General features: G+C 35.8%; 10 protein-coding genes and 4 long non-coding RNA genes across 14 annotated transcripts; 7 read left to right on the top strand and 7 right to left on the bottom strand.

Annotated features, from left to right (window-relative positions):
- The first annotated feature begins 3,940 nt into the window (after window positions 1–3,940).
- LOC133864999 (uncharacterized) lies at window positions 3,941–4,525 on the top strand. Its single transcript, XR_009899595.1, has 2 exons — window positions 3,941–4,047; window positions 4,125–4,525. It is a non-coding gene; the product is annotated as an uncharacterized LOC133864999 (long non-coding RNA).
- Window positions 4,526–12,897: 8,372 nt separating this feature from the next.
- On the bottom strand, window positions 12,898–14,858 carry LOC133864432 (uncharacterized). The gene is made up of 5 exons (XR_009899510.1): window positions 14,430–14,858; window positions 14,016–14,096; window positions 13,894–13,928; window positions 13,718–13,779; window positions 12,898–13,180 (listed from the first exon to the last, which is right to left on the bottom strand). It is a non-coding gene; the product is annotated as an uncharacterized LOC133864432 (long non-coding RNA).
- Window positions 14,859–16,587: 1,729 nt separating this feature from the next.
- On the top strand, window positions 16,588–19,043 carry LOC133863364 (uncharacterized). The gene is made up of 7 exons (XM_062299305.1): window positions 16,588–16,746; window positions 17,413–17,502; window positions 17,598–17,629; window positions 17,735–17,786; window positions 18,397–18,486; window positions 18,585–18,671; window positions 19,005–19,043. The coding sequence occupies exons 1-7, from the start codon at window positions 16,588–16,590 to the stop codon at window positions 19,041–19,043; spliced, it is 549 nt and encodes a 182-aa protein (XP_062155289.1).
- A 3,055-nt stretch (window positions 19,044–22,098) lies between these two features.
- Window positions 22,099–26,392, bottom strand: LOC133862396 (probable LRR receptor-like serine/threonine-protein kinase At3g47570). Its single transcript, XM_062298196.1, has 3 exons — window positions 23,677–26,392; window positions 22,959–23,468; window positions 22,099–22,186 (listed from the first exon to the last, which is right to left on the bottom strand). The coding sequence occupies exons 1-2, from the start codon at window positions 26,381–26,383 to the stop codon at window positions 22,972–22,974; spliced, it is 3,204 nt and encodes a 1,067-aa protein (XP_062154180.1). The 5' UTR covers window positions 26,384–26,392; the 3' UTR covers window positions 22,099–22,186; window positions 22,959–22,971.
- Window positions 26,393–36,242: 9,850 nt separating this feature from the next.
- On the top strand, window positions 36,243–37,399 carry LOC133863363 (ras-related protein RABF1-like). Its single transcript, XM_062299304.1, has 4 exons — window positions 36,243–36,404; window positions 36,762–36,851; window positions 36,955–37,041; window positions 37,361–37,399. Exons 1-4 carry the CDS (start codon window positions 36,243–36,245, stop codon window positions 37,397–37,399), a joined length of 378 nt encoding a protein of 125 aa, XP_062155288.1.
- A 4,111-nt stretch (window positions 37,400–41,510) lies between these two features.
- Window positions 41,511–45,724, bottom strand: LOC133863362 (probable LRR receptor-like serine/threonine-protein kinase At3g47570). The gene is made up of 3 exons (XM_062299303.1): window positions 43,018–45,724; window positions 42,348–42,803; window positions 41,511–41,663 (listed from the first exon to the last, which is right to left on the bottom strand). Exons 1-2 carry the CDS (start codon window positions 45,722–45,724, stop codon window positions 42,361–42,363), a joined length of 3,150 nt encoding a protein of 1,049 aa, XP_062155287.1. The 3' UTR covers window positions 41,511–41,663; window positions 42,348–42,360.
- A 6,855-nt stretch (window positions 45,725–52,579) lies between these two features.
- Window positions 52,580–56,301, top strand: LOC133863016 (uncharacterized). Its single transcript, XR_009899345.1, has 3 exons — window positions 52,580–53,339; window positions 54,609–54,644; window positions 55,992–56,301. It is a non-coding gene; the product is annotated as an uncharacterized LOC133863016 (long non-coding RNA).
- A 96-nt stretch (window positions 56,302–56,397) lies between these two features.
- On the bottom strand, window positions 56,398–57,768 carry LOC133863361 (probable LRR receptor-like serine/threonine-protein kinase At3g47570). Its single transcript, XM_062299302.1, has 2 exons — window positions 56,577–57,768; window positions 56,398–56,426 (listed from the first exon to the last, which is right to left on the bottom strand). The coding sequence occupies exons 1-2, from the start codon at window positions 57,766–57,768 to the stop codon at window positions 56,398–56,400; spliced, it is 1,221 nt and encodes a 406-aa protein (XP_062155286.1).
- A 14,648-nt stretch (window positions 57,769–72,416) lies between these two features.
- Window positions 72,417–93,385, top strand: LOC133863015 (ras-related protein RABF1-like). Its single transcript, XM_062298986.1, has 4 exons — window positions 72,417–72,494; window positions 92,442–92,531; window positions 92,630–92,716; window positions 93,050–93,385. Exons 1-4 carry the CDS (start codon window positions 72,474–72,476, stop codon window positions 93,086–93,088), a joined length of 237 nt encoding a protein of 78 aa, XP_062154970.1. The 5' UTR covers window positions 72,417–72,473; the 3' UTR covers window positions 93,089–93,385.
- A 2,289-nt stretch (window positions 93,386–95,674) lies between these two features.
- On the bottom strand, window positions 95,675–99,095 carry LOC133863360 (probable LRR receptor-like serine/threonine-protein kinase At3g47570). Its single transcript, XM_062299300.1, has 2 exons — window positions 96,380–99,095; window positions 95,675–96,171 (listed from the first exon to the last, which is right to left on the bottom strand). The coding sequence occupies exons 1-2, from the start codon at window positions 99,084–99,086 to the stop codon at window positions 95,675–95,677; spliced, it is 3,204 nt and encodes a 1,067-aa protein (XP_062155284.1). The 5' UTR covers window positions 99,087–99,095.
- A 9,848-nt stretch (window positions 99,096–108,943) lies between these two features.
- On the top strand, window positions 108,944–110,100 carry LOC133863359 (ras-related protein RABF1-like). The gene is made up of 4 exons (XM_062299299.1): window positions 108,944–109,105; window positions 109,463–109,552; window positions 109,656–109,742; window positions 110,062–110,100. The coding sequence occupies exons 1-4, from the start codon at window positions 108,944–108,946 to the stop codon at window positions 110,098–110,100; spliced, it is 378 nt and encodes a 125-aa protein (XP_062155283.1).
- A 4,121-nt stretch (window positions 110,101–114,221) lies between these two features.
- On the bottom strand, window positions 114,222–118,435 carry LOC133863358 (probable LRR receptor-like serine/threonine-protein kinase At3g47570). The gene is made up of 3 exons (XM_062299298.1): window positions 115,729–118,435; window positions 115,059–115,514; window positions 114,222–114,374 (listed from the first exon to the last, which is right to left on the bottom strand). Exons 1-2 carry the CDS (start codon window positions 118,433–118,435, stop codon window positions 115,072–115,074), a joined length of 3,150 nt encoding a protein of 1,049 aa, XP_062155282.1. The 3' UTR covers window positions 114,222–114,374; window positions 115,059–115,071.
- Window positions 118,436–125,478: 7,043 nt separating this feature from the next.
- Window positions 125,479–126,341, top strand: LOC133863017 (uncharacterized). The gene is made up of 2 exons (XR_009899346.1): window positions 125,479–125,548; window positions 126,107–126,341. It is a non-coding gene; the product is annotated as an uncharacterized LOC133863017 (long non-coding RNA).
- Window positions 126,342–128,476: 2,135 nt separating this feature from the next.
- Window positions 128,477–129,291, bottom strand: LOC133863356 (probable LRR receptor-like serine/threonine-protein kinase At3g47570). Its single transcript, XM_062299297.1, has 2 exons — window positions 128,701–129,291; window positions 128,477–128,542 (listed from the first exon to the last, which is right to left on the bottom strand). Exons 1-2 carry the CDS (start codon window positions 129,289–129,291, stop codon window positions 128,477–128,479), a joined length of 657 nt encoding a protein of 218 aa, XP_062155281.1.
- Window positions 129,292–144,179: the final 14,888 nt, after the last annotated feature.

Below are 144,179 nucleotides of genomic sequence, written 5' to 3'. Positions count from 1 at the left end.
GGCAAGATACCAATTCCATATGTTGATCTTTGTATTTATAGAAAATAAGGATTTACACGTGAACTCTCTGTTGGAGAGTTTGAGCTAAAGTAAATTACATTTGAATTTTGAACTTACAGTAATCTATGCTAACTAAATACAACAGCTGATGATTATCTTATTTTTGAATCTCTTGATAATCTCTGAATAGAATCCGAATGTGGTGTTACATTTGTATGTGATAGAAGTGATAGAGTTTCAGCTGTATTGAAGTTCTCATGTAGTTGGGCTTTTGGAGATGATAGAGTTGCAACTGCATTCAATCTCTCATGCAGTTGCGCCTTATGTGGGGAATCATTATCTGCACGTGGTGAGTCTATTGATGATAGAGGACTTATGTTAACAGCCCCCCTCAAGTTGATAGGTGGTGCAACAACTAGCAACTTGGACTTGAGAGTGAGAAACCGTGCAGAAGAAAGGCCTTTGGTGAAGATATCTGCAATTTGATCATGAGTAGAAATGAACCGAATCGATATGTCTCGATTGATGACCTTTTCGCAGACAAAATGATAGTCCACCTCTATATGTTTTGTACGTGCATGATACACAGGATTACTTGCCAAGGAGAGTGCACTAACATTGTCACACCAGAGAACTGGTTCAAGAGGAAGAGAAACATGGAGATCTTTAAACAACATACGAAGCCAATATAGTTCAGTGGTGGCAATAGCTAAAGAGCGGTATTCAGCCTCAGTGCTGGACCTGGAGACAACCGATTGTTTCTTCGCACTCCAAGAGATCAAGCTGGAGCCAAGAAACACTGCAAAACCGGAAGTAGACCTACGATCATCTGGGTCACCGGCCCAATCAGAATCACAAAAAGCATTCAGTTGTATAGAGGATTTAGAATACCATATGCCATGATCAATAGAACCCTTTAAATAGCGGAGTACACGCTTAGCTGCTGAGAGATGAACATCTGTGGGAGAATGAAGATGCTGGCAAAGTTGATTCACAGAAAAGGAAATCTCTGGTCGAGTCAAAGTGCAGTACTGCAAAGCACCTACAACATGTCGATAAATAGAGGGATCATCTAGAGGAGTACCATCATAGCGGGATAATTTGGAAGCAGAAGAGCATGGTGATTTGGCTGGTTTTGCTCCATCCATATGAGTTCGTGTCAGTATATCAGTGATGTACTTCTTTTGACAAAGATGGAGTCCATGAGAGCTACGGCTAACTTGAATTCCCAAGAAGAAACTAAGAGAACCCAAGTCCTTAAGAGGAAATTCTTGCTGTAATTTACAGATCAGAGAAGCAAGAGCCAAGGGGTGAGTACCTGTAAGTATAATATCATCCACATACACGAGGATGTAAATCTACACTGCACCAGAGATTAAAACAAATAGAGAATTGTCCACAAGTGATGCTGTAAAGCCAATATCAAGGAGAAAAGTAGATAGGCGTGTGAACCAAGCTCGGGGAGCTTGTTTTAAACCATAAATAGCCTTGTGAAGACGGCATACAGCATCAGGTTGGTTCTTGTCATGGAACCCTTGAGGTTGTTCCATATATACCTCTTCAGCTAAGTGACCATGAAGGAATGCGTTTGACACATCCAATTGGCGAATGCTCCAAGAAAAGTAAACTGCAAGTGACAAGATAATGCGGATGGTAGAAGGCTTGATCACAGGACTGTAAGTTTCCATATAATCAACACCACATTGTTGATCAAAACCTTTAGCAACCAATCTGGCTTTAAATCTTTCAATCGAACCATTGGCTAGCTGTTTAACTTTATAGACCCACTTGTTACGAATGATATTCTGAGAGAGAGGTCTAGGACATAAGGACCATGTACCGTTAGACATTAGTACATCATACTCAAGTTGCATTGCTACCTGCCAATGAGGGTGATGGACAGCTTTGCTATAGCATGTTGGTTCAACTTCCTGCAGAGTGGTGTGATGGCAAGAAGTGGATACTTGGTGGTTTGAAAGAGTTTAAAGTCAGGAAATGTTTTGGGGCGGAGAGAGCCTGTTTTAGATCGTGTTACCATAGGGTGTGATGAGGAAATAGTAGAAGAAGGAAGGGTAGAAACAAGATCTAATGAGGATGGAGAAGGAACTTGTATAGCAGGAGGTATTGAGATGATAGGAAAGGTAACAAGAGAAGCTGCGTCCGGGAGTCCAGGAGCAGAATCTGAGGGTTGGGCAGGGGCAGCAGGGACTGAGATGAGAGGAGAAGTAATAGGAGAAGCTGCATCCGAGAGTCTACGAGCAGAATCTGAGGGTTGGGCAGGGGATATGGGTGCTGATACAGAAATATTAGAAGGAGAGACAACAGGTATAATTGGAAGAGAAAAATTAATAAAGAAGGGAGAATCACCTGCAGCATGGAGCTTGGATGGAAGATGAGAAGAAGATGTATCCTTTGCTGGAAATTTAGTTTCATCAAATATGACATGCCTTGACAAATACACCTTGTTAGTTATTGGATCCAAACATTTATAACCTGCAAAACTATATCCAAGAAAAACACAAGGTTTGGAACGATACTCGAGTTTGTGATTAGTATAAGGACGAAGAAGAGGAAAGCATTGACATCCAAAAATTCGTAAAGAGTGATAATCAGGTTCTTTGGAGTGAAGTTTGGAAAAGGGAGACTTATGGTCTAGAATGGGAGTTGGTAGCCGATTAATGATATGGACTGCAGTAACAAAAGCATCAGCCCAATATTTGTTGGAGAGAGATGAATGAGCTAAGAGGGTTAAACCAGTTTCTAAAATATGTCTAAGTTTTCTTTCGGCAAGTCCATTCTGTTGGGAAGTATAAGGACATGATTTTCTGTGAGTGATGCCATGTTTAGCAAGAAAAGATTGAAAATGGTGAGAGATATATTCACCTCCCCCATCAGATTGAACCTGTTTAATTTTAGTAGAAAACTGATTTTCAACTAAAAGTTTGAACTGGATAAATTTGGTTAGGACTTCAGATTTTAGTTGTAGAGGATAAATCCAACTGAACCGAGAGTAATCATCAATAAATATGACATAGTATTTCAAACCACTTACAGAATATACAGGAGAAGTCCAAATATCAGTATGGATTAATTCCAGAGGATTCACAGATATAAGAGAAGAACATTGAAAAGGAAGCTTTTTACTTTTGCCCAATTGACAAGAAACACACACAACAGCTTTATTAAAATCATAAGAAGAAACAGGTAATTGTTTGTCGCGAACAACACGATTTACGACATCAAAAGAAGGATGTCCCAAACGAAAATGCCACATAAGTGAAGAAGTCTTAATTCCTAGAAAAGCAGTAAAGGTCTTGGCTCGTGGGAGCTTATTCTTTCCAAGCAGCAATGGATACAACCCATTCTCACTCTTCCCTTCCAAGAGTATGCTGTGTGTCCGAAGATCCTTAACAAAAAAAATGAGAAGCAGTGAGAATAAAATAGCAGGAATTATCAGCACACAACTTTTGGATTGAAAGAAGGTTAGAAGAAGCCTTAGGACAATGGAGAATATTTTTAAGGTGCAAAGGAAATTTGAGAGAGTGTAGGAGAGTGGAACCAGTATGCTCTATAGTCAAATTTGTGCCATTGCCAACTGTGACAGCTAGGAGTGAGCAAATCCCCGTGAAACCCGCCCCGCCCCGCAGAAACCGCCCCAACCCGCCCCGTAGAGCCCAAAACCCGCACTCATGGTGCGGGTCACGGGGCTTTTTTTGCCCCCCCGCGCGGTACGGGGCGGGTTGCGGGGGGGACCTGTGAATTTTCGCGGGTCCCCGCCCCGCCCCGCCCCGCCCCGCAGGTTTAAAAAAAAAAAAAAAAAAAAAAAAAAGAGAAAAGGGGAAAAGAAAGACCTAATCCTAAAATCTCACTTCTCAGTTCTCACTCTTCACCTTCGGTCTTCAGAGAACGGCGCCCATCTGAGGAGCTGCCCATGCCACGACGGCCACGCCTAGCTGCCCACGCCGCACCCCACGACGCCCACGTCCAGCTGCCCACGCCCACCGGCCACCACCCACAACGCCGTACAGCCCGCACCCCACGCCCACGGTACGTTCTCTACTTCTCTCGGTCTCCTATTTTCTTCTTTCCTTTTTCTCTAACTAAATAAAATAGTACGTTCTCAGGTGCTCAACAAAGTCGCGAAGTGCTGGCCTGCTGGGTTCCATTGTCTCCACTCGCAAACACCGAGAGAGTGTTGGGTATTTGGTGGATTTTCCTTTCCAAAAGTGGGTTTCAATTGGTTATTGAGTTGTGGGTTAGATTTCAATTGGTTATTGATTAGGCTATATATGTTTGGAGGTTGTATCAGATCGTAAGTCTTTGCTTAGTTGAGAGATTTTATTGGATTCAGATTCTTTGGTGGGTGGGGGGAGGTTTCGACTTGCGGATTGATTTGCAGCACGGGGCATTTGTAAATGTGGTTTTTTGCACTATGATTAGCTACTGTGCTTAGTCTCCCTGATTTGATCGATCTGTTTGTATCGTTTCCATTTCGAGGTTAATTTTAGCTGGTTTGTCAACTATACTTGCTGTTGCATGTCGATATCCTTGCTTTTCTTTTGGGAGCCAGTTGCTTTCCGGCCTGTTCATTCTTTAATATATTTTCTTAAAAAAAAATGTTATTTAATTTATTTCAAACCCGCGGGGATCCCCGCATACCCGCGGATCCCCGCCCCGTTCATACCCGCCCCGCGCCCACCCGCCCCGCACGGGTGCTGGGAATTTTCCGCGGGGCGCGGGTTCCCTTTGGGGAACCCGCACGCCTGCGGGGCGGGGGCAAAAAAAGCCAATCCCCGCCCCCCCCCGCCCCATGCTCACCCCTAGTGACAGCATCGGTGTTCAAGAAGGGTTGCTGGTCCTGCAAGTTGTTGATGTCACCAGTAATGTGAGCATTAGCTCCACTATCAGCAAGCCATTGCTGATTTTCCAAAAAGGAATTTGTGTGAGCCACCATAGCAGCAAGCTGAGGAGGAGGGTGACGACCTTGATAGGAGTAGTCCATACGATGGAAACAGTCTAGAGCATTATGGCTAAGCTTACCACAAATCTGACAAGGAATGCGGTCAGTAGAGGAAAATAAATTTCCTGAGATGCCTTGAGGAGCTGCGGATGTGGAATCAAGAGCACTAGTGTGATGTCCAGATTGCAGCACAGGAGTATGTGGTGAAGCTGGAGACTGAGAAAAGTTTCGGGAAGGAAACCTGTGCTGAGAATATCTCTGTGGTGGAGGAAAACGAGAGTGCTGTGGATTGAACCGAGATTGGAAGCCAAATCGAGCCTGGGAAAGCCTGGGAAGAACCTCTGGACCTGCTGAAAGTGCGGTTGATAGGGTTCTGTTTTTGGGAAAACAGAGCAAAAGTAGAAGGATCAGGGGCAGCAGCAGCAGTTCGTTGTTGTTGAGTCAACAACATCTCAAAATTCAGCAATTCATCAGAGAAGTCATCAAAACTGGGTAGCTTGTCTCGGGTAGGAAGAGAATAGGTAGTAATGAAGGTGTTGTAAGAAGGGTTAAGACAATTCATCACAAAGGCAATCAAGTCTCCATCTGGAATGGACTGATCGACTGCAGCAAGTTGGTCGGCTGCAGATTTGGCAGTTTGCAGATACTCGGGGCATGAGATGGTCCCTTGACGTAAACTCTGCAACTGTTGCTTCAAGTGAGAAATCCTTGAACGAGACTGCGAAGCAAATTTGCTGGCAAGAGCAGTCCACACCTGTCGAGCGGTATGCAGTCCATAGACAGTAGACAAAACCGAATCAGACAGAGTCATAGTGAGCCAACTGAAGATATGTTGATCCTTGCGAGTCCAGACTGAAAATGCTGGATTGGAAACTTCAGTTCCATCGGAGTTGGTGATAAGTTTCGGTGGGCATGGTTCTGTACCATCAACAATGCCCATCACTTCATTACTTCGTAATGCAGGAAGCACCTGGGTAGTCCAACGCAGATAATTGTTGCTATTCTCAAGCTTGGTGGTCATGGTGGTGGGGAAGTTGGGTAGGGAAAGGGTGGTCGAAGAGTTGGTGAAAGTGTTGACAATACCGGAGGCCATTGAAACTGGAGAAAAGAAAAAAAAATAAAAAAAATGACGTTTGTCTAGAGAGGCTCTGATACCATGAAAGATTTTGAATATGTGATGGATTGGCAAGATACCAATTCCATATGTTGATCTTTGTATTTATAGAAAATAAGGATTTACACGTGAACTCTCTGTTGGAGAGTTTGAGCTAAAGTAAATTACATTTGAATTTTGAACTTACAGTAATCTATGCTAACTAAATACAACAGCTAATGATTATCTTATTTTTGAATCTCTTGATAATCTTTGAATAGAATCCGAATGTGGTGTTACATTTGTATGTGATAGAAGTGATAGAGTTTCAGCTGTATTGAAGTTCTCATGTAGTTAGGCTTTTGGAGATGATAGAGTTGCAACTGCATTCAATCTCTCATGCAGTTGCGCCTTATGTGGGGAATCATTATCTGCACGTGGTGAGTCTATTGATGATAGAGGACTTATGTTAACACCACTGTCCCTTCAGAAGAAGAGAGGAAGGAGTGGTGGCAGGCGTTCTACCAAGGTGCGGCCTAACCAACATTAGCTCGGGTTCTGTTACATGATAATGTGATTGCCTCGTATTTATATTGTGTTGCGCTTATATCATGATCAAGAAGTGATTGGATGGTGTGTCTGTCTATCTCTGGCTTTACAAGCTCATCTGTTTGCACATACGCTCGTTGCAGAAATTAAAGCCTATAAAATTAGGTTATAGGAACCCATGTCAATTTTGTTAGTTGGTGGCTCATCTTGGCATAGTGTATTCTCTGATTTTGCAGTGTTCTTTGTATATGTTAATTGTTATTTATGCTAGAATTGCTAAATTTATTTGAACTTTTTTGATAAAACAGATCAATATGCCTTGCAGAAGTCTAAGTTGCTGTAGAAATTGGAGCCTTATGATGGGTTCTGTTAGTTGTTGCTTTCGTATCAAGGATCCTGATCTTGGAGAAAATTTAGATACAACCAGTCATGGAAACTGCATCTGCCCTAAGTGCTTCATTAGTAACTTATTCAACAAGGTACATTTAGGGGATTCCCTCTAATTCTCTATTTGTTTCCATAGGAATATCAATTAGCAAAGAGGTTCATAGATGTATATTATTAAGGAATAACAAGTTAATTACTGTATTTAATCTGCAATAGAGATTAGAATCTTTGATTGTAATCTTTAGATTCTAGTCAATTGCCATTATGTGTAATCACATATTTGATTTGTATATACATTCAACCATGAGCAACATTAGAAAGTGCTAAGTTTTAATGGGTTAATTTCCTTCTCCATTGTGCTCTGGTTTTCTATACATATATCAGTTGTTAAAATTAATGTGAAGCCTTGTGAGTTGCCTTTCTTGTTTTGTAGGCTAGCTTTGGGAAAACAGTAGCATGATATGCATGAACCGTAATGTTTAGTTGCAAAATTTGGAGGAAAATAAATCCATATGAGACAAACTAACTAAGCCTTTAGGATACTGTTCAAATTACTTGTTGCACCTTAAGACAATTAAGCAGTAAATCAAACTATTAGCTTGTTTCTGGGCCGTGAATATATATGCTGCATATATTCTTAGAGAAATAGTAATGTTTCTTCAAGAGCTAGCAAAAGAAGGAAACAAAACCACTAATGACTCATGCTAGTGCCCCCTTAAACTCTATTCTTGTCTTTCTTGCTCAGGGTTGATTGTGAGCTTGTTATCATTGACTCCCATTTAATGTAGAAAAATGTGCGTAAGTTGCAAAATGTAATATATCTTCAATTTCTGCAATTGCTTTTGATAGATGATGCTACTTCACAGGCAATATTAGGTCGCAGCCCTACAGGAGTTGGTTATTTTTACAATTTGAGTGGATCACTGCACCTGATTGAACTATTGTACATGTTAATGTTGAATGAACATAGTGAGATTGTGTGTTGCTGACGGAAACTGGTCATTTACAGCAGAATGATCTTACTGCTTTTTGATTTTTCAGGATAGTTTTGGAAGACTGCATGACAAGGGATGTAATATGTTTATCAAGATTTTTGTAATATGTTTGTTATTTTGGGGGATATTGTTCAGCAGTACTGAATGACAAAGATATATATATATATATATATATATATATATTCATTTTTTAATAGTATTAGTTGCATATAGAGATTTAATTAATGCAGTGAGAATGAATAGATCTGAATTTTTTTAAAAAAAAAATAATAATTTTTTTTCTCCATTTTTTAATAGTATTAGCAGCTACATTTAGTTAAAATACTCAGGTATTATTAGCGGCCACATATGTAGCTGCTAATAGTCTAGTATTAACGGCCACATATGTGTGGCCGCTAATAATACTAGAGTATGTTAACTATTAGCGGCCACATGTGTGGCTGCTAATAATACTAGAGTATTTTAACTATTAGTGGCCACATACGTATCGCCGCTAATAGTCTAGTATTAGCGGTGACTTTAGACTCAGTTAACAAAAAAATTGCGGCGGATAAAATTATTTTTAGCGGCCACCAAGTTCGCCGCTATAAAACAATTATTAACGGCGAGTCAAAAAAGTGGCCACTAATAGTCTTTAGCTTCGGACTATTAGCGGTCACTCTTTAGCGGTCAAATTTGGCCGCTATTTATCAATAGCGGCCAAAATAACATTATTAGCGGCCAAATTTGTTGGCCGCTAATAAGCAAACACTACAAAAAAAAAAAAAAAAAAAAAGGTGTTTTGAGCCCTTTTTTTAAAGCCGTTTTAAGGCCTTAAAACGGCTCAAAACATTTTGAGCCATTTTTTTTTAGCCGCTTTCAAAATGGCTCAACATATAGCGTATTAAAATCTCGTTTTGAGCCGGTTTGAACTAAAACGACTCTAATTTGAGCCGTTTTAATTAAAGCGACTCAAACCAGTTTAAATCACTTTTTAAAACGGCTCCAATTAGTTAGAGACGTTTTGTCAAAAACGGCTCAAACCGGTTTGAGCCGTTTTGGTAAAAGCGGTTCAAACAAATTTGAACCGTTTTGGACCAAAACGACTCTAATTAATTGGAGCCGTTTTAAGAACTATAAAACGACTCTAAATTTTTTTAAAATAATAATAATAATTTTTTTAGAGCCGTTTTAGAGTCCTTAAAACGTCTCTAAATAAAAAAATTTACAAAAAAAATAAATTATTTTGGAGTCATTTTAAAGTTTCTAATACGACTCTAAATAAATAAATATATATATATATATATATATATATATATATATATATATATATATATATATATATATATATATATATATATATATATATCAAAACCCCTTTTTTAGTACACTACATCCGATAAGCTGGACTAAATGGCTACAACCAAATTGCTGGAAATCAGCTTTATCTTCTAAGTAATAGGCTATTATCATGGACATATAGCATAAATCAGGGACAACATCTTGGGAAAGTATTCCCCATAATCATCAAAGAAAATGAATACATTATCCAATAACAAGATTTTTAACTCAAAACTATTCTAATTCAAACATCAACCTTCTGAAAATCTAGAACACTGACAGTCATACCAAACACCAAATGGAAAAACAGGGGAACCGTTCAAAACCTAAATGTCAGTTACAAAAAAACTCGACTGAGTTTTTTTCCTCGTGCTCTTCTTCCTTCTTTGCAGCCTTCTTTGTCTTCTTCTTCGGCAACTCGGGCTTCGACTTAGCAGTGCTCTTCTTCCTTCTTGGCCGCTCGCTTGGCCGAGCTCCTGGGCTAGTCACCATCGTTGGCTGCAACTCGAGCTTCGTTGGGTCTTGCTGCTTGCCACTTTGTTTCTTGGGCGCCATAAGAGAGACAATGAAAGAAAGCCTCTCTCTCTCGCTCTCTCTCTCTCTGATTGTGTATGTCTCTCAGTTGGACGCTCCCTCTGTTTTTCATCTTTCTGGGTTCAGGCGAGAAGAGGCTAAACAAGAAAGAAGAAAGAAGAAAGAAGAAAGAAGAAAAAGGAAAAGAAAGAAGACAGAAAGAAGATGTCAGTTTTTGCGTGGGGCTGCCTGTACCTTTTATAAGAGAAAAGGAAATAAAAAAAGTTCAAAAAATTTTGAACGAAAATATGAGGGGGCGCGGGACACGAAATTTTCGTGTCCCGCGCCCCCTCTCAAAACGACTTGGAGTCGTTTTGGAAGAAAACGACTCCAAGTTTGAGTCGTTTTTGTAAGAAAACGACTCTAAGTTAGAGTCGTTTTCACCCAAAAGGGCTCCAACTAAAACAATCTAAAAAAGGAAAAAAAAAAAAATTAAAACAATTTTTTGTTTTAAAAAAAAAAATTTAAATAAACAAACGAAAGAAAATTAAAACAAGTTTTTATTTATTTATTTTTTTGTATAATTTTTTGTTATCTTTTATATATATATATAAGTTGGAGCCCTTTTGGGTAAAAACGACTCTAACTTAGAGTTGTTTTGTAAGAAAACGACTCTAACTCTAAGTTAGAGTCGTTTTAACCCAAAAGGGCTCCAACTAAAACAATCTAAAAAAAAAAAATTAAAGAAAAAAGGAAAAAAAAAATTAAAACAATTTTTTGTTTATTTATTTTTTTGTATAATTTTTTGTTATCTTATATATATATATATATATATATATATATATATATAAGTTGGAGCCCTTTTGGGTGAAAACGACTCTAACTTAGAGTCGTTTTGTAAGAAAATGACTCTAACTTAGAGTCGTTTTGTAAGAAAACAACTCTGACTTAGAGTCGTTTTCACCCAAAAGGGCTCCAACTAAAACAATCTAAAAAAAAAAAAAATTAAAGAAAAAAGGAAAAAAAAAAATTAAAACAATTTTTTGTTTAAAAAAAAAAATTAAATAAACAAACGAAAGAAAATTAAAAAAAGTTTTTATTTATTTATTTTTTTGTATAATTTTTTGTTATCTTATATATATATATATATATATATATATATATATATATATATATATATTAATTTTAACAATTTTATGAAGGGTATTTTTATCATTATGGTGAATATTAACATTTTTTTGGTAGTTTGAGGGGGGTTATTTACACAATTGGTATTACCACGATCGATCGTGGTACGATCTATGCGATCGATTGTGGTAAGATCATGTGATCGATAGTTGTACGATCTATGTAATCGATCGTGGTAGAATCTAAATGTGATCAATCATAGTACGATCAATGTGATCAATTGTGGTAGGATCTAAGTGTGATCAATCGTGGTACGATCAATGTGATCTATCGTGGTACGATCTATGCGATCGATTGTGGTAGGATCATGTGATCGATCGTTGTACGATCTATGTGATCGATCGTGGTATGATCTAAGTGTGATCAATCGTGGTGCGATCTAAGTGTGATCGATCGTGGTACGATCAAAGTGATCGAACGTGGTACGATCAATGTGATGGATCGAGATACGATCAATGTGATGGATCGTGGTACGATCTATGTGATGGAACATGGTATGATCGATCTAAGTATGATCAATCGTGGTACGATCTTCTAAGTGTGATCGATCGTGGTACGATCTATGTGATAGGTCATGGTACGATCAATGTGATAGGTCGTCGTATGATCAATGTGATAGGTCATGGTATAATCTATGTGATGGACGCTATGTGATCCATCGTGGTAAGATCATGTTCCATCGTACGATCTATGTGATCGATCGTGGTATGATCATGTGTGATTGATCGTTTTAATCAAAACGGCTCAAAATTATTTCAAGCCATTCTAACCAAAACGGCTTTTAAGTAAAACGGCTCTAATTAGAACCCTTTCAAACAAAACAGCTCAAAATTATTTAGAGCCCTTTTAAAAAAGCGGCTCTAATTTGAGCCGTTTTAAGTAAAACGACTCGAATTATAGCCATTTTAACCAAAACGGCTCTAATTAGAGCCGTTTTGTTAAAACGACTCCAACAAAAACGACTCAAAAAGCCCTTTTTTTTGTAGTGAAATTTTTTGTAGTGCTAATTCTTGACATGTCAAATTGACACGTCACTAAAATAAAAATTTAATTTATATATATATATATATATATTAATTAGTGATGTGTTAAATTTCATTATGTCACTAATAATTTAAATTTAAATATTTTTTTTTAAAAAAAAAAAAAAATTATGTTGACTTAAAATTTAGTGACGTGACAATCTTTGACAAGTCACTAATTAATGACGTGGCAAATTCTACATGTCAATAAATATTTTAGTGACGTGCCACTTTTTGACATGTCACTAATTAGTGACGTAGCAAAGAGTGGATTATTGTAGACGCATAAAAAAATGCTACCTTTTTTTTTTTTTTTTTTTTTTTTATTATTATTATTATGTAGTGACATATGCAAAGACGGCATATAATATAAATCAGCTGTTTGAGGTATTTTAGACATAGACATTTTATAAATTTCTGTTTTTGTTACCAGCTGCATGTTAGCAAGATTAGGGCTGGCAAAACGGGTACCCGACACGACCCGTTTACGACCCGTTAAGACCCGCGACCCGTTTAAGCTAGACCCAGACACGACCCGTTTATGTTAACGGGTCGGGGCTCCAGACACGACACGACACGGCTATTTCACGGGTCACCCGACACGACCCGTGAAACCCGTTTAGCATACCGGGTCATAACGGGTCGACACGACCCGACACGACATGTTTAGCATACCGGGTCGACACGACCCGTTTAACCCGTTTAGCTCATCCTAACTCTAAAAAGACTAAAATTGTCTAAATTGTCTAATGCATTAAACATGTCCAAAAAAATGAGGCTTCAAAGCTTGCTATCCCATTGAAGTGAAAATTATTGAGATTTTCCTGGCTAGAACAAACTATATGCATGAATCAGTCTAAAGACCTCAAATTCCAAATTTCCAACACAAGTATCATTCAATCATTGTATCAAGAAGGGCAAAAGAGCAATTTAAGTTTAACTGTGATATATGAAGCAACTACTAGATATGCCAACACCAAGCATTCAGGTCAAATTTTTAGCTCCAGCATTTTAAAGAAAACATGCATGAGAGTGTTGGGCACCAACTCTAGCAGCAGCACCATTAGGCCCTCTAAAAACTATAGGCACAGATATCTGGCCAGCAGACATATAGTTTGATTTTGCAGCAGAATTAATGATGACGGTCAATTGCCTGCAGCGATAGGTAGAATGAGATTCTAAGAGGAAATGAAAGATTTGAAATAAATTAGCAAGGCCAACCAAAACAACATACAAGTATTACAAAGAAAATTAGAAACTGAACATCATCAAGATAGCTATAAACTGAAAAATGCACTATAAATAAATGAACCAAAAGTTGTGTTCAAAATTATTAGCATATCAAATTATCCCAGGAGGAAACACCCATTATCCTTCAGTGCAAGACTTCTATGTATGTGTGTGTTAGTTTGAGAGAGAGAGTACAGAAAGTAGAAACCACATTATCTTGATATCATCTTCTTGGAAAAACAAGAGGTTAATTTTAATATGTTGAACTCTACTAGATGTTTCAATTATGCCCTTTTAGGGTTTTAGAGGGTAGTAGCGTGCTTGAGTCAACACCATAAAACTTTTTTTTTTTATTATATATATATATATATGGTGTTGCAGGATCATCACTAATCTACTTGACCAAATATAGAAGCAACCAATGAACCAACAAATAGAGGGCAAGTCAAACAGAAATAACCTCCGTAATTGGTGTATCAAGAACCCTCTCAAGACCATACTTGCCCAAAAGCCTTTGGATATCTATACAAAATTGAAGATAAAGAGCTGATTGTTAGACAAATGTATAAAGTCGACATCTGGTCTTCACAGGAATACAAATCTACGAATTCATCTCTTCAAATATTGAAGTCTAACCTTGTATGCACCTTGAATCCTTGATATTCCCCAATCTGCGCTCAAAAGATAAAACAGGAACATAAGAAGAAAGAGCGAACATCAAATCCAGGAAATACTAGTTTCTTTCCAACTGTCCTCACCTCTTCACCCATCAAAAATACTTTAGGATCAGCAGACATTTCCTCATCGAGTGCAGAGTTTAGAGCGTCTCTAACAGTCATCTGTCCATAATTATAATTTCAATAGAAAAATTCAGCGTTTTGTAAAGAAGAACCGTCATGAAGGAGAAAATACAACTTCTCATATTATAACATCCAAAAGAAAAAGACTAACCCTTTCAATTAGATCTCTACAATTAAATGTATTGAAAATTGAAATTTCTTCACAAAAAATTTCCATTTGTTCACAAAAAAATTTATGGACAGATTTTGAACAAGCAGGCAAGCATCACAAATTATCGGATGATTCGAATTATGATTTTATAATTTATACCCACAAATCCACAATAATGAGGCTATAAAAAATTAGAAATAGAAATCAACTAACATACCGACCTGGCGGTACCGGACGCGACATCGGCTGGAGAGAGAGCGGCACGCTGGCAGAGAGACGGGGAGAGCAGAGACTTCAGAGAGAGAGCGTCGACGCCGTCGAGTGCGGCGACTCGGCGAGGCTGAAGGAGAAGAGAAGGGCGATGACTGAAGGAAAAATCCAAAAAGAAAAAGCTAGGGTTTTCTTTTCTTTCGAGTTTCGAGTTTCTCTTTTCTCAGTTTTCTGATTCTTCTCACTTTTCTGGTTTTGACGTTTTGCTTGTTTTTTCACATTTTTTGAACTTTGATTCTTTTGACTGAATAATGATAATGAATTATTATTATTTGAAAAGTTCAGAAAAGTGAAAAAAAACACAAACAAAACGTCAGATTACTTTTCCGGTTTTCCCCATTTCCTTTCCCGGTTACTTTTCCCCCCAATTTCATTTCCCATTTGGTTCGGCCATTCCGGATTTCCGCCATTCTCCATTTCTCCATTTTTTTTTTAATTTATATATATATATATAAAATTTTTTTTTTTTTTTTTTTTAAAAAAAAAAAAAAAAACTAATCGTGTCTGGCGGGTCACCCGCGGGTGACCCGCGACCCGACCCGCCAGACCAAGATAAACGGGTCATAAACGGGTCGACCCATTTATGACCCAAACCCGTTTAAAGTAGACCCAAACCCGCTAATTTCGTGTCGTGTTCGTGTCGGATTATCGGGTCGTGTCAAAATTGCCAGCCCTAAGCAAGATACACTACATACAACTCAGAACGGTTGAGATTGACGGTAAATTCTAGAAGTGCTCTCTTCTTATTATTGGTGGTGTGAAGAGGATGCTCTCTATATACAAAATTTTGTATTTGTTACCTTATAGGGCCATGGAGCACTTGCTTTATATGACACATTATGTTGATGACATACTATTTTGGAAAACTATCAAGTCTATAATATGCGTAGTCTATGGAGTCCATAGTTTTTAAAACTGAGCATTGTTTCTTGTTTTGGCAGGAAATTGCCAAGCGGCTACCCCGCCCTCCCGCTTCTTGATATGGGAGAAGTTTGAAACTGAATCAACTAAGAGCTGCTCTAGTTGTGGGAGCCCTTTCTTTATCTGCTTGAGATATTCAGCTTGTGTATATTGCGATATATATAATTGAAACTTTGTTACTATTTGCCCTGCTTCTCAGTTCATCCTTTCAGTCGAGCTTTAAGGTTCGAAAACTCAATACAAAGATTGAACAGGACAAGGCCATAAGAAGGGATCCCACAACAATGTAGTGGAAAGTTTTAGCTTTAACTGTTTTTAATTTTAAGGGTTAAATACATAATTGCTTTATGTGGTTTGCAAACTTTCTTTTTTGCTCCTTTAAGTTTTCATTTTTATCATAGATAGTATATGTGGTATGGGAAATGGTACTTCCGTCCATTTTTCCATCCAAAACTAACTGCGTACATGCGCGACATTTGTCCATGTGGCATACCTTAGTACTAACGTGGCTACCATAAAATTTTTATAAAATTTTTTAATTAGAGTCGTTTTAGGGACCCTAAAACGGCTTTTAAAAAACTAATGGTTTTTTTTTTATTGAAAAAAAAAAAAAAAAAAATTAGAGCCGTTTTAGGGTCTTTAAAACGGCTCCAATTATTTAAGGTCGTTTTGTTACAAAACGGCTCAAACCAGTTTGAGCCCTTTTTACCAAAACGACTCCAACCATTTTGAGCTGTTTTAAAAAGCGGCTTAAACAAGTTTGAGTCGTTTTAATAAAAACAGCTCAAATTAAAGTCGTTTTAGGTAAAAAACAGCTTATTTCAGGTTTTTAATACTTGATGTGTTGCCCCTTCTCATAACGGTTAAAAAAAAAATGGCTCAAAACATTTAGAGCAGTTTTAAGGCCTTAAAACGGCTCTAAAAAAAAATGGCTCAAAATACTTGATGTGTTGACCCCTTTTTTTTTTTTTTTTTTTTTTTTTTTTTTTTCTGAAACTTGAAACATTAAGACGTTAGATTGTAAAACACTTGGTTTCCAATCTAATATTCTTTATTGGCAATCACCTCGCTCCATTAATCTAATATTCTTTATTGCTAGTTGAGTTAATCATACCTGGTGACTTTTTGTGAGATTAAATTAATGTAACAGTAACAATAAAGTTTTGTTTATGGAGGTGTTTTAATTAAATGGTGATGTATGTTGGTTGGTCACTAAATTACATGTACCATGTTTGGCACCAATTATTGTGTGAATGGAATACGTCATTGAAACTGGCACGTAGCAGCGAACTTTTTGATAAAAATAAGGAATTTCTTAGTGGGGGAAAACTCCTACTTGATGGCTTGGTACTCTTGGTTGGCAATAGTTTACGTTGGGAATCGGACTGATGCGTAATTGGGCTGGTTTGTTTTTGGATGAATAAAATCTTTATTTTGTTTTTGGATGAATAACAGCAATTATCTTATATTAGTTGACTTTCTTATGTTTAAGGAAAATTTTATGAAAAATATTAAAAAACTTTTCATAGTAGATGCCTTATATTTAGACGAAGGGGTTGAGAATGAACAGTAATTCTCTATATATATATGTCTACTATTCATTTCCAATCCAATATTTTAATCAAAAAAAATTATTTAATTGATAGAGTAATAAAGTAGGAAAGAAAAAAAAGTAGAAAAGAGAAAAAGAATATAATTAGAGTAAGAAAGATTATTAATTTGATATAGAGAAATATAAAAGAATCTATTGTGAAGTGTTTTTTTTATAAGGAAGTAAAAAGTAGTATTGTTTTCTAATTATAGGAAAAATGATTGGAAGACTACTGCTTGTACTCTTATAAATGCATCTTATCCTAAAAGATGCAATTATGTAGACTGCATGACATCTTTACCAAGAAAGGTGTATAGTTATGTAAACTGCATGCCTTGATTAAGTTGGTTAACGTTATTAATTCCCATACTCGCAGTGCAAATTTACTTTTCCAAACAATTGATGAATATGAAATTTTATAGGAACTGCGAAAACATGGAAGTCCTGATATAGTCATGGCCTTAGTTGGTAACAAAGCTGATCTTCAGGAGAAGCTGGAAGTACCAGTTCAAGTGAGTGCAATATTTCTCAATTTGACGCATTCTATATGCCCACAAACTAACATTCATTCTTCTATTATATAATAAATCCATTCTTCGTCTTGCAGGATGGCATTGACTATGCGGAGAAGAATGGAATGTTTTTTATTGAGACATCTGCAAAGACATCAGATAATATAAATTAGCTGTACGTTTGAGGTATTTTTGACATAGACATTTTATAAATTTCTGTTTTTGTTACCAGCTGCATGTTAACAACATACACTACATACAACTCAGAACGGTTGAGATTGACGGTAAATTCTAGAAGTTCTATGTTCTTGTTATTGGTGGTGTGAACAGGATGCTCTCTATATACAAAATTTTGTATTTGTTACCTTGTAGGGCCATGGAGCACTTGCTTTATATGACACATTATGTTGATGACATACTATTTTGGGATACTATCAAGTCTATAATATTAGTGGGGCCTGGGCATAGGCTTGTCTATGGAGTCCATAGTTTTGAAATTCTTTTGCATTTGGAAGACTGAGCATTGTTCCTTCTTTTGGCAGGAAATTGCCAAGCGGCTACCCGCCCTCCCGCTTCATGATATGAGAGAAGCTTGAAACTGAATCAATTAAGAGCTGCTCTAGTTGTGGGATTTCTTTATTTGCTTGAAATATTCAGCAAATAACTTGCTCCGAGATAACTGGGTTGTTGTACTGTCATTGTACTCCAAGTGCTAACAGCTTATGGATGGCATCTTTTCCCTGAAAGGTGTAGTTATGTAGACTGCATGGCATCTTTAACTAGAAAAGTGTATAGTTATGTAAACTGCGTGCCTTGATTAAGCTAGTTATTAATTCCCACGCTTGCAGAGCAAATTTTCTTTTCCAAACAATTGATGAATATAGAATTTTATAGGAACTGCAAAAACATGGAAGTCCTGATATAGTCATGGCCTTAGTTGGTAACAAAGCTGATCTTCAAGAGAAGCGGGAAGTACCAGTTCAGGTGAGTGCAATATTTCTCAATTTGACGCATTCTATATGCCCACAAACTAACTAACATTCATTTTTCTATTATATAATATATCTTTCTTCGTCTTGCAGGATGGCATTGACTCTGCGGAGAAGAATGGAATGTTTTTTATTGAGACATCTGCAAAGACGGCAGATAATATAAATCAGCTGTTTGAGGTATTTTTGACGTAGACATTTTATAAATATCTGTTTCTATTACCGGCTGCATGTTAACAAGTTACACTACATACAACTCAGAACGGTTGAGTTTGACGGGAAATTTTAGAAGTGCTCTCTTCTTGTTATTGGTGGTGTGAACAGGATGCTGTCTATTTACAAAATTTTGTATTTGTTACCTTGTAAGGCCATGGAGCACTTGCTTTATATGACACATTATGTTGATGACATACTATTTTGGGAAACTATCAAGGCTATAATATGCATAGGCTTGTCTATGGAGTCCATAGTTATGAAATTTGGAAGACTGAGCATTGTTCCTTGTTTTGGCAGGAAATTGCCAAGCGGCTACCCCGCCCTCCTGCTTCATGATATGGGAGAAGCTTGAAACTGAATCAACTAAGAGCTGCTCTAGTTGTGGGAGCCCTTTCTTTAGTTGCTTGAGATGTACGTTCAGCTTGTGTATATTGTGATATATATAATTGAAACTTTGTTATTATTTGCCCTGCTTCTCAGTTCATCCTTTCAGTCGAGCTTTAAGACTCAAAAGCTCAATACAAAGATTGAACTGGACGAGGCCATAAGAAGGGATCCCACAACAATGTAGTTGAAAGTTTTAGCTTTCCCTGTGTTTAATTTTAAAAGAAAAGCCTGGCATATTATAAGCCCTATGATAGTATGTATGTACTTCTCCATGTTCTTGCAGTTGACCATGTAGGCAAGGGCGGATTTAGGGGGGGGAGCGGGCAGGGATGCCCGCCCCTACATCTTTTTTTTTAAAAAAAAACAAAAATATATGAGTATTTAAGTCCATGCTTACTCTTGTCCCTAGAAATTTAAGTTTAATCAACCAGCCTAGTCCTTCAAAAAAAATTAAGTTACCTCAAATTTGGGCTAATCTCTCACAATTCACAAGTTCAATACAAGTTACCCAACAACACTTTTTCACCTAGCAATAGCCCAAGAGTACAGCCGTATAAATGCATAGTATTTTTCTCTTTGTACGGCGGCTACACTGATCTAAAGCACTACTAATCTAAAGCAAACAATGAAACAACCATTTTCCCTATCTTTTTTTGGGAAACCGTTGCTGCTGCCGTTGGTCTCAAGAAGTTGGCTCTTTGGCCTCTTTTGCTATATTTCTTTGTCTAATGAATTGCTGATGGTGGTGACGTTTGCAAACCCTGGTGAGTCTGTCTGTCTTGTGTTCGTAAAGTCGTGGTTGTCTGCTATCTTCTTCTTTATTGATGAATATGGTTTGCTTTCTGCTGCTATCTTTCATCTTTTATGGTGCGTTTGGGTATTGAATTTTGAGGATTAGAATTGAATTCTAATTTTATTTACAAATATCGAGGTAAGAAATTGTGTTTGGGTGTTGAATTTTGAGATTGAAAAATATTATATTTTAATGGTAATAAATGATTGATAGTTTAAAAAGTTGTGTATAATAATTGGTATTTTGAAAAGTTGTGTGAAATAATAATTTAAATAATAATAATTTATTATATATTGATTATTTAATTAAAAATAAATAAATAAATTTTTTTTAAAAAAAATAATTGAAATCAAAATTAAAAATTAAAAAAAAAAAAAAAAAAAAATGAACCAAGGGTGGCTGCCGGTTGGCAGCCACCCCTTTGGGGGTGGCCCGGCCACCCCCCAGGCAATGGGGGTGTCCGCGCGCCACCCCCAGAGGAGGTTGGGGGTGGCCGCGCGGCCACCCCCAAGGGTCGGGGGTGGCCGTGCGGCCACCCCCAGTACTCGGGGGAGGCCGCGCGGCCTCCCCCAAGGGTCAGGGGTGGCCGCGCGGCCACCCCCGAGTAACCGGCAGCCACCCCTTTGGGGGTGGCCCGGCCACCCCCAGGCAATGGGGGTGTCCGCGCGCCACCCCCAGAGGAGGTTGGGGGTGGCCGCGCGGCCACCCCCAAGGGTCGGGGGTGGCCGTGCGGCCACCCCCAGTACTCGGGGGAGGCCGCGCGGCCTCCCCCAAGGGTCAGGGGTGGCCGCGCGGCCACCCCCAGTACTCGGGGGAGGCCGCGCGGCCTTCCCCAAGGGTCAGGGGTGGCCGCTCGGCCACCCCCAGTACTCGGGGGAGGCCGCGCGGCCTTCCCCAAGGGTCAGGGGTGGCCGCGCGGCCACCCCCAGTACTCGGGGGAGGCCGCGCGGCCTCCCCCAAGGGTCAGGGGTGGCCGCGCGGCCACCCCCAGTACTCAGGGGAGGCCGCGCGGCCTTCCCCAAGGGTCAGGGGTGGCCGCGCGGCCACCCCCAGTACTCGGGGGAGGCCGTGCCGCCTTCCCCAAGGGTCAGGGGTGGCCGCGCGGCCACCCCCAGTACTCGGGGGAGGCCGCGCGGCCTCCCCCAAGGTGGCAGCCACCCCTCTGTCTTTTTTTTTTAATTTCTTTTTTTTTTTTTTTTAAATTATTAATATTAATTTCTTTTATTTTATATTGATTTAAATTATTAATATTAATATTGTTTTAGTCAACTTTTTCTGCGCTGGGTCCCACCAGAAATCTCAAAATTCGGGTCAAAATCCGGGTTTTTGGGCGGGTGGGTGGGTTTTAGAAAAAACCCGGATTGAATAATTATTTTATTCTGTTCCCAAACAGTTTTAATGATTTATAGTCCGTATGATGGAGTTAAAATAATGGTCTTTCTCAAATTCTCAAAATACAAAAAAAAAAAAGAAAAAGAAAAAGAAAAGAAAAGAAAAGTAAAAGTAATGGTCTAAATCTAATCGAGATTCGTGTCATCAGACTCATTATTGTCATGGAGTAAAAAGTAATGGATATTTCAGCTTTGGCCTTTGTGTGGTGTGTACTGTGTAAACTAGACTAACTAGTCTTTCACTTTGTCCGTGTACTGTATAAACTAGATTAACTGTTCCTAAGTCTTTCACTTTGTCATATGTGAAATTGATAGATTGACTAATCAGAGAGTCTAGAATGGTTGAGTAATAGGCTAGTAGTCTAGAAGAATATAATTTTTATTTTATTTTATTTGAATAATCAGTATATAGACTAGCCTTGTAGAATAACCATATACTGTAAAGACTAATCTAGTAGATTCTTTGAATAATTTTAATATTGTCCATTTGTAGTATATTCATGAATTTTAAAAAAAATTTATGCTAACAATATTTTTGATTATATATTTTTTATTTATGTAATTGATTGACTATTATTTTTTAGAAGTAAAAGCTTGCAAACTAATAGCCACAAATTCCATCCCCTAAATTAAAGTCCTCAATATCCACATAACAATCGCATTGCATCAAACTAACAATACTCAATCCATGAGATAAAACAATTCACAATTAAACGATTACAATCCAACTCCAAATATTTAAAAGCACATAAAAAGTTTTCAAACATAATAAAGTTTAAACATCAATATCAACCAAATTTCAATACATCAAACACAAATAAGACGTCTTACCAAGTCCTTGTGAGCTTGAACCATATATAAGAACTCCCATATTCTCAAATTACAAGGGTTTTGAACCATTGTATCATCTGAAAAAAGATTAATAAGATTTAATCTTATCATGAATTTTAACATGATGTATAACAATATAATATACTTTGAACAACAAATATATCAAATAACTAAAGTATGCTTAATTTTCAAGTGTGCATAACATGGTAATAAGTTAGCTTTTTCCATAATACAATACCATTTTAAAAACACTTTTATATATGCATACAAGTAAAAGTCTATTATGAGTAATAAACTTCATCATCATTCCCAACATCATTAATTTAAATTAACCTCAAAATAATTAAAACATATATGCATCTCATTACAAAATATAGCTCGACTTGCGCTATTTGTTTGACAAACACATGAAATTATAATAAGACATATAGTATTAAGATAACTCAAAAAATTTCAGCAACCATAATTTCTTTGTGAATCATATTGAGGTAGTTTGGGAAAAAAAAAAAAAAAAAATTCTGGTTAACCAAATTTACTTAAATCGTGCACATATACAAAATTTCAAGAATTCCTCTACGGTCTTTGATCAAACATACAATCAAACTTTTAAAGAGTAATGCTCTTCTTCACACCTATTTATTACACCGGTTTATGTGGTGTATTATAAGTAGATTTTTTTTTTTTTTTTTTTTAAAAAAAAAAAAAATTAAAAAAAAAATTATGTTTCAACCTAATGAGAGCAAGATTCTCTCATTCCTTGGCATAAAAATTGAAATAAGAAATAGACGGCAAAATTCAGTGAGCTTATAATCATCATTAAAATTGAAATAAACAATCTACCAATATTACCTGTACGTTAATGTTAGGGTCCACTTGTAGTTTTAAGAAGTTTCTTTCTGACCAAATGAAGCTCAATTACAACATCTTTCATGCTCATCCGTTCTCCTGGTTGTTCAACAGAACAAGCAACTCCAATCCCAAAAATCAAAATCAAACACTCTCGAATTCTGCTTCTTCTAGTGCTGCTATTATTATCAGTACTGTTCATGGCTATCTCTTCTTCTCTTTTGGTGTTGTTGTTATTATCAGTACTGTTCATGGCTATCTCTTCTTCTCTTTTGGTGTTGTTGTTATTATCAGTACTGTTCATGGCTGTCTCTTCTTCTATTCCCTTAAAAAGAATTGGATCCACAATCTCGACCACTCGTTCAGACAAAGCTTCTTGGACGAACGAATGTAAATTTAGAGTGCCTTGGAACATGTTATCTGTGGGTCTTTTTCCAGTAAACATTTCTAATAGGAGGATCCCAAAGCTATATATATCACCATAGGAGGACACCTCATTTCCCGTACCATACTCTGCAAGTCAACATATATATGATAAATTGTAATATGACTATAACTAATGCTAAGAAAGGAATTATGCTATGATCGATACTCTCTATGTGATGAAGCCAGAAAATAAAATACTAAAATGCTAAATTTTTTATTATGAGAAATGTTCAAGTTTAGACATGTTCTTAGAAGAAAAAAAGATTATAACTGAGAAATGATAAAGAGTATTCACCCGGAGCCGCATAACCAATAGTTCCTCTTACGCCAATAGAGCTCAACTGATTGGCTGAAGAGTTATGGTTAGCTTCGGGAGCGAATCTTGCTAATCCAAAGTCTCCGACATGTCCAATCATTTCATCGTCCAGAAGAACATTGCTCGGCTTGAGGTCGCAGTGCAGGATTGGTGTTTGGCAATGATAATGGAGATATTCCAATGCACTTGCAACATCAATGGCGATATTCAATCTTTGATAAAGATTTAGATTCCTCTGCACTTGGTGCGCCTCATCCTCTATAGCAGTCGGATGCAACCAATCTGCAAGGCTACCATTAACCATAAATTCAAAAACTAAAGCCTTGAAATCATTACCCTGATAATCAACACCTGAACAAACTGTGAGTATCTTTACAAGATTCCGATGCCTGATGTTTCTTAGGGTCTCACACTCAGCAAGAAAGCTTTTGGCAGCTCCACGTCGCATAAGGTTGAGCACCTTGACAGCAATCGTCATTCGACCCTCGTTAGTGATTCCTTTATACACAGATCCAAAGCTACCCACACCAAGCAAGTTTGTGGAGGAGAACCCATTGGTGGCTTTTAGGAGACTTTGGTACGACAAATTTAAAAGCAAATTTCCTGAAGAACTTGAAGTGGGTTCTTTTCTTTTCCTTCTTAACCAAAAGACAAATAAAAAAAACAACACAAAAATTACTCCTAGAAGCCCACAAACTATGGAGATAATTAATTTCATGGTAAAGTTCAATTTTGTCTTCTTAGACTCTTTGAAGTTGCATTTAGACAACTGCATCTCAGGTAGTCCCCCACATAATTGACTGTTTCCCACAACTGAAGTTGCACTTGAGTTCTTGAAAATGCCGTCTGGAGGCACAATACCCTCAAAATTGTTGTAAGATAGATTCAAAAGTTGCAATGAGTTGAAACCCACAAAAAAATTTGGAATTTTTCCTGACAAATTGTTTCGAGAAAGATCTAATTCCCGTAGTCCTCTCAAAGAACCAAAACTTGATGGAATGGTCCCTTCAAAGAAGTTTCCTTGCATGTGTAAAGACTCCAGCCTAACACAACTTCCAAGACTCCCTGGAATTTTACCGGTTAACATGTTTTCTGAAATATCAAATTCACCTAGATTTTTTAGATTTTCAACTTCCATGGGAAGGGGACCGGTGAAACGGTTACGGGACAAATAGAGACCGATTGAGAAGGATGAGAGATCAAAGACCTGAGGAGGTATGGTACCACTGAGATTGTTTTTAGAAAGACTTAATAAGAGCAAAGATTGGCAGTTTCCTAGACTTGAAGGTATGCTTCCGTGAAGATTATTATGCTCTAAAGATAGTTCGAGTAAAATACTCAGATTTCCAAGAGAGTGCGGGATGTTGCCAGAGAGGTTGTTTATGTGAAGAACCATTGATTGTAGTCTCTGAAGCTTTCCAATATCAGCGGGAATTTTACCTGAAAGTCTGTTATTCCACATGTGGAGTGTCTCTAAGTTGACGAGATTTACAATCCCACTCGGAATCGTTCCAACTATATTATTTTCATTTACTGCCAACATTCTAAGAGTAGATGACAAGTTACTGATGCATTCAGGCAAGAGTCCACCAAAATTGTTGCCGTCTATAGCCAATTGCTCTAAGCTAGTGGCGTTGGTCAAAGAGCAGAGAAAATTCAAGTCATCAGCTCCCCCACTTCCTAGGTGGTTGTGGCTAGTGCTCAAAAATTGTAGCCAACGCAACTTTTCGAAAGAAGGCATGTTTCCGGTAAATTTGTTCCCTCCAAAATCAAGTCGTTCCAGATTTGAGGCGTTGGATATTGAATGAGGAATGGAGCCTGCAGTAAATTTGTTACGGGCCACGTAGAAGATTTGGAGATTCGGAAGAGTTATCCCCAAGTCGCACGGAAGACTCCCTTGGATTTGATTATATCCCACATCAAGAATTGTAATAGAAGAGATATTGAAGATTGATGGAGGGATGGTGCCAGAAAACTGATTCAAAGAAAAAGCAATAGCTGTAAGATTCGTAAGTTGCCCTAGAACACTAGGAATACTCCCACCTATATTATTTAGGGGTAAATAAAGTTGTTCAAGTGACGATAAGTTGCCAAGAGATGGAGGGATACTTCCTGTTAGTAGGTTGTGGTCGACAGCAAACGTTTTGAGCTTTGACAAGGAGCCAACCTCGATAGGAATTTCCCCAGTCAGCTGATTAAAATCAAGTCTGAAACGCTTGAGGTTAGAGCACCCCGATAAATTTGTAGGAATTCTGCCACCTACTGAATTTTTGGCCAAATGTAGCCCCAGTAATCTATGCAAACGGCCGATTTCTGGAGGGATTTGATGAGTGAAGCTATTGTTTGGGAGAAATAGATGCCTTAGAAAACTCAAATTTCCAATGAAAGGGGATATAGATCCCACGAGTTTCTGAGATGGCAAGCGCAACTTCGTGACCCTCTGGTGGCGTCGACCACATGTAACACCATGCCACAGGCAGAAGTGGGTGGTGTCATTCCATGAGCTCAAAACCATGAAAGGGTCATTGACTATTTTGGCCTTGAATTCAAGCAAGGCTAGTCGGTCTGTCTCATTCCCGCCAATGCCATAGCCATAGGTGGTGGAACCAAAGCAAAAGACCGAAACGATTGTTAGGATGCAAAGAGCTGAGCAAGAGAGTGCGGGACTTAAGGAGGGAAGCCCCATGGTTGGTTTGTTTTCGTTGCTACTTCTTGATGTCTCTCAAGAAACAAAAGAAAATGGTACGAGGGAAATTCCGTACGTGGGCTAAAGAAATGGACTCTTCGCAAAATTGACGTACACAAGGGGGCCCAATTGCCCAAAATTGCCAGGTTCCACCCCTTTCTTTTTCTTTTTTATTTTTTATTTTTTATTTTGTTTCTCTTTCCCTATTTTTCCTTTTTCTCTCTCTTTTACTTTTCATTTTTCTCTCCTCTTGTCGGGGTATGGGCGAGCTTCCGCTCACCAGCCACACTGGCTCTGGTCAGATAACAAAATGCTTGTAATTTTATATTAACTTAATGTAACAAGATCGACCAGTACTCAATCAAATCATATGGAATTTTTTTCCCCATTTCTTATTTTTTATTTTTATATTTTTGAGATACTTCCATTTACAATTGCTGACCAGCTAACATTTGCTGCTTAAAAGATTTCTACAAACCATTAGACATGGCATTAATCAACCCAACTTCGACTTTTAGAAAGTTGATCAAATTAATGGCTTTGCCAAAAGCAATGCTTTTTTCTTTTTCTTTTTGTAAAACCTTTTTCATTTATTTCTTTAGTCTTTACGGTCCAAGCTTTTGTCCTCTAGAAATTCCTTTTAGGCTTTTAAAATTATAATTGTTATAATAATAATAATAATTATTATTAAGATATCATGTTTCACGATGGCTTTGCCAAAAGCAACGTTTTTTAAAAAAAAAACCGATGTTCATTTGTTTCTATTGATTTTTACAGTCGTAGCTTTTGCCTCTAAAAATCGAAGTGGGCATAACCTAGCCGAACCCACAAAACTGTCCTGCCCCACCTTGCCTCGGAATTAACGGATCCTCTATCCAACACGGGCTTAGTTATAGTAAAGTCGTGTGGACCGCGCAGACTTGCAAAAATGAGTTTTTCAAAACCCGCAAACTCGCCTTACCCTAAGGAGAACGAGAGATATCTTGATGTGAATTTTTATTTCGCTATTTCATATTTGAATATAAGCGTTGATGTGGGTTTGATGTAGTGAGTTTATCTGTAATCTGTCTATATTCTGTTTGCGTTGGAAAAAAAATGTATTTGTGTACTTATGATTTTTGCATGGTTGTTACATAATATTTTTATTGTCGATATTTAATATTTTTAAGAATCTTAATGGTTATTATGTATGAGTATTTGTTGATACTTGATGTTATGTATTCAATATTATTTATTTATGTTGGGAATAAATCTCATCATGGGTCCTACTCAATTACATCTACATGGAAGATAATCTGGTTGTTAAGAGGAAGATCGATAAATCAGAATCTTCTCCTTACGGAAACACTACACTCATACAACAATTAATACGAAATCATATCTCATTCTCAATTTCATCGCATCAAATCTAAATTAAACATTAATGCAAGTAATTAATTAGACATCTAGTTACACAAGAAACCCTCAATTTGAAACAATTAAAGCCAAGAACCAAAATCTCCAGTTTTCATGCAAAAATGCCCTTCAAACTTAAATTTTATCGTAAACCATTATAAATTAATGAATGATCCAACATGTCACTCAGAAAGACGAGAAAGAAATAGACAGACACTTTCAAAAACTCTGCCACTGACATGAAAGATGAATCAGATTTACATTTGGTGGATTTTTCGCACTCATTGGTCACCAAGGGGCCCAAAATTGTCGGGGTATATATATGCCAAGTTCCGTTGCTTTATGCACACGTCTTGCCCTTGTCAAGGGACTCAATCACTGAATGGGGAGGGAAATAATTATTTGAGTGATGAATTTTTGAGATTGAAAAAAAGTGTTTTATAATGGTAGAAAGTGATTGAATTGTATGAAAAATTGTGTATAATGATTGGTATAGTAAAAAATAATAAAATTAATAATAAACAAAATAACAAAAAAAAATTAAAAACTAAAAAACAAAAATTTTATTTTTATTTTTTAAAAAAAATGAGAGAAAATATGGTTTTGGGGCAGCCAGTAGCCATCTCTTGGGAGGGGGGTGGCCTGTGAGCCACCTCCAGAGGTGGCCGGTGGGGGTGGCCGAGCGCCACCCCCCCACCCCCTAGGGGTGGCTTTCGGGCCACCCCGAAATCCATTTGGGGTGGCCTGAAAGCCACCCCTAGGGCTCAGGGGGTGGCGGGCGGCCACCCTGGGCCCCTGGGTTGGCCCGAAAGCCACCCTTAAGGCTTTTCGGGTGGCTTTCGGGCCACCCCTGGATCCATTTGGGGTGGCCCGAAAGCCACCCCTAGGGCTCAGGGGGTGGCGTGCGGCCACCCTCGACCACTAGGGGTCGCCGCGCGGCCACCCCCGGCCCCAGGGGTGGCTCGAAAGCCACCCCTAAGGCTTTTTGGGTGGCATTCGGGCCACCCCCTGGATCCATTTGGGGTGGCCCGAAAGCCACCCCTAAGGCTTTTCAGGTGGCTTTTCGAGCCACCCCCTAGATCCATTTAGGGTGGCCTGAAAAGCCACCCCTAGGGCTCAAGGGGTGGCGCGCGGCCAACCCCGGCCAATGGGGGTAGCCGCGCGGCCACCCTCGGCCCTAGGGGTGGCCTTTCGGCCACCCTTAAGGCTTAGGGGTGGCTTTTGGGCCACCCTGAAATCCACGCAGGGTGGCTCAAAAGCCACCCCTAGGGGGTCGGGGGGTGGCGCGCAGCCACCCCTCGACCCCTGGGGTGAACGCGAGCCACTACCAGAGGTGGCACCGGCAACCTCTGGGAGTGGCTCGTAGGCCACCCCATTTTCTTTTTTTTCTTGATTTTTTGTTGTTGTTGTTGTTATTTTATTTGCCAGCTTCTGGCAGTTGAAAGAAAATTCTGCTCGAAATTCACTCATCAATTTCATGATTTCATCACCTCGAAATTCAAACCGCATTCAAAACAATATTCAAGAGCCAGCTGAGTTTTATTCAACATGGATCCGGGTTTAATTCAAAAAACCAGTTCGAATATTGAATAATATTCGAACCAAACGCATCATTAAAATGTAAGAGAACTGAAATTCTGAAACATGAGAATTAAATGCATTGATTGCATTCATATTCAGAGATATTAAAGCCATTAGATGAATTGAATACATTAAATGTTTGGCTTGGTAGTTGGGTATTTAAAAGTTGGCCTGTTTCATGCCAGCTAATTTTATGAATAAAAATTGGACATAAATTTCTTACGAGTGAATGGTTCGTAGGAAATTTTTTACAACCTATATTTTTAAGCATGTGAGAAATATATATATATTTTTTATTAATGCTATTAAAAAAATATGTAAGAAGCATATGCTATTAAAACAACATGTGTTTCTCACATGCCAATGGACATATGTCACTTTTACATGTGGGTTGTAGAAAATTTATGCCCATAAAAAATAGTATATTTATTTATTATGACAACATGATTCCCTTCATGGGATTCACGCCATAAGGTAGGCAAGAGAGAATTAGGATCTTCTCAAATTATTTGCTCGAATTCTTTTAAATTTGGACAAGTGATTGTGAGAGACTATTTATTTGCTCGAATTCTCTCAAATTTGGGCAAATAATTGCGAGAAACCATTTATGAGATCCACTTGACCGAATAAGTGGTTGGGCAACCCAATTTTTATGATACCACAATGATGTTCTCTGGTTCAACTTATGTCATATCTAATTTATATTTCTTGCAACTTTTTATTATTCAACATTCATTGAATGATGGTTGTCTTAATCTTGATCAGGTCCTCAGTTCTGTGAGTTTTAATACGAAAAGTATTGAGGGACTATGGATATGATCAACTTAATATTGTATGTTGCTTTTGTTCTCGACCCGCGTTTCAAGATGAAGGCATTGATGTCTTGGTTGAGAAAATGCAATGGGCCTGTGTGGGAGGATCAAATAGAGGCAAAAGTGCGAGACCTCCTGAATCATTTAATTGGGCAATACAATAAGTTTCATGGGAGAGGGGGGTCATCTAACATTTTTGTAAATATAGGAAGAGATCAAATATTGTCAATCCTTTGAATGTTCGTAATGAATAATGTTGGTAGTAAAGAAGATAGAGAGATGCAATTTAGGAAGATATTCTCCCAACACCTTATAACAGAGAATGACTTAAAATATAAGTTAGAGGTGGATCGATATTTGTTAAATAGGTGTGAAAGTAGATATCATAGATTTTGATATCTTAACTTGATAGAAGGTTAATTAATGTACCAAAATATCATAGTCTCGCTTAGATAGTCCATAATGTATTGACCATCCTTATTTTTACCATTACCTCTAAGTTTGCATTTAACAACGAAGAATGAATATTAAATCCCTTTAGAAGTTTATTGGCTGTACTTACCTATTGGATATCGCTTTAGTGCCCAAAATTGCCAGGTTCCACCCCTTTCTCTTTCTTTTTCTTTTTTATTTTATCATGTTTCTCTTACCCATTGGTTATGGCGTTAATCTCCCCAACTTCGACTTTTAGAAAGTTAAGGACTCTGCCAAAAGCAATGCTTTTGCTTTTTCTTTATCTTTTTGTAAAACATTTTTCATTTGTTTCTTTAATCTTTACGGTCCTAACTTTTATCCTCTAGAAATTCTTTTTACTACTATAATTGTTATAATTATTATTATTATGAAGATATCATGTTTCACGATGGCTTTGCCAAAAGGCCCCGTTTAGTAATCCCCTCCCCTTCCCCTCCCCTTCCCTTTGTGAGAATTTTTTTGTTGTGTGAAAATAAAAAGTGATTGATGTGATATAAAGTAGAAAGAATTTATATGAAAAAGTGGAAAAAATTTGTATTGTAGTGGATTTTTTTAATTAAATAATAATAAAAAATTATTGATGTGATATAAAAAGTAAAAAAGAAAAGAATGTTTTGAATTTGATGTTTTTTGGGAAAGGTAAAAGTAAGAGAAGGGAAGGGAAGGGGAAGGGGAGGGAGTTAGTAAACGGGGAATATATTACAGTACTATTCATGTACCTTCTTTTTTTCTTTTTTTCTTTTTTCTTTTTTCATTTTTTTATACTTTTCACTACTAATCAACATCAAAACATTTCCACTTTTTTCACTTTTTTATATCACATCAATAATTTTTTATTACTATTCAAATAAAAAAATTCACTACAATACAAAATTTTTTCACTTTTTTATACAATTTTTTTTTATTTTATATCACATCATCACTTTTTACTAATTTCAAAAACTAACAACCCACTACTCTGTTCTGTTCTGTAATATCACTTGCCAAACAAGCCCGTCGTCACGTAGTAACTCACGTGGTACTTGTGGTCAAATTTAGTTATATATAAGTGAGACTAGAATTTACAAAGTGACGTGGGTATTTATTTGACACTGTCATGTTAATCACAGTAAAATTTAATCTTCATCCATTATAACACATAGGCATTCTACGTCTTGCCCAAAGCCTGCTGATTAAAATGTACTCAAAAATTTCGTATAACCTTTATGAAAAATCTAGGAAGATAGGTGGCAATTTAGCCTATAACATATAATTTACACGATTTTAAAAGTTGATCATTTAATTTATCAAACATTTACCTGTATTTTTAATTTTTTTTTTTTTTAAAATTTTTAATTTTTAATTTTTTTTTTTTTTTTTTTTTTTTTTTTTTTTTAACTGTAACGCTTTAAAATTACCAAACCAAACGGACGTTAAATATCTGAAGAAACTAGTGGAAACATTCATGTTGACAGCTCTATTAACTCAGTCTAAAATTACCTAGAAATGATAGGTGAGAAGGGGACCTGGTAGGAGAGGGAAAAACTCAAAGTCATCAGCTCCCCCACTTCCTAGGTGGTTGTAGCTAGTGCTTAACCATTATATTCATCGAACTCCCAGTCTCATCTAAAAAAGAAATGAATAATTCACATAAAGTAAGTAGTTTATAAAAATATTTATGGATATCAAGTTTCACATTGTCTAGTTATTAAGTTAAACTGGACTTTATAAAGAATTTTAAAAAAGTTTCAAATTAATTAGTTTTTTTTAAATAATAATTTAGATATAAATAGCGTTTTTTCTTAAATTGTTACAATTGAAGCCTATGCAACTTTTTCAAAGAAGGTACGTTCTGCATAATACTGTTGTGTGCAATATTTGAGGCATTGGATATTGAAGGAGGAGAATGGAGCCAGTAAATTGGTTACTGCATGGAAATCAACAAGAGTTATCCCCAGGTCCAACGGAAGACTTCATTGGATTTGATTATCTCCCCCACCAAGAATTGTAATAGAAGAGAGATCGATGATTGATGGTGGGATGGTACCAGAATTGTATTGAAAAATTAGTAGTTAAAATGGAAAAATTTGTATTTTGAGCAAACACACTTCTTACGGTTTAAAAATGTAAATTTGTTTTTCACGTTTTATAATACAAATCTAATGTATAACTCACTTTTGAAAATTGACTTGTAAGGACAGAGTGTCTAAAAACTTATATACATATGATTAAGATTGTACATAAGTAGAACTCACATTTAAAAATAGCATTGTAAGGGATGGGTGATCAAGATCTTATATATACTGTTAAAATTGTACTCAAGTACAATTCAACATTGACAATCGTCTTATAAGGGTTAAATTGTATTCGGGTAGAATTATCTTTAAAAGTTGGCTGGTAAGGAAAGGGTGTCTAAAAGTGGTAGTGATAGGTTTTTGTAAAACCTTTTTCATTTGTTTCTTTAGTATTTACTATCCAAACTTTTGTCCTCTAGAAATTCATTTTACTATTATAATTGTTATAATTATTATTATCATTATTAAGATATCATCATGTTTCACGATGGCTTTGCCAACAGCAATGCATTTTTTTTTTGGTTTTTTTTTTTTTTTTTTTTTTTTTGGTGTAAAACCTACTTTTAGAAAGTTGGTCAAATTAATGGCTTTGCCAAAAGTTATGCATTTTTTTTTTCTTTTTGTAAAACCTACTTTTAGAAAGTTATCAAATTAATGACTTTGCCAAAAGTGATGCAATTTTTTTTTGGTAAAACCCACTTTTAGAAAGTTGATCAAATTAATGGCTTTGCCAAAAGCAATGGCTTTTTCCTTTTCTTTTTGTAAAATCTTTTTCATTTGTTTCTTAAGTCCTTACTGTCCAAGCTTTTGTCCTCTAGAAATTCATTTTACTATTATAATTGTTATAATTATTATTATCATTATTAAGATATCATCATGTTTCACGATGGCTTTGCCAACAGCAATGCATTTTTTTTTTTTTGTTTTTTTTTTGTGTAAAACCTACTTTTAGAAAGTTGGTCAAATTAATGGCTTTGCCAAAAGTTATGCATTTTATTTTTCTTTTTATAAAACCTACTTTTAGAAAGTTGATCAAATTAATGACTTTGCCAAAAGTGATGCAATTTTTTTTTGGTAAAACCCACTTTTAGAAAGTTGATCAAATTAATGGCTTTGCCAAAAGCAATGCCTTTTTCCTTTTCTTTTTGTAAAATCTTTTTCATTAGTTTCTTAAGTCCTTACGGTCCAAGCTTTTGTCCTCTAGAAATTCTTTTTACTATTATAATTGTTATAATTATTATTATTATTATTAAGATATCATGTTTCACGATGGATTTGCCAAAAGCAATGCATTTTTTTATTTTTATTTTTTTGTGTAAAACCTACTTTTAGAAAGTTGGTCAAATTAATGGCTTTGCCAAAAGTTAAGCATTTTATTTTTCTTTTTATAAAACCTACTTTTAGAAAGTTGATCAAATTAATGACTTTGCCAAAAGTGATGCAATTTTTTTTTGGTAAAACCCACTTTTAGAAAGTTGATCAAATTAATGGCTTTGCCAAAAGCAATGCCTTTTTCCTTTTCTTTTTGTAAAATCTTTTTCATTTGTTTCTTAAGTCCTTACGGTCCAAGCTTTTGTCCTCTAGAAATTCTTTTTACTATTATAATTATTATAATTATTATTATTATTATTAAGATATCATGTTTCACGATGGATTTGCCAAAAGCAATGCATTTTTTTTTTTCTTTTTATAAAACCTTTTTCAATTGTTTCTTTAGTCTTTACGGTCCAAGCTTTTGTCCTCTAGAAAATCCTTTTACTATTATAATTGTTATAATTATTATTATTATTAAGATATCGTGTTTCACGATGGCTTTGCCAAAAGCAATGCATTTTTTATTCTTTTTTGGTAAAACCGACTTTTAGAAAGTTGATCAAAGGTAATGCCTTTTTGAAATTCTTTTTGTAAAACCCTTTTCATTTGTTTCTTTAGTCTTCCTCTAGAAATTCCTTTTACTATTATAATTGTTATAATTATTATTATTATTATTATTAAGATATCATGTTTCACAATGGCTTTACCAAAAGCAAGGCATTTTTTTTTTTTTTTGGTAAAACCTATGTTCATTTGTTTCTATTGTCTTTACGGTTCTAGCTTTTGCCTATAGAAATCAAAGTGGGCATAACCCGGCTGAACCTACAAAACCGTCATGCCCCACCTTGTCTTGAAATTAACGAATCCTCTATCCAACACGAGCTTAGTTATCGTAAAGTCGTGCAGACTGGGCAAGCTTGCAGAAATGATTTTTTTAAAACCTGTAAACTCTCTAATGTGGTCTTTTGTTTATCAAAATATATCAATAATAACCACTTGCAAATAAAACGAATCCTTATAAGATAAAGCTATAGAGATGATATCGAACCTCAAGAACTGCAAGGGTATTATTATTAAGCTTGTGAAGATTAAAATAACTAAAGAAAAAATATTTGGTTATTTTTAATATTCACAAACTTGATAACAATACCCCTGCAGTCATTGATATTCGACATCATCTCTATAACCTTATCCTACAAAAATTCGTCTTATTGCGAGTGATTATTTATTATTGATATATTTTGGTAAACAAAAGATCACATCAATTTTTGGTGTCGTTGCCGAGGACTACAAACGGTTATGTTATTAAGTTTTAAAGATTGAATTTAACTTGATTCTTTTCTGTTTTTATTTTTATTTTTATTAGCCATTTCCAAGTAATAATAGTTTAATTGTATTTTAATTTGGTATTTTCTATATACATGATGGTTGCATAACTGTGAGAATTAATCTTAATGTTTATACTCAATTATTATGAATTTCTTATCTTATCTTATAAGGTTTTTTATATTGATTGAATTTAATCTTTCATATTTTCTGTGATTATGTGAATGACTGTTATTTAACGGTTTTAATTGACATATAATCAAGAGGGTTAGATAGGCCATGTCTAAAGAAGACGGATTGTACTACACCTTAGTTTAGTGTAATTTTGATAGACAGTTCGTACCAACCGAAGATGAGTTATACTTTTTTATTGATTGTGTGTATCCTATTAAAGACGTAGTTAATCCATAACTAAGGAAGACGGGTCGTACCACATCTTAGTGGTTAGGTGGACGGTTCGTGCCAAACGAAGATGAATTATACTTATTCTATATAGGTAATTTATTGACTACTCGAGTGAGACGAGCTCTATCTTATGCATAGTATGAATTTTATTTATTAATTTATAATTGATCATTGTTATGCGGTGAGTGGTGAAATCTTTCGGATGCAGAGGATTATTGAAGTGCCATAAATGCAAATACATTAAGGCCTGTGACTTAGCAGGATTCACCAAGCAAATAAATCTACCATCTGGGTTGTCCTTGATTGAATAAGTATTGAACTAGTAAAAATATACGTAATTTGGTGAATAGTAATTTAGAGCACGATGCTTTCTAGTCTCACATACCCCCTCCCCAACACACACAAATCGTCTTTCTAATAAGTAAACATGGTTGGACTAATCAAGTTGGGGCTTTCCAAGAATCACTTTTAAAGATCAGTTTCACCTAATAAGTAAACATGGTTGGACTTAGCACTAATGAGTCTTTATTCTATGTGGGCTACTCTCATCTTCCCAATATGGGACCGGGTTGTTACAGATTTGACGAGGACTCAATTGGAAATAACAATATAAAAGTTGTACCTAATGGCTTGGCTTTTTTTATCACAAAGTTCATTAATGTAAGTGGCACTAACTACTTGAAGTGAGCTAATATTGGTTTATATGTATGTACACTTTTGTTTTTGGATGAATAAAATCTTTATTTTGATCTATTAAAAACATTGCTCTTATTGGATCCCCTAGGAATTGCGAGAGTTGGGTTGAAAAAAGGAAATAAAACTATAAATAACCTACTCCGAGATAACTGGGTTGTATTGTCACTGCACTTCATGTGCTTACAGCTTATAGATAGCATCTTTACCCAGAAAGGTGTATAGTTATGTAAACCGCATGCCTTGATTAAGTTGGTTATTAATTCCCATGCTCGCCGTGCAAATTTACTTTTTCAAACAATTGATGAATATGGAATTTTACAGGAATTGCAAAAACATGGAAATCCTGATATAGTCATGGCCTTAGTTGGTAACAAAGCTGATCTTCAGGAGAAGCGGGAAGTACCAGTTCAGGTGAGTGCAACATTTCTCAATTTGACGCATTGTCACATTCTATATGCCCGCAAACTAGCATTCATTTTTCTATAATATAATACATCTATTCTTTGTCTTGCAGGATGGCATTGACTATGCGGAGAAGAATGGAATGTTTTTTATCGAGACATCTGCAAAGACGGCAGATAATATAAATCAGCTGTTTGAGGTATTTTTGACATAGACATTTTATAAATATCTGTTTTTGTTAACAAGATACACTACATACAACTCAGAACGGTCGAGATTGACGGGAAATTCTAGAAGTGCTCTCTTCTCGTTATTGGTAGTGTGAACATGATGCTCTCTATATACAAATTTTGTATTTGTTACCTTGCAAGGCCATGGAGCACTTGCTTTATATGACACATTATGTTGATGACATACTATATCAAGGCGCTATAATATGCATAGGCTTGTGTATGGAGTCCGTAGTTTTGAAATTCTTGTGCATTTGGAAGACTGAGCATTGTTCCATCTTTTGGCAGGAAATTGCCAAGCGGCTACCCCGCCCTCCCGCTTCATGATATGGGAGAAGCTCGAAACTGAATCAACTAAGAGCTGCTCTAGTTGTTGGATCCCTTTCTTTATCTGCTTGAGATATTCAGCTTGTGTATATTGTGATATATATAATTGAAACTTTGTTATTATTTGTCCTGCTTCTCAGTTCATCCTTTCAGTCGAGCTTTAAGACTTGAAAACTCAATACAAAGATTGAACTGGACGAGGCCATAAGAAGGGATCCCACAACAATGTAGTTAAAAGTTTTAGCTTTAACTGTGTTTAATTTTAAAAGAAAAGTCCGCCATATTAAAAGCCCTATGTTAGTATGTATATACTTCTCCACATTCTTGCGGTTGACCATGCAGCCAAGGACGGATTTAAGGGGGGGCGGGCAGGGGCACCCGCCCCTACATCTTATTTTTTTTTAAAAAAAAATTATATGAGTATTTAAGTCTATGCTTACTTTCACCCTTACAAATTCAAGCCCAATCAATTAGCCTAACCCTTTAAAAAAATTAAATTGGCTTCAAATTTGGGTTGATCTCTCACAATTCACAAATTCAACGCAAGTTACTGAACCACACCTTTTCACCTAGTAACAGCCCAAAGAGTACAATCGTATAAATGTATAATTTTCTTTTCTTTGTACGGCAGTTACACTAATCTAAAGCAAGCAATAAAACAAACATTTTCCTAGTCTTCTGCTGCTACTGCTGGGTTCAAGAAGTTGGCTTTTCGGCCTCTTTCACTATTTTTCTTTGTCTATTGAATCGTTGATGGTGGTGGTGTTTGCAAACCCTGGTGAGTCTGTCTGTCTTGTGTCCATCAAGTCGTGGTCGTCTGCTATCTCCTTCTTTTTTGATGAATATGGTTTGCTCTCAGCTATTATCTTCCATCTTTTAATGGTTTATGGTTCGTATGGAATTAAAATAATGGTCTTTTCTCAAAATTTCAAATTAAAAAAAAAAAAAAGATAAAAAAAAGAAAAGAAAGAAAAAGTAATGGTCTAAATCTAATCGAGATTCGTGTCATCTGGCTCATAACTGTCACGGAGTAAACAGTAAATAATATTTCAGCTTTGGCCTTTGTGTGGTGTGTATTGTGTAAACTAAACTAGCTAGTCTTTCTCTTTGTCCGTGTACTGTGTAAACTAGACTAACTTCTCGTAAGTAGGGATGTGTATGAGGCGGGACGGGACGGATTTCTATCCTTTTTGCCCCTGGCCCGCACCCATGCGGGTGCAAGAAATCAAACCCGTACCCCGAACAAAATGTGTTGTGTCCGTGCGGGCCGAGGGTAATGCGGGGTGGGGTGATGTGGGGCGGTTTTTGCGGGTTGTACTGGTTGTGTGGGTTGTCTGCTACTAGCTGCAAAACCACACCACCACGGGCCACGGCACCACGACAACATGATTCCACGAACGCAAACACCTCTTATACCACCCACCAACACAAACCCAGAAACCCTAAACACAAACACAAACTAGATCTACCACAGAAACAACAAATAAATTAAAAATTGGGAGCTAATGAAGTGGACAAACTAGATCTACCACAGGACGTGCATCGATTGTCGACGTGATCGACGTTCTTCGGTTTCCGATCTTCATCTGATGGAGGGAGGGAATCCGGGGGTGAAGAATCGAAGATTGAAGAAGAAGAAGAGGAAAAGATGTGAAGAGAAGTCAGAAGAGGAAGAGGACGGTGAGGAAGATTGAAGAAGAAGAGGCGAATGGGTGCGGGGTGTGGCGCTAGGAAGAAAGTAAAGGAAAAAACGAAGAGGGGGTGTGGGTGTGTGGCGCTGTATATTATTCAGCGGGGCGAGTCCCTGGGGTTTTGAAAAACCCAAACCCGTACCCCGCCCCTCCCAGCACGGTTTGATTAAAAATCAAACCGTTTTTCATTCTAAATTTGCGGGGCGGGGGAAATGTGTTGCGGGGCAGGGTGGGGCCCGCAGGTCCTGCACACCCCTACTCTTAAGTCTTTCACTTTGTCATATGTGATATTGATAGATTGACTAATCAGAGAGTCTAGAATGATTGAGTAATAGGCTAGTCTAGAAGAATATAATTTTTATTTTATTTTATTTGAATAATTAGATATAGACTATCCTTGTAGAATAATCATATACTGTAAAGACTAATCTAGTAGACTATTTGAATAATTTTAATATTGTCCACTTGTGGTGTATTCATGAATTTAGAAATTTTTTATGCTAACAATATTTTTGATTATTTATTTTACATTTATGTGATTGATTGACTATTATTTTTTATTATAATTATTTTCTTATTAAGATAAGAACAATATTAGCATTGTTTGAGAAGGCTTTTTTCATACTTTAGGATTTATTTTATCATTCTAATTTTGCCCCTACTCGGACAAATTCCTGGCTCCGCCTCTAATGCAGATCCAAATATTGATTAAAACTATGACATTTTTTAAAAGTAAAAGCTTGCAAACTAATAGCCACAAATTCTATCCCCTAAATTAAAGTCCCCAATATCCACATAACAATCACATTGCATCTAGGGCTGCAAAAACGAGTCTGCGGGTCGACCAGTGAAGATCCGTGACTCATTTAAGATAGATCCAAACATGACCCGTTTATGTTAATGGGTTGGAGCTCCAGACACGACACGGCATGGCAATTTTCACAGGTCACCTAACACGACCTGTGAAACTCGTTTAGCATAATGAGTCGTTTCCAAGCCCTCAAATCTCGACCCTCTGTCGTCCCTAATCCGTCTTCTCATTCTTTATCTCCACCGCAAAACTCTCAGAAATCAACCACGTCTAGTGTGGACGAAGATGAGCTCTTTTCCAGATTTGTTGCTCTCAAGGGCTCTCACGGAATTCCTGCGGATCCCAGGTTATTATCTTCCTGTGATAATGATGCTGCTGAGGATGAAGAAGATGAAGTGTAGAAGTTGATTCAGTGGGCCAAGGATGCCACTCGTCTCGAGCGCTCTCTTTTGTCCGACGATGACAGAGCGACGTTGGCAGCGAGCGGAGAGCAGAGAGAGAGAGCGTCGAACGGGAGGATGAAGAAGGGGAGGCGCTGAAGAAGAAGAGGGGGGCGGCGCCAAAAGAAAAAGATGTTAGGGTGTTTTTTTTATTTTTTTATTTTTTTTATTTTTTTATGTGTTTTCACTTCTCTGCCTGGGGTCGTTTCCACTGCACACCCTCGTACCAAACAAGCCCTTCAGCTTCTTTGATGCGGTCAATTCTCTGTAATTTTAAAAAGAGTTGACAAAGTCAAAGGTACACAAATTGAGCCACCGTAATTTGGCATTAAAGCCACCGTCGTCGATCACACGAACGGCTGAGTAGCTGACCGTTTTCGTAAGTAAAGTCTCAATTTTCACTTTCCAGTTTCCACAAAGCACGCATGTCGCACACTGTTCAAAGAAAAAAATAAAAAATTTCCTTGGCCATGATCTTATAGCAGAATTGAGTAAAGATTGAAGAATGGCAATTCCTTTCCTCTTGGAGTAATGATTTATTGTTACTTTTTTATATAACTTTTTATCACTTTGCTTATGTGGTAAGGCGGTCCCCCACTTGATTTTATTTTTAAAACTCAAAAAGTACTAAGGGACCACTTTGCCACATAGGTAAGGTGGTGAGAAGTTGTATAAAAAGGTAGCAATAAATCATTACTCATTGTCTTGTCCCACTTTTACAACCAGAACACCAGTTTTAGACGCCTGTTAGGCTGTCATTTCAACTTTCCATATAAATGAGTTTGAATCCTTTTTCATTTCCTTGAGCCCAGTGCACTGTGTTCATTAATGCTTCTATAATCTCTACATCCTAGGCTAATCAGCTAATTTCACTTCTTTTAAAATAATAATAATAATAAATAAATAAATAAATAAAAAACATAATCGAGTCTGGCGGCCCGTGACAAGACCCGTCAGACCGAAATACACGGGTCATAAAGTCATAAACGGGTTGACCCGTTTATGACCTAAACTCGTTAATTTTGTATCGTATTTGTGTCGGGTTGTCAGGTCGTGTCAAAATTACCAATCCTAATTGCATCAAACTAACAATACTCAATCCATGAGATAAAACAATTCACAATTAAACGATTACAATCCAACTCCAAATATCTAAAAGCACATAAAAAGTCTCCAAACATAATAAAGTTTAAACATCAATATAAACCAAATTCCAGTACATCAAACACAAATAAGACGTCTCACCAAGTCCCTGTGAGCTTGAACCATATATAAGAACCCCCATAGTCTCAAATTACAAGGGTCTTGAACCATTGTATTATCTGAAAAAAGATTAATAAGATTTAATCTTATTATGAATTTTAACATGATGTATAACAATATATTATACTTGATCAACAACTATATCAGATAACTGAAGTACGCTTAATTTTCAAGTGTGTGCATAACACGGTAATAAGTTAGCTTTTTCCATATTATGAGTAATTCATCACCATTCCCAACATCATTAATTTAAATTAACCTCAAAATAATTAAAACATATATGCATCTCATTACAAAATATTGCTTGACTTGCGCTATTTGTTTGACGAACACAGGAAATTATAATAAGACGTAGTATTAAGATAACTCAAAAAATTTCAACAACCATTATTTCTTTGTGAAACATCATATTGAGGTAGTTTGGAAAAAAAATAAAATTCTGGTTAACCAAATTTACTTAAATCGTGCACATATACAAAATTTCAAGAATTTCTCTACGCTCTTTAATCAAACATGCAATCAAACTTTTAAAGAGTAATGCTCTTCTTCATATCTATTTATCACACCGGTTTACATGGTGTATTATAAGTAGTTTTTTTATTTTTTAATAATGTTTCAACCTAATGAGAGCAAGATTCTCTCATTCCCTGGCATCAAAATTGAAATAAGAAATAGACGGCAAAATTCAATGATCGAGCTTATAATCATCATTAAAATTGAAATAAACAATCTACCAATATTACCTGTACGTTAATGTTAGGGTCCACTTGTAGTTTTAAGAAGCTTCTTTCTGACCAAATGAAGCTCAGTTACAACATCTTTCATGCTCATCCGTTCTCCTGGTTGTTTAACAGAACAAGCAACTCCAATCCCAAACGTCAAAATCAAACACTCTTGGATTCTGCTTCTTCTAATGCTGCTGTTATTATCAGTACTGTTCATGGCTATCTCTTCTTCTCTTCTAGTGTTGTTGTTATTATCAGTACTGTTCATGGTTGTCTCTTCTATTCCCCGAAAAAGAATTGGATCCGCAATCTCGACAACTCGTTCAGGCAAAACTTCTTGGACGAAGGAATGTAGATTTAAAGTGCCTTGGAACATGTCATTTGTAGGTCTTTTTCCAGTAAACATTTCTAATAGGAGGATCCCAAAGCTATATATATCACCATAGGAGGACACCTCATTTCCCATACCATACTCTGCAAGTCAACATATATATATATATATATGATAAATTGTAATATGACTATAACTAATGCTAAGAAAGGAATTATGCTATGATACTCTCTATGTGATGAAACCAGAAAATAAAATACCAAAATGCGAAATTTTTTATTATGAAGAAATGTTCAAATTTAGACATGTTCTTAGAAGAAAAAAGACTATAACTAAGAAATGATAAAGAGTGTTTACCCGGAGCCGCATAACCAATAGTTCCTCTTACACCAATAGAGCTCGATTGATTGGTTGAAGAGTTATGGTCAGCTTCGGGAGCGAATCTCGCTAACCCAAAGTCTCCGACATGTCCAATCATTTCATTGTCCAGAAGAACATTGCTAGGCTTGAGGTCGCAGTGTAGGATTGGTGTTTGGCAATGATAATGGAGATATTCTAATGCGCTCGCAACATCAATGGCGATATTCAATCTTTGATAAAGATTCAGCTTCCTCTGCTCCTGGTGCGCCTCATCCTCTGTAGCAGTCGGATGCAACCAATCCGCAAGGCTACCATTGACCATGAATTCGTAAACTAGAGCCTTGAAATTATTACCCTGATAATCAACACCTGAACATGCTGTGAGTATCTTTACAAGATTCCGATGCCTGATGTTTCTCAAGGCCTCACACTCAGCAAGAAAACTCTTGGAAGCTCCACGTCTCATAAGGTTGAGCACCTTGACAGCAATCGTCATCCGACCCTCATTAATGATTCCTTTATACACGGATCCAAAACTACCCACACCAAGCAAATTTGTGGAGGAGAACCCATCGGTGGCTTTTAGGAGACTTTGGTACGACAAATTTAAAAACAAATTTCTTGAAGAACTTGAAGTGGGTTCTTTTCTTTTCCTAGTGAACCAAAAGACAAATGAAAAAGACAGCACACAAATTACTCCTAAAAGCCCGCAAACTATGGGGATAATTAATTTCATGGTTAAGTTCAATTTTGTCTTCTTAGACTCTCTCAAGTTGCATTTAGACAACTGCATCTCAGGTATTCCCCCACATAGTTGACTATTTCCCGCAACTGAAGTTGCACTTGAGTTCTTGAAAATGCCGTCTGAAGGCACCATACCCTCAAAATTGTTGTAAGACAGATTCAAAAGTTGCAGTGAGTTGAAACCCACGAAAAAATCTGGAATTTTTCCTGACAGATTGTTTCGAGAAAGATCTAATTCCTGTAGTCCTCTCAAAGAACCAAAACTTGATGGAATGGTCCCTTGTAAGAAGTTTCCTTGCATGTCTAAAGACTCCAGCCTAACACAACTTCCAAGACTCCCTGGAATTTCACCAGTTAACATGTTTTCTGAAATCGAAAATTCACCTAGATTTTTCAGATTTCCAACTTCCATGGGAAGGGGACCGGTGAAACGGTTACGAGACAAATAGAGACCAATTGACAAGGATGAGAGACCAAAGACCTGGGGAGGTAAGGTGCCACTGAGATTGTTTTCAGAAAGAGCCAAGAAGAGTAAACATTGGCAGTTTCCTAGACTTGAAGGGATGCTTCCGTGAAGATTATTATGACTTAAAGATAGTTTGAGTAACATACTCAGATTTCCAAGAGAGTGTGGGATGTTGCCAGAGAGGTTGTTTATGTGAAGAAGCAATGATTGTAGTCTATGAAGCTTTCCAATATCAGCGGGAATTTTACCTGAAAGTTTGTTAGTCCACATGTGGAGCATCTCTAAGTTGACGAGATTTACAATCCCACTCGGAATCGTTCCAACTATATTATTTTCTTCTACTACCAATACTATAAGAGTAGATGACAAGTTACTGATGCATTCAGGCAATAGTCCACCAAAATTGTTGCCGTTTATAGCCAATAGCTCTAAGCTAGTGGCGTTAGTCAAAGAGCAGAGAAAATTCAAGTCATCAGCTCCCCCACTTCCTAGGTGGTTGAGGCTAGTGCTCAAAAATTGTAGCCAACGCAACTTTTCGAAAGAAGGCATGTTTCCGGTAAATTTGTTCCATCCAAAATCAAGTCGTTCCAGATTTGAGGCGTTGGATATTGAATGAGGAATGGAGCCTGCAGTAAATTTGTTACTGCTCACGGAGAAGGATTTGAGATTCGGAAGAGTTATCCCCAAGTCCCACGGAAGACTCCCTTGGATTTGATTTTCTCCCACATTAAGAATTTTAATAGAAGAGAGATTGAAGATTGATGGAGGGATGGTGCCAGAAAAGTGATTCGAAGAAAAAGAAATAACTGTAAGGTTCATAAGTTGGCCTAGAACACTAGGAATACTCCCACCTATATTATTTGAGGGTAAATAAAGTTGTTCAAGTGACGATAAGTTGCCAAGAGATGGAGGGATACTTCCTGTTAGTAGGTTGTGGTCGACAGCAAACGTTTTGAGCTTTGACAAGGAGCCAACCTCAATAGGAATTTCCCCAGTCAGCTGATTAAAAGCAAGTCCGAAATACTTGAGGTTAGAGCACCCCGATAAATTTGTAGGAATTTTGCCACCTACTGAATTGTCGGCCAACTGTAGCAACACTAATCTATGCAAACGGCCGATTTCTGGAGGGATTTGATGACTGAAGCTATTGGTTGGGAGATATAGACGCCTTAGAAAGCTCAAATTTCCAATGAAAGGCGATATAGATCCCACGAGTTTCTGAGATGGGAGGCGCAACTCCGTGACCCTCTGGTGGCGTCGACCACATGTAACACCATGCCACAGGCAGAAGTGGGTGGTGTCATTCCATGAACTCAAAACCATGGAAGGGTCATCGACTATTTTGGCCTTGAATTCAAGCAAGGCTTGTCGGTCTGTCTCATTCCCGCCAATGCCATAGCCATAGGTGGTGGAACCAAAGCAAAAGACTGAAACGATTGTTAGAATGCAAAGAGCTGAGCAAGAGACTGCGGGACTTAAGGGGGGAAGCCCCATGGTTGGTTTGCTTTCGTTGCTACTTCTTGATGTCTCTCAAGAAACAAAAGAAAATGGTATGAGGAAGGGAAATCCCGTTCGTGAGCTAATTAAATAAATGAACTCTTCTCAAAATTGATGTACACAACGGGGGCCAAAATTGCCAGGTTCCACCCTTTCTTTTTCTTTTTTTTGTTTCTCTTTCCCTCTTTTTCTTTGTTCTCTCTCTTTTCCTTTTCATTTTTCTCTCCACTTGTCGGGGTACGTATGGGCCAGCTTCCGCTCACCAGCCACGCTGGCTCTGGTCAAATAGCAAAATACTTGTAATTTTATAATAGATTAATGTAACAAGGATCAGTACTCAATCAAATCATATGAAAGTTTTTTTTCCACATTTGTGATTTTTTATATTTTTTAGATATTTCCATTTGCAATTGCTGGCAGCTGGCATTTGCTGCTTAAAAGGTTTCTACCGACATTGGACGCGGCATTAGTGATTAGTCTATCCTACGCTTGAACAGAAAGTTGCAGGTGATGCTCATCCCTAGAAGAGCACTATCAACCACCTATGATTAGTTATTTTAGCCCCAAAGATAAAAATTGCTAAAATAAGATGGTATGGGTGTGGGAGATTAAACTATTTGCTTTATTTTCTGGCCAGAAGCAGGAGAATTAACATCCGTAGAAACAGACGTTACGGATCATAATGAAGCGTCGTGGTACAGAAAGATGCTCTAAGCAATAATGAAGGAGTGCATGACACAAAGTGGTCCATCCAAATTCGCCTTATTGGGCAACCCCTACTCCTCAAGTACGAGAATTTTTTTTTTTTTTTAAATGGTAGTAAAAAATGGTTAATGTAATTTAAAGTATGAAGAATTTAATAAAAAAGTTAAAAAAAAAAAAAAAATTGTATTGTAGTAAATTTTTTTATTTAAATAATAAAAATAATTTTTTTATTTTTTTAAAAAAAGTGAAAATAAAGAAAAAGAGAGGAGAGAGAATTGCCAATGGGGCAGCTCTGTAATGTAATCTTGGACCTGGACCCAATCCATGCAAACTCTTCCTATTCATTAGTTTCAGACATTTAGGCCGACAGACCTACGACAGTTGGAAACTAATCAGAAAGAGCAGCAACTTTGGGTCTGTAACAACCGGCACTAGCTATGAGTCTGTGATTAATGCTGTCCTCCGACTAATGTGGTCGTGTTTTGTATCTGTACTTATTGCAGTGTCGTCACGTAGTAATTCACGTGGTACTCGTGGTCAAATTTAGTTATATATAAGTGAGACTAGAATTTACAAAGTGACGTGGGTATTTATTTGAAACTGTCACAGTCCATTATAACACATAGGCCTTCTACGTCTTTCCCAAAGCCTGCTGATTAAAATGTACTCAAAAATTTCGTATAACCTTTATGAAAAATCTAGGAAGATAGGTGGCAATGTAGCCTAACATATAATTTACACGATTTTAAAAGTTGATTATTTAATTTATCAAACATTTACCCCTTTTTTTATTTTTTATTTTTTTAACTGTAACGCTTTAAAATTACCAAACCAAACGGACGTTAAATATCTGAAGAAACTAGTGGAAACATTCATGTTGACTGCTCTATTAACTCAGTCTAAAATTACCTAGAAATGATAGGTGAGAAGGGGACCTGGTAGGAGAGGAAAAACTCAAGTCATCAGCTCCCCCACTTCCTAGGTGGTTGTAACTAGTGCTTAACCAAGTCAACATTCATGTTGACTGCTCTATTGACTCAGTCATCATCAATGCAAATTTATTTTTTTTTTTTTTGTTTGTAAAACCTACTTTTAGAAAGTTGGTCAAATTAATGACTTTGCCAAAAGGAATGCATTTTTTTTTTTTTTTTTTGGTAAAACCTACTTTTAGAAAGTTGATCAAATTAATGACTTTGCCAAAAGCAATGCTTTTTTCCTTTTCTTTTTGTAAAATCTTTTTCATTTGCTTCTTAAGTCCTTACCGTCCAAGCTTCTGTCCTCTAGAAATTCTTTTCTTTTTGTAAAATCTTTTTCATTAGATGAATTGAATGCATTGAATGTTTGGCTTGGTAGTTGGGTATTCAAAAGTTGGCCGGTTTCATGCCAGCTAATTTTATGAATAAAAAATAGACAAATTTCTTTCGAGTGAATGGTTAGTAAGAAATTTCTTACGACACACATTTTTGAGTGATGTGTCTTTTAAGCATGTAAAAATATTTTTTTTTTATTTTTTATTAATGCTATTAAAAAAACTTATAAGTAGCACATACTATTAAAACAACATGTGTTTCTCACATGCCAATGAACATATGTCACTTTTACATATTGGTTGTAGAAAATTTTTATCCATAAAAAATAGTATATTTATTTATTATGACAACATGATTCCCGTCATGGGATTTGCGCCAGAAGGTAGGCAAGAGAGGATTAGGATCCTTTCAAATTATTTACTCGGATTCTTTTAAATTTGGACAGGTGATTGTGAGAGAATTTGGGCAAATAATTGTGAGAAACCATTTATGAGATCCATTTGACCGAATAAGTGGTTGGGCAACCCAATTTTTATGATGCCACAATGATGTTTTCTGGTTCAACTTATGTCACATCCAATTCATATTTCTTGCAACTTTTTATTATTCAACATATCTTAAATGATGGTTGTCTTAATCTTGATCAGGTCCTGAGTTCTGTGAGTTTTAATATGAAAAGTATTGAGAAACTATGGATATGATCAACTTAATATTGTATGTTGTTTTTGTTCTTGACCCACGTTCCAAGATGAAGGCATTGATGTTTTGGTTGAGAAAATGCAATAGGCATGTGGGAGGATCAAATAGAGGCAAAAGTGCGAGACCTTTTGAATCGTTTAATTGGACAATACAATAAGTTTCATGGGAGAGGGGGGTCATCTAACATTTTTGTAGATGTAGGAAGAGATTAAATATTGTCAATCCTTTGAATGTTCGTAATGAATAATGCTGGTAGTAAAGAAAATAGAGAGAGGCAATTTAGAAAGATATTCCCCCAACACCTTGTGACAGAGAATGACTTAAAATATAGGTTAGAGATGAATCGATATTTGTTAGATGGATATGAAAGTAAATATTATACATTTTGATATCTTAACTTGGTAGAAAGTTAATGCACCAAAATTTCATAATTTCACTTAAATAGCCTGTAATATATTAACCATCCTTATTTTTATCATTACCTCTGAGTTCGCATTTAACAACAAAAAAAACGAATATTAAATCCCTTTAAAAGTTTATTGTCTGTACTTACCTATTGGATATCCCTTCAGGAGGACGTGCCCAAAATTGCCAAGTTCCACCCCTTTCTTTTTTTATTTAATCTTGTTTCTCTTACCCATTGGATATGGCGTTAATCTTCCCAACTTCGACTTTTAGAAAGTTAAGGACCCTGCCAAAAGTAATGCTTTTGCTTTTTCTTTATCTTTTCGTAAAACATTTTTCATTTGTTTCTTTAGTTTTAGGTCCTAACTTTTTCCGCTAAGGCGGTGGGCTCATAATTTCATCTGTGCGGATGTGGTAACCCCTGCAACCATGTAGACTTTAATGTTATGACTGCAGATACTCCGGTATAGTGGATGGTTTGGTAGCAGTGTATTCTAGATGTTATGATTGAAGCTCGCCGTGATAGTCATAATTGTTGGACTTCGGGTGTCTATAGGTTTTATTTATGGTTTGTTACGCTTGTGTCACTTGTTATTGTATAAGCCATTTCTGTTGTGTAATTAATGTGTTTTATTTGAGGAAAGACTTAAACAGATAGATGTAATATGGCTCTTTGGTTATGATTAGATCATAGTAGAGTACTAGAGTTTATATTGTGATTTTCGCTGCATAGTTAAATAGATGTTACTCTGATTTATTAGGTACATATCATGGGGTATGTACCATACGTTAGCTTTGCGGCACATCGTTGTGTTACTGCGAGGACTCGTTTATGTTTGTATAAATAAATAAATAAATAAAAAAAAAAAAAAAAAAAAAAAGGAAAAAAAAAACCAGAATGGTTTATTATTTCTATCATTATATAGACTCAACTGACACGCTACATGTAGAAAAAGTTGGACAGTGACAAAACCACGGGCCGATGGTGCTGGAGCAGGACATGGAAGCGACGGGGATAGGCCAGGTTCTATTGTCTTTATATATACAAGTCTTGCCCTTTCAATGGGACTCAGAGAAAGTCTAGCCTTGTGACTTGTGAGCATTGAAAATGGTGGAAGTCTTGATCAATCAAATTATGTAGGCAACACAGATTGGCCCCTCTCCACTTTAAGGTATGCAATGAGTTTTTTTTTCTTTTTTTTTTTCATCTCATATATCATTCATAAAGGCAAATTTATAGAGAAAAAAACTCTTATTCAAAGTAAAAACACAACCAGCAAACAGTAGCAGGAGCTATGGAGGAGATAAACGGCACAGTACGAAAATAGATAAATAGATGCATATCAGAAAGACCAAAATTAAAAATCTTAAAAAAAAAAAAACCAGGATGGTTTTATTTCTATCAGTGTATAGACTCAACTGACACGCTACGTGTAGAAAAAGTTGGACAGTGACAAAACCACGGGGCCGATGGTGCTGGAGCAGGACATGGAAGCGACGGGGATGGGCCAGGTTCTATTGTATTGTCTTTACATATACAAGTCTTGCCCTTTCAATGGGACTCAGAGAAAGTCAGTCTTGTGACTTGTGAGCAGTGAAATTGGTGGAAGTCTTGAATCAAATTATGAAGGCAACTCAGATGGCCCCCTCTACTTTAAGGTGCAATTGAGTCCTTTTTATTTTTTTTTTTCTGGGCAGCAGGTACAATGATTCTAGCCTTTTAATAGAACACCCCCACCTTCCCCAACCCAAATGGTACAATTGTCCTGTAGCAAGTAGAGAAAGTCATGAGCACAATGCAATGCATCGAGTAAGGTTTCGACAAAGCCCATCATTTCAACTTACCTATGAACTGTTTGAGGAAGACTAACTAAACACCAAAGTCGATTAGAGTTTTTTTTTTAGGTATTATTTGTAGCTGTTGTTTTTCTTATTTGTTTAATTTCAATTAAAAAAATCTTCAAATAATTTAAAGAGTTAAAACCAAAATCTTTAAATAATTTTTTATGCGGTTTGCTGGTGCAATTTTCACCCCCCACAGGGATGTGGGGCGGGGCCAAAAAAGGGGAAAAATTGCACCCCCCTCACCCCCGCCCCATGCTCACCCCTACCTCCACGTCAGAAACATTGGTATTTTTCCTGAAACTTCCCGACCCTCCTTCCATCACTGTCCGTTGGCAACGCCAACATCCTTAGATTTTCACTCCGACACCATGGTAGATGATCAACTCCGGCAAGTGTACGGGAGGAACCGTTTCGGACGCAACCCATGTCTGGTCCAAAAAATGTGAGGGCATTTTCGTCAAGTTTGGTCCAAAAAGTGGACGTACGGCACACGTGGTAATTTTCGCTAGGGAAGACGAAATAAGCTAATGGAATGGCTATATTGCAAATTTTTTAAACTTTGATGGGGTCGATTGCAACTTTTTTCACTTTAGAGGCAAAATTGCAATTTGGGTGAAACTTCAAAAAGTAAAGTGTAATTTTCCCTAAATATTATAAAGTGCATTTGAGAATATAGAATCCTTACCTTGTTTCTGTGCATTTGAAAAATATGGCTGTTTGAAAAAATGACTATATACTGGAAAAATTATGTTAGAAAAATGACCATTTCAAGAAGAAAAAAAAAAAAGGGAAAGATAAAGAAATAATATTTAAATAATATAGAGAAAGAATAAATAATCGAATGTATGGTGCCTTTTAAAATCCATTAGCTAAAATATATAAAGTGAGTTTTGGTTAGTCATTTTGTATAGAAATTTGCACAAGTCGTTTCAGTCTTTTGCTTTCTATTAAAATAAATTAAAGAATGGGAAAACTTGAATAGAATTATGTATTTATGTGTGTCTAAACTTTGAAGCCCAAGTAAAATAGAAAATAAAATACGACCTGTACAAGAAAATATAAATCGACATATACAAGAAAATATAAATTGAAATAAGCAATAGAAGGTTATCTTATAAAAGTGAAAGATAGTGTCATCTTAAAAATGCAAGAGAATGCAAAAATACAATGAGCTTATAATCGTAATCAAATGGTATTATATGTTGGACGCCTCATCAATCTGCTTCACCAAGCTACTAAGCTACCAATAATATTACCTGTTGATACTATGGTCTACTTGTAGTTTGGCCACCTCGATCTACGCGCTCTAGTTTTAAGGAGTCTCTTTTTGACCAAATGTAGCTCAGTTACAACATCTGTTGATATTATGGTCTACTTGTAGTTTGGCCACCTCTACGCGCTCTAATTTTAAGGAGTCTCTTTTTGACCAAATGAAGCTCAGATACAACATCTTTCATGTTCATCCGCTCTCTTGGCTATTCAACAGAACAAGCAACTCCAATCCCAAACATCAAAATCAAACACTCTTGGATTTTGCTTCTTCTAGTGTTGCTGTTGTTATTATGAGTTCTGTTCATGGCTGTCTCTTCTTCTCTTTCCCGAAAAAGATTTGGATCCGCAATCTCGACAACTCATTCAGGCAAAGCTTGTTGAACAAAGGAATGTAGATTTAGAGTGCCCTATTGGAACATGTCATCTGTGGGTGTAATACCCCAGATATTTTTTTAAAACTTATTAATTGGCCTAATAATATTTTTTTTTTATATAAAATAAAGTATAACTTATTTGGTAAGTAACTTACTCAATAAGTAGAAAAAAAAAAGAAAAAAAAAAAAGAAAAAAAAAATTCGAACAACTTGTCGTGCAAGTTGTTTCTTTCTTTTCTTTCTTCCTTATATTCTTTCTTCTTCTTATCCTCTCTTCCGACGAGATACAGAGAGACTGAAGAGAGTGAAATCGAGAGAGATGAGATACTAAGAGAGAGAGAACAGAGAGAGTTAGAGAGATAGAGGGAGTGAGAGCCAGAGATTGAGGGAGAGACTTGAGGGATAGAGAGAGAGATGTCGAGAGAGAGAGACTCGGGAGATAGAGAGAGATCGGAGAGAGAGGGCAGAGATACCGAGAGATCGGGAGAGAGGGAGCCGAACCCAGGGAGCTCCGACCTTCCATGATCGGCGGTGCGGCTGGGACTGGAATCCGGTGAGGGAAGAGCTCCGATCGTGAAGCCGTGGTGTCCGTGCGACCCGCAACCCGCCGGACCCGAGAGCCCTAATGCCCGATCCTCTCTGTCCGGCGGCCTGAGACGCGATTTCCGGCGTTTGGGGGCTGCTTTCCGGTGGTTTTTCGTCGGTAGTGGACTGCCTGCAACCCGGACGACCCATGACCGTGCAACCCGCGACCCGCGAGCCAAACCCGACGGATCCGGGAGAACCCGTGCGACCCGAACCTCCCGGAGGTTCGGTCCTCCATGACCGGCGGCCAGACGCCGATTTCCGGCAAGTTAAGGCAACTTTCCGGCCGATTCACGAAGCCCGAAGCCCCTGACCCGAAAACCCGACCCGGTGACCGACGACCCGAGAGGAAGACCCGGTTCTTCCTGTGCGTTTTCTGGTGGCTTTTCCGGTGGATTTTTTGATTAAGTCCTCAAGGTATATAAATCCTATAATTTTGTGGATTATTTTGTTGATTGATGAATTAGGGTTCGATTAATTAGGGGGGGGTTCTCAATTGATTATGCTTCGGCTATACATAGTTCCAGAATTGATGAATTTAAACTGATTGTAAGGGTTTTGTGTGGGCTGTTTATTGATTTGGGAGCTGTGATCTTGTTTGATGAATTTGGTTTTGTAAGGGAGGTGTTCGGCCATGCCCTGACTTTGGGTTTGCTATGTTTTCTGTCCTTATCCGGTTGCTGGAGTTGAGTAGTGGAGATCCTCTGTTTTGAGTGCTGAGAAATCTCAGCGGGGGTGTTAAACTGTGGAGGATTTTCTGTGTGTGTATTTGGGCTTATTGTGGTTTTGGCCATGTGGTTTTGAAGTTAAAATTGTCTCTGTTGTAGACTGTGATGGACTGATTTGTAGGTTTGGTTTAGTTACCTGTTTGGACCGATTCAGTGAAGGTTATGCATTGATAATCTTGAGTTTGGGTCTCTGTTTTAGTGGTATTGAGTATTGTGGTTCCTGTTTGTTGATCTTGGCTGAAATACTATTCTTTGTTGATAGGTGTTTTGGAGATTTGTTTCGAGCTGTTCAATTGGATGGGTATTGGAATGTTATTTGGAGGATTGTGATGTGAACTGTTTATGGGTTCTTTGGCCGACTATGTATCGTTTTGGTTATTTGATTGGTAGGCAATGGGTTTTGGTGTTTTTATTTCAGTTATGTTATATTTGAGAGATAGGTATTGGTATTTGGGTTGTTCTGACCAAATAAATTTTTAAGTTTTGCTGTTGGTTGATTTAATGTTTAAATTGAGGATTAATGGTTTTTAAAGAGATTGCTGGTTTAAGTTGGTTTAATTAGTATGTGGATATAGTGTTCTGACCAATTATGAGTATGGTGATGTTTTGATTTGGGTGATTTAGTAAGTGTTCGGGTTGTGTTCAACTATTGGAAGTTTAGTGGTATTTGAAGACTAGATTTTGGGATGATTGTGGATTTACTAAGTTTAGGATCTTGCTCTGTGTTTTGAGAGTATTGAGTTATGGTTACTATTTTGAATTGTGAGTATTTTGGGAGGATTTGTCTTGGGTTTGGGATTAAGTTGAATTGGTAGACTTTGTATTTAATATTAAATCTCATATGTTTTAATTTTGGATAGAGATTTTGTATATATATATATATATAGGATAAATTAGTTTAAGTTTTAGAACTGAATTTCAGAACGCTTCGCTAAATCCATCCTTGTGCTTTATCTAGGTAAAAGGTCGATCTTGACGCTAATGGAAAGTCCTGGTAAGGGGATACAACACCGAAAAACCCCCAACAAGATTTTATTTACAAATCTTGAGAGAAAGTGTTGGGGAATTTTATAAAGCATTTATTGATGTGATTTTTAATGCCAAGCTTTTATTTCTCATATGTTATTATTTAAGAATTTTGTGCATAAATTACAGTTATAAGTAAAAGAGATTCTTTAAAAGATATGATTTATGCATAATTATAGATATGACTAAAAGCATTTTGATTTATGCATAATTAAAGTTATGATTAAAAGAACTCCAAAGTATGGATTAAGCATGTTTACAGTCTTGAATATGAGCATTTCAAAAATTATGAATTATGCATACTCAGAGAAATGATAAAGAGCATTTCAAGATATGATTACAGAGAATTCCAAAGTATATGACTCTATTTAAGGATACAGTTTTGAAGGAAAAGAGAATATAAAGTTAAATTCTGCACATGACTACAGTTATAAAAGCGACTCTTACAGTTTTGAAATAAAGTTTACAGATAAAGCAGAGCCTACAGTATTACAGAAAACGTTCATGTGCAGTAATTGTTTAACCTTGAGGCACTACTACAGTTAGAATTGGTACCCATAGGGTAGCATGGCAAGCATACCGTAAGTCGGTGTGTGCTACCATCCGAGGTTGGCCTTCACCTAGGGAAGATCCCCAACCCAGCGACTCTTCTCTGTGACGACAGGCTGAGTCTATAGGTCCTTTGGACAAAGCCAACGTGCGCCGCTCACGGGAATTGGCGGTGTAGAGTCTATAAGAGGTTAAACCACAGAGAAAGGATTAAAGAGAAAACTGATAAAAAGAATATACTGGATCATAATAAACTGTCATTCTCATTTATAACTGTCATTCTTATATCACTATTTACATTCTACAAATTCTATTTAATTGTTCATATGCCATGCTACCTGTCCTAAAACAATACATTTCACTTTATGAATCATGCTTTAATATGTGTTTTCTTATAAAACATAAACAGCCTAGCATATCACTTCTCAGACAATTTTTCATAACTTGAATCTCTAACGTATACTCAATCTAAAATCACATATTCATACTTCTAAACATCATCGTAATCTTAATATATTCAAAAACACTTAAATCATCTAAAATAAATTAAAATCAATATACTATTGGTTTAGGTTGTAATTCAATTTACTTTATGCAATTCATTATATGTGAAATTAATTCTTAACAGTGAGTAGAATAAATCTGTCATTATGAAAATGACTAAAGATTATGGCATAAAGGTTTATAGCATGTTTTATTTCCCCTGGTGTTGTATTTTCCTTACTGAGTTGTCGAACTCACCCCTTCTTCCTCCACCCCTCTCCAGATGACAACCGTAAGAAGAAGTCTTTTTCTTGTAAGGGCATAGACCTCGCTGAGAGCGATAGTTCGTGATGAACCAGCCAAACCCTAATATTGTATAGTATGATTTGTTCCTTTTGGAGTTCATGATTTTGTATAGATTATTAATAGAAAGGTTTAATTAAAATTTGAGTTTTAAATTTATTTGTTGTAATTGCACGCTTCTATTTTATGATTTTAGTACTCAAACTCACGTTTTCCTTATTTCCCAAAACGGGGGCGTGACAGTGGGTCTTTTTCCAGTAAACATTTCTAATAGAAAGATCCCATAGCTATATATATCTCCATAGGAGGACACCTCATTTCCCATACCATACTCTGCAAATTCAACATGTATATAAATGACTATATAATTAACGTATGTGTATATGCTAACAAAGGAATTCTGATATGATATTCTCTATGTGACGAAATCAGAAAATAAAATTGTACAATACTAAATTTTTATGAATAAATGAATAATAAAACTTTCTTACCCTCTTGAAACTTAGAAATGTTATTAAAAGAAAAATGATTATACATGAGGAATGATAAAGAGTGTCTTGATCACCTAGAGGAGTATAACCAATAGTTCCTCTTACGCCAATAGAACTCGACTGATTGCCTGAAGAGTTATGGTCAGCTTCGGGAGCAAATCTCGCTAACCCAAAGTCTCCGACATGTCCAATCATTTCATCGTCTAGAAGAACATTGCTCGGCTTGAGGTCGCAATGCAGGATTGGTGTTTGACAATGATAGTGGAGATATTCCAATGCACTCGCAACATCAATGGCAATATTCAATCTCTGATAAAGATTCAGATGCCTCTGCTCCAGGTGCGTCTCATCCTCTGTACCAGTTGGATGCAACCAATCCACAAGGCTACCATTGACCATGAATTCATAAACTAGAGCCTTGAAATCATTACCCTGATAATCAACACCTGAACAAACTGTGAGTATCTTTACAAGATTCCGATGCCTGATGTTTCTCAGGACCTCACACTCAGCTAGAAAGCTCTTGGAAGCTCCACGGCGCAAAAGGTTGAGCACCTTGACAGCAATTGTCATTTGACCCTCGTCAATCATTCCTTTATACACGGATCCAAAACTACCTACACCAAGCAAATTTGTGGAGGAGAACCCATCGGTGGCTTTTAGGAGACTTTGGTACGACAAATTTAAAAGCAAATTTCCTGAAGAACTTAAAGTGGGTTCTTTTCTTTTCCTTCTTAACCAAAAGACAAATAAAAAAGATAGCACAAAAATTACTCCTAGAAGCCCGCAAACTATGGAGATAATTAATTTCATGCTTAAGTTCAATTTTTTCTTCCTAGACTCTCTGAAGTTGCATTTAGACAACTGCATCTCAGGTATTCCCCCACACAATTGACTGTTTCCCACAACTGAAGTTGCACTTGAGTTCTTGAAAATGCCGTCTGAAGGCACAATACCCTCAAAATTGTTGTAAGATAGATTCAGAAGATCCAACAAGTTGAAACCCACAAAAAAGTCTGGAATTTTTCCTGACAAATTATTCCTAGAAAGATCTAATTCTTGAATTCCTCTCAAAGAACCTAAACTCGATGGAATGGCCCCCTGGAAGAAGTTGCCATGCATGTCTAGAAGCTCCAGCTTAATACAACTACCAAGAGTGCTTGGAATTTCGCCGGATAACATGTTTTCAGACATATACAATGCACCCAGATTTTTCAGATTTCTGACTTCCATGGGAAGAAGACTAACGGGTCCATAATTAAACATTATAAGTAACGTGTATATATATATATATAAACTACTGATCGAATGGCAAAAGTGCTTATGTTTCGAATCTAAGACATTTCACTTTCTACCGATAATTCCAAATTTCTTAGTCTGAGAACTACGTACCTCTGTAGCAATAATTTGTTTTTTTTTTTTTTTTGAATTATTTATTTATTTTGTTAGTTATATTCTTTAATATTCTTTAATTAATTTTTATTCAAATTTATCTTTTAGTTTTGCCGCTTGTAATCTTAGTTCAACTTCAATCAAGTACACTTGAATTTCAAATTATCATTAATATTATTATTATTATTATTATTATTTTTGGATTTCAAATATATAGATTGCTTATTAGATTCTTTGGGTTTCATATATATATATATATGTTAAAAAAGATCGATTTTGGTTTTATGTCTTTAAATTATTAAAAGATTTTTTTAAATTGAAATTAAACAATAAGAAAAACAACAGCTACAAATAATACCTCCCCCCCCCCCCCCCCCCCCCCCCCCCAAAAAAAAAAAAAAAAAACTCTAATTGACTTTGGTCTTTAGTTAGCTAGTCTTCCTCTAACAGTTCATAGATAAGTTGAAATGATGGGCTTTGTTGAACCTTACTTGATGCATTGTGCTCATGACTTAAAAGGCTAGAATCATTGTACCTGCCCATAAAAATTAAAAATTAGGACTCATTGCACCTGAGTTGCCTTCATAATTTGATTCAAGACTTCCACCACTGCTCACAAGTCACAAGGCTAGACTTTCTTGCGTCCCATTGAAAGGGCAAGACTTCTATATATAAGGACAATAGAACCTGGCCTATCCCCGTCGCTTCCATGTCCTGCCCCAGCACCACTGGCCCCGTGGTTTTGTCACTGTCCAACTTTTTCTACACGTGATCAGACTTAAGATCAACCACAACATGTCAAATTGTCAATAGTCGATATAATGATAGCTAGAAATTACATTTTTACTTCATAATTATCTTACAATTTTAATATAGCAATTCCAACCAACATTTGTTTTTTTTTTTTTTTAACAAAAATTGATCAAAAATTTTGGTTGAGATTGTTACGTTAGTATTGCCCCATCCTACTCTATTCCACTAGGATGATATGATGGTGTTCATTAGTCCTTTGATTACGGCCGGCCACCCTCGATTTTGAGCTTTTCGATTTGGCCCTGGCAGCTACGGTAACATTACGTTACTCTCTGGTTGCCCTCCAACCAATATCCCACCACTGTTCTCTGAAAATGAATTTATTAAATTAAAAAACAAAGTCACATGTGTTATTCCTTTAATAAAATGAATTTGGTGGGATGCTGGTGGGTACCCCAGCATTTCCCTTGCTAATAAAGGTGGGTACATATATAGTAGATGGAGTCCATGGCCCTGGGTTTTGTGTAAAAAGCGTGGTTGTTCCTCCACTTTTTGGAACTCATCATTATCATGAAGGAACTGTTAATTGGTCAACAATTGAAGAAACCATCAAAGGAGGATTCGATGTGATCGAAGTGGAAGGAGGATTGTAGTGCCTGCACCGGGTCTAAGGGGGTTTGTGGTTATGACCCGAGTAAGAATCAACCTAAGTGCTACTGCCCAAATCAATCATATGGGTTAATATGTGCTGCCGGGAGAAATGCCAATTTCTTAAGCTAATGGTAGGTTGGTACTCCTTAAAGTTATTCGATCTGCCGGGAGAAACAATGCCAAAGTTTTGGCCACTCAGAAAGAAGAGAAAGAAATAGGTACTTTCGAAAACTCTGCCACTGGCATCAAAGATCAATCAGATTTACTTCTGGTGGATTTTTCACACTCATTGGTCACCAAGGTGTTAAGTACCAGATGCGACAAAGGATGAGAACAAAAAAGTTCATAAGAAGTCATGAGCCTGTTTGGCAACTTGTTTTGGAAACAATTTTCTATTTCCAAAACAACAAAATTAATTTCATCACTGATAAGGTCTTTGTTATTTGAATTAAAGACCTTATTGGTACATGAGTTTTGAAAACTTAATTTTTTGATACTTGGGTTTTCATTTGTATCACAGAAGATACATGGGTTTTGGAGAAAAACCAATTTGGTATCTCTGTTAAGTTTTCCGTCCAAATTTAACGTCCTACCATGTAGGGTTGACACGTGGAACAATATAAAAAAATATATAAAATAAAAATCTTTAAAAATTAATTAAAAAATAATAAATAATAAAACTAAAAAAAAAATATTAAAAAAAATATAAAAAATAAAAAATAAAAATAAGAGGGGTGGTTTGACCGGTACGGAGTAGCTAAACCATGCACCCACATGGGTTGGTTTGGTCACTTGATGTGTGTTTTAAATAGTACTCGCAAGCGCACGAATCGTTTGCAATATAGTGTGTGCAAGTGCGAGGTCGAATCCACAGGGAAATGGTCAAATATTGGTGTCTTGCTTAATCAACCTCATTTTAACCTAGTTCCAAAGGTTTGAGAATTGATTCAAAAACAAAAGACTAAATAAAAGAAATGGAATGAAATATGCAAATTAAAAGGAACTAAGGCTAAGGAATCCACCAAACCAAATCCTACAACTCACACTCTTGGTTTCCACTTGAACAACCAAAGAACATTAAGCTTAGGGTGTCATTCAAGTTTCTTAACCATAAACCCGAGAACCATTAAATGAATCCAACACATAGACAAATCACAAAGAGTACCAATTGAAATCAAAACATCCAATGTATCATTCAATGACAATGGATATCATCATTCAAACCGATAAAACAATGTATTCATCGGTTGAAACACATAAAATGTCCTCTTTCCACCACTAACCACATTCATTGCAAAAGATAAAGCTTTAAATGAATAGAACTTGAACAACTAATATGATATATCATTAAATGTGCAAGTGGTACAGTAAGATTGTGAGTGTCATCAATGGAAATGTTTCATCCTCGACCCTAGTTGAGGTTACTAGCCTTCCATGACTAAGAACACCACAAGAAAATGATGAACAACCATGGAAATGAAAGAAAAGCTTTGCAAAGAGAAAGTATCTGAAAATAAAACTACTGAAATACACTACAAGATGCACGAAATTAAACCTATCTACTGATTTTCTGCTCTATTCTACTCCATTCTCTTCTCTATTCTACTCCATTTACAAGGAGGCATGACTATGGCTTTTATAGAAGAAAGCTAGGGCTAGAAATCCATGTACAATGACTCATCTACCCTCCTCTAGGGTTCTTCTGCTGCTAGAGACAACCAAGAACACGAAACCAGCGTGTTCTGCTGCGAAAATCAGAGGGAGGACTGCTTTTGGGCTTCTGATTGGGTGTTTTGGCGCGCTCTGCAAAAGCAGTTTCTGGAAAATTTCGATCGATCGACTTTTATTTCGATCGATCGACTTCGGGCAAAGTTTCGATTGATCGAATTTTAAGTTCGATCGATCGACTTTTCAGGACCTCCGAATTTCCAGTCATTTCCTTATGAAATTTGTCATTCCTCTCTTATTGTCCTACAGAAACAGAAAACACAAAAACTAACCAAAACATTAGAAAATAACAAGGCTAAAGGTCTAACTAGTGCAAATCAAGGGGTCCAAATACACAATATTTAGCACTCATCATCACTCATGGCCAAAAAAAAAAAAATTGAAGAAAGGAGTTTTGGCCCTTTGGGGTGTATGAACCACCCCCAAGGGCCACGGGGGTGGTTCGGCCACCCCCAGATCGGTCGGTTTGACCACCTCTAAGGGTCAAAATCCCCTTCTTCAATTTTATTTTATTTTATTTTATTTTTTTTCCTTTAGTCATTTGGTGGTTCGGCCACTCCCAATGGCCAAAACCCCTTCTTCAATTTTTTTTTTTTAGCCACGAGGGTGGTTCGGCCACCCCTAGACCAGCCGGCTTGGGGGTGGCGGAACCACCCCCAAGGGCCAAAAACCTCCTTCTTCAATTTTTGTTTTTTCTTTGGCCACCCCAGACCGGTCAAGGGGATGGCTCCGCGACTCTTCTTATTTTTTAACTTTTTTTTTTGTTTTTAATATTTTTTTAAAATTTTTAATTAATTTTTAAAGATTTTTATTTTATTTTATTTTTATATTTTTTTTATATTATGCCACATGTCAACCCTCAAAGGTTGACATGTGGCAGGACATTAAAATTTGAAAGGAAAACTTAACAGAGGTATCAAGTTGGTTTTTTCCCAAAACTCAAGTATCATCTGTGATACAAATGAAAACTCAAGTGCCAAAAAATAAAGTTTTCAAAACTCAGGTACCAATAAGGTCTTTAACTCTTGTTATTTAGTTATTATATATCTTTGTTATTTAGTTATTATTTATATATTAGCCTATTTTTAAGTAGTAAATAAATGGATAGTATGTTATCCTAAATAGTTGGATATTATCTTTATTATTATATTTATTAATAGTTGTTAGTGATACGATAGTCCTAAGATGCATCTCTATGAGAGTAGTTTATGTTTATCGTCTTTCTTTGTAACTCTATATAAGTCTATTTGGTTGATGAATAAAGTAAGCAAAGATTATTAATATTCAGATTTTGAGTTGATTTGAGAGGTATTAAGGTTTATCGAACTACCCTTATTTATCTATTACGTGTTTGATTAATTAGGCACGTAACAATTGGTATTAGAGCCAAACATCACGTTACTTCTGCGATTAGAGAAGTAGCTGAGATCCATAAAATCCGTTCCACAACAAATGCTGACCAAAATGCATTTGGGACACGAGAGTGTGATGAAGCGAATGGAGGAAATATGTGTTGCACTGAACAAATGTCTCAAGCACATGCTATCACACGGTGACCATTACGCCATCAAACCTCATAACCCACCCATCGAAACCTCACCATCACTACAACCAATCAAGTTACCATACCCTTCTCTATCAGAATCTTCCATTGATCCTAGTTACCACCCAGTCAATCCGACATCTTCACCACCTTCACCACTTTGCTTGGCCATAATCACACAAACGCATTCACTCAACCAAACGATTGTTACCCCACCACCAATAATATCAAGTTTTCCCAAAAAATCCTACCATCAGGGTTACGTAGAAGTCCAGGCACCAGCCAAGTATGGACCAAAGCAACACCTGAATTATGCCACATTGAAAGAGAAGCTGCAAGTTGCAACCCAAAATCAGATCCACCGGCTCAACCCCCATCGTGCACCACAACGCACATGGAAGCCCAACAATAAGAGATAAACACTACAAAAAAATTCTAGATTTCTAGACGGTTTCAAACCATCTAGAAATGGTAAAAAACCATCTGGAACAAAGCCCAGACGGTTTAAAACTGTTCAAAATTTTTCGTCGGAAATTTGGATTCTGAACGGTTTAGGCCAAACCGTTCGGAATTCTAGACGGTTTTGCCCAAACCGTCCAGAATTAATAATTTATTTATTTTTTATATTATTTTCATTAATAATATAATGATATTATTTTCATTTTAGTCCAAAATTAATAATTAATTCTATAAAATTTAATTATAGATTTGCAGTTTTTGATTTGCTTTGTTTCATGTGGTTTCATGTTCGCATAACTCCGACCATGTTCAGGTGAATCAATCTCAATCACAAGCACAAGCCTCCAATCACTGTCTACTCTTTGAATAATGTTCTTCTTCCATAGCAGATTGATATGCGCGAATAATCTGCTAAAAGATCATCCTGAAACCAAATTAAAAGAAGTCAAAGAGATAAAAGGAAAATAACAATCAAACCGGCCATATATGAATCTACTAGGAGTTTTGCATAAAAGGTATTGACACAGATTGAATCAGATCCAGTAAAACACAACAAAGCAGATCTACACCGGCACATGCAATAAACAAAGACTACTAAGAACAAAATCAAACAGAGCAGATCTACAACAATATACATCGGACAGCGACAGAGAAAGAGAGAGGAAGAGAGATCAAGCTGGAAATCTGTCAACCCACGCCAACACATGCACACTGGCCGGCGATAGAGAAAGAGAGAGGAAGAGAGAACCGGCCGGAATACCGGATCTCTCTCTGTATCCGGCCAGAGAGAGAGAGGTTGAGCATGGGTTTCGGTCGGATCCGACCGAAAACCTTGACGACCTCGCCAAATCCGGCCGGAAACCCACGCACACCGGGGTGGGTTTGACAGATCTGGCACTCCATCTCTGACACTCTCTCCTTTCGTCTCGTTCCCGTTGTCCCGTCCATATCCCATTGTCGTCCCGATCTCGTCGTTCTGTCCAGATCCCGTCGACGAATCTCTCTCTCTCTCTCTCTCTCTCTCTCTCTCTATATGATCTCCCTCTCTCTCTCGATGTTTCAGTCAAAAAAAAAAAAAAAAGAAAAAAAAAAAAGAGAAGAAGTTATAGACGGTTTGGGACCAAATCGTCTGTAACATTTATAGACATTTTGTTCCAAACCGTCTAGAAATGTAAATTTTCAGATGGTTTGAACCAAATCGTCTATAAAATTTTAGATGGTTTGTACCAAACCGTCAATAAAATTCTTAAAGGTTTAATTGGTACAAACCGTCTGGAAATGTAAATTTTTGGACAATTTAGTCCAAATCGTCTATAAGCTTATTTGCATTTCTGGACGGTTTGAATAAAACCGTCTGGAATTTTATGGATAGTTTAATCAAACCATCCATATTAAATTTTTTACAAACGGTTCTAAAAAATCGGACTCTAACAATTTAATTCTATACGGTTTTAAAAACCGTTTAGAAAAAAAGGTCAATAATTCATTTTTTTTTTTGGTTGTGAAATAACAAAGAAACATGACTTGATCTTGTGAACTCTTTTATTCTCCTCCTTTGTCGCACCTGGTACGTAACACAAGGGGCCCAAAATTGTCGTGAGTATATGCCAGGTTCCTTTGCTTTATACACGTACACACGTCTTGCAGGTTAAGTGCAATTAATCTTGCAATTTCATCACAACGTACGCATCATTTCATGAACTTATCTACCAACTCTTTGAGGAGGAAATCTACTTTTCTGAAAACATGATGCTTAAGAGAATCAACTTTAATTTCTAAATAAATCTCTCTCTCAGAACCAAATAAACTTTTTACATACGAGTCTATAAAATTTTAAGGATAATGATCTCTAAATGTCTCATTGGCAACCGGCCGAAGAAGCATTTTTTTAGTTTTGTTTGTAGTTTTTTTTTTTTTTTTTTTTTCCAAAGAAAAATGCAGGAAAAGAGAACTCATAATCAACTCTTTATATTTGATTTTTCTCTAAATTATTAATAAAATTCATAAAAGCTACTATTTAACAAGCTTTTTATCAAATATTAATCAGGAACTCTCTTTATATTCAAAGAATCAAAAAAAGAAATGAATATTATAATTTTTTGCAAGCCACGCCAAACACGTTCTCTTTGCGCCACAAATTTTTTGAGTAATATTACACACACTTACACTTATCCACACCCATTTTTTCACACTCTTATGTGACTTTTTAAAACCATTATTGGATTAAAATCCAATAAAGATCCATATCAAAGCCAATGTGATATGAAATTCAATAAAGATCCTATTCAATTTTTTTTTTTTTTTTTGAATATAACTATTAAAAAAAATATACTTCTCACATGTTCAAGGGATACATGACAGTTTTTTTATTGATTGTGATGGAGAAAGTTCATCTAAGCAGTTTGGAGGAAGCTTATGTTCAATCTAAAGATATACATGCATGTTATCACGTCGTTTAAAATTTTTAAATATCATAACATCATATACACCATTAACTATGACAAAACAAAATTGAAACCATAAAACTTATCTTGCTTTTCATTTCAAGTAAAATGAAAGATGGCGATTATATGGTGTACACAAAACACAAAGGAGAATGGTTTCCATATGGAGCGAATACACAACAAATTGCAACTGTGCATGCTTGGTGGGCTTGAGGGACTCATCGACATGATTGGAGTTGAGCTGGGCTCATCAATCGTCAACCCCAAGGTTGAGAACCGTACATTCACTGACCCATTTCTTCTCAACAAGAGCCCAATTGGGGAATTCTTGATTGCTTTTTCTTTTTGTCAATTTTACGAGAACATTGTTTCAGGAAAAAGACTCCCTAGCTTCCATGAATATTTTTCAGCGGGAGAGTCAAGTAGTGCACAAGTTTCAAAAGGTAAATCATAAAAAAGTTTGAGTAAAAAAGTCTTTTAGATCGGAATTGAACTCATTAGTGTGAGACATCTACACATATTTAATTGTTTCTATATCTATGTACATCCCATAGTCGACTAGTGCACAAGTTGCAATATTAGAAAGAGTGCATAGTGGATCACTACGACTCATGTTTTAACATATTAACAAGAGTTGTTTTCTACTAATAGCGAACTTCAAAGGAGGAATACACTATTGGGGATGGCAACAGTTGGACACCCGTGCATGGTTAGATGGTTATAATTTCAGATTCCATGCACTTACACTACTTCACTTTTTGCTAATTTGAAAGAATATTCATTGATGAAATATAAACAATAACTGTAAAAATACTTTTGTTCAAGACCGTCATATCTTGCTCTCCCTGTCTAGTATGGAATAGGATCCTCTTCATTTAATTTAATGAAATGGATATTATTCATTTCAAGAACAAAAGCAACATACAACATTAAGTAGATCATATCCATAATCCCACAATACTTTTCATATTTATTTTTCATATTAAAACTCACAGAACTCATGACCTGATCAAGATTGAGACAATCATCATTCAAGGTATATTGAATAATACAAAGTTGCAAGAAATATGAATTGGAGGTGACATAATTAAGTTGAACCAGAGAACATCAATGTGGCATCATAAAAAGTTTGAAAAAAAGTCACAAATGCCCTACAAATGCCCTAACATTTTCCCAATCAATAATTGAGGAACAACAAAATGATTATGCTCATCCTCCCGGCCCTAATAGGTCAAAAGCTTTTTGGTACTTCTCATGAGTGATCAACATTAAATATGTAGAGTTCCATTTAGTTGGAACATCTAGACACACCATGCATCTTCGTACATTGAATATTTTCCTCCTCTATACAATCAATTTTGCCATCCTCTCTGGTGAAAACCTCACATATTTCACTGCATTCCTTATATTAGAAACACAATCACCTAAGTCTTCCGAGCCTTCATTTACAACAAGGTTTAAATTATGAGCAACACACCACATGCAGTGGCGAAACCAAGATTTTAGTTGATGGGGGTCAACAATTTTTTTTCGTTTTGATAAATAAAATAAAAAATTAAAGTTAATAAAAAATAAATAAAAAAATATTAAAAAATATAACTAACACAATAAATAAATAATTCAACAAAATTTAATTATCGCTTAAAATATATAAATGAAACTTATAATTTATTTTGTCACACCTAGTGTTCATTGATATATTTCATACAAAAAGTTTATATACATACATACATACAATTAATTTAACAGAATAATTTAAATATAAAAGCTTAATCAATGTAAAAGTTTAATTACATACCTCTCGAGCTCTAAAACAAAATATTGAAGCATTTGATTTGAATTGTTGAAGTCTTAAAGTAGAAAGTAATAATGTCCGAAGAAATCACAAATTCCAAATTGTAGAATTGTTGAAACTTGAACAACAACTTTTAGGATTAACAATAAAGAATCGCAAATATGTCATTCAGGGTTACAAGTAATGTTAAAAGTATTTTAAATGTAATATATACTACCTAAGAAAAGTCAGGTAAGTTAAGTCTTAATTTTTTTTTTTCTTTTTGAAAAAAAAAAAATTACTTGTCGGACATAGATAGGTATCATGACTCTCATCTAACTTATTCTAATAGTAAGTCGGCTAAGCTAAAGGCCTAAGGCCATTTTTTTTTCTTTTTTTAAAAAAAGAAAGATTAAATTGTTGAATTATAGACGTGTCTCATTTACTTTAATTAGACCAAAAGTATGAAACGCTGGAGACCTTCTTTTAGACATGTCCTACTTTATAGACGTGTCTTTTTTTTTTTTTTTAATAGATAAGATGTGTCCTTCTTTCAAATAAGACAAAGACTCATTACTTTAGTCATAGACGTGTCCTCGGTCCTCCAAAGGAATGTTTTGTTTTGGGATAATTATACTTAACCTCTCTGATTTATCTACAGTGTGGCGATTTACCCCCTAATGTACTAAAATTGGTACATGACCCCCCCGAACTTGCCAACATGTGGCAAAATCAACCTTCCGTCCAATCGACCGTTCGTTTGGACGAAAAATTGGTCACATGCAAGTCACGTGACCATTTAAGACAGAGACTCTCCCCAAGTCACGTGACTTGCACGTGACCGATTTTTTCCGTCCAAACGAACGGTCGATTGGACGGAAGATTGATTTTGCCACACGTTGGCAAGTTCGGGGGGGTCATATACCAATTTTGGTACATTGGGGGGTAAATCGCCACACCGTGAATAAATCAGGGGGGTTAAGTGTAATTATCCCTTTTGTTTTAAACAAAATTGTGTGTTTTTATCGAAAGAAAGAGAACAAAAAAATGTCGTCTTCAACCTGTGGTAGTAGCTGGTGACTGGTTTTAAGTTAAGAAACCAGTAAAAAAATGGCAGAACATGGTGTGACTCATGAAGCTCGATCCTCTTGAAAAATATTTGCCCCTTGATCAATGAATTTTTTAAGGTAGGCAACTAGGACTTTCGAAAAAAAAAAATTCCAAGAGATGGAAAAATTTTTGGGTGGTGAGAGAGGCATTTGACCCCTCTCGACCCCCCCTCCCTCTGCCCTTGACCACATGTGAAGAAATTCTCCTCCCAAAACAGTAGAACTCTTGTCCTTCATCCTCCTTCTCATATACTCAATTCTCACATCATTGGCTGAGGCATTATCGATTGTAATAGTGAACACATTATCAATCCATCACTCCATCAATGAACTCTCTATCATTCTTCCAATAATTTCACCCATATAATTGGAAATTAGACCAAACTTGAGTATTTATTTTATTTTTTTTTTATGCATTGTCCAATCAGAATCTATGAAGCTAGCAGTAACACATACATAGTTTATATTTTGCAGGGATGTCCATGTATCGGTAGTGATGCAAACCCTTTTACCACTCAAAAAAGCCTTCAACCTAAGCTTTTCTTTTTCATATAGTTTTATGCAATCTTTTTGTGAAGTAGAGAACACGCAAAGAGAGAGAATGAGAGCAACATATTTGAAATTAAAAATGCCAAGAAAGCAAAACAATTTCATGCGGCAGATTTGGAGAGAGTTCTGACAGAAACTAAGATGGAGAAAGAAATGCTAAGCTTGCTGGAGAGCCGTTTTTGTGAAAGTTCCCTAAATTTTGGAGAAAAAATAGAAATGATGAGTTTGTTGAGGATGCTCTTACATGTGGTAGAAAAGTACGGTCACCAGACAACTACCAAGTAGCTGATGAAAAATTATGAAGAGAGAGAGAGAGTGTGTGTGTGTTTGATGCATGTGTAAGAGAGTTAATGGTGTGGGTTACAACAGTCAGATGGATGGCAAGTGAGGAATTTAATGTGATGCTCTAAATTTCAAATTAAATGGATATTATCTATTTTATAGTTAGGATTTAAATTTAATACATCTAATAGTGTACATGATTTCACATTATTTAAATTTTTAAAAGACATCCCAACATTGACTTCGTATACACCGTTAGATGTACCAATTTTAAATCATAGCATTTCATTTGAAATGAATAATCTCCATTTCATTTAATGAAATGGAGAGGATCATCTTCCACACTGGATAGGGAGCGCAAGATATGACGGTCTCGATCTTTTACTTTTCAATTAGATTTGAACACAGCCCTGGGTTTTGGTGTCACGTTGTTTTTGGTTTGGTGATTTATGATGAGTCACAATAGGTGCCCCGCCGGGGTCTGCTGCCCACGATGGGTTACAAGTGACCTAATGGCAGGTCACATTATTGGATCTTGTGAGGTATATTCTAATGTGTTATTTGATATAATATTAAATAAACTAGCTGTTTTCTTGTTCCCTTCCCCTGTTTCATTGTTGAAACAGGGCCTTGCTTGTATTATAATGTGCTATTTGATATATAGGTTAAACTATTACTTCAATCCTTCAAATGTTCTTGTTGAATCCAACCGAGAAATGCTAAGTTTCTCAATTTTCTCTTCAAATAGTTAGTTCGAAAATGATGCGTCGTCATCCCATTTGATCTATCGTTTTAGTAAGGTAGATTTTTCAGATCGATATTGCATAGTATTAATTATTATTTCATGTTTTATCTATTATTTACTTACATCTTATGAAAACTTCAGTGTGCAAAGGGTTTCTGGAAAGGATAAAATTTACAAATAACTTTTTTCACGAGGTTACAAATGACCTTCATGTTGAAGTTACGTTAAGGGGATTAAGCACCTACTTCAGAATTGAAGTATGGGTCATAATTTCTTTTTCATTGAAGGTCAACACCCCTTAAAATTTTGAAATATTAATAGATTTCTAGATGGCTCAATATCAGAAAGAAATGCCAATTTTGTTCCTCTTATCGTTCCCCTCCCCACCCCACCCCCTTTTTTCTGAAACTTGAAACATTGAAGATGCTGAGCATTGAGTCAGATTGTAAAACATTGTAAAACACTTGGCTTTCCATTCTAATATTCTTTATTGGCAATCACTTCGCTCCATTAATCTAGTATTCTTTATTGCATGAATTGTAAAACAAAAGGATCTAGTTGAGTTAATCAGACCTGCAGGTGACTTTTTGTCAGATTAAATGGAACAGTAACAATAAATTTTTGTTTATGGAGATGTTTTAAGTGGTGATGTATGTTGGTTGGTCACTAAATTACATTGTTTGGCACTAATTATTGTGTGTGTTAAATCACTACTTGTTCCAAAAGCTTAAGCTAATAGGAAGAGGTAAATTTAATCGCTTAATCAATATTTTAACACTCCCCCTCACGTGTGGGCTCAGACTTTTTTTTAATAGGTAAGGCCCAACACGTTGATTATTTAATTGAAATGAAAGGTAAATGACGGAATCAAAGTTCGAACTTAGAACCTTTAGCTCTGATACCATGTTAAATCACCACTTATTTCAAAAGCTTAAGCTGATAAAAAAAATGTAAATTTAATCACTTAATCAATTTTTTAACAGTTTGAATGGAATACTTCTAATGTAACCGGCATGCATAGCAATGAACTTTTGATAAAAGGAATTTCTTAGTGGGGAAAACTCCTTGATGCTTCACATACGTACTGCTTGAATATATATGATCATCTTGATATCTCTGTATGTATTACTTAAGATTGTTAATTGCTTCATAAAATGGTTGCTTGGTCTTGGTTGGCAATAGTTGACGTTGGAAACCGGACTGATGCGTGATTGGGCTGGTTCTTGGGTTTTGTCAGTGGTTGGGTGAATATTTGTTTTAACCTATATGCATGCAATGATATTTTATTCTAGTAGGTTATGGTTTTTCGTTTGAAGTATTTAGTTTAGAATTTCTCTATTATAACCTCTCATTACTTGGAAACAATTCTTTCTTAATTCCTTTTTTTTTTTTTTGCATGTTCTAACTTTTAAATCATCTAATAGGGTCGAGGACTTGATATTGCTTAGAATTGTTATCAGGACAATTATAACAATGCAAGAAACTCTACTGTAATGTTTGTTTGAGAAAAGAAATATAGTATATATATATATACCACCATACTAGGTTGTAAAGCCTATAATTAACATATATTATATCTATTTCTTTTCCTTCTCAACAATTTCATTTTCTCCTGTTTTTTCTTGTACAAGGTTTGCAGGTTTTTAATTTCAATAATATTAAGAGTTCAATTTTGTAACGACCTAGGAAAAAATGCTACCAACATCTGTGCTTTCACTCTAAAATAATTAGTAAATTTGGAGTTTCCTTTGAATCACTTATAAAACACAGTTTTACCTAGTAAGTAACCAATGTAAGACTTAGCACCCATGAGTATCTTTATAAACCACATGTTCACTGTATGTGGGTTATTCATCTTTTCAACATAGGACCGATGTATTACAACACCCCCTTATACTCCCGACATCCTTGTTAGGGCCACGTCATGCGCTGTTGATGGTACCACATGGCATTATTAAGGGCTCCAATACCATTTGTAACGACTTAAAGAAAAATTGTTAGCCATGTACATCTGCGCTATTACCCCAAAAAGACTAGATAATTTGAAGCTTTCTTAGAATCACTTTTAAAGCTCAATTTCACCTTATAAGTAAACAATGTTGGACCTAAACCAATGAGTGCCTTTATTGTATGTGAGTTACTCTTATTTTTCTAATATGGGACCGAGTTGTTACAGATTCGATGAGGACTCAATTGGAAATAACAATATAAAAGTTGTACCTAATGGCTTGGCTTTTTCTATCACAAAGTTCATTAATGCAAGTGGGGCTAACTACTTGAAGTGAGCTAATATTGGTTTATGTGTATGTACACTTTTGTTTTTGGATGAATAAAATCTTTATTTTGATCTATTAAAAACATTGCTCTTATCGGATCCCTTAGGAATTGTGAGAGTTGGGTTGAAAAAATGAAATAAAACTATAAATAACTTACTCCGAGATAACTGGCCGGCCGGGTTGTTGTACTGCATGCCATTGTACTCCAAGTGCTAACAGCTTATAGATGGCATCTTTACCCTGAAAGGTGCAATTATGTAGACTGCATGGCATCTTTACCCAGAAAGGTGTATATAGTTATATATGTAAATTGCATGCCTTGATTAAGTTGGTTTTTAATTCCCATGCTCGCAATGCAAATTTAATTGATGAATATGGAATTTTACAAGAACTACAAAAACATGGAAGTCCTGATATAGTCATGGCCTTAGTTGGTGACAAAGCTGATCTTCAAGAGAAGCGAGAAGTACCAGTTCAGGCGAGTGCAGTATTTTTCAATTTGACGCATTCTATATGCCCACAAACTAACATTCATTTTTCTATTATATAAGAGAAATGATCCCTACACTCATTTCTCACAACAGCGCCACAACAAGCTGACGTGGCTGGTAATATTTTATTATTTTTTTTGTTTTGTTTTGTTTTCTTTTTATAAAAAAATAATAAAATATTACCGATCACATCAGCTTGTTGTGAGAAATGAGTATATGAGTCATTTCTCATTATATAATACATCCATTCTTCATCTTACAGGATGGCATTGACTATGTGGAGAATGGAATGTTTTTAATTGAGACACACTACAAAAAAACATTTTTTTTTTTTTTTTTTACCAAGGTTTAGTGATGTGTAAGAGCTTCTGACACGTCCCTAAATGTTAGTGACGTGCCATTTGGGACGTGTGTTACACGTCACTAATCATTGCGTCAAAATTGGGTATTTATTGACGTGTCAAATAGTGACATGTCACTAACTTTAGTTACGTGTCAGAAACGTGCCAATGTTTAACACGTGATTAAATTTAGTGACGTGTTGATTTTTTGACATGTCAAAAACGTTAGATTTTGTGTTTAAAAAAAAAAAAAAAACAGAACAGAACTGTTTTCTATAAAACCAAATTCAACTTAACTTAAGATGTTCAACCAAAACGTGAATAGAAGCACACATGTCGAGAATGAGTAACTTTACATTTTTCATTGGAGTCTTGGGGTTTTCTTCCTCACTCCCTCCTCAATCCCATTACCTTTCTTTGAATCTTGAGCGGGCTGCAGGTATACAAAAAAGCAACATGACAACAGTAAGAACCATGCCAAACTAACGGGAATTTCAAATTTGTATAACATTTTTATAATCCTAGCAATCTCTAAACTTCTCACCTTTGTGATTTGTTTTCCTGCAGGTTTGTCATCATCTTCAGAATCACTCTCCTCATCCTCTGAAGTCTGAACTATCACTTTCATCTTGAGCAGTTCAAATAACAGGGCCACTACATGAGAAAATGAACTCAAAACCCAAAATATGGGTCAGATAGAATTGGCCCGAAGAAAAAATCCATAACAGGACGCAAACCATATTCAGGTTTATCTGGCAGATTGAACACATGAAACAATAATAAATAATGTTTAACAAAATAAAATTTAATAAGAATAAAGTATAATAACCTTCACAGCTTCTACCATCCTTTGCCAAGCAGAAAGAGAAGTGGTATCGCCTGCAATATACAAATAATACTTGTTTACTCTTCAAGAAAGAACAAACTGTTGTAAAAGGAAACAGTTTAATCCAATTAAAAAAAAAATCAAATCTTCATTAATATAAAAAATACATACCGTTTGTCTTTTTTTGGCGGACGGCAAGCTCTAATGCGAAAAAGGGAGACAAGAAAGAAGAAAGAAAAAGCAGGGGGGAAGAGAAAGAAGAAGGAAGCAGAGAAGAAGAGAATAAGAAAAGCGGCGTACGCGGGAGGAGGAAGAAAAAAATTTGGGTGGAAAAAGAAAGAAAAAATGAAAAGGGAGGCAGCTGGCTCGCACCTTCCCGGTGAGGTTTCTTGACGTGTCAAATTGCCGCGTCACTAATTTTTGACGTACCAAATTAGCACGTCACTACACTACAATAAATTTGATCATTAGCGGCCACATTATTATCGGCCAGCTCATAGTGGCCGCTAATGATCATATTATTAGCGGCCAAACACAACTGGCTGCTAATAGTTGCCACAATTTGTAAACTATTAGTGGCCACCTAATTGTGGCCGCTACAATTGGACGCTAATACACAAAAATATTAATATTAGCGTCGAAATTTGAGTCGCCGCTAATAACTTGGCGGGGAGTTGCAGGAAACTCCGGGAAACTATTAGCAGCAACTAATGTCGCCGCTAATAATATATATTTTTTATTTTATTTTATTTTATGATTTCAATAGCGGCCACTTTTTTATATGGCCGCTAATAATATTTTTAGTTTTTTTTCCTTTTCGTGTTTTTTTTTTTTATGTTTTCAAAATTTTCATTTTTTTTTAAAAAAAATATATCTTTTTCATTTTTAATTTTTAATTTTTTTAATTTTTTTAATTTGTCTGTAAAAAATAATTTTTTTTTTTCGAAAAAATTGGTTTTTTTTTTAAAAAAAATAAGTTAATTTTTGGTTTTTCTTTCAACTAAAAAAAAAATCATTCTTTTTTCTTTTTCTTTTTTTTTTTTTTTAAAAAAAACTAATAGAAAACTAGTTTTTCATTTTTTTTTTTTTTTAAAAAAAATTGTTTTCATAATTAATGCACTATGGTCAAGCAGATGGTTTATCAAGATCGGTCGAATGATCTATCGATCATATTGATTGATCACGATTGATCGGATGATCTATCAGTCCTATTGATCGATCACGATCGATTGAATGATCTATCGATCCTATTGGTCTATCAAGATCGGTTGAATGATTTATTGATCCTATTGATTGATCACGATCGATCGGATGATCTATCGGTCCTATTGATCGATCACGATCAATCGAATGATCTATCGATCCTATTGGTCAATCAATCCTATGGATCTATCATGATCGATCAGATGATCTATCGATCCTATTGATCTATCATGATCAATCAGATGATCTACCATGATTGATCGGATAATCTATCGATCCTATTGATCTATCATGGTTGATCAGATGATCTATTGATCCTATTGATCTTTGATGATTGATCGGATGATCTATCGATCCTATTGATATATCATGATCGATTAGATGATCTACCATGATTTATCGGATAATCTATTGATCATATTGATCTATCATGATCGATCGGATGATCTACCATGATTGATCAGATAATCTATCATGATCGATCGGATGATTTACTGTGATTGATCGATGATCTATCGATCCTATTGATCGATTGGATGATCAATCAATCTTATGGATCTATCATGATCGATCAAATGATCTATCGATCCTATTGATCTATTACGATCGATCAGATGATCTATCGATCCTATTGATCTATCATAATCGATCGGATGATCTATTGATCCTATGGATCTTTCATGATTGATCGGATAATCTATCGATCCTATTGATATATCATGATCAATCAGATGATCTATCATGATCGATTGAATGATCTACCATGATTGATCGGATAATCTATCAATCATATTGATCTATCATGATCGATCGGATGATCTATCGATCTTATTGATCTATCATGATCGATCGGATGATCTACCATGATTGATCGGATGATCTATCGATCCTATTGATCGATCGGATGATCAATCAATCTTATGGATCTATCATGATCGATCAAATGATCTATCGATCCTATTGATCTATCATGATCGATCAGATGATTTACCATGATTGATCAGATGATCTATCGATCCTATTGATCTATCATGATCGATCGGATGATCTATCGATTCTATTGATCGATCGGATGATCTATAATGACTGATCATATGATTTACCATGATTGATCGGATGATCTATCTGGATTGATCAGATGATTTATTGTGATCGATCAGATGATCTACCATGATTGTTTAGATGATTTATCGATCATATTTATCTATCATGATGGATCGAATGATCTATCGATCGTGATAGAGTTTGATCGATCAGACTTGACACAGTGAAGATTCAATTGAACGTCCGATCGATCATAGTGTAGTAGACTGATCAATCATGATAGAACAATATGATCGATAGACCATCTAATCAATCATAGTGCATTCATTAGTTGAATCAATCGTTATATATAAATTGAAAAAACATTAAAAAAAAAAAATTAAATTTAAAAAAAAAATGGAGAATAATCTCAGTTGATTAAAATTTTATTTTACGTTTTGAAATAAAAATATAAACTCATTTAAAAAAAATAAATATTATATTTAATTCTTTTCGTTTTTTTTTTTAAATTATTAACAGAATTTTTGTCATACATATAAAAAAAAAAAGTTTTAAATTTTTAAATCTTTTAGTTTTTAATTTAAGTTTTATATTAATTAGAGCTTTTTTTTTTTAGAAGGGGGGTGTGGCCGTGTGGTTGGCCCGCGGGACACAATTTTTCGTGTCCAGCACGCGGCGCGCCCCTGTTTTTTGGAAAAAAAATTTCAAACTCCTTTTTTTTTTTTTTTTTTTCCTTCTTTTCTCTTCCTTTCTCCCTGACCTGCCCTTTCTTTCTTGTTCTTCTCTTTTCTTCTTCACTTTTCTTTCTCCCGACTTCACATAGAGTGGGTTTGAGAGAGAGAGTGAAACAGAGAATGAGAGGGATCGAGAGAGTGAGAGATTGGAAGAGAGAGAGAGATGCCGAGAGAGGGAGAGTGAGAGATCGGGAGACAAAGAGAGATCGACGGGAGAGATAGATTTTAATTTCTGCAACCAGCACTGCGCAACGAAAGAGAAACCGAATCGGTCATGGAAGACGCTTCGAAGAGAAAGAGAGAACTCGAAGCCGCAGTGCTCGACAAGGTCGGGGAGGTAATCTCAGCCATAAAGAACGCCAAGCGTGTCGACCAAGTCATTTGTGCGCTTCACTCCCTCACCGTCCTTCTCTTCCCTCTCGATTATCCCTCTCTTCTCGCAGGTCATTCCTGAGCTCTCACCTCTCCGCTTTCGGCTTCCTCATATTTCTCGGTTGTTTGGTTGCTCGGAAAATGTAGGAAAGAAAAGAAACTTCCTTATTTTTTTTTATTTCTCATTGCTTTTACCGAGTCTACTTCGGAAAATTGGATAAGTAGATGTGTTTTGCATTTCGCTGGTAACAGAACAGAAGAAAAAGTTCTTATTATGTCTGTTTAAGTGGAAAATGGAATCAGGAGCTAAGATATGTTAAGATTAGTGGATGGATAAGCTATGTTCTTGGGAAATTTGTCAAAAAAGCATTGTTATTGGGAAATTTATATTTAACCGTGAGCCAGAACAACCTATCCTTTTCACGAACAAGCTAGTGAACGGTCAATGATTTAATGTTTACTTTGATTTTGTTTCATTTTTGTTTTTGTTGAATTCTTGCAAAATTGACTAATTTTTTGTATGTTCTGGAATTGTAGGTAGTATTGATCAGCGGCATAGAGACCAGGTCTGTGCAATTTGTACATATAACTTTCAAAAAGTTGTGGATTGTGATCATGTTCTTGAAAGTTCCAATTTTTCAGTTCTTTTTGTTGCTCTGTTTTCTGGGGGTGTGTACAGGTCCTTAGTGCCACTTGAAAGATTTTGAATATGTGATGGATTGGCAAGATACCAATTCCATATGTTGATCTTTGTATTTATAGAAAATAAGGATTTACACGTGAACTCTCTGTTGGAGAGTTTGAGCTAAAGTAAATTACATTTGAATTTTGAACTTACAGTAATCTATGCTAACTAAATACAACAGCTGATGATTATCTTATTTTTGAATCTCTTGATAATCTCTGAATAGAATCCGAATGTGGTGTTACATTTGTATGTGATAGAAGTGATAGAGTTTCAGCTGTATTGAAGTTCTCATGTAGTTGGGCTTTTGGAGATGATAGAGTTGCAACTGCATTCAATCTCTCATGCAGTTGCGCCTTATGTGGGGAATCATTATCTGCACGTGGTGAGTCTATTGATGATAGAGGACTTATGTTAACAGCCCCCCTCAAGTTGATAGGTGGTGCAACAACTAGCAACTTGGACTTGAGAGTGAGAAACCGTGCAGAAGAAAGGCCTTTGGTGAAGATATCTGCAATTTGATCATGAGTAGAAATGAACCGAATCGATATGTCTCGATTGATGACCTTTTCGCAGACAAAATGATAGTCCACCTCTATATGTTTTGTACGTGCATGATACACAGGATTACTTGCCAAGGAGAGTGCACTAACATTGTCACACCAGAGAACTGGTTCAAGAGGAAGAGAAACATGGAGATCTTTAAACAACATACGAAGCCAATATAGTTCAGTGGTGGCAATAGCTAAAGAGCGGTATTCAGCCTCAGTGCTGGACCTGGAGACAACCGGTTGTTTCTTCGCACTCCAAGAGATCAAGCTGGAGCCAAGAAACACTGCAAAACCGGAAGTAAACCTACGATCATCTGGGTCACCGGCCCAATCAGAATCACAAAAAGCATTCAGTTGTATAGAGGATTTAGAATACCATATGCCATGATCAATAGAACCCTTTAAATAGCGGAGTACACGCTTAGCTGCTGAGAGATGAACATCTGTGGGAGAATGAAGATGCTGGCAAAGTTGATTGACAGAAAAGGAAATCTCTGGTCGAGTCAAAGTGCAGTACTGCAAAGCACCTACAACATGTCGATAAATAGAGGGATCATCTAGAGGAGTACCATCATAGCGGGATAATTTGGAAGCAGAAGAGCATGGTGATTTGGCTGGTTTTGCTCCATCCATATGAGTTCGTGTGAGTATATCAGTGATGTACTTCTTTTGACAGAGATGGAGTCCATGAGAGCTACGGCTAACTTGAATTCCCAAGAAGAAACTAAGAGAACCCAAGTCCTTAAGAGGAAATTCTTGCTGTAATTTACAGATCAGAGAAGCAAGAGCCAAGGGGTGAGTACCTGTAAGTATAATATCATCCACATACACGAGGATGTAAATCTGCACTGCACCAGAGATTAAAACAAATAGAGAATTGTCCACAAGTGATGCTGTAAAGCCAATATCAAGGAGAAAAGTAGATAGGCGTGTGAACCAAGCTCGGGGAGCTTGTTTTAAACCATAAATAGCCTTGTGAAGACGGCATACAGCATCAGGTTGGTTCTTGTCATGGAACCCTTGAGGTTGTTCCATATATACCTCTTCAGCTAAGTGACCATGAAGGAATGCGTTTGACACATCCAATTGGCGAATGCTCCAAGAAAAGTAAACTGCAAGTGACAAGATAATGCGGATGGTAGAAGGCTTGATCACAGGACTGTAAGTTTCCATATAATCAACACCACATTGTTGATCAAAACCTTTAGCAACCAATCTGGCTTTAAATCTTTCAATCGAACCATTGGCTAGCTGTTTAACTTTATAGACCCACTTGTTACGAATGATATTCTGAGAGAGAGGTCTAGGACATAAGGACCATGTACCGTTAGACATTAGTGCATCATACTCAAGTTGCATTGCTACCTGCCAATGAGGGTGATGGACAGCTTTGCTATAGCATGTTGGTTCAACTTCCTGCAGAGTGGTGTGATGGCAAGAAGTGGATACTTGGTGGTTTGAAAGAGTTTAAAGTCAGGAAATGTTTTGGGGCGGAGAGAGCCTGTTTTAGATCGTGTTACCATAGGGTGTGATGAGGAAATAGTAGAAGAAGGAAGGGTAGAAACAAGATCTAATGAGGATGGAGAAGGAACTTGTATAGCAGGAGGTATTGAGATGATAGGAGAGGTAACAAGAGAAGCTGCATCCGGGAGTCCAGGAGCAGAATCTGAGGGTTGGGCAGGGGCAGCAGGGACTGAGATGAGAGGAGAAGTAATAGGAGAAGCTGCATCCGAGAGTCTACGAGCAGAATCTGAGGGTTGGGCAGGGGATATGGGTGCTGATACAGAAATATTAGAAGGAGAGACAACAGGTATAATTGGAAGAGAAAAATTAATAAAGAAGGGAGAATCACCTGCAGCATGGAGCTTGGATGGAAGATGAGAAGAAGATGTATCCTTTGCTGGAAATTTAGTTTCATCAAATATGACATGCCTTGACAAATACACCTTGTTAGTTATTGGATCCAAACATTTATAACCTGCAAAACTATATCCAAGAAAAACACAAGGTTTGGAACGATACTCGAGTTTGTGATTAGTATAAGGACGAAGAAGAGGAAAGCATTGACATCCAAAAATTCGTAAAGAGTGATAATCAGGTTCTTTGGAGTGAAGTTTGGAAAAGGGAGACTTATGGTCTAGAATGGGAGTTGGTAGCCGATTAATGATATGGACTGCAGTAACAAAAGCATCAGCCCAATATTTGTTGGAGAGAGATGAATGAGCTAAGAGGGTTAAACCAGTTTCTAAAATATGTCTAAGTTTTCTTTCGGCAAGTCCATTCTGTTGGGAAGTATAAGGACATGATTTTCTGTGAGTGATGCCATGTTTAGCAAGAAAAGATTGAAAATGGTGAGAGATATATTCACCTCCCCCATCAGATTGAACTTGTTTAATTTTAGTAGAAAACTGATTTTCAACTAAAAGTTTGAACTGGATAAATTTGGTTAGGACTTCAGATTTTAGTTGTAGAGGATAAATCCAACTGAACCGAGAGTAATCATCAATAAATATGACATAGTATTTCAAACCACTTACAGAATATACAGGAGAAGTCCAAATATCAGTATGGATTAATTCCAGAGGATTCACAGATATAAGAGAAGAACATTGAAAAGGAAGCTTTTTACTTTTGCCCAATTGACAAGAAACACACACAACAGCTTTATTAAAATCATAAGAAGAAACAGGTAATTGTTTGTCGCGAACAACACGATTTACGACATCAAAAGAAGGATGTCCCAAACGAAAATGCCACATAAGTGAAGAAGTCTTAATTCCTAGAAAAGCAGTAAAGGTCTTGGCTCGTGGGAGCTTATTCTTTCCAAGCAGCAATGGATACAACCCATTCTCACTCTTCCCTTCCAAGAGTATGCTGTGTGTCCGAAGATCCTTAGCAAAAAAAATGAGAAGCAGTGAGAATAAAATAGCAGGAATTATCAGCACACAACTTTTGGATTGAAAGAAGGTTAGAAGAAGCCTTAGGACAATGGAGAATATTTTTAAGGTGCAAAGGAAATTTGAGAGAGTGTAGGAGAGTGGAACCAGTATGCTCTATAGTCAAATTTGTGCCATTGCCAACTGTGACAGCATCGGTGTTCAAGAAGGGTTGCTGGTCCTGGAAGTTGTTGATGTCACCAGTAATGTGAGCATTAGCTCCACTATCAGCAAGCCATTGCTGATTTTCCAAAAAGGAATTTGTGTGAGCCACCATAGCAGCAAGCTGAGGAGGAGGGTGACGACCTTGATAGGAGTAGTCCATACGATGGAAACAGTCTAGAGCATTATGGCTAAGCTTACCACAAATCTGACAAGGAATGCGGTCAGTAGAGGAAAATAAATTTCCTGAGATGCCTTGAGGAGCTGCGGATGTGGAATCAAGAGCACTAGTGTGATGTCCAGATTGCAGCACAGGAGTATGTGGTGAAGCTGGAGACTGAGAAAAGTTTCGGGAAGGAAACCTGTGCTGAGAATATCTCTGTGGTGGAGGAAAACGAGAGTGCTGTGGATTGAACCGAGATTGGAAGCCAAATCGAGCCTGGGAAAGCCTGGGAAGAACCTCTGGACCTGCTGAAAGTGCGGTTGATAGGGTTCTGTTTTTGGGAAAACAGAGCAAAAGTAGAAGGATCAGGGGCAGCAGCAGCAGTTCGTTGTTGTTGAGTCAACAACATCTCAAAATTCAGCAATTCATCAGAGAAGTCATCAAAACTGGGTAGCTTGTCTCGGGTAGGAAGAGAATAGGTAGTAATGAAGGTGTTGTAAGAAGGGTTAAGACAATTCATCACAAAGGCAATCAAGTCTCCATCTGGAATGGATTGATCGACTGCAGCAAGTTGGTCGGCTGCAGATTTGGCAGTTTGCAGATACTCGGGGCATGAGATGGTCCCTTGACGTAAACTCTGCAACTGTTGCTTCAAGTGAGAAATCCTTGAACGAGACTGCGAAGCAAATTTGCTGGCAAGAGCAGTCCACACCTGTCGAGCGGTATGCAGTCCATAGACAGTAGACAAAACCGAATTAGACAGAGTCATAGTGAGCCAACTGAAGATATGTTGATCCTTGCGAGTCCAGACTGAAAATGCTGGATTGGAAACTTCAGTTCCATCGGAGTTGGTGATAAGTTTCGGTGGGCATGGTTCTGTACCATCAACAATGCCCATCACTTCATTACTTCGTAATGCAGGAAGCACCTGGGTAGTCCAACGCAGATAATTGTTGCTATTCTCAAGCTTGGTGGTCATGGTGGTGGGGAAGTTGGGTAGGGAAAGGGTGGTCGAAGAGTTGGTGAAAGTGTTGACAATACCGGAGGCCATTGAAACTGGAGAAAAGAAAAAAAAATAAAAAAAAATGACGTTTGTCTAGAGAGGCTCTGATACCATGAAAGATTTTGAATATGTGATGGATTGGCAAGATACCAATTCCATATGTTGATCTTTGTATTTATAGAAAATAAGGATTTACACGTGAACTCTCTGTTGGAGAGTTTGAGCTAAAGTAAATTACATTTGAATTTTGAACTTACAGTAATCTATGCTAACTAAATACAACAGCTAATGATTATCTTATTTTTGAATCTCTTGATAATCTTTGAATAGAATCCGAATGTGGTGTTACATTTGTATGTGATAGAAGTGATAGAGTTTCAGCTGTATTGAAGTTCTCATGTAGTTAGGCTTTTGGAGATGATAGAGTTGCAACTGCATTCAATCTCTCATGCAGTTGCGCCTTATGTGGGGAATCATTATCTGCACGTGGTGAGTCTATTGATGATAGAGGACTTATGTTAACACCACTGTCCCTTCAGAAGAAGAGAGGAAGGAGTGGTGGCAGGCGTTCTACCAAGGTGCGGCCTAACCAACATTAGCTCGGGTTCTGTTACATGATAATGTGATTGCCTCGTATTTATATTGTGTTGCGCTTATATCATGATCAAGAAGTGATTGGATGGTGTGTCTGTCTATCTCTGGCTTTACAAGCTCATCTGTTTGCACATACGCTCGTTGCAGAAATTAAAGCCTATAAAATTAGGTTATAGGAACCCATGTCAATTTTGTTAGTTGGTGGCTCATCTTGGCATAGTGTATTCTCTGATTTTGCAGTGTTCTTTGTATATGTTAATTGTTATTTATGCTAGAATTGCTAAATTTATTTGAACTTTTTTGATAAAACAGATCAATATGCCTTGCAGAAGTCTAAGTTGCTGTAGAAATTGGAGCCTTATGATGGGTTCTGTTAGTTGTTGCTTTCGTATCAAGGATCCTGATCTTGGAGAAAATTTAGATACAACCAGTCATGGAAACTGCATCTGCCCTAAGTGCTTCATTAGTAACTTATTCAACAAGGTACATTTAGGGGATTCCCTCTAATTCTCTATTTGTTTCCATAGGAATATCAATTAGCAAAGAGGTTCATAGATGTATATTATTAAGGAATAACAAGTTAATTACTGTATTTAATCTGCAATAGAGATTAGAATCTTTGATTGTAATCTTTAGATTCTAGTCAATTGCCATTATGTGTAATCACATATTTGATTTGTATATACATTCAACCATGAGCAACATTAGAAAGTGCTAAGTTTTAATGGGTTAATTTCCTTCTCCATTGTGCTCTGGTTTTCTATACATATATCAGTTGTTAAAATTAATGTGAAGCCTTGTGAGTTGCCTTTCTTGTTTTGTAGGCTAGCTTTGGGAAAACAGTAGCATGATATGCATGAACCGTAATGTTTAGTTGCAAAATTTGGAGGAAAATAAATCCATATGAGACAAACTAACTAAGCCTTTAGGATACTGTTCAAATTACTTGTTGCACCTTAAGACAATTAAGCAGTAAATCAAACTATTAGCTTGTTTCTGGGCCGTGAATATATATGCTGCATATATTCTTAGAGAAATAGTAATGTTTCTTCAAGAGCTAGCAAAAGAAGGAAACAAAACCACTAATGACTCATGCTAGTGCCCCCTTAAACTCTATTCTTGTCTTTCTTGCTCAGGGTTGATTGTGAGCTTGTTATCATTGACTCCCATTTAATGTAGAAAAATGTGCGTAAGTTGCAAAATGTAATATATCTTCAATTTCTGCAATTGCTTTTGATAGATGATGCTACTTCACAGGCAATATTAGGTCGCAGCCCTACAGGAGTTGGTTATTTTTACAATTTGAGTGGATCACTGCACCTGATTGAACTATTGTACATGTTAATGTTGAATGAACATAGTGAGATTGTGTGTTGCTGACGGAAACTGGTCATTTACAGCAGAATGATCTTACTGCTTTTTGATTTTTCAGGATAGTTTTGGAAGACTGCATGACAAGGGATGTAATATGTTTATCAAGATTTTTGTAATATGTTTGTTATTTTGGGGGATATTGTTCAGCAGTACTGAATGACAAAGATATATATATATATATATATATATATATATATTCATTTTTTAATAGTATTAGTTGCATATAGAGATTTAATTAATGCAGTGAGAATGAATAGATCTGAATTTTTTTAAAAAAAAATAATAATTTTTTTTCTCCATTTTTTAATAGTATTAGCAGCTACATTTAGTTAAAATACTCAAGTATTATTAGCGGCCACATATGTAGCTGCTAATAGTCTAGTATTAACGGCCACATATGTGTGGCCGCTAATAATACTAGAGTATGTTAACTATTAGCGGCCACATGTGTGGCTGCTAATAATACTAGAGTATTTTAACTATTAGTGGCCACATACGTATCGCCCCTAATAGTCTAGTATTAGCGGTGACTTTAGACTCAGTTAACAAAAAAATTGCGGCGGATAAAATTATTTTTAGCGGCCACCAAGTTCGCCGCTATAAAACAATTATTAACGGCGAGTCAAAAAAGTGGCCACTAATAGTCTTTAGCTTCGGACTATTAGCGGTCACTCTTTAGCGGTCAAATTTGGCCGCTATTTATCAATAGCGGCCAAAATAACATTATTAGCGGCCAAATTTGTTGGCCGCTAATAAGCAAACACTACAAACAAAAAAAAAAAAAGGTGTTTTGAGCCCTTTTTTTAAAGCCGTTTTAAGGCCTTAAAACGGCTCAAAACATTTTGAGCCATTTTTTTTTAGCCGCTTTCAAAATGGCTCAACATATAGCGTATTAAAATCTCGTTTTGAGCCGGTTTGAACTAAAACGACTCTAATTTGAGCCGTTTTAATTAAAGCGACTCAAACCAGTTTAAATCACTTTTTAAAACGGCTCCAATTAGTTAGAGACGTTTTGTCAAAAACGGCTCAAACCGGTTTGAGCCGTTTTGGTAAAAGCGGTTCAAACAAATTTGAACTGTTTTGGACCAAAACGACTCTAATTAATTGGAGCCGTTTTAAGAACTATAAAACGACTCTAAATTTTTTTAAAATAATAATAATAATTTTTTTAGAGCCGTTTTAGAGTCCTTAAAACGTCTCTAAATAAAAAAATTTACAAAAAAAAAAAATTATTTTGGAGTCATTTTAAAGTTTCTAATACGACTCTAAATAAATAAATAAATATATATATATATATATATATATATATATATCAAAACCCCTTTTTTAGTACACTACATCCGATAAGCTGGACTAAATGGCTACAACCAAATTGCTGGAAATCAGCTTTATCTTCTAAGTAATAGGCTATTATCATGGACATATAGCATAAATCAGGGACAACATCTTGGGAAAGTATTCCCCATAATCATCAAAGAAAATGAATACATTATCCAATAACAAGATTTTTAACTCAAAACTATTCTAATTCAAACATCAACCTTCTGAAAATCTAGAACACTGACAGTCATACCAAACATCAAATGGAAAAACAGGGGAACCGTTCAAAACCTAAATGTCAGTTACAAAAAAACTCGACTGAGTTTTTTTCCTCGTGCTCTTCTTCCTTCTTTGCAGCCTTCTTTGTCTTCTTCTTCGGCAACTCGGGCTTCGACTTAGCAGTGCTCTTCTTCCTTCTTGGCCGCTCGCTTGGCCGAGCTCCTGGGCTAGTCACCATCGTTGGCTGCAACTCGAGCTTCGTTGGGTCTTGCTGCTTGCCACTTTGTTTCTTGGGCGCCATAAGAGAGACAATGAAAGAAAGCCTCTCTCTCTCTCTCTCTCTCTCTCTCTCTCTGATTGTGTGTGTCTCTCAGTTGGACGCTCCCTCTGTTTTTCATCTTTCTGGGTTCAGGCGAGAAGAGGCTAAACAAGAAAGAAGAAAGAAGAAAGAAGAAAGAAGAAAAAGGAAAAGAAAGAAGACAGAAAGAAGATGTCAGTTTTTGCGTGGGGCTGCCTGTACCTTTTATAAGAGAAAAGGAAATAAAAAAAGTTCAAAAATTTTTGAACGAAAATATGAGGGGGCGCGGGACACGAAATTTTCGTGTCCCGCGCCCCCTCTCAAAACGACTTGGAGTCGTTTTGGAAGAAAACGACTCCAAGTTTGAGTCGTTTTTGTAAGAAAACGACTCTAAGTTAGAGTCGTTTTCACCCAAAAGGGCTCCAACTAAAACAATCTAAAAAAGGAAAAAAAAAAAATTAAAACAATTTTTTGTTTTAAAAAAAAAAAATTTAAATAAACAAACGAAAGAAAATTAAAACAAGTTTTTATTTATTTATTTTTTTGTATAATTTTTTGTTATCTTTTATATATATATATATATATAAGTTGGAGCCCTTTTGGGTAAAAACGACTCTAACTCTAAGTTAGAGTCGTTTTCACCCAAAAGGGCTCCAACTAAAACAATCTAAAAAAAAAAAATTAAAGAAAAAAGGAAAAAAAAAATTAAAACAATTTTTTGTTTATTTATTTTTTTGTATAATTTTTTGTTATCTTATATATATATATATATATATATATATATATATATATATATATATATAAGTTGGAGCCCTTTTGGGTGAAAACGACTCTAACTTAGAGTCGTTTTGTAAGAAAATGACTCTAACTTAGAGTCGTTTTGTAAGAAAACAACTCTGACTTAGAGTCGTTTTCACCCAAAAGGGCTCCAACTAAAACAATCTAAAAAAAAAAAAAAATTAAAGAAAAAAGGAAAAAAAAAAATTAAAACAATTTTTTGTTTAAAAAAAAAAAATTAAATAAACAAACGAAAGAAAATTAAAACAAGTTTTTATTTATTTATTTTTTTGTATAATTTTTTGTTATCTTATATATATATATATATATATATATATATATATATATATATATATATATTTATATATATATATATATATATATATTAATTTTAACAATTTTATGAAGGGTATTTTTATCATTATGGTGAATATTAACATTTTTTGGTAGTTTGAGGGGGGTTATTTACACAATTGGTATTACCACGATCGATCGTGGTACGATCTATGCGATCGATTGTGGTAAGATCATGTGATCGATAGTTGTACGATCTATGTAATCGATCGTGGTAGGATCTAAGTGTGATCAATCATGGTACGATCAATGTGATCAATTGTGGTAGGATCTAAGTGTGATCAATCGTGGTACGATCAATGTGATCTATCGTGGTACGATCTATGCGATCGATTGTGGTAGGATCATGTGATCGATCGTTGTACGATCTATGTGATCGATCGTGGTATGATCTAAGTGTGATCAATCGTGGTGCGATCTAAGTGTGATCGATCGTGGTACGATCAAAGTGATCGAACGTGGTACGATCAATGTGATGGATCGAGATACGATCAATGTGATGGATCGTGGTACGATCTATGTGATGGAACATGGTATGATCGATCTAAGTGTGATCAATCGTGGTACGATCTTCTAAGTGTGATCGATCGTGGTACGATCTATGTGATAGGTCATGGTACGATCAATGTGATAGGTCGTCGTATGATCAATGTGATAGGTCATGGTATAATCTATGTGATGGACGCTATGTGATCCATCGTGGTAAGATCATGTTCCATCGTACTTTCTATGTGATCGATCGTGGTATGATCATGTGTGATTGATCGTTTTAATCAAAACGGCTCAAAATTATTTCAAGCCATTCTAACCAAAACGGCTTTTAAGTAAAACGGCTCTAATTAGAACCCTTTCAAACAAAACAGCTCAAAATTATTTAGAGCCCTTTTAAAAAAGCGGCTCTAATTTGAGCCGTTTTAAGTAAAACGACTCGAATTATAGCCATTTTAACCAAAACGGCTCTAATTAGAGCCGTTTTGTTAAAACGACTCCAACAAAAACGACTCAAAAAGCCCTTTTTTTTGTAGTGAAATTTTTTGTAGTGCTAATTCTTGACATGTCAAATTGACACGTCACTAAAATAAAAATTTAATTTTTATATATATATATATATATATATATATATATATATATATATATATATATATATATATATATATATATTAATTAGTGATGTGTTAAATTTCATTATGTCACTAATAATTTAAATTTAAATATTTTTTTTAAAAAAAAAAAAAATTTATGTTGACTTAAAATTTAGTGACGTGACAATCTTTGACAAGTCACTAATTAATGACGTGGCAAATTCTACATGTCAATAAATATTTTAGTGACGTGCCACTTTTTGACATGTCACTAATTAGTGACGTAGCAAAGAGTGGATTATTGTAGACGCATAAAAAAATGCTACCTTTTTTTTTTATTATTTTTATTTTTTTTTTTATTTATGTAGTGACATATGCAAAGACGGCATATAATATAAATCAGCTGTTTGAGGTATTTTAGACATAGACATTTTATAAATTTCTGTTTTTGTTACCAGCTGCATGTTAGCAAGATACACTACATACAACTCAGAACGGTTGAGATTGACGGTAAATTCTAGAAGTGCTCTCTTCTTATTATTGGTGGTGTGAAGAGGATGCTCTCTATATACAAAATTTTGTATTTGTTACCTTATAGGGCCATGGAGCACTTGCTTTATATGACACATTATGTTGATGACATACTATTTTGGAAAACTATCAAGTCTATAATATGCGTAGTCTATGGAGTCCATAGTTTTTAAAACTGAGCATTGTTCCTTGTTTTGGCAGGAAATTGCCAAGCGGCTACCCCGCCCTCCCGCTTCATGATATGGGAGAAGTTTGAAACTGAATCAACTAAGAGCTGCTCTAGTTGTGGGAGCCCTTTCTTTATCTGCTTGAGATATTCAGCTTGTGTATATTGCGATATATATAATTGAAACTTTGTTACTATTTGCCCTGCTTCTCAGTTCATCCTTTCAGTCGAGCTTTAAGGTTCGAAAACTCAATACAAAGATTGAACAGGACAAGGCCATAAGAAGGGATCCCACAACAATGTAGTGGAAAGTTTTAGCTTTAACTGTTTTTAATTTTAAGGGTTAAATACATAATTGCTTTATGTGGTTTGCAAACTTTCTTTTTTGCTCCTTTAAGTTTTCATTTTTATCATAGATAGTATATGTGGTATGGGAAATGGTACTTCCGTCCATTTTTCCATCCAAAACTAACTGCGTACATGCGCGACATTTGTCCATGTGGCATACCTTAGTACTAACGTGGCTACCATAAAATTTTTATAAAATTTTTTAATTAGAGTCGTTTTAGGGACCCTAAAACGGCTTTTAAAAAACTAATGGTTTTTTTTTTATTGAAAAAAAAAAAAAAAATTAGAGCCGTTTTAGGGTCTTTAAAACGGCTCCAATTATTTAAGGTCGTTTTGTTACAAAACGGCTCAAACCAGTTTGAGCCCTTTTTACCAAAACGACTCCAACCATTTTGAGCTGTTTTAAAAAGCGGCTTAAACAAGTTTGAGTCGTTTTAATAAAAACAGCTCAAATTAAAGTCGTTTTAGGTAAAAAACAGCTTATTTCAGGTTTTTAATACTTGATGTGTTGCCCCTTCTCATAACGGTTAAAAAAAAAATGGCTCAAAACATTTAGAGCAGTTTTAAGGCCTTAAAACGGCTCTAAAAAAAAATGGCTCAAAATACTTGATGTGTAGACCCTTTTTCTTTTTTCTTTTTTTTTTTTTTTTTTTTTTTTTTCTGAAACTTGAACATTAAGACGTTAGATTGTAAAACACTTGGTTTCCAATCTAATATTCTTTATTGGCAATCACCTCGCTCCATTAATCTAATATTCTTTATTGCTAGTTGAGTTAATCATACCTGGTGACTTTTTGTGAGATTAAATTAATGTAACAGTAACAATAAAGTTTTGTTTATGGAGGTGTTTTAATTAAATGGTGATGTATGTTGGTTGGTCACTAAATTACATGTACCATGTTTGGCACCAATTATTGTGTGAATGGAATACGTCATTGAAACTGGCACGTAGCAGCGAACTTTTTGATAAAAATAAGGAATTTCTTAGTGGGGGAAAACTCCTACTTGATGGCTTGGTACTCTTGGTTGGCAATAGTTTACGTTGGGAATCGGACTGATGCGTAATTGGGCTGGGTTGTTTTTGGATGAATAAAATCTTTATTTTGTTTTTGGATGAATAACAGCAATTATCTTATATTAGTTGACTTTCTTATGTTTAAGGAAAATTTTATGAAAAATATTAAAAAACTTTTCATAGTAGATGCCTTATATTTAGACGAAGGGGTTGAGAATGAACAGCAATTCTCTATATATATATGTCTACTATTCATTTCCAATCCAATATTTTAATCAAAAAAATTATTTAATTGATAGAGTAATAAAGTGGGAAAGAAAAAAAAGTAGAAAAGAGAAAAAGAATATAATTAGAGTAAGAAAGATTATTAATTTGATATAGAGAAATATAAAAGAATCTATTGTGAAGTGTTTTTTTATAAGGAAGTAAAAAGTAGTATTGTTTTCTAATTATAGGAAAAATGATTGGGAGACTACTGCTTGTACTCTTATAAATGCATCTTATCCTAAAAGATGCAATTATGTAGACTGCATGACATCTTTACCAAGAAAGGTGTATAGTTATGTAAACTGCATGCCTTGATTAAGTTGGTTAACGTTATTAATTCCCATACTCGCAGTGCAAATTTACTTTTCCAAACAATTGATGAATATGAAATTTTATAGGAACTGCGAAAACATGGAAGTCCTGATATAGTCATGGCCTTAGTTGGTAACAAAGCTGATCTTCAGGAGAAGCTGGAAGTACCAGTTCAAGTGAGTGCAATATTTCTCAATTTGACGCATTCTATATGCCCACAAACTAACATTCATTCTTCTATTATATAATAAATCCATTCTTCGTCTTGCAGGATGGCATTGACTATGCGGAGAAGAATGGAATGTTTTTTATTGAGACATTTGCAAAGACATCAGATAATATAAATTAGCTGTTTGAGGTATTTTTGACATAGACATTTTATAAATTTCTGTTTTTGTTACCAGCTGCATGTTAACAACATACACTACATACAACTCAGAACGGTTGAGATTGACGGTAAATTCTAGAAGTTCTCTGTTCTTGTTATTGGTGGTGTGAACAGGATGCTCTCTATATACAAAATTTTGTATTTGTTACCTTGTAGCGCCATGGAGCACTTGCTTTATATGACACATTATGTTGATGACATACTATTTTGGGATACTATCAAGTCTATAATATTAGTGGGGCCTGGGCATAGGCTTGTCTATGGAGTCCATAGTTTTGAAATTCTTTTGCATTTGGAAGACTGAGCATTGTTCCTTCTTTTGGCAGGAAATTGCCAAGCGGCTACCCGCCCTCCCGCTTCATGATATGAGAGAAGCTTGAAACTGAATCAATTAAGAGCTGCTCTAGTTGTGGGATTTCTTTATTTGCTTGAAATATTCAGCAAATAACTTGCTCCGAGATAACTGGGTTGTTGTACTGTCATTGTACTCCAAGTGCTAACAGCTTATGGATGGCATCTTTTCCCTGAAAGGTGTAGTTATGTAGACTGCATGGCATCTTTAACTAGAAAAGTGTATAGTTATGTAAACTGCGTGCCTTGATTAAGCTAGTTATTAATTCCCACGCTTGCAGAGCAAATTTTCTTTTCCAAACAATTGATGAATATAGAATTTTATAGGAACTGCAAAAACATGGAAGTCCTGATATAGTCATGGCCTTAGTTGGTAACAAAGCTGATCTTCAGGAGAAGCGGGAAGTACCAGTTCAGGTGAGTGCAATATTTCTCAATTTGACGCATTCTATATGCCCACAAACTAACTAACATTCATTTTTCTATTATATAATATATCTTTCTTCGTCTTGCAGGATGGCATTGACTCTGCGGAGAAGAATGGAATGTTTTTTATTGAGACATCTGGAAAGACGGCAGATAATATAAATCAGCTGTTTGAGGTATTTTTGACGTAGACATTTTATAAATATCTGTTTCTATTACCGGCTGCATGTTAACAAGTTACACTACATACAACTCAGAACGGTTGAGTTTGACGGGAAATTTTAGAAGTGCTCTCTTCTTGTTATTGGTGGTGTGAACAGGATGCTGTCTATTTACAAAATTTTGTATTTGTTACCTTGTAAGGCCATGGAGCACTTGCTTTATATGACACATTATGTTGATGACATACTATTTTGGGAAACTATCAAGGCTATAATATGCATAGGCTTGTCTATGGAGTCCATAGTTATGAAATTTGGAAGACTGAGCATTGTTCCTTGTTTTGGCAGGAAATTGCCAAGCGGCTACCCCGCCCTCCTGCTTCATGATATGGGAGAAGCTTGAAACTGAATCAACTAAGAGCTGCTCTAGTTGTGGGAGCCCTTTCTTTAGTTGCTTGAGATGTACGTTCAGCTTGTGTATATTGTGATATATATAATTGAAACTTTGTTATTATTTGCCCTGCTTCTCAGTTCATCCTTTCAGTCGAGCTTTAAGACTCAAAAGCTCAATACAAAGATTGAACTGGACGAGGCCATAAGAAGGGATCCCACAACAATGTAGTTGAAAGTTTTAGCTTTCCCTGTGTTTAATTTTAAAAGAAAAGCCTGGCATATTATAAGCCCTATGATAGTATGTATGTACTTCTCCATGTTCTTGCAGTTGACCATGTAGGCAAGGGCGGATTTAGGGGGGGGAGCGGGCAGGGATGCCCGCCCCTACATCTTTTTTTTTTTAAAAAAACAAAAATATATGAGTATTTAAGTCCATGCTTACTCTTGTCCCTAGAAATTTAAGTTTAATCAACCAGCCTAGCCCTTCAAAAAAAAATTAAGTTACCTCAAATTTGGACTAATCTCTCACAATTCACAAGTTCAATACAAGTTACCCAACAACACTTTTTCACCTAGCAATAGCCCAAGAGTACAGCCGTATAAATGCATAGTATTTTTCTCTTTGTACGGCGGCTACACTGATCTAAAGCACTACTAATCTAAAGCAAACAATGAAACAACCATTTTCCCTATCTTTTTTTGGGAAACCGTTGCTGCTGCCGTTGGTCTCAAGAAGTTGGCTCTTTGGCCTCTTTTGCTATATTTCTTTGTCTAATGAATTGCTGATGGTGGTGACGTTTGCAAACCCTGGTGAGTCTGTCTGTCTTGTGTTCGTAAAGTCGTGGTTGTCTGCTATCTTCTTCTTTATTGATGAATATGGTTTGCTTTCTGCTGCTATCTTCCATCTTTTAATGATTTATAGTCCGTATGATGGAGTTAAAATAATGGTCTTTCTCAAATTCTCAAAATACAAAAAAAAAAAAGAAAAAGAAAAAGAAAAGAAAAGAAAAGTAAAAGTAATGGTCTAAATCTAATCGAGATTCGTGTCATCAGACTCATTATTGTCATGGAGTAAAAAGTAATGGATATTTCAGCTTTGGCCTTTGTGTGGTGTGTACTGTGTAAACTAGACTAACTAGTCTTTCACTTTGTCCGTGTACTGTATAAACTAGATTAACTGTTCCTAAGTCTTTCACTTTGTCATATGTGAAATTGATAGATTGACTAATCAGAGAGTCTAGAATGGTTGAGTAATAGGCTAGTAGTCTAGAAGAATATAATTTTTATTTTATTTTATTTGAATAATCAGTATATAGACTAGCCTTGTAGAATAACCATATACTGTAAAGACTAATCTAGTAGATTCTTTGAATAATTTTAATATTGTCCATTTGTAGTATATTCATGAATTTTAAAAAAAATTTATGCTAACAATATTTTTGATTATATATTTTTTATTTATGTAATTGATTGACTATTATTTTTTAGAAGTAAAAGCTTGCAAACTAATAGCCACAAATTCCATCCCCTAAATTAAAGTCCTCAATATCCACATAACAATCGCATTGCATCAAACTAACAATACTCAATCCATGAGATAAAACAATTCACAATTAAACGATTACAATCCAACTCCAAATATTTAAAAGCACATAAAAAGTTTTCAAACATAATAAAGTTTAAACATCAATATCAACCAAATTTCAATACATCAAACACAAATAAGACGTCTTACCAAGTCCTTGTGAGCTTGAACCATATATAAGAACTCCCATATTCTCAAATTACAAGGGTTTTGAACCATTGTATCATCTGAAAAAAGATTAATAAGATTTAATCTTATCATGAATTTTAACATGATGTATAACAATATAATATACTTTGAACAACAAATATATCAAATAACTAAAGTATGCTTAATTTTCAAGTGTGCATAACATGGTAATAAGTTAGCTTTTTCCATAATACAATACCATTTTAAAAACACTTTTATATATGCATACAAGTAAAAGTCTATTATGAGTAATAAACTTCATCATCATTCCCAACATCATTAATTTAAATTAACCTCAAAATAATTAAAACATATATGCATCTCATTACAAAATATAGCTCGACTTGCGCTATTTGTTTGACAAACACATGAAATTATAATAAGACATATAGTATTAAGATAACTCAAAAAATTTCAGCAACCATAATTTCTTTGTGAATCATATTGAGGTAGTTTGGGAAAAAAAAAAAAAAAATTCTGGTTAACCAAATTTACTTAAATCGTGCACATATACAAAATTTCAAGAATTCCTCTACGGTCTTTGATCAAACATACAATCAAACTTTTAAAGAGTAATGCTCTTCTTCACACCTATTTATTACACCGGTTTATGTGGTGTATTATAAGTAGATTTTTTTTTTTTTTTTAAAAAAAAAAAAAAATTATGTTTCAACCTAATGAGAGCAAGATTCTCTCATTCCTTGGCATAAAAATTGAAATAAGAAATAGACGGCAAAATTCAGTGAGCTTATAATCATCATTAAAATTGAAATAAACAATCTACCAATATTACCTGTACGTTAATGTTAGGGTCCACTTGTAGTTTTAAGAAGTTTCTTTCTGACCAAATGAAGCTCAATTACAACATCTTTCATGCTCATCCGTTCTCCTGGTTGTTCAACAGAACAAGCAACTCCAATCCCAAAAATCAAAATCAAACACTCTCGAATTCTGCTTCTTCTAATGCTGCTATTATTATCAGTACTGTTCATGGCTATCTCTTCTTCTCTTTTGGTGTTGTTGTTATTATCAGTACTGTTCATGGCTATCTCTTCTTCTCTTTTGGTGTTGTTGTTATTATCAGTACTGTTCATGGCTGTCTCTTCTTCTATTCCCTTAAAAAGAATTGGATCCACAATCTCGACCACTCGTTCAGACAAAGCTTCTTGGACGAACGAATGTAAATTTAGAGTGCCTTGGAACATGTTATCTGTGGGTCTTTTTCCAGTAAACATTTCTAATAGGAGGATCCCAAAGCTATATATATCACCATAGGAGGACACCTCATTTCCCGTACCATACTCTGCAAGTCAACATATATATGATAAATTGTAATATGACTATAACTAATGCTAAGAAAGGAATTATGCTATGATCGATACTCTCTATGTGATGAAGCCAGAAAATAAAATACTAAAATGCTAAATTTTTTATTATGAGAAATGTTCAAGTTTAGACATGTTCTTAGAAGAAAAAAAGATTATAACTGAGAAATGATAAAGAGTATTCACCCGGAGCCGCATAACCAATAGTTCCTCTTACGCCAATAGAGCTCAACTGATTGGCTGAAGAGTTATGGTTAGCTTCGGGAGCGAATCTTGCTAATCCAAAGTCTCCGACATGTCCAATCATTTCATCGTCCAGAAGAACATTGCTCGGCTTGAGGTCGCAGTGCAGGATTGGTGTTTGGCAATGATAATGGAGATATTCCAATGCACTTGCAACATCAATGGCGATATTCAATCTTTGATAAAGATTTAGATTTCTCTGCACTTGGTGCGCCTCATCCTCTGTAGCAGTCGGATGCAACCAATCTGCAAGGCTACCATTAACCATAAATTCATAAACTAAAGCCTTGAAATCATTACCCTGATAATCAACACCTGAACAAACTGTGAGTATCTTTACAAGATTCCGATGCCTGATGTTTCTTAGGGTCTCACACTCAGCAAGAAAGCTTTTGGCAGCTCCACGTCGCATAAGGTTGAGCACCTTGACAGCAATCGTCATTCGACCCTCGTTAGTGATTCCTTTATACACAGATCCAAAGCTACCCACACCAAGCAAGTTTGTGGAGGAGAACCCATTGGTGGCTTTTAGGAGACTTTGGTACGACAAATTTAAAAGCAAATTTCCTGAAGAACTTGAAGTGGGTTCTTTTCTTTTCCTTCTTAACCAAAAGACAAATAAAAAAAACAACACAAAAATTACTCCTAGAAGCCCACAAACTATGGAGATAATTAATTTCATGGTAAAGTTCAATTTTGTCTTCTTAGACTCTTTGAAGTTGCATTTAGACAACTGCATCTCAGGTAGTCCCCCACATAATTGACTGTTTCCCACAACTGAAGTTGCACTTGAGTTCTTGAAAATGCCGTCTGGAGGCACAATACCCTCAAAATTGTTGTAAGATAGATTCAAAAGTTGCAATGAGTTGAAACCCACAAAAAAATTTGGAATTTTTCCTGACAAATTGTTTCGAGAAAGATCTAATTCCCGTAGTCCTCTCAAAGAACCAAAACTTGATGGAATGGTCCCTTCAAAGAAGTTTCCTTGCATGTGTAAAGACTCCAGCCTAACACAACTTCCAAGACTCCCTGGAATTTTACCGGTTAACATGTTTTCTGAAATATCAAATTCACCTAGATTTTTTAGATTTTCAACTTCCATGGGAAGGGGACCGGTGAAACGGTTACGGGACAAATAGAGACCGATTGAGAAGGATGAGAGATCAAAGACCTGAGGAGGTATGGTACCACTGAGATTGTTTTTAGAAAGACTTAATAAGAGCAAAGATTGGCAGTTTCCTAGACTTGAAGGTATGCTTCCGTGAAGATTATTATGCTCTAAAGATAGTTCGAGTAAAATACTCAGATTTCCAAGAGAGTGCGGGATGTTGCCAGAGAGGTTGTTTATGTGAAGAACCATTGATTGTAGTCTCTGAAGCTTTCCAATATCAGCGGGAATTTTACCTGAAAGTCTGTTATTCCACATGTGGAGTGTCTCTAAGTTGACGAGATTTACAATCCCACTCGGAATCGTTCCAACTATATTATTTTCATTTACTGCCAACATTCTAAGAGTAGATGACAAGTTACTGATGCATTCAGGCAAGAGTCCACCAAAATTGTTGCCGTCTATAGCCAATTGCTCTAAGCTAGTGGCGTTGGTCAAAGAGCAGAGAAAATTCAAGTCATCAGCTCCCCCACTTCCTAGGTGGTTGTGGCTAGTGCTCAAAAATTGTAGCCAACGCAACTTTTCGAAAGAAGGCATGTTTCCGGTAAATTTGTTCCCTCCAAAATCAAGTCGTTCCAGATTTGAGGCGTTGGATATTGAATGAGGAATGGAGCCTGCAGTAAATTTGTTACGGGCCACGTAGAAGATTTGGAGATTCGGAAGAGTTATCCCCAAGTCCCACGGAAGACTCCCTTGGATTTGATTATATCCCACATCAAGAATTGTAATAGAAGAGATATTGAAGATTGATGGAGGGATGGTGCCAGAAAACTGATTCAAAGAAAAAGCAATAGCTGTAAGATTCATAAGTTGCCCTAGAACACTAGGAATACTCCCACCTATATTATTTAGGGGTAAATAAAGTTGTTCAAGTGACGATAAGTTGCCAAGAGATGGAGGGATACTTCCTGTTAGTAGGTTGTGGTCGACAGCAAACGTTTTGAGCTTTGACAAGGAGCCAACCTCGATAGGAATTTCCCCAGTCAGCTGATTAAAATCAAGTCTGAAACGCTTGAGGTTAGAGCACCCCGATAAATTTGTAGGAATTCTGCCACCTACTGAATTTTTGGCCAAATGTAGCCCCAGTAATCTATGCAAACGGCCGATTTCTGGAGGGATTTGATGAGTGAAGCTATTGTTTGGGAGAAATAGATGCCTTAGAAAACTCAAATTTCCAATGAAAGGGGATATAGATCCCACGAGTTTCTGAGATGGCAAGCGCAACTTCGTGACCCTCTGGTGGCGTCGACCACATGTAACACCATGCCACAGGCAGAAGTGGGTGGTGTCATTCCATGAGCTCAAAACCATGAAAGGGTCATTGACTATTTTGGCCTTGAATTCAAGCAAGGCTAGTCGGTCTGTCTCATTCCCGCCAATGCCATAGCCATAGGTGGTGGAACCAAAGCAAAAGACCGAAACGATTGTTAGGATGCAAAGAGCTGAGCAAGAGAGTGCGGGACTTAAGGAGGGAAGCCCCATGGTTGGTTTGTTTTCGTTGCTACTTCTTGATGTCTCTCAAGAAACAAAAGAAAATGGTACGAGGGAAATTCCGTACGTGGGCTAAAGAAATGGACTCTTCGCAAAATTGACGTACACAAGGGGGCCCAATTGCCCAAAATTGCCAGGTTCCACCCCTTTCTTTTTCTTTTTTCTTTTTTCTTCTTTATTTTGTTTCTCTTTCCCTATTTTTCCTTTTTCTCTCTCTTTTACTTTTCATTTTTCTCTCCTCTTGTCGGGGTATGGGCGAGCTTCCGCTCACCAGCCACACTGGCTCTGGTCAGATAACAAAATGCTTGTAATTTTATATTAACTTAATGTAACAAGATCGACCAGTACTCAATCAAATCATATGGAATTTTTTTCCCCATTTCTTATTTTTTATTTTTATATTTTTGAGATACTTCCATTTACAATTGCTGACCAGCTAACATTTGCTGCTTAAAAGATTTCTACAAACCATTAGACATGGCATTAATCAACCCAACTTCGACTTTTAGAAAGTTGATCAAATTAATGGCTTTGCCAAAAGCAATGCTTTTTTCTTTTTCTTTTTGTAAAACCTTTTTCATTTATTTCTTTAGTCTTTACGGTCCAAGCTTTTGTCCTCTAGAAATTCCTTTTAGGCTTTTAAAATTATAATTGTTATAATAATAATAATAATTATTATTAAGATATCATGTTTCACGATGGCTTTGCCAAAAGCAACGTTTTTTTAAAAAAAAACCGATGTTCATTTGTTTCTATTGATTTTTACAGTCGTAGCTTTTGCCTCTAAAAATCGAAGTGGGCATAACCTAGCCGAACCCACAAAACTGTCCTGCCCCACCTTGCCTCGGAATTAACGGATCCTCTATCCAACACGGGCTTAGTTATAGTAAAGTCGTGTGGACCGCGCAGACTTGCAAAAATGAGTTTTTCAAAACCCGCAAACTCGCCTTACCCTAAGGAGAACGAGAGATATCTTGATGTGAATTTTTATTTCGCTATTTCATATTTGAATATAAGCGTTGATGTGGGTTTGATGTAGTGAGTTTATCTGTAATCTGTCTATATTCTGTTTGCGTAGGAAAAAAAATGTATTTGTGTACTTATGATTTTTGCATGGTTGTTACATAATATTTTTATTGTCGATATTTAATATTTTTAAGAATCTTAATGGTTATTATGTATGAGTATTTGTTGATACTTGATGTTATGTATTCAATATTATTTGTTTATGTTGGGAATAAATCTCATCATGGGTCCTACTCAATTACATCTACATGGAAGATAATTTGGTTGTTAAGAGGAAGATCGATAAATCAGAATCTTCTCCTTACGGAAACACTACACTCATACAACAATTAATACGAAATCATATCTCATTCTCAATTTCATCGCATCAAATCTAAATTAAACATTAATGCAAGTAATTAATTAGACATCTAGTTACACAAGAAACCCTCAATTTGAAACAATTAAAGCCAAGAACCAAAATCTCCAGTTTTCATGCAAAAATGCCCTTCAAACTTAAATTTTATCGTAAACCATTATAAATTAATGAATGATCCAACATGTCACTCAGAAAGAAGAGAAAGAAATAGACAGACACTTTCAAAAACTCTGCCACTGACATGAAAGATGAATCAGATTTACATTTGGTGGATTTTTCGCACTCATTGGTCACCAAGGGGCCCAAAATTGTCGGGGTATATATATGCCAAGTTCCGTTGCTTTATGCACACGTCTTGCCCTTGTCAAGGGACTCAATCACTGAATGGGGAGGGAAATAATTATTTGAGTGATGAATTTTTGAGATTGAAAAAAAGTGTTTTATAATGGTAGAAAGTGATTGAATTGTAAAAAATTGTGTATAATGATTGGTATAGTAAAAAATAATAAAATTAATAATAAACAAAATAACAAAAAAAAATTAAAAAATTAAAAACTAAAAAACAAAAATTTTATTTTTATTTTTTTAAAAAAATGAGAGAAAATATGGTTTTGGGACAGCCAGTAGCCATCTCTTGGGAGGGGGGTGGCCTGTGAGCCACCTCCAGAGGTGGCCGGTGGGGGTGGCCGAGCGCCACCCCCCCACCCCCTAGGGGTGGCTTTCGGGCCACCCCGAAATCCATTTGGGGTGGCCTGAAAGCCACCCCTAGGGCTCAGGGGGTGGCGCGCGGCCACCCTCGGCCCCAGGGTTGGCCCGAAAGCCACCCTTAAGGCTTTTCGGGTGGCTTTCGGGCCACCCCTGGATCCATTTGGGGTGGCCCGAAAGCCACCCCTAGGGCTCAGGGGGTGGCGTGCGGCCACCCTCGACCACTAGGGGTCGCCGCGCGGCCACCCCCGGCCCCAGGGGTGGCTCGAAAGCCACCCCTAAGGCTTTTTGGGTGGCATTCGGGCCACCCCCTGGATCCATTTGGGGTGGCCCGAAAGCCACCCCTAAGGCTTTTCAGGTGGCTTTTCGAGCCACCCCCTAGATCCATTTAGGGTGGCCTGAAAGCCACCCCTAGGGCTCAAGGGGTGGCGCGCGGCCAACCCCGGCCAATGGGGGTAGCCGCGCGGCCACCCTCGGCCCTAGGGGTGGCCTTTCGGCCACCCTTAAGGCTTAGGGGTGGCTTTTGGGCCACCCTGAAATCCACGCAGGGTGGCTCAAAAGCCACCCCTAGGGGGTCGGGGGGTGGCGCGCAGCCACCCCTCGACCCCTGGGGTGGACGCGAGCCACTACCAGAGGTGGCACCGGCCACCTCTGGGAGTGGCTCATAGGCCACCCCATTTTCTTTTTTTTCTTGATTTTTTGTTGTTGTTGTTATTTTATTTGCCAGCTTCTGGCAGTTGAAAGAAAATTCTGCTCGAAATTCACTCATCAATTTCATGATTTCATCACCTCGAAATTCAAACCGCATTCAAAACAATATTCAAGAGCCAGCTGAGTTTTATTCAACATGGATCCGGGTTTAATTCAAAAACCCAGTTCGAATATTGAATAATATTCGAACCAAACGCATCATTAAAATGTAAGAGAACTGAAATTCTGAAACATGAGAATTAAATGCATTGATTGCATTCATATTCAGAGATATTAAAGCCATTAGATGAATTGAATACATTAAATGTTTGGCTTGGTAGTTGGGTATTTAAAAGTTGGCCTGTTTCATGCCAGCTAATTTTATGAATAAAAATTGGACATAAATTTCTTACGAGTGAATGGTTCGTAGGAAATTTTTTACAACCTATATTTTTAAGCATGTGAGAAATATATATATATTTTTTATTAATGCTATTAAAAAAATATGTAAGAAGCATATGCTATTAAAACAACATGTGTTTCTCACATGCCAATGGACATATGTCACTTTTACATGTGGGTTGTAGAAAATTTATGTCCATAAAAAATAGTATATTTATTTATTATGACAACATGATTCCCTTCATGGGATTCACGCCATAAGGTAGGCAAGAGAGAATTAGGATCTTCTCAAATTATTTGCTCGAATTCCTTTAAATTTGGACAGGTGATTGTGAGAGACTATTTATTTGCTCGAATTCTCTCAAATTTGGGCAAATAATTGCGAGAAACCATTTATGAGATCCACTTGACCGAATAAGTGGTTGGGCAACCCAATTTTTATGATACCACAATGATGTTCTCTGGTTCAACTTATGTCATATCTAATTTATATTTCTTGCAACTTTTTATTATTCAACATTCATTGAATGATGGTTGTCTTAATCTTGATCAGGTCCTCAGTTCTGTGAGTTTTAATACGAAAAGTATTGAGGGACTATGGATATGATCAACTTAATATTGTATGTTGCTTTTGTTCTCGACCCGCGTTTCAAGATGAAGGCATTGATGTCTTGGTTGAGAAAATGCAATGGGCCTGTGTGGGAGGATCAAATAGAGGCAAAAGTGCGAGACCTCCTGAATCATTTAATTGGGCAATACAATAAGTTTCATGGGAGAGGGGGGTCATCTAACATTTTTGTAAATATAGGAAGAGATCAAATATTGTCAATCCTTTGAATGTTCGTAATGAATAATGTTGGTAGTAAAGAAGATAGAGAGATGCAATTTAGGAAGATATTCTCCCAACACCTTATGACAGAGAATGACTTAAAATATAAGTTAGAGGTGGATCGATATTTGTTAAATAGGTGTGAAAGTAGATATCATAGATTTTGATATCTTAACTTGATAGAAGGTTAATGTACCAAAATATCATAGTCTCGCTTAGATAGTCCATAATGTATTGACCATCCTTATTTTTACCATTACCTCTAAGTTTGCATTTAACAACGAAGAATGAATATTAAATCCCTTTAGAAGTTTATTGGCTGTACTTACCTATTGGATATCGCTTTAGTGCCCAAAATTGCCAGGTTCCACCCCTTTCTCTTTCTTTTTCTTTTTTATTTTATCATGTTTCTCTTACCCATTGGTTATGGCGTTAATCTCCCCAACTTCGACTTTTAGAAAGTTAAGGACTCTGCCAAAAGCAATGCTTTTGCTTTTTCTTTATCTTTTTGTAAAACATTTTTCATTTGTTTCTTTAATCTTTACGGTCCTAACTTTTATCCTCTAGAAATTCTTTTTACTACTATAATTGTTATAATTATTATTATTATGAAGATATCATGTTTCACGATGGCTTTGCCAAAAGGCCCCGTTTAGTAATCCCCTCCCCTTCCCCTCCCCTTCCCTTTGTGAGAATTTTTTTGTTGTGTGAAAATAAAAAGTGATTGATGTGATATAAAGTAGAAAGAATTTATATGAAAAAGTGGAAAAAATTTGTATTGTAGTGAATTTTTTTAATTAAATAATAATAAAAAATTATTGATGTGATATAAAAAGTAAAAAAGAAAAGAATGTTTTGAATTTGATGTTTTTTGGGAAAGGTAAAAGTAAGAGAAGGGAAGGGAAGGGGAAGGGGAGGGAGTTAGTAAACGGGGAATATATTACAGTACTATTCATGTACCTTCTTTTTTTCTTTTTTCTTTTTTTTTTTTTTTTCATTTTTTTATACTTTTCACTACTAATCAACATCAAAACATTTCCACTTTTTTCACTTTTTTATATCACATCAATAATTTTTTATTACTATTCAAATAAAAAAATTCACTACAATACAAAATTTTTTTCACTTTTTTATACAATTTTTTTTTATTTTATATCACATCATCACTTTTTACTAATTTCAAAAACTAACAACCCACTACTCTGTTCTGTTCTGTAATATCACTTGCCAAACAAGCCCGTCGTCACGTAGTAACTCACGTGGTACTTGTGGTCAAATTTAGTTATATATAAGTGAGACTAGAATTTACAAAGTGACGTGGGTATTTATTTGACACTGTCATGTTAATCACAGTAAAATTTAATCTTCATCCATTATAACACATAGGCATTCTACGTCTTGCCCAAAGCCTGCTGATTAAAATGTACTCAAAAATTTCGTATAACCTTTATGAAAAATCTAGGAAGATAGGTGGCAATTTAGCCTATAACATATAATTTACACGATTTTAAAAGTTGATCATTTAATTTATCAAACATTTACCTGTATTTTTAATTTTTTTTTTTTTTTTTTTAAATTTTTAATTTTTTTTTTAATTTTTTTTTTTTTTTTTTTTTTTTAACTGTAACGCTTTAAAATTACCAAACCAAACGGACGTTAAATATCTGAAGAAACTAGTGGAAACATTCATGTTGACAGCTCTATTAACTCAGTCTAAAATTACCTAGAAATGATAGGTGAGAAGGGGACCTGGTAGGAGAGGGAAAAACTCAAAGTCATCAGCTCCCCCACTTCCTAGGTGGTTGTAGCTAGTGCTTAACCATTATATTCATCGAACTCCCAGTCTCATCTAAAAAAGAAATGAATAATTCACATAAAGTAAGTAGTTTATAAAAATATTTATGGATATCAAGTTTCACATTGTCTAGTTATTAAGTTAAACTGGACTTTATAAAGAATTTTAAAAAAGTTTCAAATTAATTAGTTTTTTTAAAATAATAATTTAGATATAAATAGCGTTTTTTCTTAAATTGTTACAATTGAAGCCTATGCAACTTTTTCAAAGAAGGTACGTTCTGCATAATACTGTTGTGTGCAATATTTGAGGCATTGGATATTGAAGGAGGAGAATGGAGCCAGTAAATTGGTTACTGCATGGAAATCAACAAGAGTTATCCCCAGGTCCAACGGAAGACTTCATTGGATTTGATTATCTCCCCCACCAAGAATTGTAATAGAAGAGAGATCGATGATTGATGGTGGGATGGTACCAGAATTGTATTGAAAAATTAGTAGTTAAAATGGAAAAATTTGTATTTTGAGCAAACACACTTCTTACGGTTTAAAAATGTAAATTTGTTTTTCACGTTTTATAATACAAATCTAATGTATAACTCACTTTTGAAAATTGACTTGTAAGGACAGAGTGTCTAAAAACTCATATACATATGGTTAAGATTGTACATAAGTAGAACTCACATTTAAAAATAGCATTGTAAGGGATGGGTGATCAAGATCTTATATATACTGTTAAAATTGTACTCAAGTACAATTCAACATTGACAATCGTCTTATAAGGGTTAAATTGTATTCGGGTAGAATTATCTTTAAAAGTTGGCTGGTAAGGAAAGGGTGTCTAAAAGTGGTAGTGATAGGTTTTTGTAAAACCTTTTTCATTTGTTTCTTTAGTATTTACTATCCAAACTTTTGTCCTCTAGAAATTCATTTTACTATTATAATTGTTATAATTATTATTATCATTATTAAGATATCATCATGTTTCACGATGGCTTTGCCAACAGCAATGCATTTTTTTTTTGGTTTTTTTTTTTTTTTTTTTTTTGGTGTAAAACCTACTTTTAGAAAGTTGGTCAAATTAATGGCTTTGCCAAAAGTTATGCATTTTTTTTTTCTTTTTGTAAAACCTACTTTTAGAAAGTTGATCAAATTAATGACTTTGCCAAAAGTGATGCAATTTTTTTTTGGTAAAACCCACTTTTAGAAAGTTGATCAAATTAATGGCTTTGCCAAAAGCAATGGCTTTTTCCTTTTCTTTTTGTAAAATCTTTTTCATTTGTTTCTTAAGTCCTTACGGTCCAAGCTTTTGTCCTCTAGAAATTCATTTTACTATTATAATTGTTATAATTATTATTATCATTATTAAGATATCATCATGTTTCACGATGGCTTTGCCAACAGCAATGCATTTTTTTTTTTGTTTTTTTTTTTGTGTAAAACCTACTTTTAGGAAGTTGGTCAAATTAATGGCTTTGCCAAAAGTTATGCATTTTATTTTTCTTTTTATAAAACCTACTTTTAGAAAGTTGATCAAATTAATGACTTTGCCAAAAGTGATGCAATTTTTTTTTGGTAAAACCCACTTTTAGAAAGTTGATCAAATTAATGGCTTTGCCAAAAGCAATGCCTTTTTCCTTTTCTTTTTGTAAAATCTTTTTCATTAGTTTCTTAAGTCCTTACGGTCCAAGCTTTTGTCCTCTAGAAATTCTTTTTACTATTATAATTGTTATAATTATTATTATTATTATTAAGATATCATGTTTCACGATGGATTTGCCAAAAGCAATGCATTTTTTTATTTTTATTTTTTTGTGTAAAACCTACTTTTAGAAAGTTGGTCAAATTAATGGCTTTGCCAAAAGTTAAGCATTTTATTTTTCTTTTTATAAAACCTACTTTTAGAAAGTTGATCAAATTAATGACTTTGCCAAAAGTGATGCAATTTTTTTTTGGTAAAACCCACTTTTAGAAAGTTGATCAAATTAATGGCTTTGCCAAAAGCAATGCCTTTTTCCTTTTCTTTTTGTAAAATCTTTTTCATTTGTTTCTTAAGTCCTTACGGTCCAAGCTTTTGTCCTCTAGAAATTCTTTTTACTATTATAATTATTATAATAATTATTATTATTATTAAGATATCATGTTTCACGATGGATTTGCCAAAAGCAATGCATTTTTTTTTTCTTTTTATAAAACCTTTTTCAATTGTTTCTTTAGTCTTTACGGTCCAAGCTTTTGTCCTCTAGAAAATCCTTTTACTATTATAATTGTTATAATTATTATTATTATTAAGATATCGTGTTTCACGATGGCTTTGCCAAAAGCAATGCATTTTTTATTCTTTTTTGGTAAAACCGACTTTTAGAAAGTTGATCAAAGGTAATGCCTTTTTGAAATTCTTTTTGTAAAACCCTTTTCATTTGTTTCTTTAGTCTTCCTCTAGAAATTCCTTTTACTATTATAATTGTTATAATTATTATTATTATTATTATTAAGATATCATGTTTCACGATGGCTTTACCAAAAGCAAGGCATTTTTTTTTTTTTTTTGTAAAACCTATGTTCATTTGTTTCTATTGTCTTTACGGTTCTAGCTTTTGCCTATAGAAATCAAAGTGGGCATAACCCGGCTGAACCTACAAAACCGTCATGCCCCACCTTGTCTTGAAATTAACGAATCCTCTATCCAACACGAGCTTAGTTATCGTAAAGTCGTGCAGACTGGGCAAGCTTGCAGAAATGATTTTTTTAAAACCTGTAAACTCTCTAATGTGGTCTTTTGTTTATCAAAATATATCAATAATAACCACTTGCAAATAAAACGAATCCTTATAAGATAAAGCTATAGAGATGATATCGAACCTCAAGAACTGCAAGGGTATTATTATTAAGCTTGTGAAGATTAAAAATAACTAAAGAAAAAATATTTGGTTATTTTTAATATTTACAAACTTGATAACAATACCCCTGCAGTCATTGATATTCGACATCATCTCTATAACCTTATCCTACAAGAATTCGTCTTATTGCGAGTGATTATTTATTATTGATATATTTTGGTAAACAAAAGATCACATCAATTTTTGGTGTCGTTGCCGAGGACTACAAACGGTTATGTTATTAAGTTTTAAAGATTGAATTTAACTTGATTCTTTTCTGTTTTTATTTTTATTTTTATTAGCCATTTCCAAGTAATAATAGTTTAATTGTATTTTAATTTGGTATTTTCTATATACATGATGGTTGCATAACTGTGAGAATTAATCTTAATGTTTATACTCAATTATTATGAATTTCTTATCTTATCTTATAAGGTTTTTTATATTGATTGAATTTAATCTTTCATATTTTCTGTGATTATGTGAATGACTGTTATTTAACGGTTTTAATTGACATATAATCAAGAGGGTTAGATAGGCCATGTCTAAAGAAGACGGATTGTACTACACCTTAGTTTAGTGTAATTTTGATAGACAGTTCGTACCAACCGAAGATGAGTTATACTTTTTTATTGATTGTGTGTATCCTATTAAAGACGTAGTTAATCCATAACTAAGGAAGACGGGTCGTACCACATCTTAGTGGTTAGGTGGACGGTTCGTGCCAAACGAAGATGAATTATACTTATTCTATATAGGTAATTTATTGACTACTCGAGTGAGACGAGCTCTATCTTATGCATAGTATGAATTTTATTTATTAATTTATAATTGATCATTGTTATGCGGTGAGTGGTGAAATCTTTCGGATGCAGAGGATTATTGAAGTGCCATAAATGCAAATACATTAAGGCCTGTGACTTAGCAGGATTCACCAAGCAAATAAATCTACCATCTGGGTTGTCCTTGATTGAATAAGTATTGAACTAGTAAAAATATACGTAATTTGGTGAATAGTAATTTAGAGCACGATGCTTTCTAGTCTCACATACCCCCTCCCCAACACACACAAATCGTCTTTCTAATAAGTAAACATGGTTGGACTAATCAAGTTGGGGCTTTCCAAGAATCACTTTTAAAGATCAGTTTCACCTAATAAGTAAACATGGTTGGACTTAGCACTAATGAGTCTTTATTCTATGTGGGCTACTCTCATCTTCCCAATATGGGACCGGGTTGTTACAGATTTGACGAGGACTCAATTGGAAATAACAATATAAAAGTTGTACCTAATGGCTTGGCTTTTTTTATCACAAAGTTCATTAATGTAAGTGGCACTAACTACTTGAAGTGAGCTAATATTGGTTTATATGTATGTACACTTTTGTTTTTGGATGAATAAAATCTTTATTTTGATCTATTAAAAACATTGCTCTTATTGGATCCCCTAGGAATTGCGAGAGTTGGGTTGAAAAAAGGAAATAAAACTATAAATAACCTACTCCGAGATAACTGGGTTGTATTGTCACTGCACTTCATGTGCTTACAGCTTATAGATAGCATCTTTACCCAGAAAGGTGTATAGTTATGTAAACCGCATGCCTTGATTAAGTTGGTTATTAATTCCCATGCTCGCCGTGCAAATTTACTTTTTCAAACAATTGATGAATATGGAATTTTACAGGAATTGCAAAAACATGGAAATCCTGATATAGTCATGGCCTTAGTTGGTAACAAAGCTGATCTTCAGGAGAAGCGGGAAGTACCAGTTCAGGTGAGTGCAACATTTCTCAATTTGACGCATTGTCACATTCTATATGCCCGCAAACTAGCATTCATTTTTCTATAATATAATACATCTATTCTTTGTCTTGCAGGATGGCATTGACTATGCGGAGAAGAATGGAATGTTTTTTATCGAGACATCTGCAAAGACGGCAGATAATATAAATCAGCTGTTTGAGGTATTTTTGACATAGACATTTTATAAATATCTGTTTTTGTTAACAAGATACACTACATACAACTCAGAACGGTCGAGATTGACGGGAAATTCTAGAAGTGCTCTCTTCTCGTTATTGGTAGTGTGAACATGATGCTCTCTATATACAAATTTTGTATTTGTTACCTTGCAAGGCCATGGAGCACTTGCTTTATATGACACATTATGTTGATGACATACTATATCAAGGCGCTATAATATGCATAGGCTTGTGTATGGAGTCCGTAGTTTTGAAATTCTTGTGCATTTGGAAGACTGAGCATTGTTCCATCTTTTGGCAGGAAATTGCCAAGCGGCTACCCCGCCCTCCCGCTTCATGATATGGGAGAAGCTCGAAACTGAATCAACTAAGAGCTGCTCTAGTTGTTGGATCCCTTTCTTTATCTGCTTGAGATATTCAGCTTGTGTATATTGTGATATATATAATTGAAACTTTGTTATTATTTGTCCTGCTTCTCAGTTCATCCTTTCAGTCGAGCTTTAAGACTCGAAAACTCAATACAAAGATTGAACTGGACGAGGCCATAAGAAGGGATCCCACAACAATGTAGTTAAAAGTTTTAGCTTTAACTGTGTTTAATTTTAAAAGAAAAGTCCGCCATATTAAAAGCCCTATTTTAGTATGTATATACTTCTCCACATTCTTGCGGTTGACCATGCAGCCAAGGACGGATTTAAGGGGGGGCGGGCAGGGGCACCCGCCCCTACATCTTATTTTTTTTTAAAAAAAAATTATATGAGTATTTAAGTCTATGCTTACTTTCACCCTTACAAATTCAAGCCCAATCAATTAGCCTAACCCTTTAAAAAAATTAAATTGGCTTCAAATTTGGGTTGATCTCTCACAATTCACAAATTCAACGCAAGTTACTGAACCACACCTTTTCACCTAGTAACAGCCCAAAGAGTACAATCGTATAAATGTATAATTTTCTTTTCTTTGTACGGCAGTTACACTAATCTAAAGCAAGCAATAAAACAAACATTTTCCTAGTCTTCTGCTGCTACTGCTGGGTTCAAGAAGTTGGCTTTTCGGCCTCTTTCACTATTTTTCTTTGTCTATTGAATCGTTGATGGTGGTGGTGTTTGCAAACCCTGGTGAGTCTGTCTGTCTTGTGTCCATCAAGTCGTGGTCGTCTGCTATCTTCTTCTTTTTTGATGAATATGGTTTGCTCTCAGCTATTATCTTCCATCTTTTAATGGTTTATGGTTCGTATGGAATTAAAATAATGGTCTTTTCTCAAAATTTCAAATTAAAAAAAAAAAAAAGATAAAAAAAAAGAAAAGAAAGAAAAAGTAATGGTCTAAATCTAATCGAGATTCGTGTCATCTGGCTCATAACTGTCACGGAGTAAACAGTAAATAATATTTCAGCTTTGGCCTTTGTGTGGTGTGTATTGTGTAAACTAAACTAGCTAGTCTTTCTCTTTGTCCGTGTACTGTGTAAACTAGACTAACTTCTCGTAAGTAGGGATGTGTATGAGGCGGGACGGGACGGATTTCTATCCTTTTTGCCCCTGGCCCGCACCCATGCGGGTGCAAGAAATCAAACCCGTACCCCGAACAAAATGTGTTGTGTCCGTGCGGGCCGAGGGTAATGCGGGGTGGAGTGATGTGGGGCGGTTTTTGCGGGTTGTACTGGTTGTGTGGGTTGTCTGCTACTAGCTGCAAAACCACACCACCACGGGCCACGGCACCACGACAACATGATTCCACGAACGCAAACACCTCTTATACCACCCACCAACACAAACCCAGAAACCCTAAACACAAACACAAACTAGATCTACCACAGAAACAACAAATAAATTAAAAATTGGGAGCTAATGAAGTGGACAAACTAGATCTACCACAGGACGTGCATCGATTGTCGACGTGATCGACGTTCTTCGGTTTCCGATCTTCATCTGATGGAGGGAGGGAATCCGGGGGTGAAGAATCGAAGATTGAAGAAGAAGAAGAGGAAAAGATGTGAAGAGAAGTCAGAAGAGGAAGAGGACGGTGAGGAAGATTGAAGAAGAAGAGGCGAATGGGTGCGGGGTGTGGCGCTAGGAAGAAAGTAAAGGAAAAAACGAAGAGGGGGTGTGGGTGTGTGGCGCTGTATATTATTCAGCGGGGCGAGTCCCTGGGGTTTTGAAAAACCCAAACCCGTACCCCGTCCCTCCCAGCACGGTTTGATTAAAAATCAAACCGTTTTTCATTCTAAATTTGCGGGGCGGGGGAAATGTGTTGCGGGGCAGGGTGGGGCCCGCAGGTCCTGCACACCCCTACTCTTAAGTCTTTCACTTTGTCATATGTGATATTGATAGATTGACTAATCAGAGAGTCTAGAATGATTGAGTAATAGGCTAGTCTAGAAGAATATAATTTTTATTTTATTTTATTTGAATAATTAGATATAGACTATCCTTGTAGAATAATCATATACTGTAAAGACTAATCTAGTAGACTATTTGAATAATTTTAATATTGTCCACTTGTGGTGTATTCATGAATTTAGAAATTTTTTATGCTAACAATATTTTTGATTATTTATTTTACATTTATGTGATTGATTGACTATTATTTTTTATTATAATTATTTTCTTATTAAGATAAGAACAATATTAGCATTGTTTGAGAAGGCTTTTTTCATACTTTAGGATTTATTTTATCATTCTAATTTTGCCCCTACTCGGACAAATTCCTGGCTCCGCCTCTAATGCAGATCCAAATATTGATTAAAACTATGACATTTTTTAAAAGTAAAAGCTTGCAAACTAATAGCCACAAATTCTATCCCCTAAATTAAAGTCCCCAATATCCACATAACAATCACATTACATCTAGGGCTGCAAAAACGAGTCTGCGGGTCGACCAGTGAAGATTCGTGACTCATTTAAGATAGATCCAAACATGACCCGTTTATGTTAATGGGTTGGAGCTCCAGACACGACACGGCATGGCAATTTTCACAGGTCACCTAACACGACCTGTGAAACTCGTTTAGCATAATGAGTCGTTTCCAAGCCCTCAAATCTCGACCCTCTGTCGTCCCTAATCCGTCTTCTCATTCTTTATCTCCACCGCAAAACTCTCAGAAATCAACCACGTCTAGTGTGGACGAAGATGAGCTCTTTTCCAGATTTGTTGCTCTCAAGGGCTCTCACGGAATTCCTGCGGATCCCAGGTTATTATCTTCCTATGATAATGATGCTGCTGAGGATGAAGAAGATGAAGTGTAGAAGTTGATTCAGTGGGCCAAGGATGCCACTCGTCTCGAGCGCTCTCTTTTGTCCGACGATGACAGAGCGACGTTGGCAGCGAGCGGAGAGCAGAGAGAGAGAGCGTCGAACGGGAGGATGAAGAAGGGGAGGCGCTGAAGAAGAAGAGGGGGGCGGCGCCAAAAGAAAAAGATGTTAGGGTGTTTTTTTTATTTTTTTATTTTTTTATTTTTTTTTATTTTTTTATGTGTTTTCACTTCTCTGCCTGGGGTCGTTTCCACTGCACACCCTCGTACCAAACAAGCCCTTCAGCTTCTTTGATGCGGTCAATTCTCTGTAATTTTAAAAAGAGTTGACAAAGTCAAAGGTACACAAATTGAGCCACCGTAATTTGGCATTAAAGCCACCGTCGTCGATCACACGAACGGCTGAGTAGCTGACCGTTTTCGTAAGTAAAGTCTCAATTTTCACTTTCCAATTTCCACAAAGCACGCATGTCGCACACTGTTCAAAGAAAAAAATAAAAAATTTCCTTGGCCATGATCTTATAGCAGAATTGAGTAAAGATTGAAGAATGGCAATTCCTTTCCTCTTGGAGTAATGATTTATTGTTACTTTTTTATATAACTTTTTATCACTTTGCTTATGTGGTAAGGCGGTCCCCCACTTGATTTTATTTTTAAAACTCAAAAAGTACTAAGGGACCACTTTGCCACATAGGTAAGGTGGTGAGAAGTTGTATAAAAAGGTAGCAATAAATCATTACTCATTGTCTTGTCCCACTTTTACAACCAGAACACCAGTTTTAGACGCCTGTTAGGCTGTCATTTCAACTTTCCATATAAATGAGTTTGAATCCTTTTTCATTTCCTTGAGCCCAGTGCACTGTGTTCATTAATGCTTCTATAATCTCTACATCCTAGGCTAATCAGCTAATTTCACTTCTTTTAAAATAATAATAATAATAAATAAATAAATAAATAAAAAACATAATCGAGTCTGGCGGCCCGTGACAAGACCCGTCAGACCGAAATACACGGGTCATAAAGTCATAAACGGGTTGACCCGTTTATGACCTAAACTCGTTAATTTTGTATCGTATTTGTGTCGGGTTGTCAGGTCGTGTCAAAATTACCAATCCTAATTGCATCAAACTAACAATACTCAATCCATGAGATAAAACAATTCACAATTAAACGATTACAATCCAACTCCAAATATCTAAAAGCACATAAAAAGTCTCCAAACATAATAAAGTTTAAACATCAATATAAACCAAATTCCAGTACATCAAACACAAATAAGACGTCTCACCAAGTCCCTGTGAGCTTGAACCATATATAAGAACCCCCATAGTCTCAAATTACAAGGGTCTTGAACCATTGTATTATCTGAAAAAAGATTAATAAGATTTAATCTTATTATGAATTTTAACATGATGTATAACAATATATTATACTTGATCAACAACTATATCAGATAACTGAAGTACGCTTAATTTTCAAGTGTGTGCATAACACGGTAATAAGTTAGCTTTTTCCATATTATGAGTAATTCATCACCATTCCCAACATCATTAATTTAAATTAACCTCAAAATAATTAAAACATATATGCATCTCATTACAAAATATTGCTTGACTTGCGCTATTTGTTTGACGAACACAGGAAATTATAATAAGACGTAGTATTAAGATAACTCAAAAAATTTCAACAACCATTATTTCTTTGTGAAACATCATATTGAGGTAGTTTGGAAAAAAAATAAAATTCTGGTTAACCAAATTTACTTAAATCGTGCACATATACAAAATTTCAAGAATTTCTCTACGCTCTTTAATCAAACATGCAATCAAACTTTTAAAGAGTAATGCTCTTCTTCATATCTATTTATCACACCGGTTTACATGGTGTATTATAAGTAGTTTTTTTATTTTTTAATAATGTTTCAACCTAATGAGAGCAAGATTCTCTCATTCCCTGGCATCAAAATTGAAATAAGAAATAGACGGCAAAATTCAATGATCGAGCTTATAATCATCATTAAAATTGAAATAAACAATCTACCAATATTACCTGTACGTTAATGTTAGGGTCCACTTGTAGTTTTAAGAAGCTTCTTTCTGACCAAATGAAGCTCAGTTACAACATCTTTCATGCTCATCCGTTCTCCTGGTTGTTTAACAGAACAAGCAACTCCAATCCCAAACGTCAAAATCAAACACTCTTGGATTCTGCTTCTTCTAATGCTGCTGTTATTATCAGTACTGTTCATGGCTATCTCTTCTTCTCTTCTAGTGTTGTTGTTATTATCAGTACTGTTCATGGTTGTCTCTTCTATTCCCCGAAAAAGAATTGGATCCGCAATCTCGACAACTCGTTCAGGCAAAACTTCTTGGACGAAGGAATGTAGATTTAAAGTGCCTTGGAACATGTCATTTGTAGGTCTTTTTCCAGTAAACATTTCTAATAGGAGGATCCCAAAGCTATATATATCACCATAGGAGGACACCTCATTTCCCATACCATACTCTGCAAGTCAACATATATATATATATATATGATAAATTGTAATATGACTATAACTAATGCTAAGAAAGGAATTATGCTATGATACTCTCTATGTGATGAAACCAGAAAATAAAATACCAAAATGCGAAATTTTTTATTATGAAGAAATGTTCAAATTTAGACATGTTCTTAGAAGAAAAAAGACTATAACTAAGAAATGATAAAGAGTGTTTACCCGGAGCCGCATAACCAATAGTTCCTCTTACACCAATAGAGCTCGATTGATTGGTTGAAGAGTTATGGTCAGCTTCGGGAGCGAATCTCGCTAACCCAAAGTCTCCGACATGTCCAATCATTTCATTGTCCAGAAGAACATTGCTAGGCTTGAGGTCGCAGTGTAGGATTGGTGTTTGGCAATGATAATGGAGATATTCTAATGCGCTCGCAACATCAATGGCGATATTCAATCTTTGATAAAGATTCAGCTTCCTCTGCTCCTGGTGCGCCTCATCCTCTGTAGCAGTCGGATGCAACCAATCCGCAAGGCTACCATTGACCATGAATTCGTAAACTAGAGCCTTGAAATTATTACCCTGATAATCAACACCTGAACATGCTGTGAGTATCTTTACAAGATTCCGATGCCTGATGTTTCTCAAGGCCTCACACTCAGCAAGAAAACTCTTGGAAGCTCCACGTCTCATAAGGTTGAGCACCTTGACAGCAATCGTCATCCGACCCTCGTTAATGATTCCTTTATACACGGATCCAAAACTACCCACACCAAGCAAATTTGTGGAGGAGAACCCATCGGTGGCTTTTAGGAGACTTTGGTACGACAAATTTAAAAACAAATTTCTTGAAGAACTTGAAGTGGGTTCTTTTCTTTTCCTAGTGAACCAAAAGACAAATGAAAAAGACAGCACACAAATTACTCCTAGAAGCCCGCAAACTATGGGGATAATTAATTTCATGGTTAAGTTCAATTTTGTCTTCTTAGACTCTCTCAAGTTGCATTTAGACAACTGCATCTCAGGTATTCCCCCACATAGTTGACTATTTCCCGCAACTGAAGTTGCACTTGAGTTCTTGAAAATGCCGTCTGAAGGCACCATACCCTCAAAATTGTTGTAAGACAGATTCAAAAGTTGCAGTGAGTTGAAACCCACGAAAAAATCTGGAATTTTTCCTGACAGATTGTTTCGAGAAAGATCTAATTCCTGTAGTCCTCTCAAAGAACCAAAACTTGATGGAATGGTCCCTTGTAAGAAGTTTCCTTGCATGTCTAAAGACTCCAGCCTAACACAACTTCCAAGACTCCCTGGAATTTCACCAGTTAACATGTTTTCTGAAATCGAAAATTCACCTAGATTTTTCAGATTTCCAACTTCCATGGGAAGGGGACCGGTGAAACGGTTACGAGACAAATAGAGACCAATTGACAAGGATGAGAGACCAAAGACCTGGGGAGGTAAGGTGCCACTGAGATTGTTTTCAGAAAGAGCCAAGAAGAGTAAACATTGGCAGTTTCCTAGACTTGAAGGGATGCTTCCGTGAAGATTATTATGACTTAAAGATAGTTTGAGTAACATACTCAGATTTCCAAGAGAGTGTGGGATGTTGCCAGAGAGGTTGTTTATGTGAAGAAGCAATGATTGTAGTCTATGAAGCTTTCCAATATCAGCGGGAATTTTACCTGAAAGTTTGTTAGTCCACATGTGGAGCATCTCTAAGTTGACGAGATTTACAATCCCACTCGGAATCGTTCCAACTATATTATTTTCTTCTACTACCAATACTATAAGAGTAGATGACAAGTTACTGATGCATTCAGGCAATAGTCCACCAAAATTGTTGCCGTTTATAGCCAATAGCTCTAAGCTAGTGGCGTTAGTCAAAGAGCAGAGAAAATTCAAGTCATCAGCTCCCCCACTTCCTAGGTGGTTGAGGCTAGTGCTCAAAAATTGTAGCCAACGCAACTTTTCGAAAGAAGGCATGTTTCCGGTAAATTTGTTCCATCCAAAATCAAGTCGTTCCAGATTTGAGGCGTTGGATATTGAATGAGGAATGGAGCCTGCAGTAAATTTGTTACTGCTCACGGAGAAGGATTTGAGATTCGGAAGAGTTATCCCCAAGTCCCACGGAAGACTCCCTTGGATTTGATTTTCTCCCACATTAAGAATTTTAATAGAAGAGAGATTGAAGATTGATGGAGGGATGGTGCCAGAAAAGTGATTCGAAGAAAAAGAAATAACTGTAAGGTTCATAAGTTGGCCTAGAACACTAGGAATACTCCCACCTATATTATTTGAGGGTAAATAAAGTTGTTCAAGTGACGATAAGTTGCCAAGAGATGGAGGGATACTTCCTGTTAGTAGGTTGTGGTCGACAGCAAACGTTTTGAGCTTTGACAAGGAGCCAACCTCAATAGGAATTTCCCCAGTCAGCTGATTAAAAGCAAGTCCGAAATACTTGAGGTTAGAGCACCCCGATAAATTTGTAGGAATTTTGCCACCTACTGAATTGTCGGCCAACTGTAGCAACACTAATCTATGCAAACGGCCGATTTCTGGAGGGATTTGATGACTGAAGCTATTGGTTGGGAGATATAGACGCCTTAGAAAGCTCAAATTTCCAATGAAAGGCGATATAGATCCCACGAGTTTCTGAGATGGGAGGCGCAACTCCGTGACCCTCTGGTGGCGTCGACCACATGTAACACCATGCCACAGGCAGAAGTGGGTGGTGTCATTCCATGAACTCAAAACCATGGAAGGGTCATCGACTATTTTGGTCTTGAATTCAAGCAAGGCTTGTCGGTCTGTCTCATTCCCGCCAATGCCATAGCCATAGGTGGTGGAACCAAAGCAAAAGACTGAAACGATTGTTAGAATGCAAAGAGCTGAGCAAGAGACTGCGGGACTTAAGGGGGGAAGCCCCATGGTTGGTTTGCTTTCGTTGCTACTTCTTGATGTCTCTCAAGAAACAAAAGAAAATGGTATGAGGAAGGGAAATCCCGTTCGTGAGCTAATTAAATAAATGAACTCTTCTCAAAATTGATGTACACAACGGGGCCCAAAATTGCCAGGTTCCACCCTTTCTTTTTCTTTTTTTTGTTTCTCTTTCCCTCTTTTTCTTTGTTCTCTCTCTTTTCCTTTTCATTTTTCTCTCCACTTGTCGGGGTACGTATGGGCCAGCTTCCGCTCACCAGCCACGCTGGCTCTGGTCAAATAGCAAAATACTTGTAATTTTATATTAAATTTTTTTTAAAGTAATTTTATAATAGATTAATGTAACAAGGATCAGTACTCAATCAAATCATATGAAAGTTTTTTTTCCACATTTGTGATTTTTTATATTTTTTAGATATTTCCATTTGCAATTGCTGGCAGCTGGCATTTGCTGCTTAAAAGGTTTCTACCGACATTGGACGCGGCATTAGTGATTAGTCTATCCTACGCTTGAACAGAAAGTTGCAGGTGATGCTCATCCCTAGAAGAGCACTATCAACCACCTATGATTAGTTATTTTAGCCCCAAAGATAAAAATTGCTAAAATAAGATGGTATGGGTGTGGGAGATTAAACTATTTGCTTTATTTTCTGGCCAGAAGCAGGAGAATTAACATCCGTAGAAACAGACGTTACAGATCATAATGAAGCGTCGTGGTACAGAAAGATGCTCTAAGCAATAATGAAGGAGTGCATGACACAAAGTGGTCCATCCAAATTCGCCTTATTGGGCAACCCCTACTCCTCAAGTACGAGAATTTTTTTTTTTTTAAATGGTAGTAAAAAATGGTTAATGTAATTTAAAGTATGAAGAATTTAATAAAAAAGTTAAAAAAAAAAAAAAAAAAATTGTATTGTAATAAATTTTTTTATTTAAATAATAAAAATAATTTTTTTATTTTTTTAAAAAAAGTGAAAATAAAGAAAAAGAGAGGAGAGAGAATTGCCAATGGGGCAGCTCTGTAATGTAATCTTGGACCTGGACCCAATCCATGCAAACTCTTCCTATTCATTAGTTTCAGACATTTAGGCCGACAGACCTACGACAGTTGGAAACTAATCAGAAAGAGCAGCAACTTTGGGTCTGTAACAACCGGCACTAGCTATGAGTCTGTGATTAATGCTGTCCTCCGACTAATGTGGTCGTGTTTTGTATCTGTACTTATTGCAGTGTCGTCACGTAGTAATTCACGTGGTACTCGTGGTCAAATTTAGTTATATATAAGTGAGACTAGAATTTACAAAGTGACGTGGGTATTTATTTGAAACTGTCAGAGTCCATTATAACACATAGGCCTTCTACGTCTTTCCCAAAGCCTGCTGATTAAAATGTACTCAAAAATTTCGTATAACCTTTATGAAAAATCTAGGAAGATAGGTGGCAATGTAGCCTAACATATAATTTACACGATTTTAAAAGTTGATTATTTAATTTATCAAACATTTACCCGTTTTTTTATTTTTTATTTTTTTAACTGTAACGCTTTAAAATTACCAAACCAAACGGACGTTAAATATCTGAAGAAACTAGTGGAAACATTCATGTTGACTGCTCTATTAACTCAGTCTAAAATTACCTAGAAATGATAGGTGAGAAGGGGACCTGGTAGGAGAGGAAAAACTCAAGTCATCAGCTCCCCCACTTCCTAGGTGGTTGTAACTAGTGCTTAACCAAGTCAACATTCATGTTGACTGCTCTATTGACTCAGTCATCATCAATGCAAATTTTTTTTTTTTTTTTTTTTTTTTGTAAAACCTACTTTTAGAAAGTTGGTCAAATTAATGACTTTGCCAAAAGGAATGCATTTTTTTTTTTTTTTTTTTGGTAAAACCTACTTTTAGAAAGTTGATCAAATTAATGACTTTGCCAAAAGCAATGCTTTTTTCCTTTTCTTTTTGTAAAATCTTTTTCATTTGCTTCTTAAGTCCTTACCGTCCAAGCTTCTGTCCTCTAGAAATTCTTTTCTTTTTGTAAAATCTTTTTCATTAGATGAATTGAATGCATTGAATGTTTGGCTTGGTAGTTGGGTATTCAAAAGTTGGCCGGTTTCATGCCAGCTAATTTTATGAATAAAAAATAGACAAATTTCTTTCGAGTGAATGGTTAGTAAGAAATTTCTTACGACACACATTTTTGAGTGATGTGTCTTTTAAGCATGTAAAAATATTTTTATTTTTATTTTTTATTAATGCTATTAAAAAAACTTATAAGTAGCACATACTATTAAAACAACATGTGTTTTTCACATGCCAATGAACATATGTCACTTTTACATATTGGTTGTAGAAAATTTCTATCCATAAAAAATAGTATATTTATTTATTATGACAACATGATTCCCGTCATGGGATTTGCGCCAGAAGGTAGGCAAGAGAGGATTAGGATCCTTTCAAATTATTTACTCGGATTCTTTTAAATTTGGACAGGTGATTGTGAGAGAATTTGGGCAAATAATTGTGAGAAACCATTTATGAGATCCATTTGACCGAATAAGTGGTTGGGCAACCCAATTTTTATGATGCCACAATGATGTTTTCTGGTTCAACTTATGTCACATCCAATTCATATTTCTTGCAACTTTTTATTATTCAACATATCTTAAATGATGGTTGTTTTAATCTTGATCAGGTCCTGAGTTCTGTGAGTTTTAATATGAAAAGTATTGAGAAACTATGGATATGATCAACTTAATATTGTATGTTGTTTTTGTTCTTGACCCACGTTCCAAGATGAAGGCATTAATGTTTTGGTTGAGAAAATGCAATAGGCATGTGGGAGGATCAAATAGAGGCAAAAGTGCGAGACCTTCTGAATCGTTTAATTGGACAATACAATAAGTTTCATGGGAGAGGGGGGTCATCTAACATTTTTGTAGATGTAGGAAGAGATTAAATATTGTCAATCCTTTGAATGTTCGTAATGAATAATGCTGGTAGTAAAGAAAATAGAGAGAGGCAATTTAGAAAGATATTCTCCCAACACCTTGTGACAGAGAATGACTTAAAATATAGGTTAGAGATGAATCGATATTTGTTAGATGGGTATGAAAGTAAATATTATACATTTTGATATCTTAACTTGGTAGAAAGTTAATGCACCAAAATTTCATAATTTCACTTAAATAGCCTGTAATATATTAACCATCCTTATTTTTATCATTACCTCTGAGTTCGCATTTAACAACAAAAAAACGAATATTAAATCCCTTTAGAAGTTTATTGTCTGTACTTACCTATTGGATATCCCTTCAGGAGGACGTGCCCAAAATTGCCGAGTTCCACCCCTTTCTTTTTTTATTTAATCTTGTTTCTCTTACCCATTGGATATGGCGTTAATCTTCCCAACTTCGACTTTTAGAAAGTTAATGACTCTGCCAAAAGTAATGCTTTTGCTTTTTCTTTATCTTTTCGTAAAACATTTTTCATTTGTTTCTTTAGTTTTAGGTCCTAACTTTTTCCGCTAAGGCGGTGGGCTCATAATTTCATCTGTGCAGATGTGGTAACCCCTGCAACCATGTAGACTTTAATGTTATGACTGCAGGTACTCCGGTATAGTGGATGGTTTGGTAGCAGTGTACTCTAGATGTTATGACTGAAGCTCGCCGTGACAGTCATAATTGTTGGACCTCGGGTGTCTATAGGTTTTATTTATGGTTTGTTACGCTTGTGTCACTTGTTATTGTATAAGCCATTTCTGTTGTGTAATTAATGTGTTTTATTTGAGAAAAGACTTAAACAGATAGATGTAATATGGCTCTTTGGTTATGATTAGATCATAGTAGAGTACTAGAGTTTATATTGTGATTTTCGCTGCATAGTTAAATAGATGTTACTCTGATTTATTAGGTACATATCATGGGGTATGTACCATACGTTAGCTTTGCGGCACATCGTTGTGTTACTGCGAGGACTCGTTTATGTTTGTATAAATAAATAAATAAATAAATAAAAAACCAGAATGTTTATTATTTCTATCATTATATAGACTCAACTGACACGCTACATGTAGAAAAAGTTGGACAGTGACAAAACCACGGGCCGATGGTGCTGGAGCAGGACATGGAAGCGGCGGGGATGGGCCAGGTTCTATTGTATTGTCTTTACATATACAAGTCTTGCCCTTTCAATGGGACTCAGAGAAAGTCAGTCTTGTGACTTGTGAGCAGTGAAATTGGTGGAAGTCTTGAATCAAATTATGAAGGCAACTCAGATGGGCCCCTCTACTTTAAGGTGCAATTGAGTCCTTTTTATTTTTTTTTTTCTGGGCAGCAGGTACAATGATTCTAGCCTTTTAATAGAACACCCCCACCTTCCCCAACCCAAATGGTACAATTGTCCTGTAGCAAGTAGAGAAAGTCATGAGCACAATGCAATGCATCGAGTAAGGTTTCGACAAAGCCCATCATTTCAACTTACCTATGAACTGTTTGAGGAAGACTAACTAAACACCAAAGTCGATTAGAGTTTTTTTTTTAGGTATTATTTGTAGCTGTTGTTTTTCTTATTTGTTTAATTTCAATTAAAAAAATCTTTAAATAATTTAAAGAGTTAAAACCAAAATCTTTAAATAATTTTTTATGCGGTTTGCTGGTGCAATTTTCACCCCCCACAGGGATGTGGGGCGGGGCCAAAAAAGGGGAAAAACTGCACCCCCCTCACCCCCGCCCCATGCTCACCCCTACCTCCACGTCAGAAACATTGGTATTTTTCCTGAAACTTCCCGACCCTCCTTCCATCACCGTCCGTTGGCAACGCCAACATCCTTAGATTTTCACTCCGCACCATGGTAGATGATCACCTCCGGCAAGTGTACGGGAGGAACCGTTTCGGACGCAACCCATGTCTGGTCCAAAAAATGTGAGGGCATTTTCGTCAAGTTTGGTCCAAAAAGTGGACGTATGGCACACGTGGTAATTTTCGCTAGGGAAGACGAAATAAGCTAATGGAATGGCTATATTGCAAATTTTTTAAACTTTGATGGGGTCGATTGCAACTTTTTTCACTTTAGAGGCAAAATTGCAATTTGGGTGAAACTTCAAAAAGTAAAGTGTAATTTTCTCTAAATATTATAAAGTGCATTTGAGAATATAGAATCCTTACCTTGTTTCTGTGCATTTGAAAAATATGGCTGTTTGAAAAAATGACTATATACTGAAAAAATTATGTTAGAAAAATGACCATTTCAAGAAGAAAAAAAAAAAAAGGAAAGATAAAGAAATAATATTTAAATAATATAGAGAAAGAATAAATAATCGAATGTATGGTGCCTTTTAAAATCCATTAGCTAAAATATATAAAGTGAGTTTTGGTTAGCCATTTTGTATAGAAATTTGCACAAGTCGTTTCAGTCTTTTGCTTTCTATTAAAATAAATTAAAGAATGGGAAAACTTGAATAGAATTATGTATTTATGTGTGTCTAAACTTTGAAGCCCAAGTAAAATAGAAAATAAAATACGACCTGTACAAGAAAATATAAATCGACATATACAAGAAAATATAAATTGAAATAAGCAATAGAAGGTTATCTTATAAAAGTGAAAGATAGTGTCATCTTAAAAATGCAAGAGAATGCAAAAATACAATGAGCTTATAATCGTAATCAAATGGTATTATATGTTGGACGCCTCATCAATCTGCTTCACCAAGCTACTAAGCTACCAATAATATTACCTGTTGATACTATGGTCTACTTGTAGTTTGGCCACCTCGATCTACGCGCTCTAGTTTTAAGGAGTCTCTTTTTGACCAAATGTAGCTCAGTTACAACATCTGTTGATATTATGGTCTACTTGTAGTTTGGCCACCTCTACGCGCTCTAGTTTTAAGGAGTCTCTTTTTGACCAAATGAAGCTCAGATACAACATCTTTCATGTTCATCCGCTCTCTTGGCTGTTCAACAGAACAAGCAACTCCAATCCCAAACATCAAAATCAAACACTCTTGGATTTTGCTTCTTCTAGTGTTGCTGTTGTTATTATGAGTTCTGTTCATGGCTGTCTCTTCTTCTCTTTCCCGAAAAAGATTTGGATCCGCAATCTCGACAACTCATTCAGGCAAAGCTTGTTGAACAAAGGAATGTAGATTTAGAGTGCCCTATTGGAACATGTCATCTGTGGGTGTAATACCCCAGATATTTTTTTAAAACTTATTAATTGGCCTAATAATATTTTTTTTTTATATAAAATAAAGTATAACTTATTTGGTAAGTAACTTACTCAATAAGTAGAAAAAAAAAAAGAAAAAAAGAAAAAATAAAAATAAAAATTCGAACAACTTGTCGTGCAAGTTGTTTCTTTCTTTTCTTTCTTCCTTATATTCTTTCTTCTTCTTATCCTCTCTTCCGACGAGATACAGAGAGACTGAAGAGAGTGAAATCGAGAGAGATGAGATACTAAGAGAGAGAGAACAGAGAGAGTTAGAGAGATAGAGGGACTGAGAGCCAGAGATTGAGGGAGAGACTTGAGGGATAGAGAGAGAGATGTCGAGAGAGAGACTCGAGAGATAGAGAGAGATCGGAGAGAGAGGGCAGAGATACCGAGAGATCGGGAGAGAGGGAGCCGAACCCAGGGAGCTCCGACCTTCCATGATCGGCGGTGCGGCTGGGACTGGAATCCGGTGAGGGAAGAGCTCCGATCGTGAAGCCGTGGTGTCCGTGCGACCCGCAACCCGCCGGACCCGAGAGCCCTAATGCCCGATCCTCTCTGTCCGGCGGCCTGAGACGCGATTTCCGGCGTTTGGGGGCTGCTTTCCGGTGGTTTTTCGTCGGTAGTGGACTGCCAGCAACCCGGACGACCCATGACCGTGCAACCCGCGACCCGCGAGCCAAACCCGACGGATCCGGGAGAACCCGTGCGACCCGAACCTCCCGGAGGTTCGGTCCTCCATGACCGGCGGCCAGACGCCGATTTCCGGCAAGTTAAGGCAACTTTCCGGCCGATTCACGAAGCCCCTGACCCGAAAACCCGACCCGGTGACCGACGACCCGGTTCTTCCTGTGCGTTTTCTGGTGGCTTTTCCGGTGGATTTTCTGATTAAGTCCTCAAGGTATATAAATCCTATAATTTTGTGGATTATTTTGTTGATTGATGAATTAGGGTTCGATTAATTAGGGGGGGTTCTCAATTGATTATGCTTCGGCTATACATAGTTCCAGAATTGATGAATTTAAACTGATTGTAAGGGTTTTGTGTGGGCTGTTTATTGATTTGGGAGCTGTGATCTTGTTTGATGAATTTGGTTTTGTAAGGGAGGTGTTCGGCCATGCCCTGACTTTGGGTTTGCTATGTTTTCTGTCCTTATCCGGTTGCTGGAGTTGAGTAGTGGAGATCCTCTGTTTTGAGTGCTGAGAAATCTCAGCGGGGGTGTTAAAATGTGGAGGATTTTCTGTGTGTGTATTTGGGCTTATTGTGGTTTTGAAGTTAAAATTGTCTCTGTTGTAGACTGTGATGGACTGATTTGTAGGTTTGGTTTAGTTACCTGTTTGGACCGATTCAGTGAAGGTTATGCATTGATAATCTTGAGTTTGGGTCTCTGTTTTAGTGGTATTGAGTATTGTGGTTCCTGTTTGTTGATCTTGGCTGAAATACTATTCTTTGTTGATAGGTGTTTTGGAGATTTGTTTCGAGCTGTTCAATTGGATGGGTATTGGAATGTTATTTGGAGGATTGTGATGTGAACTGTTTATGGGTTCTTTGGCCGACTATGTATCGTTTTGGTTATTTGATTGGTAGGCAATGGGTTTTGGTGTTTTTATTTCAGTTATGTTATATTTGAGAGATAGGTATTGGTATTTGGGTTGTTCTGACCAAATAAATTTTTAAGTTTTGCTGTTGGTTGATTTAATATTTAAATTGAGGATTAATGGTTTTTAAAGAGATTGCTGGTTTAAGTTGGTTTAATTAGTATGTGGATATAGTGTTCTGACCAATTATGAGTATGGTGATGTTTTGATTTGGGTGATTTAGTAAGTGTTCGGGTTGTGTTCAACTATTGGAAGTTTAGTGGTATTTGAAGACTAGATTTTGGGATGATTGTGGATTTACTAAGTTTAGGATCTTGCTCTGTGTTTTGAGAGTATTGAGTTATGGTTACTATTTTGAATTGTGAGTATTTTGGGAGGATTTGTCTTGGGTTTGGGATTAAGTTGAATTGGTAGACTTTGTATTTAATATTAAATCTCATATGTTTTAATTTTGGATAGAGATTTTGTATATATATATATATATATATAGGATAAATTAGTTTAAGTTTTAGAACTGAATTTCAGAACGCTTCGCTAAATCCATCCTTGTGCTTTATCTAGGTAAAAGGTCGATCCTGACGCTAATGGAAAGTCCTGGTAAGGGGATACAACACCGAAAAACCCCCAACAAGATTTTATTTACAAATCTTGAGAGAAAGTGTTGGGGAATTTTATAAAGCATTTATTGATGTGATTTTTAATGCCAAGCTTTTATTTCTCATATGTTATTATTTAAGAATTTTGTGCATAAATTACAGTTATAAGTAAAAGAGATTCTTTAAAAGATATGATTTATGCATAATTATAGATATGACTAAAAGCATTTTGATTTATGCATAATTAAAGTTATGATTAAAAGAACTCCAAAGTATGGATTAAGCATGTTTACAGTCTTGAATATGAGCATTTCAAAAATTATGAATTATGCATACTCAGAGAAATGATAAAGAGCATTTCAAGATATGATTACAGAGAATTCCAAAGTATATGACTCTATTTAAGAATACAGTTTTGAAGGAAAAGAGAATATAAAGTTAAATTCTGCACATGACTACAGTTATAAAAGCGGCTCTTACAGTTTTGAAATAAAGTTTACAGATAAAGCAGAGCCTACAGTATTACAGAAAATGTTCATGTGCAGTAATTGTTTAACCTTGAGGCACTACTACAGTTAGAATTGGTACCCATAGGGTAGCATGGCAAGCATACCCTAAGTCGGTGTGTGCTACCATTCGAGGTTGGCCTTCACCTAGGGAAGATCCCCAACCCGGCGACTCTTCTCTGTGACGACAGGCTGAGTCTATAGGTCCTTTGGACAAAGCCAACGTGCGCCGCTCACGGGAATTGGCGGTGTAGAGTCTATAAGAGGTTAAACCACAGAGAAATGATTAAAGAGAAAACTGATAAAAAGAATATACTGAATCATAATAAACTGTCATTCTCATTTATAACTGTCATTCTTATATCATTATTTACATTCTACAAATTCTATTTAATTGTTCATATGCCATGCCACCTGTCCTAAAACAATACATTTCACTTTATGAATCATGCTTTAATATGTGTTTTCTTATAAAACATAAACAGCCTAGCATATCACTTCTCAGACAATTTTTCATAACTTGAATCTCTAACGTATACTCAATCTAAAATCACATATTCATACTTCTAAACATCATCGTAATCTTAATATATTCAAAAACACTTAAATCATCTAAAATAAATTAAAATCAATATACTATTAGTTTAGGTTGTAATTCAATTTACTTTATGCAATTCATTATATGTGAAATTAATTCTTAACAGTGAGTAGAATAAATCTGTCATTATGAAAATGACTAAAGATTATGGCATAAAGGTTTATAGCATGTTTTATTTCCCTTGGTGTTGTATTTTCCTTACTGAGTTGTCGAACTCACCCCTTCTTCCTCCACCCCTCTCCAGATGACAACCGTAAGAAGAAGTCTTTTTCTTGTAAGGGCATAGACCTCGCTGAGAGCGATAGTTCGTGATGAACCAGCCAAACCCTAATATTGTATAGTATGATTTGTTCCTTTTGGAGTTCATGATTTTGTATAGATTATTAATAGAAAGGTTTAATTAAAATTTGAGTTTTAAATTTATTTGTTGTAATTGCACGCTTCTATTTTATGATTTTAGTACTCAAACTCACGTTTCCCTTATTTTCCAAAACGGGGGCGTGACAGTGGGTCTTTTTCCAGTAAACATTTCTAATAGAAAGATCCCATAGCTATATATATCTCCATAGGAGGACACCTCATTTCCCATACCATACTCTGCAAATTCAACATGTATATAAATGACTATATAATTAACGTATGTGTATATGCTAACAAAGGAATTCTGATATGATATTCTCTATGTGATGAAATCAGAAAATAAAATTGTACAATACTAAATTTTTATGAATAAATGAATAATAAAACTTTCTTACCCTCTTGAAACTTAGAAATGTTATTAAAAGAAAAATGATTATACATGAGGAATGATAAAGAGTGTCTTGATCACCTAGAGGAGTATAACCAATAGTTCCTCTTACGCCAATAGAACTCGACTGATTGGCTGAAGAGTTATGGTCAGCTTCGGGAGCAAATCTCGCTAACCCAAAGTCTCTGACATGTCCAATCATTTCATCGTCTAGAAGAACATTGCTCGGCTTGAGGTCGCAATGCAGGATTGGTGTTTGACAATGATAGTGGAGATATTCTAATGCACTCGCAACATCAATGGCGATATTCAATCTCTGATAAAGATTCAGATGCCTCTGCTCCAGGTGCGTCTCATCCTCTGTACTAGTTGGATGCAACCAATCCACAAGGCTACCATTGACCATGAATTCATAAACTAGAGCCTTGAAATCATTACCCTGATAATCAACACCTGAACAAACTGTGAGTATCTTTACAAGATTCCGATGCCTGATGTTTCTCAGGACCTCACACTCAGCTAGAAAGCTCTTGGAAGCTCCACGGCGCAAAAGGTTGAGCACCTTGACAGCAATTGTCATTTGACCCTCGTCAATCATTCCTTTATACACGGATCCAAAACACTTACACCAAGCAAATTTGTGGAGGAGAACCCATCGGTGGCTTTTAGGAGACTTTGGTACGACAAATTTAAAAGCAAATTTCCTGAAGAACTTGAAGTGGGTTCTTTTCTTTTCCTTCTTAACCAAAAGACAAATAAAAAAGACAGCACAAAAATTACTCCTAGAAGCCCGCAAACTATGGAGATAATTAATTTCATGCTTAAGTTCAATTTTTTCTTCCTAGACTCTCTGAAGTTGCATTTAGACAACTGCATCTCAGGTATTCCCCCATACAATTGACTGTTTCCCACAACTGAAGTTGCACTTGAGTTCTTGAAAATGCCGTCTGAAGGCACAATACCCTCAAAATTGTTGTAAGATAGATTCAGAAGATCCAACAAGTTGAAACCCACAAAAAAGTCTGGAATTTTTCCTGACAAATTATTCCTAGAAAGATCTAATTCTTGAATTCCTCTCAAAGAACCTAAACTCGATGGAATGGCCCCCTGGAAGAAGTTGCCATGCATGTCTAGAAGCTCCAGCTTAATACAACTACCAAGAGTGCTTGGAATTTCGCCGGATAACATGTTTTCAGACATATACAATGCACCCAGATTTTTCAGATTTCTGACTTCCATGGGAAGAAGACTAACGGGTCCATAATTAAACATTATAAGTAACGTGTATATATATATATATAAACTACTGATCGAATGGCAAAAGTGCTTATGTTTCGAATCTAAGACATTTCACTTTCTACCGATAATTCCAAATTTCTTAGACTGAGAACTACGTACCTCTGTAGCAATAATTTGTTTTTTTTTTTTTTTGAATTATTTATTTATTTTGTTAGTTATATTCTTTAATATTCTTTAATTAATTTTTATTCAAATTTATCTTTTAGTTTTGCCGCTTGTAATTTAAAATCTTAGTTCAACTTCAATCAAGTACACTTGAATTTCAAATTATCATTAATATTATTATTATTATTATTATTATTTTTGGATTTCAAATATATAGATTGCTTATTAGATTCTTTGGGTTTCATATATATATATATATGTTAAAAAAGATCGATTTTGGTTTTATGTCTTTAAATTATTAAAAGATTTTTTTAAATTGAAATTAAACAATAAGAAAAACAACAGCTACAAATAATACCTCCCCCCCCCCCCCCCCCCCAAAAAAAAAAAAAAAAAAACTCTAATTGACTTTGGTCTTTAGTTAGCTAGTCTTCCTCTAAAAGTTCATAGATAAGTTGAAATGATGGGCTTTGTTGAACCTTACTTGATGCATTGTGCTCATGACTTAAAAGGCTAGAATCATTGTACCTGCCCATAAAAATTAAAAATTAGGACTCATTGCACCTGAGTTGCCTTCATAATTTGATTCAAGACTTCCACCACTGCTCACAAGTCACAAGGCTAGACTTTCTTGCGTCCCATTGAAAGGGCAAGACTTCTATATATAAGGACAATAGAACCTGGCCTATCCCCGTCGCTTCCATGTCCTGCCCCAGCACCACTGGCCCCGTGGTTTTGTCACTGTCCAACTTTTTCTACACGTGATCAGACTTAAGATCAACCACAACATGTCAAATTGTCAATAGTCGATATAATGATAGCTAGAAATTACATTTTTACTTCATAATTATCTTACAATTTTAATATAGCAATTCCAACCAACATTTGTTTTTTTTTTTTTTAACAAAAATTGATCAAAAATTTTGGTTGAGATTGTTACGTTAGTATTGCCCCATCCTACTCTATTCCACTAGGATGATATGATGGTGTTCATTAGTCCTTTGATTACGGCCGGCCACCCTCGATTTTGAGCTTTTCGATTTGGCCCTGGCAGCTACGGTAACATTACGTTACTCTCTGGTTGCCCTCCAACCAATATCCCACCACTGTTCTCTGAAAATGAATTTATTAAATTAAAAAACAAAGTCACATGTGTTAGTCCTTTAATAAAATGAATTTGGTGGGATGCTGGTGGGTACCCCAGCATTTCCCTTGCTAATAAAGGTGGGTACATATATAGTAGATGGAGTCCATGGCCCTGGGTTTTGTGTAAAAAGCGTGGTTGTTCCTCCACTTTTTGGAACTCATCATTATCATGAAGGAACTGTTAATTGGTCAACAATTGAAGAAACCATCAAAGGAGGATTCGATGTGATCGAAGTGGAAGGAGGATTGTAGTGCCTGCACCGGGTCTAAGGGGGTTTGTGGTTATGACCCGAGTAAGAATCAACCTAAGTGCTACTGCCCAAATCAATCATATGGGTTAATATGTGCTGCCGGGAGAAATGCCAATTTCTTAAGCTAATGGTAGGTTGGTACTCCTTAAAGTTATTCGATCTGCCGGGAGAAACAATGCCAAAGTTTTGGCCACTCAGAAAGAAGAGAAAGAAATAGGTACTTTCGAAAACTCTGCCACTGGCATCAAAGATCAATCAGATTTACTTCTGGTGGATTTTTCACACTCATTGGTCACCAAGGTGTTAAGTACCAGATGCGACAAAGGATGAGAACAAAAAAGTTCATAAGAAGTCATGAGCCTGTTTGGCAACTTGTTTTGGAAACAATTTTCTATTTCCAAAACAACAAAATTAATTTCATCACTGATAAGGTCTTTGTTATTTGAATTAAAGACCTTATTGGTACATGAGTTTTGAAAACTTTATTTTTTGATACTTGGGTTTTCATTTGTATCACAGAAGATACATGGGTTTTGGAGAAAAACCAATTTGGTATCTCTGTTAAGTTTTCCGTCCAAATTTAACGTCCTACCATGTAGGGTTGACACGTGGAACAATATAAAAAAATATATAAAATAAAAATCTTTAAAAATTAATTAAAAAATAATAAATAATAAAACTAAAAAAAAAATATTAAAAAAAATATAAAAAATAAAAAATAAAAATAAGAGGGGTGGTTTGACCGGTACGGAGTAGCTAAACCATGCACCCACATGGGTTGGTTTGGTCACTTGATGTGTGTTTTAAATAGTACTCGCAAGCGCACGAATCGTTTGCAATATAGTGTGTGCAAGTGCGAGGTCGAATCCACAGGGAAATGGTCAAATATTGGTGTCTTGCTTAATCAACCTCATTTTAACCTAGTTCCAAAGGTTTGAGAATTGATTCAAGAACAAAAGACTAAATAAAAGAAATGGAATGAAATATGCAAATTAAAAGGAACTAAGGCTAAGGAATCCACCAAACCAAATCCTACAACTCACACTCTTGGTTTCTACTTGAACAACCAAAGAACATTAAGCTTAGGGTGTCATTCAAGTTTCTTAACCATAAACCCGAGAACCATTAAATGAATCCAACACATAGACAAATCACAAAGAGTACCAATTGAAATCAAAACATCCAATGTATCATTCAATGACAATGGATATCATCATTCAAACCGATAAAACAATGTATTCATCGGTTGAAACACATAAAATGTCCTCTTTCCACCACTAACCACATTCATTGCAAAAGATAAAGCTTTAAATGAATAGAACTTGAACAACTAATATGATATATCATTAAATGTGCAAGTGGTACAGCAAGATTGTGAGTGTCATCAATGGAAATGTTTCATCCTCGACCCTAGTTGAGGTTACTAGCCTTCCATGACTAAGAACACCACAAGAAAATGATGAACAACCATGGAAATGAAAGAAAAGCTTTGCAAAGAGAAAGTATCTGAAAATAAAACTACTGAAATACACTACAAGATGCACGAAATTAAACCTATCTACTGATTTTCTGCTCTATTCTACTCCATTCTCTTCTCTATTCTACTCCATTTACAAGGAGGCATGGCTATGGCTTTTATAGAAGAAAGCTAGGGCTAGAAATCCATGTACAATGACTCATCTACCCTCCTCTAGGGTTCTTCTGCTGCTAGAGACAACCAAGAACACGAAACCAGCGTGTTCTGCTGCGAAAATCAGAGGGAGGACTGCTTTTGGGCTTCTGATTGGGTGTTTTGGCGCGCTCTGCAAAAGCAGTTTCTGGAAAATTTCGATCGATTGACTTTTATTTCGATCGATCGACTTCGGGCAAAGTTTCGATTGATCGAATTTTAAGTTCGATCGATCGACTTTTCAGGACCTCCGAATTTCCAGTCATTTCCTTATGAAATTTGTCATTCCTCTCTTATTGTCCTACAGAAACAGAAAACACAAAAACTAACCAAAACATTAGAAAATAACAAGGCTAAAGGTCTAACTAGTGCAAATCAAGGGGTCCAAATACACAATATTTAGCACTCATCATCACTCATGGCCAAAAAAAAAAAAATTGAAGAAAGGAGTTTTGGCCCTTTGGGGTGTATGAACCACCCCCAAGGGCCACGGGGGTGGTTCGGCCACCCCCAGATCGGTCGGTTTGACCACCTCTAAGGGTCAAAATCCCCTTCTTCAATTTTATTTTATTTTATTTTATTTTTTTTCCTTTAGTCATTTGGTGGTTCGGCCACTCCCAATGGCCAAAACCCCTTCTTCAATTTTTTTTTTTAGCCACGAGGGTGGTTCGGCCACCCCTAGACCAGCCGGCTTGGGGGTGGCGGAACCACCCCCAAGGGCCAAAAACCTCCTTCTTCAATTTTTGTTTTTTCTTTGGCCACCCCAGACCGGTCAAGGGGATGGCTCCGCGACTCTTCTTATTTTTTAACTTTTTTTTTTGTTTTTAATATTTTTTTAAAATTTTTAATTAATTTTTAAAGATTTTTATTTTATTTTATTTTTATATTTTTTTTATATTATGCCACATGTCAACCCTCAAAGGTTGACATGTGGCAGGACATTAAAATTTGAAAGGAAAACTTAACAGAGGTATCAAGTTGGTTTTTTCCCAAAACTCAAGTATCATCTGTGATACAAATGAAAACTCAAGTGCCAAAAAATAAAGTTTTCAAAACTCAGGTACCAATAAGGTCTTTAACTCTTGTTATTTAGTTATTATATATCTTTGTTATTTAGTTATTATTTATATATTAGCCTATCTTTAAGTAGTAAATAAATGGATAGTATGTTATCCTAAATAGTTGGATATTATCTTTATTATTATATTTATTAATAGTTGTTAGTGATACGATAGTCCTAAGATGCATCTCTATGAGAGTAGTTTATGTTTATCGTCTTTCTTTGTAACTCTATATAAGTCTATTTGGTTGATGAATAAAGTAAGCAAAGATTATTAATATTCAGATTTTGAGTTGATTTAGGAGGTATTAAGGTTTATCGAACTATCCTTATTTATCTATTACGTGTTTGATTAATTAGGCACGTAACAATTGATATTAGAGCCAAACACGACGTTACTTCTACGATTAGAGAAGTAACTGAGATCCATAAAATCCGTTCCACAACAAATGCTGACCAAAATGCATTTGGGACACGAGAGTATGATGAAGCGAATGGAAGAAATATGTGTTGCACTGAACAAATGTCTCAAGCACATGCTATCACACAGTGACCATTACGCCATCAAACCTCATAACCCACCCATCGAAACCTCACCATCACTACAACCAATCAAGTTACCATACCCTTCTCTATCAGAATCTTCCATTGATCCTAGTTACCACCCAGTCAATCCGACATCTTCACCACCTTCACCACTTTGCTTGGCCATAATCACACAAACGCATTCACTCAACCAAACGATTGTTAGCCCACCACCAATAATATCAAGTTTTCCCAAAAAATCCTACCATCAGGGTTACGTAGAAGTCCAGGCACCAGCCAAGTATGGACCAAAGCAACACCTGAATTATGCCACATTGAAAGAGAAGCTGCAAGTTGCAACCCAAAATCCGATCCACTTGCTCAACCCCCATCGTGCACCACAACGCACATGGAAGCCCAACAATAAGAGCTAAACACTACAAAAAAATTCTAGATTTCTAGACGATTTGAAACCGTCTAAAAATGATAAAAAAACCATCTGGAACAAAGTCCAGACGGTTTAAAACCGTTCAAAATTTTTCGTCGGAAATTCGGATTCTAAACGGTTTAGGCCAAACCGTTCGGAATTCTAGACGGTTTTGTCCAAACCGTCCAGAATTAATAATTTATTTATTTTTTATATTATTTTCATTAATAATATAATGATATTATTTTCATTTTAGTCCAAAATTAATAGTTAATTCTATAAAATTTAATTATAGATTTGCACTTTTTGATTTGCTTTGTTTCATGTTCGCATAACTCTGACCACGTTCAGGTGAATCAATCACAAGCACAAGCCTCCAATCACTGTCTACTCTTTGAATAATGTTCTTCTTCCAGAGCAGATTGATATGCGCGAATAATCTGCTAAAAGATCATCCTGAAACCAAATTAAAAGAAGTCAAAGAGATAAAAGGAAAATAACAATCAAACCGGCCATATATGAATCTACTAGGAGTTGTGCATAAAAGGTATTGACACAGATTGAAGCAGATCCAGTAAAACACAACAAAGCAGATCTACACTGGCACATGCAATAAACAAAGACTACTAAGAACAAAAATCAAACAGAGCAGATCTACAACAATATACATCCGACGGCGACAGAGAAAGAGAGAGGAAGAGAGATCAAGCTGGAAATCTGTCAACCCACGCCAACACATGTACACTGGCCGGCGATAGAGAAAGAGAGAGGAAGAGAGAACCGGCCGAAATACCGGATCTCTCTCTGTATCCGGCCAGAGAGAGAGAGGTTGAGCATGGGTTTCGGTTGGATCCGGCCGAAAACCCTGACGACCTTGCCAAATCCGGCCGGAAACCCACGCACACCGGGGTGGGTTTGACAGATCTGGCACTCCATCTCCGACACTCTCTCCTATCGTCTCATTCCCGTTGTCCCGTCCATATCCCATTGTCGTCCCGATCTCGTCGTTCTGTCCAGATCCCGTTGACGAATCTCCCTCTCTCTCTCTCTCTCTCTCTCTATATGATCTCCCTCTCTCTTGATGTTTCAGTCAAAAAAAAAAAAAAAAGTTATAGACGGTTTGGAACCAAACCGTCTGTAACATTTATAGACATTTTGTTCCAAACCGTCTAGAAATGTAAATTTTCAGATTGTTTGAACCAAATCGTCCATAAAATTTTAGATGGTTTGTACCAAACCGTCAATAAAATTCTTAAAGGTTTAATTGGTACAAACCGTTTGAAAATGTAAATTTTTGGACAATTTAGTCCAAATCGTCTATAAACTTATTTGCATTTCTGGACGGTTTGAAAAAAACCGTCTGGAATTTTATGGACAGTTTAATCAAACCATCCATATTAAATTTTTTTATAGACGGTTCTAAAAAATCCGACTCTAACAATTTAATTCTATACAGTTTTAAAAACCGTTTAGAAAAAAATGTCAATAATTCATTTTTTTTTTTGGTTGTGAAATAACAAAGAAACATGACTTGATCTTGTGAACTCTTTTATTCTCCTCCTTTGTCGCACCTGGTACGTAACACAAGGGGCCCAAAATTGTCGTGGGTATATGCCAGGTTCCTTTGCTTTATACACGTACACACGTCTTGCAGGTTAAGTGCAATTAATCTTGCAATTTCATCACAACGTACGCATCATTTCATGAACTTATCTACCAAGTACTCTTTGAGGAGGAAATCTACTTTTCTGAAAACATGATGCTTAAGAGAATCAACTTTTCTGAAGTAAATCTTATAAATGTGTTTGTTTTATTCTACTATAGCAAAAGAGTAATTTATTTGTTTAAACGGAAATACATTTCACAAAATTCTCTCTCTCTCTCTCTCTCTCTCAGAACCAAATAAACTTTTTACATACGAGTCTATAAAATTTTAAGGATAATGATCTCTAAATGTCTCATTGGCAACCGGCCGAAGAAGCATTTTTTAGTTTTGTTTGTAGTTTTTTTTTTTTTTTTTTTTTTTTTTTTTTTTTTTTTTTTTTTCCAAAGAAAAATGCAGGAAAAGAGAACTCATAATCAACTCTTTATATTTGATTTTTCTCTAAATTATTAATAAAATTCATAAAAGCTACTATTTAACAAGCTTTTTATCAAATATTAATCAGGAACTCTCTTTATATTCAAAGAATCAAAAAAAGAAATGAATATTATAATTTTTTGCAAGCCACGCCAAACACGTTCTCTTTGCGCCACAAATTTTTTGAGTAATGTTACACACACTTACACTTATCCACACCCATTTTTTCACACTCTTATGTGACTTTTTAAAACCATTATTGGATTAAAATCCAATAAAGATCCATATCAAAGCCAATGTGATATGAAATTCAATAAAGATCCTATTCAATTTTTTATTTTTGAATATAAATATTTAAAAAAATATACTTCTCACATGTTCAAGGGATACATGACAGTTTTTTTATTGATTGTGATGGAGAAAGTTCATCTAAGCAGTTTGGAGGAAGCTTATGTTCAATCTAAAGATATACATGCATGTTATCACGTCGTTAAAAATTTTTAAATATCATAACATCATATACACCATTAACTATGACAAAACAAAATTGAAACCATAAAACTTATCTTGCTTTTCATTTCAAGTAAAATGAAAGATGGCGATTATATGGTGTACACAAAACACAAAGGAGAATGGTTTCCATATGGAGCGAATACACAACAAATTGCAACTGTGCATGCTTGGTGGGCTTGAGGGACTCATCGACATGATTGGAGTTGAGCTGGGCTCATCAATCGTCAACCCCAAGGTTGAGAACCGTACATTCACTGACCCATTTCTTCTCAACAAGAGCCCAATTGGGGAATTCTTGATTGCTTTTTCTTTTTGTCAATTTTACGAGAACATTGTTTCAGGAAAAAGACTCCCTAGCTTCCATGAATATTTTTCAGCGGGAGAGTCAAGTAGTGCACAAGTTTCAAAAGGTAAATCATAAAAAAGTTTGAGTAAAAAAGTCTTTTAGATCGGAATTGAACTCATTAGTGTGAGACATCTACACATATTTAATTGTTTCTATATCTATGTACATCCCATAGTCGACTAGTGCACAAGTTGCAATATTAGAAAGAGTGCATAGTGGATCACTACGACTCATGTTTTAACATATTAACAAGAGTTTTTTTTTTTTTTAAAGATTCATATTAACAAGAGTTGCTTTCTACTAATAGCGAACTTCAAAGGAGGAATACACTATTGGGGATGGCAACAGTTGGACACCGTGCATAGTTATATGGTTGTAATTTCTTATTCCACTTATACTACTTCACTTTTCGCTAATTTTAAAGAATATTAATTGATGAAATATATATAAACAATAACTGTAAAAATACTTTTGTTTGAGACCGTCATATATTGCGCTCCCTGTCTAGTATGGAATAGGATCCTCTCCATTTCATTTAATGAAATTGATACTATTCATTTCAAGGACAAAAGCAACATGCAACATTAAGTTAATCATATCTATAGTCCCCCAATACTTTTCATATTTATTTTTCATATTAAAACTCACATAACTCAGGACCTGATCAAGACTGAGACAACCATCATTTAAGGTATATTGAATAATACAAAGTTACAAGAAATATGAATTGGAGGTGACATAAGTTGAACCAGAGAACATTAATGTGACATCATAAAAAGGTTGCAAAAAAGTCACAAATGCCCTAACATTTTCCCAATCAATAGCTGAGGAACAACAAAATGATTATGCTCATCCTCTCGGCCCCAATAGGTCAAAAGCTTTTTGATACTTCTCAAGAGTGCTCAACATTAAATATGTAGAGTTTCATCTAGTTGGAACATCTAGACACACCATGCATCTTCGTACATTGAATATTTTCCCCTTTTATACAATATTTAAATTTTGCCATCCTCTCCGGTAAAAACCTCACATATTTCACTGCGTTCCTGATATTAGAAACACAATCACATAAGTCTTTCAAGCCTTCATTTACAACAAGGTTTAAAATATGAACAGCACACCACATGCAGTGGCGGAATCAGGATTTTAGTTGAGGGGGGTCGATAATTTTTTTCGTTTTGATAAATAAAAAAAAATCTAAAGTTAAAAATAAAAAAAAATTAAAAAATATAACTAACACAATAAATAAATAAATAATTCAACAAAATTTAATTATCGCTTAAAATATATAAATGTAACTTACAATTTATTTTGTCACTCCTAGTGTTCATTTATATGTAACAAAAAGTTATATATATATATATATATATATATATATATATATATATATATATATATATATATATATATATATATATATATATATATATATATATATATATATATAATTTAAAAAAAAATAAACAATTTAAATATAAAAGCTTAATCAAGGTAAAAGTTTAATTAATACCTCTCAAGCTCTAAAACAAAATAGTGAAGCAATTGATTTGAATTGCTGTAGACTTCAAGCAAAAAGTAATCCTGTCTGAAGAAATCACAAATTCCAAATTGTAGAATTATTGAAACTTGAACGGCAACTTTTAGAAATGACAATGAAGAATCGCAAATATGGCACTCAAGGTTACAAGTAATGTTAAAAGTATTTTAAATGTAATATATACTACTTAAGAAAAGTCAACTAATTAAGCTAAGTCTTAATTTTATTTTATTTTTGAAAAAAAAATTACTTGTCGGACATAGATAGGTATCATGACTCTCATCTAACTTATTCTAATAAGAAGTCGGCTAAGCTAAAGGCCTAAGGCTTTTTTTTTTTTTTTTTTAAAAAAAAAAAAAGGGGGGGGGGGGGTTAAATTGTTAAATTATAGACAGCCTTGTTTGGTAAGAAAATGTGAGTTGGGAGTAGTAGTAAGAAGTGAAGAATTGTATGGAAAAACGAAAAAGTTTTGTATTGTAATGAATTTTTTTTTATTTAAATAGTAATAAAAAATTATTGATGTGATATAAAGTTAGGATATTTTGAAATTATTTGTTTTTGAGAAAAGTGAAGAGAGGGAGGGAGAAATTTCACTCCCTTACCAAACAAGGCTGATGTGTCTCATTTACTTTAATTAGACCAAAAGTATGAAAAGCTGGAGACCTTCTTTCAGACGTGTCCTTCTTTCTTCTTCTTTCTTTTTTCTTTTTTTTTTTTTTTTTTTTTTTTTTTTGAGATAACACGTGTCCTTCTTTCAAATAAGACAAGTCTCATTACTTTAGTCATAGACGTGTCCTCAGTCCTCCAAACGAATGTTTTGTTTTAAACAAAACGGTGCGTTTTTATCAAAAGAAAAAAAAATGTCGTCTTCAACCTCATCTTAGCTTCTTCAACCTGTGGTAGCAGCTAGTGACTAGTTTTAGGTTAAGAAACCAGTGAAAAAATGGCAAAACACGGTGTGACTCATGAAGCTCTATTCTCTTGAAAAATATTTGCCCCTTGATGAATTTTTGAGAGTGGGCAACTAGGACTTTCGAAAAAAAGATAAAAAAAATCCAAGAGCGGGAGAAATTTTTGGGAGGTGAGGGGGAGCATTTGACCCCTCTCGAGCCCCCCTCCCTCCGCCCCAGTCCTCATGTGAAGAAATTCTCCTCCCAAAATAGTAGAACTCCTGTCCTTCAAACACACTATCAATCCCCCACTCCATCAATGAACTCTCTATCATTCTTCCAATAGTTTTCACCCCTATGATTGGAAGTTAAGCCAAACTTGAGTTTTTTTTTTTTTTTTTTTTTTTTTTTTTTTTTTTTTTTTTTTATGTATTGTCCAATCAGAATCTATGAAGCTAGCGATAACACACACATAATTTATATTTTGCAGGGATGTCTATTTATCGGTAGTGATGCAAACCCTTTTACCACTCAAAAAAGCCTTCAACCTAAGATTTTCTTCTTCATATAGTTTCATGCAATCTTTTTGTGAAGCAGAGAGTGTGCGAAGAGAGAGAATGAAAGTAACATATTTGAAATTAAAAATGCCAAGAAATGAAGTAGCGAAACAGTTTCGTGCTGCAGATTTGGAAAGAGTTCCGACAGAAACTAAGATGGAGAAAGAAATGCCAAGCTTACTGGAGAGCTGTTTTTGTGAAATTTTCCCAAATTTTGGAGAAAAAAGAGAAATAGCAAGTTCGTTGAGGAATACAACTGAAATATAGATATAACATATATATCCGAATAATATCACAATAAACTACTACATAGTAGTCTACAAAAATGGAGACCACACAGTCTCGAAACCTACTATCAGGATCCATTTAACCCTTTGGGGAATCCTGATATTCCTCATGCTCATAACCTGTATTAATATTTAACATGGGGAAAGAAAAAATACAAAAGAAAGTACCTAAGTAAGTCAACTATTTTCGTTAATATGATGACTATTGATTTACTTATGAAATGTAACATAATGTATTTAGCTTTATAGATATATGTATATGCCATTCATGTTCTGCAGGCATGAAGAGAATATAAACATAAAGATAAAGCAGTAATATGACAGTTTTATATGCAATGTATTAATTATTCATCTTTTGCACTCTTCCCGTTATGTGATCAAAACTAGATTTAACCAAAACTAGGTCTGGTTAACGCATGGGAGGAAATCAAAACTAGGTTCCTCTAGAAACCAAAACTAGGTTCCACTGGAAGCCAAAACTAGGTTCCACTTAAAGCTTATTCGTTTATTGGCTACTGAACACCAAAACTAGGGTCCAATACTTGTTATTTATTAATGTTATGGAAGCCAAAACTAGGTGCCACTGGTAGGCCAAAACTAGGTCTCACCAGTTCGTTATTAAATAGTTTAATTAAAATAGAAAATATGCAAAACCACATGCATAAACAAATAAATAAAACAGTAAGCATGTTATTAAGGGAAAGTCCACCAGCGTCGTTCTCAGTAAGTATAAAGATACTTACAGTTCTCACTTGAAAGATAATCCTCTGTAACTGCATAATTACATTTATGCATTAATTAAATTAGTAAATGTTGCTAAATAAACTTATTATTTTATTCGGTCATCATAACGGCTACAAATACAACCTTATCTTATATTTATAAAATACTCATTTTTTGAAAATAAATATATTAATTTTAAAATATTGTTATTTGGTCCCAACTTTAATTAATTAAATGCTAAACATTATTTTAAAACATTTTGGACAATAACACAGTGCTACTATAATTCTTTTTTTCCCTTTTCAAACATCATTATTTACATATATATACAACATACACAAAAAATAAGCCTTTATTGAAAACACCCCTTTTTTAGAATATTCCTATTTCTTTCGATACATTTACACGTGCAACTCCTCCTCTCCAACTTATTGTTGTCCCCACTACAATCTCATCTATCACTTTCACTCTCTTTCGGTCAAAACACATAACACACACCCACTTTCATTTTCACAAAAATTCTCCACACACCCAGTGCTCATCTCCTCTTCTTGTTTATATTTTTTTTTAAAAAAAAAACACTCAGAAGCTTACTCTCATACTGCCCTTCCAACGTCTAAGACCCATATACATTATTTCATCATTTTCTTCCAAAACACTTGCTGTCACATTAAAACATATCCAGATTTTTATAAAAATTCTTTCTTCCATTCGTCACTCACCGAACGACACCCACACACACAAACTTGTGTCCTCAATACAAACACACAAACAGCAGATATTTAATATATATATATATATATATATATATATATATATATATAGAGAGAGAGAGAGAGAGAGAGAGAGAAGCAGCATATATATATATATATATACACACATTAGCTTTCCAATTCTTATAATAAGGATCAATTAAGAAGAGAACTACTGATTCCAGGAAAACAAAGAGAGGATTCACTCACCAAAATCGTTTCCAAGGTTCACAATGGAGAAGAGTTTGCTACCCAAAGTAGAAGAGCACAATAATTCCCTTAATACTCTGTTTTCTGGTTTTTAGAACAGAAACCGTCTCTGTTTTGGTCTCTACCGATTTTGCTGTGTTATGTGGGTGATTCAAAGCTTCAACCTTAGTTTTTAGGTTGCTGGAAAGTAAGAGAAAACAATGAAACCTGAGAATGGAATTTCAGAAACTAAAAAGAAGGAGAACGGAGAGTGAAAATGGTAGAGTTTCTCCTAATATTTTCTGGCTCTTTTTTTGATCAACGACTGAACTCATGCGACTTTTATACAACACTTGCACGGTTGTGATGAATTCAGCACCTAGAGCTTCAATGGACGGATTCACAAACAGCTGACTCAAGTAATAATTAATGGAATAATATGTCTTATGTAATAATTATCATCTTATCATCAATGAACTAAGTTACCCATAAACCGAAACTTGCTAACGAGGGTAATTGAATCAGTTTTTTTGATCTTTTGGAATCGTTTCTAGAAGCTGGGTTAAAAGATATTTTCATTTCACTGTCTTTTGTTGCTCACAGGTATATTGAATTACGAGAAACGCAAGACATCCTAACACCTTTTTCTAGAATTTGGTTCCAAACTGATATGTCACAATCCTATGAGATTGTGTCACACTTTCTAAAATAATAGATCTCATGAGAATGTGCACATCAGTTTGGAACCAAATTCTGGAAACAAGTGTTTGGATGTCTAGCATTCCTCTTGAATTACACTGCAGACTTACTGTGCTCAAGCACCTCAGGCTTTTATTTCTTTCCTTAATCCAAGTATTTAATTAATATATATATGTGTGTGTGTGTGATTTTATCGGGTATTACAATTTGAAATCCTGGCATTTTATTTGAAATGAATAGTCTCCATTTCATTTAATAAAATGGAGAGGATCATATTCCACACTGGATAGGGAGCGCAAGATATGACGGTCTCAATCTTTGGCTTTTCAATTAGCTTTGAACACAGCAGTGAGTTTTGGTGTCACATCATTTTAGGTTTGGTGACCTACGATGAATCACAATAGGTGTCCCGCTGAGGTCTGTTGCCCACG

This window comes from Alnus glutinosa, chromosome 3 (genome assembly GCF_958979055.1).
Source record: "Alnus glutinosa chromosome 3, dhAlnGlut1.1, whole genome shotgun sequence".
Classification (NCBI taxonomy): domain Eukaryota; kingdom Viridiplantae; phylum Streptophyta; class Magnoliopsida; order Fagales; family Betulaceae; genus Alnus; species Alnus glutinosa.
This window is presented reverse-complemented; position numbering and strand designations above follow the sequence as displayed.

Excerpts from the sequence above, each read along its gene's own strand:
- LOC133863362 (XM_062299303.1), bottom strand. The coding sequence starts at position 45,724 with ATGGGGCTTCCCCCCTTAAGTCCCGCAGTCTCTTGCTCAGCTCTTTGC. Across the intron at positions 42,804-43,017 it reads TATTGGTTATGCGGCTCCGG|AGTATGGTATGGGAAATGAG; the intron begins GTAAACACTCTT and ends GTTGACTTGCAG.
- LOC133863356 (XM_062299297.1), bottom strand. The coding sequence starts at position 129,291 with ATGATTGACGAGGGTCAAATGACAATTGCTGTCAAGGTGCTCAACCTT. Across the intron at positions 128,543-128,700 it reads CATTTCTAAGTTTCAAGAGG|AGTATGGTATGGGAAATGAG; the intron begins GTAAGAAAGTTT and ends TTGAATTTGCAG.
- LOC133862396 (XM_062298196.1), bottom strand. The coding sequence starts at position 26,383 with ATGGGGCTTCCCTCCTTAAGTCCCGCACTCTCTTGCTCAGCTCTTTGC. Across the intron at positions 23,469-23,676 it reads TATTGGTTATGCGGCTCCGG|AGTATGGTACGGGAAATGAG; the intron begins GTGAATACTCTT and ends GTTGACTTGCAG.
- LOC133863360 (XM_062299300.1), bottom strand. The coding sequence starts at position 99,086 with ATGGGGCTTCCCTCCTTAAGTCCCGCACTCTCTTGCTCAGCTCTTTGC. Across the intron at positions 96,172-96,379 it reads TATTGGTTATGCGGCTCCGG|AGTATGGTACGGGAAATGAG; the intron begins GTGAATACTCTT and ends GTTGACTTGCAG.
- LOC133863363 (XM_062299304.1), top strand. The coding sequence starts at position 36,243 with ATGGTTGGACTTAGCACTAATGAGTCTTTATTCTATGTGGGCTACTCT. Across the intron at positions 36,852-36,954 it reads AGCGGGAAGTACCAGTTCAG|GATGGCATTGACTATGCGGA; the intron begins GTGAGTGCAACA and ends TTTGTCTTGCAG. Across the intron at positions 37,042-37,360 it reads ATATAAATCAGCTGTTTGAG|GAAATTGCCAAGCGGCTACC; the intron begins GTATTTTTGACA and ends ATCTTTTGGCAG.
- LOC133863358 (XM_062299298.1), bottom strand. The coding sequence starts at position 118,435 with ATGGGGCTTCCCCCCTTAAGTCCCGCAGTCTCTTGCTCAGCTCTTTGC. Across the intron at positions 115,515-115,728 it reads TATTGGTTATGCGGCTCCGG|AGTATGGTATGGGAAATGAG; the intron begins GTAAACACTCTT and ends GTTGACTTGCAG.
- LOC133863361 (XM_062299302.1), bottom strand. The coding sequence starts at position 57,768 with ATGTTTAATTATGGACCCGTTAGTCTTCTTCCCATGGAAGTCAGAAAT. Across the intron at positions 56,427-56,576 it reads TATTGGTTATACTCCTCTAG|AGAATATCATATCAGAATTC; the intron begins GTGATCAAGACA and ends TTCGTCACATAG.
- LOC133863359 (XM_062299299.1), top strand. The coding sequence starts at position 108,944 with ATGGTTGGACTTAGCACTAATGAGTCTTTATTCTATGTGGGCTACTCT. Across the intron at positions 109,553-109,655 it reads AGCGGGAAGTACCAGTTCAG|GATGGCATTGACTATGCGGA; the intron begins GTGAGTGCAACA and ends TTTGTCTTGCAG. Across the intron at positions 109,743-110,061 it reads ATATAAATCAGCTGTTTGAG|GAAATTGCCAAGCGGCTACC; the intron begins GTATTTTTGACA and ends ATCTTTTGGCAG.
- LOC133863364 (XM_062299305.1), top strand. The coding sequence starts at position 16,588 with ATGGTGATGTATGTTGGTTGGTCACTAAATTACATGTACCATGTTTGG. Across the intron at positions 17,503-17,597 it reads AGCTGGAAGTACCAGTTCAA|GATGGCATTGACTATGCGGA; the intron begins GTGAGTGCAATA and ends TTCGTCTTGCAG. Across the intron at positions 17,630-17,734 it reads TATGCGGAGAAGAATGGAAT|CTGCATGTTAACAACATACA; the intron begins GTTTTTTATTGA and ends TTTTGTTACCAG.
- LOC133863015 (XM_062298986.1), top strand. The coding sequence starts at position 72,474 with ATGGCATCTTTACCCAGAAAG. Across the intron at positions 72,495-92,441 it reads TGGCATCTTTACCCAGAAAG|GAACTGCAAAAACATGGAAG; the intron begins GTGTATATAGTT and ends AGAATTTTATAG. Across the intron at positions 92,717-93,049 it reads ATATAAATCAGCTGTTTGAG|GAAATTGCCAAGCGGCTACC; the intron begins GTATTTTTGACG and ends TTGTTTTGGCAG.